Source organism: Peromyscus maniculatus, chromosome 9 (genome assembly GCF_049852395.1).
Source record: "Peromyscus maniculatus bairdii isolate BWxNUB_F1_BW_parent chromosome 9, HU_Pman_BW_mat_3.1, whole genome shotgun sequence".
NCBI classification, from domain to species: domain Eukaryota; kingdom Metazoa; phylum Chordata; class Mammalia; order Rodentia; family Cricetidae; genus Peromyscus; species Peromyscus maniculatus.
The window spans coordinates 61349893-61493180 of NC_134860.1; the positions used below are offsets into that span (position 1 = coordinate 61349893).

At 48.7% G+C, this 143288-nt stretch overlaps 1 protein-coding gene and 1 long non-coding RNA gene across 5 annotated transcripts; both read right to left on the reverse strand.

Moving 5' to 3' along the window:
* Positions 1-3450: 3450 nt before the first annotated feature.
* On the reverse strand, positions 3451-72555 carry Gata4 (GATA binding protein 4). 4 transcript variants are annotated; one of them, XM_015986522.3, is made up of 7 exons: positions 72289-72555; positions 41794-42900; positions 10079-10248; positions 9152-9277; positions 8051-8138; positions 6042-6202; positions 3451-5071 (listed from the first exon to the last, which is right to left on the reverse strand). In XM_015986522.3, the coding sequence occupies exons 2-7, from the start codon at positions 42404-42406 to the stop codon at positions 4889-4891; spliced, it is 1341 nt and encodes a 446-aa protein (XP_015842008.3). In that variant the 5' UTR covers positions 42407-42900; positions 72289-72555; the 3' UTR covers positions 3451-4888. The 4 variants fall into 4 exon arrangements, with proteins under 4 accessions (XP_015842008.3, XP_042140933.2, XP_015842007.3 ...); XM_042284999.2 differs by lacking the exon at positions 72289-72555 and adding an exon at positions 53508-53588; XM_015986521.3 differs by lacking the exon at positions 72289-72555 and adding an exon at positions 46411-46998.
* Positions 72556-88219: 15664 nt separating this feature from the next.
* LOC121832083 (uncharacterized) lies at positions 88220-91831 on the reverse strand. The gene is made up of 3 exons (XR_006075607.2): positions 91677-91831; positions 91337-91472; positions 88220-89762 (listed from the first exon to the last, which is right to left on the reverse strand). It is a non-coding gene; the product is annotated as an uncharacterized LOC121832083 (long non-coding RNA).
* Between the last annotated feature and the right edge of the window lie 51457 nt (positions 91832-143288).

The following is a 143288-nucleotide window of genomic DNA, read 5'->3' on the forward strand; positions in this document are numbered from 1 at the left end:
TGGCGCTGAGAAAATGAATGGTTCCCAGCTTGCTGCCTTCACTTCACATCGTGGGTTTAGTTTGCTGAGCACATGCTATGTGTAAGACACTCTGGAAAATCTTTACTTAGGCTGCCTCGTTGTTAGCTGTGGGAAAACAAGCCAGCCACAACACCCAAATCTAGTCTTTATATGGTGCGGGACGGCCACCCACCAACCCCACAGTTCGCCACAGTTTTCTTGAGTGCGAGCAGCAGGAAATATAAGATAGAAGGATTTAGAGTGTGGAGATAAACAGAAAATACAGGATAGCCTCGAGAGGGCCTGGAACCTATTCCAACGGGCCCTGACTGTCTCTGCCCTAGGGTATTTATAGAAATGCCAAGGGGTGGAGCAAAAGACCTCCCCCCAGCACAGCCAAGTGCAGACCATCTCAGACACCTGCACTCAGGCCCGTGGTCCAATCATCCTTTCTATGCAGACCTGCTGGGTAAAGCCACGAGGAACCTGAAAATGGGCTCCCACAATATGGGACTTCTGTGCCATGGCGTTATAGACATAAAGCCATATTTCATAAACCCTGATATGTATCTGAGTCACTTGGAAACGTTTAAGGGTAGATTATGAGGAATCTGTGGCCGGGCTAGAAATGTGCCTTTCTGACAAGCCCCCCACTGACACTGCTTGCCCAGGGAGCACACACACTTCTGGCTTGCAGAGTGGTGCTAGGAGGTCCCGTTCATTGAGGGAATGTTTGAGATACTGGTTATGCTCACAAGCTAAAGACTGCTCAGCTCAGGCTGTGCAGGTGCGCCCCAGCCTATAAGTTTCTTGTTCTATGTGAGTGGGATTCTGGAATCCAGGAGTCAAGTTTTATATCTTGGTTCTATAGTAGTTCTGTGACTTTTAACGAGTGACTTGAAATCTGTATCTTTGTGTGCAAATCATGATTGCAAAGATGTACCAATGTTTTCCTGAGGCTAAAACGGTCAGAGTCTAGCAGGTAGTAAGGCTCAATAAGCAATAATGCTTTTGAGTAGCAGAATTTGGTTGAGGATAATCTCAAATTAACTGATTATAATCTGGATTATAAACTGATTATAAATTATAATTATAAACTGATTATAGCTGGAGAACCAGCAATAATGGATATGGAAAGGGAGAATGCCTGCGCCCCCACGTGGTGAATGTGTGAACTGCAAGCACAGTGCTTCCTGGGTATTCAGTCCTAGGGAGGGAGGTAAGTACTTGTGGTCTTCCACCAGCTATGACCTTAAGGAAGTTCTGTGGATGGCAGCACTAAAGGATTTGGATCTTTTGATGATCTCTGCGACCTCTATGGTCTGAGTTTCCTTTTTCATGGCTAGATTATCTTCATTCTCCGGTCTCCCAGGCCGGCTGTTGGAGACCACTGAGACACTGAGTTTCCACATTCTAAACAACTGAACCCCTGTAACCCCACTAAACTCTCATAGGCTTGTACCTCCAGGAAGGGATGGAGAGATTAGCAGAAATTATCCAACCCTCATTAAGCTAAATAAGGCTTTCCTCGGGCTCCATTTGTCCCACCAAGTGCTAGGGCACCCTAGACAGACTTGAAATGGTTAATCTGACAGCCTTCCAAGCCCAGACTATACCAGAGGCTCAGAACTCAGGCTGGTCTTGAACTTGTGATCCTCCTGCCTCCACCTCGTGAGTGCTGGGGTAACAGGTGTATATCACACCTGGGTTATGCAGTGCTGAGGATCGAACCCAGGGCTTCATGCATGCTACGCAAGCACTTTACCAATGAAAGGAAATCCCCAGCCTAAACCTTTCTCTTTTAAGTTAATTATCTCAAGGTGTCTTGTTATGGCAAGAGAAAGGTGACAAACATGGTCAGCATACCAAGCTTTGGGGTCAGGGTTTCCTCCTAAATCCTCCAGCCCCATTTGGTGCATATTCAGTGATGAGAAACTTGTGGCCATTACCATCAGCCTGCCCCAACACAGTCGCAGCTAAGCTGCCTCCCGCTCAGAAGCTGGGGCCCACGCATAGCCGACTGCATATGGACTTAACCTGGGCTCCAAACGGTTTCTTCAGTCAGAAATGTGATTTCTTACGTAGACTTGTCCCTAGAGAAAGTGATTTATCCCAGTGACATCATTTTGTGCCCTCCCCTCACTTCTCCCTCCTCCCAGCGATGTCCCAACAATTTGGAAATGCATCTTTGTGGTTGCTGATGATGACTGAGACAGTGTTCACCACCAGGCTTGGCCGTATCTTTTATTGTCTTTTGGAAACAGTGACTCGGGATTCCTTAAGGATTGCTTGATTGGGGGAAGCAACAAGTCTGATGATCAAGGAGGCCAAGTTATCTTAATTGGAGAGGGTACCAGTTGTGACCGGATGCAGAAAGAGGCATCTACCGAAACTATGTAGCATTTTGTTCTGAAATCCATTTCGAAAGAGAAGTGATGTAAATGTTTTAAACAAAAACGCCCTAGCCAAAAACCCTGAACCTCCTCTGGCCAACAGTTTGGAATCTCTCTTCTCACTAGGACTCACCTTCCGTGACCGACAGTAGCTCTCGGTTTAATGGGTTTGGCTATTCTTTTAAGAGTTGAGAAGTCTTTCTTGGGCCAGTAAGATGGGCCGCTTGAGCACAGCACTCGCCACACAAGCCTGACAACCTGAATTTGATCCCTGGAACCCATGTGGAGGTGGAAAAGAGAGACCCGACTCCCAGACGATCTCCACCGGTGTGCTGTGGCATGTGTGCCCCTTCACACAATTAACTAAATAACTTTGAAAACATTTTTAAAGGGTTTTCTGGTTTTACATAGAAAATGAGTCTCTCTGTGTGTTATTACTACTAGAAAATAACCAGGATGCCATGAGATCTGAGGCCCTAGATGCCTGGTAGATTTGGCGTAAGCTGGTCCTGAAGGTGGGTGATATGCAAACCCAGCCAATGCCAGGGGGACCAAATAAGACATGGCTTTAGGACCAGTGATTGCTCCGCACTCCTCATACTTCTGAGGTGAAGCAGATAGGCAGGTATGGCCTGAGAAGGTGAAGCCAAAAGAGAGCAAGGAGACAGGGTTTTGTCTTCCTCTCATTGGGTTAAGTATTTGTCCCCTGGGGGCCATTCAGGATGTGTCCTACACCAGGAGACAGGAGAGATCAGGGACCATCCAGTTAAATGGAGCCACAAGCACTCAGGTAAATGCTCTAAAAATATCCCCACTCACAGGGTGACATCTATGTGAGAAGATGGGGACAGGAACTTCAGCTAAGGCTGCTCCGGTCCTCTCCAGGAAGCTAAACCTGTCCTGAGATCTTCCATTACCATTCTCTCACCAGCCTCCACCACCAACTCCAAGGTGCCGCCTGCCAAAACCATGAAGGGGAAACCTCATGGGTAGAGGCAGCCTTTGGTCCACTAAAAAGAGAATGAGCATCAGTCCTTCTAGAAAAGAATTCTGAGGGGAAGAGGAATACAGATAAATTTATTAGTTAAATACTGATTTTACAGCCATTTCACCTTAAGACAATGTTAACAGGTTGTGGAGGCGGGGAGGCATGGAGGGCAGCCTTGAGGAAGAACACAGTGTAAATGATGATTACAACAGAATCTTGGTTCAAAGCTATTCTCTGCTACGGCCGGTAGGCTTTAGGGGTGGGGGCTGGGAGTTTGGGGAACAATGGGTAATGCCATAGTTGGCTACAGCTCTGTGGGTGATGAGGACAAGGAAGAATCTTTGGGGGCCCCAGTAATGGGAGAGGGAGAAGGCCAATTCTAGGACAGCTATAAGCATGGCAATCCCATCAGGCCCCGAGACATCTTCCATCCGTCACCTTTGTCCTTTCACAAATTTCGCTTTGTTGTTTTCTGCTTTGAATTTATGTTGCAAACACTCTGTATTTCCTAGACAAAGGATCTGTGCTGGAGAGAAAGGCCCAGATCCAGGTAACTGACTTGAGAGGCCATGGCTTGGCAGGCTCAGAGCAAGCAAGCTGGAGTCCTGGGAACAGGATTGTGCGGTAGACACAACCTCCAGAGGGACCCAAGGTGCAGATGAGTGCAGTCACCAACCTGCTTTGGTGGTCGGCTTTGTCCCTCCGTGGAACCCCTGCATGTGGCGGGGTGAAAAGGGACACTGGGAGCAGCACCAGGTGGCACTAGCCTGCTACACAACTGAGCTCTAGCTTTGCAGGGGGTAGGAGATGTTCAGGCTGGAAAGCAAGGGGTTTAATGTTGGAGTTCCTGGGAGAAGGAAGGGAAGGCACCACTGCTGGGCTGTGATTGGATGAACATCCTGTGTGATGGGCCTTCTCCACCATCTCCCCAGGGAGCACTCGGTAACATCTGCATCGCAGCCAGCACTTTTGGAGTCAGATCTGGTATGGGGCATGCAGGGACACGCCATGCCTCAAGGGGAGTGTTGGACAAGGGCAGGGCTGTCGCATCCAGTCCACATCAGGTAGACACCCTGCTCAGGCTGTAGACGGTGTCTGGAAGCCCCGGGGCCCCTACAGCCACCCTAGGAGCACAAGGAAAAACCCACTACCTAGAACCCCTGGGGTGAAGGGTTGGGTGAAGGAGATTATGTCTCTGTCCTGGACAGGCAGGTGGAGAATGAGAAAGAAGTCTCCTGCTACATTGAAGAGCCTCATTGTGCTGCGCTCACAATGAAGGTGGGCTCTGTAAGAATGCAGTCTCTTTCCAGCGCTCCACCTGGAAAGGGTGTCTGAAGAAACCCAGCACCCACATCCCTAAGCGATTGCCAACAACTTCAAGTTCTACCCAGTTGTTCTTCGGGAGTTATTCCCAGACAAAGGGGCTGGCCAACGTGCCCCAGCCGCAGACTTTGCTGGCCCCCAGGTCCCAAGTCCGAGCAGGAATTTGAAGAGGGAGAGGGGATGATTACGCGGTAATTATGTCCCCATGACTGTCAGCCAGGACCAGGCTGTTCCAAGAGTCCTGCTTGGAGCTGGCCTGTGATGTCTGAGTGACAGGAGATGCATAGCCTTGTGGGGAGAGCTTCAGAGCCGACAGCACTGGGTGGATGGAGGGCCCGTGGCCGGACACAGTACTGACAGAGAATGCCTGGAAGGCAGAAAGCACAGTGAGTCAGTAGGATGCTCCTGGGGGACCAAGGACCAGGGCTTGGGAGAGGATGAGGGAGTAAGCACTCAGCGGCTTCCCTAGGCCCTAGGGCCAAGCTACAGGGGTCCGTGTGCTTCCACAGCGGCTCCTGAGCACAGTGCAAGCACAGCCATGACCCAGGAGTTGTGTGCTGCTGTTTTTTTTTTTTTTTTTAAAGGCTCTGACAGCCGAAGGAGACACTCCCATCACCACTTCCAGGTCAAATAGAGGTCTTCCTGGTCAGACTGAAGTCATCCTCTCCATCCTGAAAGGGTCCTGGCACTTTTGTTTCTGTGAAACCAGGCTCTCTCTGGTTCGCTCTCATGGTAGAATGCCCAAACAGCCTCTCACAATTAGAGGTAGTGGGGCTGGAAAAAAGAAACTGTGACTTCCTTATCCCCAGAGAGGCAGAGGAACGGCACCATCATACCTTCAAGAGGGCATGGTCCCCTGCTGTGCCATTCCAGAAGGCTCTCAGGAAGCTGGAGCTCATGAAAATAGCTTCCTGCCCACCACTCACCCACCCTGCCCTCTGTGGTCCCCAAGTCTGTGCCCTGCTAACAGGGTCCTCCTGGCTTCTCCTCTGAAAAGCCTTCAAGGCCGAGGTCAACACACTTCGAGCTCTAGGGTCCAAGTTGGCTTCCAACCCCAACACCCAAGTCTGACTCAGGGAGTCGTTGTACACATGCATCCTGGGTGCAGTCTCTGCGTCCTTCTTCTTCCCAAGGGCCACAGCACAGGGACGATGCTAACCACGTGGTATTCTCTGTGTCCAAATCATCACCGCTGAGGGACAAGAGATACCAAGGACTCCGAGGCTGGGCTCTTTGGGGCTCAGCAGCTCAGGGTCAGGCTACAGCTCACCTCCCAAGGCTGACCTGGCCACTAGGCATCGAGAGTCTGTTCTCCATTAGCCGGGTCCCACACCCACCTGGGATATGGAGGTACTGTTGTGCCCATAGGGAGATGACAGCCCAGGCTCTGTCTTGATGGGGCGCATCTCTTCGCTGCTGCTACTGCTGCTGCTGGTGGCGGCGTTGTTGGAGTTGCTGGAGGCGCTGCTGGTGGGAGGGAGGCTCTCACCAGGAGGACCTGCAAGGAGGCAGAGTCAGGAGACCCAGTCCAGCTAGCTGCAGGGGCAGAGCCCCTATTTACGTTTGCTGGGGACAAAAGCAAGGAGCCTTACGGTGAAGAAGAGCGGTTCTCAAAATGGCACAGAAGCATCCAAATTCCGAGGAGACTATTTTACCTACTTGAAACAGTGTCTGATGTAGTCCGGGCTGGTCTCAAACTCACTATGTAGCCAAGGATGCCATTGCACTGGTTTTCCTGCTTCCACCTCCTGAGTACTGGGATTACAGGCCAGTTTATGGAGTGCCAGAGATTGAAGCCAGGGGCTTCGTGTGTGCTAAGTACTCACTGAGCCACATCCCCAGCCCCAAGGGAACTTTTTCAGAAGACTCATGGCTCTAGATCCATAAACTCCGGAGACCACATTCTGTTTGGGGGTTCCACACTCTCAGTGTTGTTTTTAAATGTAAATACTATCTATCTCAGGATACTGCCAGAGGGTTCTCGGACAACAACCTATAATGAACTATATTAATTTCTCTGTAGCAAAAATGTAAACAGCCACACTGCTTGGAATAAATGGAGATTACAAGTGGCCTGGGCCACTCCAGAACAGGTCCTGCTACAGAGTTTATTTTTCCTGGATTCCGACTTAGAGGTTGAGGGCTACACCCCTGAACCCAGGGGCTCTGCTGCAGCCACAGTCCCGGAGGCAGGAGAGGGTAGGACAGGACCCCTGGGGAGTGGCAGAAGGTCCAGGTAGGAACTACTTCTTCCAGAAGCCCCTGTTTAATGTAGGAACCTAGAATGCTGGCCATGCCTTTGGTGGTGAAAATGGGCAACTTTGTGAAGCTGCCTGCTTGGCACCGGGGAGAAGGTGAACTGTCCTTATCACATGAGCCAATTCATTTCCTCTGCTGAAGCCAGCCACATCCTAGTTTGGTAGTGTGGAGCACAGAAGGCTCTGGGTAGGGGGACATTCGTGACCCCCCCCTCTCTCATATATGTATATATATGCACACATATATATATACATACATATATATGTTAATTTATTTTCATTTTATGTGCATTGGTGTTTTGCCTGCATGTATGTCTGTGTGAGGGTATCAGAAGCCCTGGAACTGGAGTCACAGACAGGTGTGAGCCACCATGTGGGTGCTGGGAATTGAACCTGGGTCCTCTGGAAGAGCAGCCAGTGGTACTCTTTCCCATTAAGCCACCTCTCCAGCCTTGCAACACTCTCATTAATCTAGAAGTTAAGAAGGCGTGTGTCGGCTCATGCCTATCTATAATCCTAGCACTTAGGAGGCTGAAGCAGGAAGGTCATGAGTTCAGGGTTACTCTGAGTCACATAGAAACTAGGAAGACAGAACAGCATATTGAACAGACTATTGAACCCGGAGTGAACATTCAAGATCCCAGTCAATAGCGATGCGATTTTAAGTCATTACACTTGAGCCCCAGTTTGTTTATTAGGAAGACAGACTAACAGACTGCTTCTGTGGGGTCTTGAGGAGATCTCTGAAGGAATGTGTGCAGGTTCAGAGCACTATGTGACATTAATGTTCCCCGATTACAGATCAATCTGTCAGGAGCATGACATAATGGGAACTTGTCTGATTTGATCACAGCATCAAAGATGGGGGCCAATGAGCAACATTACTCTCTCAGGCCCCACACTGGTCCAACCAGCCTATTGTAAGGTACTGCCTTCTTTGCTGGGTTATCTTTCTGTTCTGAGAGAAGAGGTTGGAGGAGGAGGAGGTTACCACCCTACCCTGGTAGCCTACCAGAGCAGACATGGTTCTCAAATGCTCTGGGAATGCTTGACTTATTCACATACTCACACACAGACCTATTCCTCACCTGCTGTTGTCTTAGATTTATTCAGGTTCTTGGGCTTTCGTTTTCTGGTTTGAATTCCTTCCTTCCGCATTGCAAGAGGCCTGGGTACCTGAAAGGGTGGAAGTTAATATATGAATTTCCATTTGCAGATGTCTGCTATGGTATTGAAACTCTCTCTTTTTTTTTTTTGTTTGTTTGTTTGTTTGTTTTTCGAGACAGGGTTTCTCTGTGTAGCTTTGCGCCTTTCCTGGAACTCACTTGGTAGCCCAGGCTGGCCTCGAACTCACAGAGATCCGCCTGCCTCTGCCTCCCGAGTGCTGGGATTAAAGGCGTGCGCCTCTCTCCTTCCTTCCCTCCCTCCCTCCCTTTCTCTCTCTCTCTCTTACACACACACACACACACACACACATGCACACGCACACGCACACTAAATGAAGGTCTGTAAAAGAAGCAGCATGTAGATTCTATTCTTGAGGGAAGACAAATGAGACCTTGTTGTTGATTATTATTTTAAGATGTGTTGCATTCATTTATGCTGTGAAACATTTGTTTAATGATGTAAAGATGTGTTGTATTCTTTTATGTTGCATTTAACTCTGTGAAGCTGTGTTACTTTGCCTGTCTAAACCACCTGATAGTCTAATAAAGAGCTGAATGGCCAATAGCAAGGCAGGAGAAAGGATAGGTGGGGCTGGCAAGCAGAGAGGATAAATAGAAGGAGACATCTGGGGGCGGGGAAGGAAGATCAAAGAACCAGAGAGAAAGGAGGAGGACTTCAGGCGCCAGCCACCCAGCTACCCAGTCATCCAGCTACACAGCCAGACATGGAGTAAGAAGTAAAAAGATATACAGGAATAGGGAAAGATAAAGGCTCCAAGGCCAAAATAGACAGGATTATTTACAGTCAAGGAAAGCTGTCTAGAAACAAGCCAAGCTAAGGCCAGGCATTTATAATTAAGAATAAGCCTCTATGTGTGATTTATTTGGGAGCTGGGTGGCGGGCCTTCCAAAAGAGCAAAAACAACCAATGAGACCTGCAGAATGGAAATGGAGGAGACTCCCATCAGGCAGAGCTGAGGGCATGAGAGGGCATAGGCAGGGCAGAGCAGGGCATCCACTCACCCCGTGGAGCTTCATGTAGAGGCCGCAGGCATTGCACACAGGTTCACCCTCGGCATTGCGGCGCCACAGCGTGGTGGTGGTAGTCTGGCAGTTGGCACAGGAGAGGCCTACCCGGCGGGAAGCGGACTACAACATAGACAGAAAGGAAGTGTTTTGTGTCTAGCAGGGCTACGCCAGAATGGTCTCATGTGATCCCTCAGGCCAGTCTTGGCACTGTCTCTGGGTATCCAGACCGCTCACAGGAACAGATGGGAGCCAAACAGAGAGGGACCCCCAGGGTACAGCGTGAATGACCTGGACACTGTCAACAGAGCATCTCTTCCCCAAGGTGGAGCTCATTGATGCCAGTGTCTGTGTGTAGAGTGAGGAACTTGATGGGCCTTAAAGAGGAAGCTTCAAGATTTCTCTCTCTAGTCCCCTTCCCTGTCATACACCAAAGTGGGTCGGTATCGGTCAGAGTCAGGTGGAAAAAAAAAAAAGAGGCACAGACAGCAAATGTCTGGTCCCAGTTCCAGGCCTCCCCAGCCAGGACCCAAACCCACTGCTCAGCCTTCTTGGACTCTGGGTCTTTCTAGGGGATCAACTGAAAATAAGACAACTTCTGGTTTATGTTGGTCTTCAAGACAAAGGGACTGGACTGGAGATCCGGAGGCCTGGATCTGGCTCCCTCTGGCTGGGCTTCATTTTCTACTATTGCATGGTGATAGGGTTGTAATAGCTGGGCCTGCATCTCTGAAGCGAGCCCAAGCTCACTCTAAAGGTGTGAGAAGCTCCCTGCTTCCTCCCACCTACCTAACCCCTCAGCTCAGATCCTCCAGTTCCAAAATTTAAAGCTGGGCAAGAGTCACAAAGCCAGGTACAGAGAGGAGGGTCGAAGCTGGGTGCTCTCCAGGCTGGTGGGCCTGAGTCACAGAGATGCTTGCTTACCAGCCGGCGCTGAGGCTTAATGAGGGGTCGGTTGATGCCGTTCATCTTGTGGTAGAGGCCACAGGCATTGCACAGGTAGTGTCCTGTCCCATCTCGCCTCCAGAGTGGGGTGGACATGGCCCCACAATTGACACACTCTCTGCCTTCTGAGAAGTCATCAAACATATCTACTGGGGGGAAACACGGGAGAAAGGACACACATTATTCCTTCTTTGTTTTGCTCGGAGATCTTTCACCTAGAAAGCAGGGCTAGATGTCTCCCCGGGAGATTCATCCTTCCTTGGTCAGGACTGCAAAGTGAGTGGGTTCCACTCTGCCATCCAGATGCAGCAGAGCTGGCCGAGGAAGTGTCATCAGCTGCCTAGGCTAGAGGGGACACTTGTGAGTCCAGATCTTGCCTCTAGTGCCTTCATGGCATCCACCTAACCTACTCAGAACCCTTTCTTCATTTTCCTTTTCAAAAGTATGATTTGAACATGAAATGTCCCCACAGGCTCATGTTTTGCACACCTGTTCCCCAGCTGGCGGCACTATTTGGAGAGACTGTGGAACCCAGCTGGGAGGTGGGGCCTGGTTGGCAGAAGTCGATCACTCAAGGTTCTAGCGGGCCCCTTGGTCCTTTCCTGTTCTGCCTGCCTTCTGGTCTACTGCACTCCGAGAAACCTCCACAGCATGCTGTCAATCCACCCACTCTGCCTGCCTCCCTCACCACAGACTGAATCCCTACGAAATCATAAGCTAAAATAACTCTGTCTTCTGTTAAGCAGCTTCTCTGGGTATTGCAGTCATAATAAATGCAAAAAAAAAAAAAAACCAACCAAACAAAACAAAACAAAACTTTATATGGATTATTTTTCCCTTTGGGTAAACATATTTATATTATAGGATAATTAGTGTTAAAACATGTAAAGAAAATACAAGTCACAACCAGTGTTGTGAGCATGTTACTTCATTCTATCCTTTGTAAGACTTTCTGTGTTGACACATACTTTTTGCCTCGTTGAGGTCAAGCGATACGGCCAGCCTATCTTGCTTTGTTTGCTTAACGTCCTAATGTGTTACCACATTAGAAATGTATTATAAGCGCATTTCAGCACAGTGGAATAGCCCGTCATTGCAATGTCCCCTCTCACTTACGCTTTTCAGTAACTGCTGAATCTCTGTCTAGTTTCCCATGTTTGTTTTGTAAACACTGGTCTCTTTGTAGGTAAACCCGTGATGAGTTTCTGGCTATCACTCTGAGTACTACCCTAGAAGGAGAGTTTCTAGGTCACAGAGACTAGCGTTCTATTTACATTCTTAAACTTATCGGTCACTTAGTTTTCCTGCTTGTGGCGGTTAGATGTAACTGTCAACTTGACACCTCAGAACTATTATCAACTAGAATTACCCCAGAAAAGAGTCCCCGTGAGGGAAGGCCTACCTGGAATGGGCTGTGAGCATGTGCATTGTCTGATTAAGTTCACTGATACGGAAAGACCCTGCTTAATGTGGGCAGCACCATTCCCTGGGCAAGGACTTCTGAACTGTTCAAGAGCAAAGGAAAGGAGCGCAAGCAAGCAGGCAAGCATGCGTGGATGCATGCTTTGATTTCTCTCTGCTCCTGACTGTGGGTGTGCCTCAAGCTCCTGCTGCTGTGGCTCCCTACAGTGATGGACTGCAACCCGGAACTGTAACCTAAAATAAACCCCCTCTCTCGTCTCCATTTTTCTTTGGGGGGGGGGGTCAGAGTATTTTATCACAGCAACAGAAATGAAACCAGCACACTACTTTTAACACATATGCATGGCCTTATGTTATGGTTTGCCATTTTCCCTTGTATATGGCACAGACAATGAAGACACCTAATTTAATCCACTGCACCTTGGAGCCCAGCAGACGGGAGTGTCAGCCCTCCCCGAGAAGGCTGCTTTCATCTGTCACCCCTTCATCACTAAGCCCTTCCTTTCTCTTCTATGTCCGTAGAATTCTACAGTTGGTGAACCCCTCATGTCCCTTCTCCTTGCCTGAGTGAGAGGGGTAGGTTTGGTTTCCTCACTCCCTTTGACCTCTATAAAGCCTGCTTTAAAACTTCCAGAAGTCTCTCTGCCTCATGCCATCTAAGTTTTCTGTCCCTAAGCAATAGCTACCTTGGTCTCCGGATTGCCCTTGTCCTGATACCAGGCAATGCTGAGTTTCTTCTCTGGGGAAGCCATCGGTACCCCTTAGAAGGCAGGACTAAAGGTCCATCCCTCCTTCAGGCCCCAGCCCCAGGGTTTAAGGCTACACGGTCAGCTTTGCTGTTCAGTAATCAGCTCTAAGGGAACGTTGGCTGGAAGAGGGCAGGGTGCCCTCCCATAACTCTGGGTATACAAAGAGTCATTTACACCTGCAAACTGGTAGTAGTGTGTCCATACCAAGCAAACAATGTTACAGGTGTGAGGGGCTGTTTACTCAGGCCAGGGAGTTAAGGAAAGCCAGCACGGAGAGGCTATTTTTACACCTGTGTCACACTGAAGGCCCTTCATCAAGGTCACCTGCCTCCAGAGGTGACTCTTGTCCATGGTTTGCTCCCTGCCGGGCCACCACCATGACCACAATCACCAGCACCTTGCCGGTGGTCTGTCAGCCTTGCTTTTTCTTCCCAAGCTCTCTGAGAGCAGTAGAAAGGCCAGGAGTTCCTAGAGCCAATATCCAGCAGGGCCCGGAACTGGCGGTGGCAGCCCTTCGTTTGCCATGAACACTAGATGGCAGTACAGCCTCAAGATTGAAGCAAGGCCACAGCCCGTAAGTTAAATCGCACCATGGGAGAGAGGACTTGGTTCATCGGTCTAGTCCAAACCTATGGCCACCCTTGGATGGTTTTTCTTTGCCTTGAAAAAGTTACATCCCAAAGATGGCAGAGTATAGAACACACTCCTATTTAACCATCAACCTGCTTCTGGCGATTTGTGAACCATCTCACCTCACCTAGACCTCTACTATAGAAGGAAACCTAAGAACCTGTCTGTCATTCAAGCTCAGTAATGTCTCAGTGTGCCTCTCCAACGGGTCAAGATGCTCACACCAGTTTCTCTCTCACTCTGGTTCATTTAAACTCCAGAGTGAACCCTCATCCCCTGCGATCTGTTGCTGTTTCTGAGAGGGAAGATCCCTGCTTTTCTTCACTCCTAGTACATTACACGTTGTGCATACATTATGGAGGGAATTAATAGCATCTGTGAGTACGTCCTCTCTGCTACTCACTTACCCTTCCCTGCTCTGAGGCCTCAACACAAAGGTTGACCTGGGAAACTCATGGAGGTACAGCTCAGGTTATGCACTCTAGCAACTGTTTTCCTACCCAGATAAAGCCACCAGGCATCGGCAAATATGTATTTGTCACCCACAAATATTTACCAAACACCTGTGACTTAAGCAGGACAACACAGATGCCACAGGAGCTAAGAGGGTGCCCTGCTCTCGGAATGCTAACGACCTAGTTTAACAAACCGGGCCTGAAAATCAATAAGTGAGTGGCAAGATGACTCATTCCATTTTCAGAACTCTCGAGGGAGTATGGGATTCATGGCGGGTACCATTGGTCTAGGATAGGAAATGTGGAAGTCCAACCCAGATAGACCTGTCAGTGTAACTCAGGAGCCAAAAGAGGGAACCGGGCAGGAAGCAAAGACCATGTTTCCTCAAGATGCCTAGCCAGGCATACCTGTGTACATATTCCATCACAAAATCTTTCTACCCAACCAGTTCAATGAAATGTTACGTGAAATTTGTATTTTTAAAAAAGATTTGTTTATTTTATGTGTATGAGTATTTTGCCTACATGTATGTATCTGTGTATGTATGTGTACCGTGTGTGTGCCTGGTACTGGCAAGGGGAGAAGGCATTAGACCCCCTGGAACTAGAGGTACTGATGGTTGTGAGCTACCATGTGGGTTCTGGGAACCGGACCCCAGTCCTCTGCAAGAGCAACTCGTGCTCTCAGCCGCCGCCCAGCCATCCCTCCAGGCCCTGCGTGGAGACTTTCCATGACTAGTACGGAGGACATGTAATGGAAGAGCAAAATGCTGACCCTGGCATGCAAACGGAAAGCCAGAGCGTGCGGTGCGTCCTGTAGAGTAGTGGCAGCAGAGACCACGGAAGACCGCTTTGGCTGGACTGATGGTGGGGGCTTTTTTTTCATGAAAGGACCGGTCTACAACATCCTAGCTACTCATTTTTAAAGTTCTGAGTTTGGAAACAAAGAAATTTGATCCCCAAATAGCTCTCATCACTCCCCTTGGGAGGGGGCATTTTATGTCTGTCTCACACAGAAATATACTCCCATGCTAAGAATGCTTAGCACTTACTTTGGGGTGCTGGGCTGTGAGCCCCAAGCCAGCACCTCTTACTCCTTCACAGGAAAAGCACAGGGTGTAACTTCCCAGAGGGCCCAGCCATGGCTCCAGCTGGTGACAGCCTGTCTCTCAGTCCCACCCCTCTCCAGTACAGGCACTGGTCCACCCACTGGGGAGCAGTGGGACTCCAACCCTGGGAGAGTGGAGAGTGGGTCTACTCTGAGAGGACAGTCTTGTAATAATAGCTGTAAAGTACTTTGCAAATAAGAGGAAAAACTTCCAACAATGGCTGTGGAGTGCTCTGCAAACACCCAGTGAGATAACGATGATGGATTATTGTTCTGTGGCTGGAGAAGAGGGGCAGAGGGAGCGGGAAAGACCAGGGACAATGAAGACAACCAGGGAGAAGTTGAGAGAAGACTTGGAAATCTAATGCTTTGGGGCATAGATGAGGCCAGACTCGATCCACCAGGTTCCCAATTCAAGCTTGAGGCTGCAAGCTACAAACACTGGAAGAGAAAGTTCACACTCTATACCTCAGGGTTCTCAGAATTGCTGCTCATGGGAAATGGACCGGTTTCCTAATCCCAAAGATGGGCACCTAACTCCTCACTACCATCCCATGTCTTACTTTAAACATGTCTCTTTTAAACAGGAGTACATTGCTGAAGGATGGATATTCCTAGAAATCATGGCAAGCTATACCCATCCAAGGGCCTGGAAGGAAAATGGGGCCCTGACTTCCCTAAGGCTGGTGCAATCAAAGGTCGGGACTCAACCTACCCCTGACCTGCTCCATTCCTCCCTCGGAACTCACCCATCTGGCTCAGCAAATGTGGGCTGGGAGAAGGACGGATGGATGGAGGAGTTGAAATGGAGAGAGAAAGGAGCAAGGCTGGGGGTGGGGGTAGCAGCACCCCTCTGGGCACTGTGGAGAGCAGCCGAGCAGCGCTGCCCCTTGACCTTTGGGAAACAATCCCAGGTGGCTGATGCTGCACTGCTGGTTGGCACTTGAGTGTTACCCAGGCCCTGACCTGCTTTGGAGGTGCCCTTCGGTCTCTCAGCTGCTGCTGGAGAGCTGGGTCTCGAGCCAGAGCCCGTGCTGGGAGAACTCTTGCTCTCTTGTTTGGGTATCAACTTGATGCAGCCTCTCCTGGACTTCTGCAGCTCCAACTCTCACCCTGTGTCTACTATATACGGACCCCTGTGACAAGTGCTGAACACACAGGCATGGCGGAAAAACTGGGGCAAAATTTCTGTCCCAGGGTGCATTGGCCCAGCCGAGAAGACACAGCCCCAAACAGAGAATTCCATTAAATGGGGCACAGTGCAGTGAATCTGGCCTTCAGTACCCTCTCTCCACTTCCACTGTCCTAGGTCACCATGTCGTCTATTCAGAGAAGGGTGACACACCACACAGTGATAATGCCCATGTTCAGAGCGACTAGCTATCAGGGTTAGGAAAAGGGCCAGAAGGAGAAGTCAAAAAGGAGAATCTTTGGGGTAAAACAAGATACAGTCTAGGCAAAGTGCAAAGGGACCTTTCTTAGGGACCAAGGGACTTCAGGAGAGAAGTCTGCAGCCCCACCCAAATGTCCCATGTTGAACCCTAACCTCACACACATCCAAGGTTCAGCAGATTGGGTTCCTGACAGGCCTCAATTCATCCCCCCGTGGCTGGCGCCTGGGTCTGGGGCACAAGAAACAAACAAACCCCAGGATTTTTCTGGCAGCTGCTGAGCTTCGTCTCTCTGGGCTTCGTCAGGCTGCAGCAGAAGCCTGTGACAGGAAGCTGGCTGGCCGTGAGGGCCACAGCTCCTCTGGTACTCAGATAGTGTTGAAGCATCTATTTTAGAAACCCTGGGACTCTGAAACAGAAGTGGTTACACAGCCAGGCCTCGGGGGTGGGACCCTGTGAAGATGGCCCTAGCCTCTGCTTCTGGAGCTGAGAAGCATAATGCCAATGTCCATGTGAGGACTCTAAAATGTGACTAGGGCCCTGAAACATCGTATACAGGCAAGGACATTCTCGAAGGGAGGGAGGGAGGGAGGGAGGGAAAAAAAACTCACCGAAGTGAAGAGGAAGGAAAGAAGAGAGGGGAGGGAAGGGGGGGGTAGACGGGAGAGGAAACTGAAGCACACATGACGACAGAGACCGGTTCAGCTATTGCTAAGAGCTTGAACTCACACACTACACTCTATGCAGTCCTATCACTGCAGCAATGAAGGCAGGAAGGAGGAAGCAATTATTTTTTCCTCCAAGGACCAAAAGCTCTTCCCTCAGAAAGTCCGACAATCCCAACTACCTACGCCTGCTCCTACCTGGCCTGTCACCGTTGGGTCAGGGTTAGAGGTCAGCCCAGGGCAGGGAGCAACTGAGGAACGATCTATAGCTGTGGCTGAGAAAGCAGAGGCATCGTTGGCTCCCTACTGATCTTGTGGCTTTTCTGCCTGTCCCAACCCTCTCTGCCCAGAGTCTATAGACGGCTGTTTGTCCAAAACTCAGTCTCAAGAAGATAGAGGAGGGCCTAAAGAAGTCCAGGACCCAGATATAATGTCTCAGAGGCTTTCAGAGGCAGATTCCTGTCGTTACCCTATAGTGTGCCCACAAGAAGAAGGCTTCCCCACCTCTACCACTGGACCTCCAGGTATAGGACAAGAAAAGGCTTCCCTGTGGAGTGCAGGATCCACCACAAAGCTCCAGGAGATCGTGCATGAACCTCAGTGGTGATTCTGTTCTGGACACCTGTGCACCACAGAGCTGGGCCCATGCAGGACACAGGAAGCATTGTGGTATCAATACAATGTCCTTTGTCTCAGCCAGACCCTTCCAGATCAGGAGCTCATAGGACACCAAACACATGGCTCACAAAATCCTGCCATCACTGTTTCTCTGGTGAGTGGTAACACCCCAGAGCCCTCCAGGCTTCAGGGTAACAGCCGTCAGTTCAACTACACCCACAGAGTCCTGATGAATGAACAAGCAAAAGGCTTCCTGGACTCGGCCCAAGGTGCCCTCTTTTCCCTGGCCATCTGACAACCGTGCAGTTCCCTACGCCTTCCCCCATAGGCTCATGTCAGATAGCAAGGCTCCTGGAGAGCGCTGGTGAAGGGGGTCCTAAAGCCAGGAAGTGGGGTGCTTGCATTTCCGTGAATCTTCAGAGGAAATCAAGGTCCAGGGAAGGCAGGTGACCTGAGAGGGAATGCCACTCCCAGAGAGGTCGGTGACCTGATCCTGCCCTCCCCCATGCTGCTGTCATCCTCTGCACACGACATGAGCTCAGTGTACACTGACCCATGGGACCCGAGAGAGAGCTGAACCTCTAAGTGTCTCAGAGCAGAAGATCCCCGGGAGGGGGATGCAGATTTGAGCGACACTCTGTCCTTGGCCATACTCATACTGGTCTGGGAGGCTGTCTATGCAGCAGAGGTTTGCAAGCACCCCGCTGCACACACATGTATAAGCGATGTGTGCACACGTATAACTGTGTTTAATGGATGTGTGTCTGTAGAAAAGAATACCACACTGCACTAACCACCACTCCGACAATTCACTGGAGTATTCTCCAAAGGGGGAAATTTCTATTTTAAATATTCTCATGGCAAAATACTGGAAATAACCCAAGTGCTCAATGATCGGGAGCAAGAAAGAAAAATACGTTTCAGTCGAGAAATAAAAATTTGGAAAATTTTTTTAAGTTATATTAAAAGTATTGAGATTTCCTTCCTCAAACATGACTTAGAGTAATTAACTAGGCAATCAATCAAACAAGTAAGTCTCCTTAGTATGTGAAGGGTGGGGGATGTCTACTCCCCTCCCCCTTTAATTCTTTGGATATTCACATCTCCAAATAGAGGGAAAGAGCCAATCATGGTGGTGCACACCAATAATCCCAGCACTTGGGAAGTGGAGGCAGGAGGAATAGGTGTCCAAGGCTACCCAAAGCTCTATTGCAATTGTATCATCCTAAGACACATGAGACTCTGTCTCAAAAGACAAGTAAACGGGCCAGTGAGAGGGCTCGGCCAGTCAAGTCACTTGCTGACAAGCCTGATGACCTGAGTTTGATCCCTGGAACCCACATGATAGGAGAAAAGCAATTCCTGAAAGCTGTCCTCTGACTTCCACAGGAGAGCCACGGCATGCCCATGAGGGGCCACAAAAATAAATAAATAAATGGGTGAATAAACACCTCCCACAAAGTACCGTCCTCCTCAGGACCAGGATTCTCCTGTCCAGAACAGTAAACTCATCCAGCTTAAGTATCCACCATGGCATCGAGTTTTCTGCAGAGGGGAAGGGAACGCTCTCCCTACAGAGGACAATCCCGGCCAGTGTGAGAATGGACGTAGAGCTTATCAAAGGATGCTGCCAACCACACTGTGGACAAAGTCCAGCACTGGTCCCGTCTCCTCCAGTCACTGGGTGTGTGCCAATGTCCCTTCCCAGCTTGCCTCCATCTTTTTTTCATGGTGTCCTGGGGATGGGGTGAGAAACAAGCATCCCAGGCATGATGAGGAGTGTGACAGGAAGCATGACACAGCCCAGGGGGATGGCGACTTGGCGACATCATATTACAAGTATACACGGTGTGTGCCATTTGATCCAACTGTGCCACGACTATGTGTGCTGTGAGCCCACGGACCCTTGTGTCAATGGCTTCTGAGGAGGAGAGTCCTTTTCTGCAATAGCAGAAGACTGGGAAGAGAACACAAATATCCTTCCCTATGCAAATGACTGATTCAGTGAGCACACATACCAGGAAGCCTGTTTATGTTGTAAAACGTCAGAAGCAAAGTACAGGGCAACACATACAACGCCTCTTACCAAAGGGAGAGAGGGCCTAGAGGTGTGTCTGTTTGTATTCACAGTGCAGACTCTGGAAGGATGGAGCAGGCACAGTAGTAAAAAGTCACTTCCTGAGAGTCATCTTGGCGTCTCAGGGAGACTTCTCACTTAACGCACCTTTTTGTACTGTGAATGTAATTCCAAGGAGCAGTGAATAATTATTTTGCATGGTCAGGAATGTGACTAAATATGCCACAGACTGCACCACCCCTGCTCTGTGTAGTAGTAACATTTTGAAGTCAGGCAGGTTTCATGTTCTGATTTTTTCCATAAAAGCATCTTCCCATTTCACAAGTGAGAAAAGGAAATCCCTTCTCGAAGTGCTTCTCTGCTCTGCTGTCCTGTCGCCTGTCTCTGCCCCCTCATTCTGTACGAGAGTCCCACACGAGCTCCACAGGCCCCAGTTTCTAATTGCTCTCCTCGCCTGTGCACGGCACACTCACATGAGTGCCCGTGGCCCCCAGTGCCGGTGGCTCTGCGTGACATCTCGAGCTCAGTTACACTCATGCACAGGACCCTGGCTCCTTTACTCGGAAGCCTGAGACAGCGCAGGCTTCAGCCAGGCCACCACCCCCATTTGCCTCTGCACCCCTGTCAGGAGTACGGTAGGCTGCCAGTCTAGACGGAAACACGGAACAAATTGCCAGGGTCGGTCCCCTGGGGATGAGACAATGGGTCTTGGGGGAAAGCCGATTTCCTTCCAGGCTGGCAGCCACTGTCAGAAGGAAAACAACTTCCTCTCTTGGACAGAATGGCAGCAGCCAGCCAGCCAGAGGGGAGATTTATGGAGATATAATGTGACCTCTTTATTGCCCTGGATGCTAGGGAGGTGTTTCAGGGGAGATTTACGCCTTTTCGGAGGGGAGGGGAGCCAGGGTGCTGAAATATATCCACCAAGTCTGTTTTCCCCTGTCGGGGTTTCTCGGGGATTACTTAATCAAACCAAGGTTAAGCCCCAATCGCCTGCACTTAACATCTTCTCCTGCTAATGTACCCAGTCACCCTGAAAAGCTGCAAGCTTTTTGCATGAAATATGGAGTCTTATGTGAGTCGGCAAGGTTGTTCTGTTCAGTTCTGAGTATAGTTAACAGAAAGCAAAGCAAAACCAAAAGATCAACTGCATTCTTCTATAGGGTCAGGAGACGCCCCCCCCCTCCACCCCACTACAAAAGAGGGTGTTATATAGAGGACTAAGTGTGGGGCTGGGGAGGAGGTGGCCCAGCTGTTAAGAGTACTAGTTTGATTCCCAGCAGCGCAGGGAACTGGTGTCTGTAACTGCAGTTCCAGGGAATTTAACCCTCTCTTCTGGCCTCCAAGGGCACCAAGCATACAGGCAGTGTGCAGACATACACGCAGGTAAAACAATTCATACATATGAAAGGAGTAAATAATCCCCGACTAAGGTTCTCCCCACTAACAATTATTCAGGTTAAATACATCAAATGCTGTCTGCACATGACTCTTTCTGGAGTGAGGTGTGTGTGTGTGTGGGGGGGTTGTTTGTTTGTTTTGTCATTTTTAAGCTGTAGAGCCTTTTTTTTTTTTTTTGGTTTTTCGAGACAGGGTTTCTCTGTGTAGCTTTGTGCCTTTCCTGGGACTTGTAGAGCCTTTCCTTAAAGAAAATAAAAATTAAAATAACTTCAAAAGACAGAGCCACAGCCGGTTGGCAAAAGGGTTCCCAGTCTCTAACTGGACACTTCCTAACATCCACCTGACATGCCCCTGAGGAAGGTCCTCCAACTTGTAGAGGGCACCATGGGCAGCAGAGAGCCACTGTTCTGTAGCTTTAAGGTGAGACTAACACACACCAGCCAGTTTCAGTATCGGAAACTTCATTTATCAGACTTAAAGGTGAGGGTCACGGAAACCAATTGCAGAAGCAGCCAGAGGTGGGAATGTTCACCACAGGGGTCTACCTCTCTTCATCTGGGCTCTACAAGCTGAAAACGAAGTCTGTAGAAAAGACGGTTTCTGACTTCCTGCCTGCCAAACCACCTGATTTGGCACTCCATTAGAATGCTCTGGATTAATATACTTCTAAAATATACCTAAAATTTCGTACTTAAGCTAGGTAAATAAAAATTGCTATAAAAATTCAAACCATACTTTAAGAGAGAGCATCACATTTTTTAAAAAGTCCCTTACTGACACCATTATCCAACCCTAGTAATGGTGACCGGCCAGTTTATAGTTTTCAATATGTCTATTTTCTTAATTATAATTTTTATTTTTAGGAAATTTTTAAATTATGGAAAATGACAAAAAAAATTACTTTTCTTCTTCTTGCTCTCTGAGCCAATCTTTTGAACTTAACACATAAATTCTCTGGCTCACTTTTACACACATATAAATATATCTCTGAACAATGTAAATATTATCTCGTGCTTTTTAAAATTTTTTACAGGATACTTCGTGCTGTACAGTGAATTTATACTTACTATTTTTAAAAAATGAACCATTTCAAGCACTAAATAAATGAGAATGGAGGCAACAATGGAGCCCACCACCTGGCTTTGTCAAATCTCAGTGATTTTGCCATATTTGTGTATGCGTCATAATTCTTTTGTCAGCATCGGGGATTGAACTGGGGCCTCCTGCATGCTAAGTACATGCCGGGCTGCTCAGCTACCTCAGGTCCTGTTTCAGATGTTTTTAAACGACAAAGCATTTCAGATGTAGCCCCTTCCCCTTTATAAGCCACAATTCTGTCTCCGATCCATTCTCACAATGTGTTGCCTGCACTGCCCTATATATTCATATATCAATCACCCAGCTTTCCTTAGCCATTGTCTCATGACAGCTGCTGTTCCTCCAGCCCGCAATTTGTCTAAGATCCTAAACCCAACATGGTGACATGGGGCTCTCAAGAGGTAATTGTGTCATGAGACTCATGACATGGATGGAATAGAGAGCACCCTCGCTCAATATACCGGCACCTTGATCTTGAGCATCCCTAGCTCCAGAATTAACTTATGCTCTTCAGCTCCCCGGTCTCAGGTATTCTATAGCAGCCGGACTAAGACAGATGGGCTGTGCTTTGGTTGTCTCCAAGTTTTGTTTTAGAAGCAATGCCTCGCAAGCATCCTTGTACATATCTCTTTATAGGAGAAAAGGTCTTCTGTTTTTTTTTGTTGTTGTTGTTTGTTTTTTTTTTTTAATCACATAATGGACCTGTTATAGCCGTGCCAAGATGTATTTGCATAAATGACTTCTGCTTAGTTTTGGTGGTGCTCAGAAATAAATGCACCAGTCATCTATCATTAGGTTATATGGTAACAAACATCCTCCAAATCTCAACAAAACTTACAATTAGCGTATAATAATATTAAGGACTTTTTTTTTGTTTGCATTACACGCCAGCTGCGAATTAGTCAGAGTTCTGATATGTTTTTGTTTATTGGGAGGCAAGCATGTGCCATGGAGTGTGTAGGAAAGTCAGAGAAGAATTGTCAGGAGTTGGCTCTTGCCTCAGCGTCAGGCTTGGCAGCAAGTGCCTTTACCTGCTGGGCTGGCTGTCTTGCTGGCATTTAGGCTGAAGGGGAATCATTCCTCCCATGTGGTAGAGTACAAAAATGATGATGGAGAAACACAAAGACCCTCTGCTAGGCGGCTGCGAGGTGACTTCAAGTAAGTTCCATTTCCAAGCCCATATTTTCAGGATGACAGGAGAGAGAAATGCATACTAATCTTAGAGGGCAGCATACCATACACATTCTTCTATAGCTCAGGTGCTTCATGAAAGTGTGTGTCCTGGGGCATTTTCCACATCTGCGCAGATAAGCTTCACTCTTTCAAACATACTTCTTAGATTTATGTGTATGAGTGTTTTGCCTGTGTGTGTGTGTGTGTGTGTGTGTGTGTGTGTGTCTGTGCACCATGTGCATGCAATGCCTGTGGAGGCCAGAAGAGGGCATCAGATCCCCTGGACTTGGAGTTACAGCTGGTTTGCAAGCCACCCTGTGGGTGCTGGAAACAGAACCTTGGTCCTCTGGAAGAGCACTCGGTTCTCTTCACTGCTGAGCCATCTCTCCAGTTCCCCTACCACTCTTTTAAGAGAGCTTTTTAGTTTTATATTATAAAGGTACATAACATTTACATTCTGTCTCCCAGTCCTCACAGTTACTCAGCTGTTCCTGATGCCTGAAAGAATGCTGTGCTAATACCAGTCATTCTGTGCTTGCCTCCAGGGACCTAACGCCTTGGCTGGCTTCCAATAGGTAATTTTTCACTTCCACTCACAACGGAGCTGTAATGAACGTCGCTGCGTGCGTTTCTGTGCCAGGACCTCTTTGGTTTGTTTTGATTTCTGATAAGGAAAGTTCCCTTTTTAAAAAAAGTCTTTGTTTAAAAAATTATCTTGCCTATTCTCATACAATAACTCTTCCACAGAAATTCTATAATCAACTTGACAAGTCCCATTTAAGAAATCCTATTGGGCTGTTTCCTGGGACTGTAATAAATTTGTAGACTTCTTTGGGGGGGGGGCTGGAATAGAAAATATTTCTGTGCTTCCTACTCCAGGATTTTGGTGTCTTGCCCACCTCATGTCTTCTTTTATGCCTGTCCATGTTTTATGGGCATTCCCCAGGCACATCTTACTTATTTACCGAGTTGACAATCTTTCAACTACGAAACTAAAGCATGCACATTTCATTTCCAAACACATTTGTTTCGTTAACAGGGAAACTGACTCCCAGCTGGAGTTCCGAGACAGGCTCCCAGCCTTTCCCTCAGTGCGTCCTGAATTTCCACTACATTTGGCAGAAAACCCCAGCATGGGGCATGGGCTGCCCTCTAAATTCGCTGGTGATGAAACTTAATTGATGGGGTGGTCTCGAGGAAGGAGGAGGAGAAGGCGTATCCCTTTATCCTGTCGTCTCCCAGGAAGACTCTGTGCACCTTACATTTCGAACACCACTCACTCCAACCCTGTCACCTGCTCTTCCTCTTCGGTCCCCTCCAGTGTCCCCCACGGACTCAAACGGCAGTTGATCGCCTTTATCTCAAATCACGTATTTTATCCTTGCTTTGGAATATCGTTTAGATATCTTGGCTGTGTATTACTCTCCCCATCTTTGGGATAAAAGGTCTGAAATAAACAACTTAAGGAGGACCATGTACTGTTTGTGAGGACATTATCCACCATGGGGCGGGGTATGGGGCTGGGGCTCCATCTATGGTGGCAGGGGTTTGTGGCAGTTGTTTCTTACATACAGTAGACAGAGATGGATGCTGACATCCATCTTACCTTTGCCTGTTTCCCTTTTTATTTGGTCCAAGACTAGCTCATGGGATAGCACAGCCTACACTTTCTCTCCTAAATCAGTCTTTTCTGGAGACGCATTCACAGACATACTCAAAGATGTGCCTCCAGTGACCAAGGGATTTTTTTTCTTTTTTAAAATAATGTTACTTTTATCTTTTTTAATTGTTTAATTCTCTTTCTCTGTGTGTGTGACTATGAGCATGTGAGTGCAGGTGCCCTTGGAAGTCGGAAGCACTGGACTTCCTGGAGCTGGAGTTACAGGTGGTTGTGAGCCACCTGACGTGGGTGATGGGAATAAAACTTTGGTCCTCTGGAAAAGCAGTTCACACTCTGAGCCATCCCTCCAGCCTTCCCTAGGCATACCTTAACCCAATCAAATTGTCAATCAAAATTAACAGTCACTCTTTTCTCCCAAACTATATTTTGGTTCAAAACTAAAACATAAATATGTAGATACTGAACACTTCATACTTTGATTGGATTTATTTTCTTTCTCCTTTATTTGTCTTTAGCCTCAGAATTCTTCAGCCCAGCAAACATCTACAAATCAAATATGAAGTAGATGGAGTGACGCCTCTCCACAATGCTGAGGGAGCGGGGGCCTCTCCACAACACCATGGGAGGGCACACAGAAGTCATCCAGCTCAGCAGCTCTGAACTCTTGAGGCGAGGCACCTGGACTGCCCTACTGGGAAAGCTTGATGGTGAAAGGCCTGAGCTCAATCCATCTCTTTACATCCTAGGGAAAGTATGGAGCGGTTACAGCTCCAAGGAGCTGGGAAGTATCTCAGTTAGCAGAAGGCCTGCCTAGGGGATGCTAGGTTCAGTCCCCAGCACCACACTTGAAAAGGGGGAGGACATGGTATCTTATTCCTACAACCAGCCCTTGAAAGGCTGAGTCAGGAGGATCAGAAGTTCAAGGTCATCCTTGGCTACTTAGTGAGTTCCAGGCCAGTCTGGGATACATAAGACCCTGCCTCAAAAAAAAAAAAAAAAAAAAAAAGTAATCATGTAGACAAATTCAGATTTGGAGTAGAGTTCTTCCAGATCCTCACTCTCCACCTTTGGGGGAGGAAAGAGAACAGGAGGCTGGGGAGAGAAGCCATTGCTCTCCAAAAATGACACTTTGCCCATTCTCTATCTTTATCTTTCATTATGATAAAATGTATCATCTCAGACATTTCTTTTTTTTTTTTTTTTTTTTGGTTTTTCGAGACAGGGTTTCTCTGTGTAGCTTTGCGCCTTTCCTGGAGCTCACTTGGTAGCCCAGGCTGGCCTCGAACTCACAGAGATCCGCCTGACTCTGCCTCCCAAGTGCTGGGATTAAAGGCGTGCGCCACCAACGCCCGGCCATCTCAGACATTTCTAAAGACACCAGGACAATAGAATTTAAAATACACCACTGTGCAAACAATCTCCAGAGACTTTAAAAACGTTTTCTTTCAGAGGCCAAGCTCTGCACCTACTAACACCCCAACTCCCCCCTCCCTCAGGAATCCCCCTCTGCCTCTTGGACTTAACTTCTCTTCTTGTCTCCAACAAGGGCAATTGTACAACATTTGGGTTTGTGTGATGGGCTCACTTCACTTAACATAATGTCCCTGGGATTGATCCTTGGTGTGGCCTATTCCAGAAGGTCCTTCCTTGTTAAGGCTGAGTAACAGTTTGTATGCATGTTGCCCACCCTCTCATTGTCCCATTGGTGGACCCTGGGTGACTGCCACCTTTGGGCAGTGTGTTTCTACCCTCCTGTCAGTGATGTCACATCTTGACTACGGTGGCATCCCTTTGTTGACTCAGCCAAGGGGACTCTTGGGGCAGCTGACACGGGCAATGGGAAGTCAGGCTGCTCCTGGTCCTGGCAGGTCGTCTTGTGTCATCAAGTCCCATAACTGTGATTTCTTTATCTGTCCTTGGACACTGCAGCTCCTACCCCCAGGAGTGACTGGAAAAAAAAAAAAAAATGCCACGAGGAAGGTAAGAAACGGTGAGCGCTGGGGTCTAAAGTCACCAGATGTCACCGCTTCCCCAAATTGCTCAGGCTGCCCAAGGCGGTGGGGGCGGGGCGGGGTGACCACGGGGATGGACGGACAGATGGACAGACGGATGGACATGGGCAATATTATTTCTGTTGCCTCTGGCCAGACGGAAACCCTGCTCCTGAGAGTAAACGCACACCTAAGTGTCATCCACTTCACCCCCTTTCTCATTTTCCATATTCTGTCTTTTTTTTTTTTTAAGGGTCTCTATCTCAGGCTATTCTCAAACTCCCTCTACAGCTAAGGGTGGCCTTGAACTTCTGATCCTCTTGCCTCCATATCCCAAGTGGGATTACAGGTATGTGTCCCCATGCACAGTTTATGTAGTGAGGGGGTTCAAACCCAGGGCTTTATGCATGCTAGATAAGACTCTACCACCTGAGCTAGATCCCTAGCTGTGGTCCACTCCATAGTCATCATAACAGCCCAAGACTACACTCCATAACGTCAGGATCCCAGGTCTAGAAAAGCCACATACCTGGAGGGACTCCCCCGTTCATTTTCACCAAGGACTAGAAGCCTAGGCTGGTCCACCTACTCCTTCAAGACAGGCAGCAAGTCCCCCTCCACTCCTGTAGGCAAATGCTTTTCAACTGAACCACACACGCCTAGCCATGTCCATGCTATCGATGTGAAAACTGGGGGCCCTTGCAGAGAATGAAGCCAGGATTTTTAAATCAGATGTCATTCTCCAAACTGGCTCCCTACCCACAAGACTCTGCCTCTCATTCCTCACCTGTCAAAGAATAGAAAGCTGCAGGTCCCAGGAAGGAGTATAAGCAAAAGTTCTTCTAAAAATGAAGGCAGAAAGTTTGACAACAGGGGCTCCCCCTTCATGCACACAGCTGGTTACACTATCCATGTGGCCAGCTTCTCCCCCTTCTTCCTCACCTCACCACTATCCCTCTGTTCTGTCCAGTGAACAGGTCTCCATTATTAATGCCATTTCTGGAGGTGTGTTTACACAGGGCAGGAAACTTAATATCAACATTCCCCGAAGGAAAGTGTCTTGTCACTTCTGTGAAGCACTTGCAGGCAGGCAGAGCTCTCCTCCAAAGTCAACAGGCACTTACAGGCTTTAAACAGAGTCTGATGGGGAGCTTGTGTCTACAGAGGATCTCGGAGCTCAGCCCTTTGTTAGGATGAGGCTGAGAGGTGGCCTTTACATGCACCTCCCTCCCCTCCCCTCGCCTCTCCAAGGAGGACCCTGGACTCCACTCAGCAGAGGAAGACTGGAAAGAACGGACTCAGGCCCCAGCAATGGGGAATGACAAACTTTGGGCCCAAACCCCAGATCTTGATACAGGTGGCACCCTGTATAACCTAAATGGGTGCCACTGGGGCCCTCCCAGAACACCATGGGACCAAGGTATGAGCCCGGGTATGTTTTTCAAGGCATAATTTGGAGAGCACTTGAGTTTGAGGCTCCCTGTCTGCCACCATATGTTGCCGTGGCCTGCATCTACCTCCTCAGCCACCATCTCGGTGGATGGCTCCTCTTGACTCTTCCCTGCTCCCTGGGGGACTCCCCTTCTGTTATGAATGTTTCAAACGGAGGCAGTGACTAGCAATGACCAGTGCATGGCCAACTGCCTCCTGGACATCTTCACTTGGATGCCCTTGCACGCTGGCCTCAAATTCACCTCTTCCGAAATGCTGCTCACATCCCCTTTGAGACGTACCACGGGAGCCCTGTACAATTCTCCAGCCTCTCAGCCACTAGGTGTTAGCTGCTTTCACAAGACCTCACGGCTCCCTCGATCTTCTCCCTGTCTTCCAGGGCCTGTTCTGGAAAACTGAGCATGAACAGGAGGAGGCTCATCTTGAGACCTCTGCTCCTAAGGGCCCCTATACAAGGATGGCCCTCTACTCCTTGGAGTGAGTAATCTCAGTAAGGCTGTTCATGTGGCATAAATGTGGAATGGAGCAGGGGGGGTGGGGGTGGGGGTGGTGGTCAACTTTAGGCTGAATTCTACACTCTGTCCCATGAATGAACATTTACCTGGACATGACTAGGTTACAAACACAAAATAAAGTGTTAATTCTTGCCCTAGAGACACCTTCAGTCCAATGAACACCAAATAAACTACAGCAGCAGGGAGGAGACATGGCTTAATGGTTAGAGTGTTTGCCTAGGATGCATGGAAGATGTTCATGAAACCCCAGCACAGCAGTAACTGGGCGTGGTGCACACCCACAATCCCAGGAGAAGGCAGGGGGATCAAAAGTTCAAGGCCATCCTCTGTTACATGGCATGTTTGTTCACGGCTACACAGGGCTACATAAGACCCTGTCTCAAAAACAACAACCAAACAAAATAACAACAACAGGCCAAACCCAGCAGCATAAGGTACAGAGAGGCAGAACACAGACCACGTGTTCTGCCTGGACACATCTCTCTCTGTCTCTGTCTCTGTCTCTCTCTGTCTCTCTGTCTCTCTGTCTCTCTGTCTCTCTCTCTCTGTCTGTCTCTCTGTCTCTCTCTCTCTCTCTCTCTCTCTCTCTCTCTCTCTCTCTCTCTCTCTCTCTCTCTCACACACACACACACACACACACACCACTGTCCTGTGTATATTTTCCAATTTACTGTCTCACCCGCTCTACATTCAGTAAAGCCTGGGTCTCCTCTAGCTGATGTTTAAGGACCTCTTTATCTGATGCCACCGTGGCTACCTTGCTACTCCTGCAGGGGAGAGTGAGACTGCCTAAGACATGCATGATGATGACATCCACAATGCTCAGGTAGAGTTGCCCATTGAGGGAGACAGGTGAGTATGGCTATGTATGAACAGCTCATACGGTTACCATGGACCCCAAAGCTAAGGGCTAGAAACACTGGCGGCAAATCCGGGCTGCAACCCAGATGTGGAACACTTGCCTGGCACATGCAAGGCCCTGGGGTCCTGCCTGTCTCCAGCCCTGCAAAAGAAAACTAAATTTAAAAAAAAAATATGAAAGTAAAGGCAAGCATGAACTGAAACAGGCATGTAGAGGGTGGGGAGTTTCCCCAGTGGGAGTGTTGGTGACATTATTATGAGAGTGTGTGAACGCTAATGATCACTTAGGCTACAGTTCTCAAGAATGGGATTCTGGAGCTCATACAATGGCTCATCAGATAAAAGGCACTTCCATCAGGCCTGATGACATGAGTTCCACTTCCAGAAACCACAGTTGGGTGGAGGGTTAGGGGCTGAAACTGACTGACCTGGGGTTTGGTTCCCTTTTGTAACCCCTTAGCCTTAACAGCTGGCCACTGTGCATGTACCCTAGTGTTGAAGCCACATAGCTGCTTACAGCTTAAGATGACCTATACAGCTTCCCAGTATGCCCAACCATAAGGCTCCACTGAATCAGAGGCTTCACTGAAGCCCCCGCAGTGGATTGTGGGTGCAGAACAGAGAGAGGCAGCTATCACTCTGCAGAACTGAGGTAGACACAAAAGCAGGAGACACAATTCTGACCCTTTCAGCATCAAAACCAAAGTGCCAAGTCTCAAATGTCACTCAAGCCCTGCTCTATTTCCATGACTATTGACTCCCCCCAGGACATCCATGTCTCCACTCTTTCAATACCTCTACTTGGGATCCAGCCTTTACCTGAGACTGTTCAGCCAGACCAACACCAGCCTTAGCCAGTACTGACCTTCCCACACCTACCCAACACCCATCTGGCCTCTAGGAGTCCATAGGCCTCCCTTCTCCAGCCTGTTTGGCCTCTACTTTCTGTACCAGGATGGGTGGAGGTATCACATGGGCTCCTGCATGATGGAAATTTCCCTTTTACAACTCTTGGATTGAACACTTGCTGATTAACACGCTCTGAGTTGCTGTCATTTAGAGACCTTCATGCTCATGTTTTTATGTCCAAAACAGAGCCGTGAGGCTCACAAAGAGTATGCAGAGATAAATGCTTCTTGGCTTGGTGGCCTAGGAAGAAAGGATGTGTCTGGTACCCACTCTCGACCTTCTATGAATCTCTGAGCTTCCTAGAGCCTCTGACAGTGGATGGGTTTATATATACCCATCCAATATATATACCAAAGCAACAACACATTGACACTGAGGTCACCACCCACAGTCTCCCCAAGCCCATTTTACATTTTAGTGGCTCGTGTTGCCTTATTATGTATAAGAAAAAAACCGAATCATGGCATCTGATGCTTGATTTCAAATATACTGTTGTTTAGTGAGGAAGGTAGTCATGGGAAACCTTCTTGACTCTGCCAGAGTAATGCACGTCTGCTGCCATGGAGGTCAATGGTATGGTACTTATGGTCTGCACAGACATGGTCTGAGTTATTCATATGAGGCATGCTGAATTTTAAAAGTCTCCATTGGAGCTGAAGAGATGGCTTAGTGGTTAGGAGCATAGACTGCTTTTGCAGAGGACCCATATCAACCGGCTCACAACTCCCTGGAACTCCACCTCCAGGGGATCAACACCCTCTCCTGGATGCTGTAGGCATCCACACTGACATGCACCCCCCACCACCACATATATATGTATAATTAAGAATTGAATTAAATATTTAAAAAAAAATCTTCCAAGGGTTGTAAGGCACCTCCTCGAACCATTTCTTTGCCTGATATCCTTACTTTTGTGCAAGCAAAGAGAAGCTTTGTAAGGTGCCCAGCAGGGAAGCAAGAGAGCACATCCACACACCGACAGACCCACAGATCCAGGACCAGACCAGACCCATGAACCGTCACCTCCCTGTACTGCTGGGCTCCTGGAGTCCTTTTTAGCTGCAAGTTGACAACTGTGGCTCACATTTCCCAGCCAGCGGAGCCTCATGAATCAACACATCCTGCAAGAAGGGACTTCGTTTCAAAGGGTCAAATTAAGAACCTAAATAAGCTGAAGGGATGGCTGTGTTAGAATATGTGCTTAGCGGGCTCAAGGCCCAGGGTCCAGTCCCTAGCACAGAAATAATTAACAAATAAAGCAACTCTCCCTTAGCTTTACACTGGCCAGCACTCAGCTAGTGTAAGAGCCACAACATCTCTTTATATAAATGTTCTCACATTTGATGGCTCTTATTGCCAGTTCTTGGGACTAATCCTCTAACTTTGCTTTTTTGAGGGACCGGTCGGTCCTTAGGAGCCAGTCTAGTTCACTAATCCTAAAGAAAGTCTCCAGTGCAGGGTGACATGTAACTTCTAGGACAGGTTACAAATAGATCTATTCATGCCTATGTATATGCACAGCAACTAAAAAGCCAGGGATTGCTGCCTGGCGCTGCCTAACAGCGTGGTGTGGTAAGATTTCGGACAATTTGCACACTGGACATTTTTTATTTTGCCATATTCTCATACATTACGTTTTACAGAAGAAAGATAATTGAAATTTTCCTGAGACAGAAAAAAAATGCATTTTTCTGAAGCTGTCATCACCTGGAAAACATCTTTTTCTTTCTTTTCTTTCTTTTTTTCCCCCCTACATCAGCAGGCTTTTCCTGCTAACCGTGCAATCATGGGAACCACATTCTTCATGCAGGGTCAAGTTAAGTTCTTACAAGCTAGGGAAAGGTTGTATTTGTTGTTTGTTTTTCCACCTACTCAATTTTGAGGGGTGACTTGTATTATTACCTCTCTCCGCCCAGTGTGATTTATGATCTTGGAAGTCAGGTCATTCTTTCCCAGGTCAAAGGAAGAAAGAAGAGGGGGTGCTCTCCTTGAGCTAATACCTGATAAAATACCTGAAAGGGTCCCTGTAGACCTTGACAGAGACACAGAACTATTTCTGCCTAATCTGATAAAACAATCAGAAGCCTTTATCAGAGGAAAATGTAGCCTGCCATGTCCCAGCTCAATGGATGAGCCTCTTTATCTGAAATGGCAGACTTCATTCGTAGGGAAAGCTGCAGATAAGGACCAAATCGAATTGTCCCAAATCAGACCCGATTGTCTGCCCCTGCTTCAAACTGCCACACCTGCTCCGGTGGGTCAATGAGCACCTCTTGGCATGGTCCCTGAGGGGTCTGAAAACATTGCAAAGTGGTGAACTTTGAGACTTCTGAGTTTATTCTGCGATTATAATTAACCTGCTCACCAGTTGCTATCGATCAGTTCTGAGTGGAGACGATAAAGTTTGACTGGATTTCTGGAAGTAGAACTGGAAGTTTAAATGGGGAGAAAAAAAAAAAGGAAGCTAAGTTTATCCACAGTTGGGAGACCCCATAGAACACAGCTTATAACCTATAAAAATTCCCACCCATCCTGGATGTGTGATTTCTTCATTTCTCATAAAAAATAAAGTATGGGGCTGGGCGGTGGTGGTGCACGCCTTGAATCCCAGCACTCGGGAGGCAGAGCCAGGCAGATCTCTGTGAGTTTGAGGCCAGCCTGGGCTACAGAGTGAGTTCTAGGGAAGGTGCAAAGCTACACAGAGAAACCCTGTCTCGAAAAACCAAAACAAAAAACAAAACAAAACAAAAAAAAAAGTATGTCTGTGGTTGTAAGACAGCGACAAACATCACCGCAGAGGCATTTTTATGAATGTAAACATGGGCTGGCTTACCTGCTTAGGTTAGACTTGTGGGAAAGTGTATTTTAAATACAGTAAGTCATGCATTGGGCTCCTGCAAAAATGCCAAAAGCCAGAAAACTAAATGCTCTTCACTGAGATAAGAAGTTTGAATATCCTGGTCCAATTCTGATTAGAGAGCAGCAATAGATAAAACCACAGGCCACCTGCCAGCCCCAAGAAAGCCGTCTCTGGCAGCTGGGTTCCATGCAGAACGCCCTTTCCCAGCTGCATTCCCAGTCTGGTTCCACATCCCATACTGTCTTGATTAAAAACATACCCAGTCTGTTTCCCCCCTCTCCTTCTCTGCCTCCCACAGGTACATCTGAGATGGTCAGTGAAGATGCAGAAGAGGTAACAGATCTCCCTAGAAAGGAGTTTTTGAGAGAGCCGCTCGGGGTTTTGATTTCCTAGACAGACAACAGTCTCTCTGAAGTTAGATCTCTTTCATGATCTGCAGACCAACTTCAGGAAGCGGAGAAGGGTGTTTAAGGCTGGGGTTCCTATTGAAGTGCCCACCCCTTGCCAGCTCTACTGTAGATGGGAATGGGCAGGATGGGGATTCAGGAAGAGCCAGGCCCTGAAGAGACACTAGTCCATTGGAAAGCAAGGAGGCCTAGCTGGGCAGCTACCTTGCAGAAGGAAGCCTTCAGCCGCCATGAACCTAGAGTTCTGAAGGGCTCAGTGGGACAGAGTGTGTGAGAAAAAGAAGCCTAACTTAGAGAGAGGTTTATCTTTGTCCTAAGCAGGAGCTCCTGCTTGCTCATGCAGTGGGGTGGGGAGCACAAGACTCACTGAGCATCAGTTTCTTTCCAGCAAAACAGCGACCAGCATCCGCCCCAGGGAAGACTTGGAAATCCCAGTCAGTGGCAGCCTTCCAACTTCCTACTCACCATGGGCTGTTGTATAGTATAAGGCTACCCATCTCTAAAAGGTTGCTAGTATATGCATGTCCGCAGACCACGGTTATAAATTTATTTTAGATAGGTTATAAGAGATTCAAGGTTAATTCCTAGTATCTCTGCTTCTATTATCTTCGTGTTTTTTTCAGAAGGTGACAAAAGAGCAGCTGTATAGATAGCCAATAAAATGTGTGAGTAATCCATTCAGAGAATGCTCAGCATGGCCTCTACATGATCTACCAAAGGTCAGCCAGATCCCTGGAAATTCTTATAGCAGCAGGCCAGCCTCAAAGAATCAGGCTTCTAGAAAGACAAGAAAACCTCAACAGATAGCTCTCTCTCTCTCTCTCTCTCTCTCTCTCTCTCTCTCTCTCTCTCTCTCTCTCTCTCTCTCTCTTTCTCTCTCTATCTCTATCTCTATCTCTATCTCTATCTCTCTCCCCTCCTTCCCTCCCTCTCTCCCTGTCTATTTATCTATCATCTATCTATCTCTTTATTTCTCAGCAGAAGCAACAACCTTTGCAGCGGCTTCTGTTCTAAATATAGCACAACTCCTTAACTGTAGAGTGTGTGTGTCCATGTGTGAGAGAGAGATAGACAGACAGACAAAGGTAGACAGAGACAGACAAGTCAGAGGGTGACTTCAGGTGTCTGCCTCAGTCACTCCCAACCTAATTTTTTAAAATTACATTTAGTTTATTTGGGGAGGGGATGCACATGCCACGGTGTATATGTGCAAGTCACAGGACAACATGGGGAAGTTGGTTCTCTCCTTCCATCATGTGGGTTCTGGGCATTGAGCTCAGGTTATCGGCCTTGGCGGCAAACGCCATCTTGAAATGGAGTCTTCCACTAAACCTGGAGCTCACTGATTTGACTAAACTGACCAATGAATTACTGGGATCTACTTGTCCGTTCGCCCTCCACTGCCCCAGCACCAGGGTTACAGACTTGTGATACCGTACGCCCTTTTTATGTGGGTATTGGGGATTTGAACTCAGTTTTCATGCTTGCACAGTAGACACCTTACCATCTGAGCAATCTCTCCAGCACCAACTCCAGTATTTTTAAAGGGCAGTTTAGGTGACCAGTTAAAAAGGTTAGTGGTTTTCCCGCGGGTTCTGGTCCTAACATCATGTGCAGGAGAACTGCCCATCAGAAGTGGTCACTAACTACCAGATATAAGTGTTTGTGCCCAGGAGGGGACTGAGGGGGGGGGGTGTCTCACTGTTCCTGACCTACCTGCTGCAGCATGAGATCTGTCCTCAGTAAAGGAACAAAGTCAAAAGCCAGATTCAGGGTGCAGGTTAAGGATGGATAAGCTGCTTGACAGGATCTTAAAACAGGGCATGGGGAAACCTCAGAAGTTTGTAAAGGAATAAATCAGGCAAAAAAAAAATCAAAATAAAAATCAATGTGCTTTTCCTGTGCATCTGTAAACACTACTAAAATTTTTCAATGAATAATATGTCTGTTTTTAAAAGCTTAATTGGTTTAATTTTTTTCTTCATTATTATTGGATGGTGGGCACATGCCAGGGTATGTGTGGAAGTCTGAGGACAACTTTGGAGTCAGTTCTCTGCTTCCATCTCTATGTGTGTTCTAGGTATCAAACTCAGGTTGTCAGGATTGCATTGTCCAACAGCAAAGACATTTATCCACTGAGCAATCTTGCCCATCCAGCTTAATAGCATTTAAAAGTGGATAACATCATTCTGTTTTTCAAAATTCACAAGGCTCTGTTGCACACCCACAGCAAAAGGACATTCAGCCCCAGGTGGAAGCCAGTTAGGTGTGCTCCCATGTGTGAATGGGTAAACAGAATGTGGTCACACACTCCTCAACTTAAAGAAGGAAACTGCCATATGCTATAGCTTAGGTAACCCTGGAAGACATTATACTGAGCAAAATATAGCCTATACAAAAGACAAAAGTGCTGTGTAATTTGCTCATAGGATGTAGGAAAAGGCAATCAAATTCACAGCCACAGAAAGCAGAATGAAGGGCTCCAGTGGCTAGGAAGAGTGAGGACTGAGAAACTGTTGCCATTTGTAAGATGGAAAACATTCTCAAGATCCATTGCACAGCAGTGCGGAGACCTAACACTGAACTGCGTATGTAAAACTTGTTATGATGATAAAGAAAATCCTATCAGGGCCAGCAAGAGGGCTCAGTGGGTAAAGGCACTCACCTCCAAACCTTGACAACCCGAGCTCAAACCCCAGAACTCAACTCACACAGTGGAAGGAGAGGACAGACTCTGTGAACAAGTTGTTTTTTGACCTTCATGTGTGCAGACAGACACACAGATATACAGACGGGGGCGGGGGGAGCGGGAGGAGGGGGCGCAGACATACATACTATATATGTATATGAACAAATACAATTTAAATGTTTGAAAATTATATAAAATTCAAGTTCCCCCAGAGTTGAAATGTATCTTTAAAGATTTTTATTATATTTTATTTATTTACTGTGTGTGTGTTTGTGAGCGTGCATTCATGCACCACGGTGCATGTGTGGAGGTCGGAGAGCAGCCTTCAGGAATCAGCTCTCCCTTTTACAATGTGGATCTAGGGATCAAACTCGGGTTGTCAGGCTTCGAAGCAAGCTCCTTTGCCCACAGAACCATCGTGCCAGACATAAGTGTGTTTTTATTATTTGGTAGAATTATGAAGCAGAAAAATGACTACAACAATGGTTAAGCCGATCAAAAGTGTGTTTTCAGTTCTACAGCACACAGGACTATGGTGAGCTCTTTCCCAGCTTCATCCTTCTTCTGCCCTTCGGGCTCCTCACAGACAATCAATGTTACAAATTCTTTACCTATGGCCAGAGCAAGGCTTCCAGAGATAATCTGTCTCTTTTCAAATGAATACAATGTAGTTCCCTATTTTTGTTACCAAGAATATAGTGCTACACACACCTCTAGCTCTTCCAAGTGGCTTGGAAAAGATCTTATTCAGTCCAATAATGACCTCCATCATCTTCTATGCACTGGTGTGTGTGTGTGTGTGTGTGTGTGTGTGTGTGTGCATGCGCGCGCACCTACAACATATAAAGACAATCCCCTGAAGGTATGCATTTATGTTACTTCTGGATTTTGTTATTATGGATGACAACGTGGCAAATATGTACCCAAGAATTAATTGTCGGAAGTCAAAAGTTCAGTGTCAAGGCTATCTGCTCTGGAATTGAACTGGTTTACCAAGGACCCTCTACAAAGGTTATACCAACGAACATCCCCACCCGCAGGTATGAGAGTTCCGGTGCCCTACACCTCACAGCATATTTGTTTTCTTAGTGCATTTAAAGAAGATGGGGGGCGGATAACAGGAAGGGGAGCAGAAGAAGGCGTTATCTAAGACTGTCTCCTGAACATCACTCTACCAGCAAATGTGGCCTGACCTTTTCAGGGGACACAATCGGGCAAAGTGACAAGTGTCACTAGAGGCAGAGACACACCCCAGGCCACTCCAGCACACCTTCCTTATTTAATTGGTCCTCCACTTAGCACCACAAACCAGTCCCCATTCTGATTGACCTGCTCAGGGTGGTAACCGGAAAATTAAACAACTTTGATTTTCTTAAAAGACTGACAGATTGTTCTTGAGCCGAACAGGCTCCTTCAGAGACCACAGCACTCCCTGTTTAAGCAAACTGGCTCTGAAAGCAACTGGCCCAATTGATAAAGCAGTCCCCCAAAGACCCAGCAAACACTACAGCACATTCTGCTGACCTAACACCTTGGGTGCCCTACCCCAGGCGCAATGGAACGACGCTTTTCACTTGTTTCAAAAGCACTGAGCAAAACACATTTATTTCCTTCTGTTAGTCTCATTGTGCCCTCTAAGGACTCCATTTTTTTTTTTATATTCTTTAAGAACAATAGGATTGCTTATTCCTAAGACACAAAAGTATTACTCTTCCTTAGAAAGTTACATTTCTTAGATATCCCAGTAACAGCTCCAAGCATGGCATGTCTTTCAAGGTCTACTTATGTCTAATTTCTCTTTCAGTCTCTTTTTTGGCTTGAAGTCCATATAAGCCTTAATGGGTACAAAAACCTACTCAGCTGTGGTGTGTTGTATGTACACACACACACACACACACACACACACACACACACACACACTCAAAATCTCCTACTTTAAGAACATATCTCAGGATGAAGAGATGGGTCCGCAGTTTAGAGTACCTGTTGCTCTTGCAGAGGACCTGGGTTTGAGTCCCAGCACCCACATAGTAGCTCACAACCACACTTAACTCTAGTTCCATGGCATCTGATACCCTCTTCCAGCCTCCACCCTTCACTTCTGGCACCAGGCACAGAGCCCAGCTTTCTCTCCAGTGGCCCCAGGTTCTCAGAGTGCTCCCCCATCCTACTCCCTTCTTCTCTGAGACTCTCCAGTTCTGTGGGTTTTTTCTTTCTTTCTTTTTTTAAGAAGGAGATTGCTATATAGCTCAGACTAGCCTTGAGTGCTCAATTCTCCTGCCTCAGCCTCCTGAGGGCTGGGGTCACAGGTGTGTGCTACCACACCCAGTTCCAGTTTGCTTCTTAAAGGACACAGGTAGCCATTCTGTGTGGTTTGACCAGGGCAGGGCAGAGTCCTGGGGCAATTACCTCCCAGATCTCTACTCAAATATTTGCTACTTGCCCAGCATGTGCCAGGCACTTATATATGAGTAAGACTCTGTACCTGCCTCAGTAAGGTCACAGAATTCCATTATTGAGTCTAATTAATGCTTCCAACAATTGCTTCAGGGTCCTGGGTCTATTGAACTTGGAATGAACTAAAGTTCACATATATTATAGTCAGGGTGCAATAATTTCTTTCTTGCCAAGGTTGTCTTTTCACATGCCCCGTTGGCTTTTTTTTTTTTTTTAATCATTTTGATTTTTGCCTTATTCCAATATCCAACACAAGAACTTGCTAGATGTTAACTGTTAATAGCAAAACAGACCAATCTCAGAAAAGAATAATGGTATTTGCTTATTTCTCCTCAGTGCAAATTAAAAACATTTCAGGCTTAGGAATTAGTCCCGGAGCTTTAGCTTTGGAGATGAATCTATTGTGAAGCAAAGCACAGATATATTGTCTTATTATTCCACAGTTCCACATATGCGAATAAGCGAGCACATGCCTCTTTCTTTCTTCCCTTTTTAAACTACAGGTTCAGGTTCCTTTCCTGGCAAGCCTCTTTTGATAGGCAAGCCCCAGGGCAGAGGGTACCACCCAGGTGAAGACTTCTAGGTTTGAGAGGGAAGTTCTTTTCCTGCTTCCTCAGTCTTGCTGTCTGCTCACCTCCCCTGACCCTACCACAATGGTGAGTCACTTAAACATGTCCATGTCTGTTTAGGGTAACCAATGATCCCTGCTGATCAGGCTTGATGCTAAAATTCTCACATCCTAGGAACCCCTTTGGTCCCAGGAAAAGTAATAAAGCAGCCGTCATTTATAAAAGGTCAATGACTAGACATCACACAGACGACCTAAGTCAGGACAACTCTAAAAGTAGTTGAGCTGAACTGAAGCCACTCTACAGAATATGAGAGAAGATGGACAGAGGTAGGCAACTTGTCCAAAGTCACGTGACACTGAGATCTGGGGGGCTCCAAATGAGCTTGGTGGTCATGACATTCATCCAAAGAGGACCTCTCAATAAGCATCAGAGAATCTGTTCCTTTGACCTTCCTTCCATCATTTGGTGACATCAGCTAGTCTTATGGTTGGCTCTCACTAAAGCTACCAAGCATTTACTAATGTGCATATTATAGGCAAGGCAGTATACAAAGCATCTTGAGGGACAGCAGCTGGGACTGTCTCTCAGTGGTAGAGCCTTTACCCAGCCTAGGTCAGGGACTGTCTTGGGGGTGGGGCTGAACAAGAAAACATCTTCACAGAGAGCACTTTTAACTGGAGCAGTGCCACCAGATCGCCAGATCCTCTGGGGGCTGTGTGATTAAAAAAAATGAGTGTGTCCCCCAAATATATTAAAGCACGACAACAGGTTCTCATAATGCCTGGTGTTCCCTCATGGCAATCCCAGAGCACCTCTTTAAACACTTAGCTGGAAGCAGTGGCTTTGTGACCAACTAGTAGGGCAGAGATGAGAGCCCAACACACAAGCTCTCAGGGCAGAGACATCCCTGTTGTTTTGTTGGCTGTGGGTGGATCCTGGAATTTGGGAAACCTTCAACAGCCCCCATGCTCACAAGCACAGTCATGTGATGCCACTTCGTTCTGCTTTTATACTGACTACCAGAATGTCTTCTTCATCTTTAGATGGGGGCTTCATTCTTTGCTGTATCCAAACACCAAATTCTAACTCCAAGATTTTGGTTTTTTTTTTTTTTTTTTTTTTTAAATTTAGAATGGGTCTGCTATGTAGCCCAGGTTATCCCCCTCCCCCCCCAGTTCTGGAATTACAATCATCGGTCATTGCACTCAGTTTATTCCTTCTTATTTTAAGCTAGGGGTTGGGTGGGAGGGAACTCGGTTTCTAGGGATGCAGGCCAAAGCCCCTGCAGGCTCACTTCCAGCCTCCACCACATGGAAGCCACCGCCCTGCTCTGTCTCCAAGGTCTGAGGCTCGCTGGTGAGCTTATCCCCCTTAGTTAGGGTGCAGTCTACTTGGCCCTGCCTGCTGTGGGGGGTGGGGTGGGGTGAAGAACACCCCCCTGGCAGCCACAAACCCAGCCCTGGCGCCACTTCCATGGTTAATCAGTTTACCTGGGATGTATATTTGGCTAGACCCCCCTCCTGGGGAACCTTCCATGGCCACCCAGGGGCAGAGAATAACTTTAACCCTCTTCAAAGCCAGAGCCTCTACAAACTAGCACGGGGAGTGGCGAGGGACAGACTTTACTCTTCAAAGTGACAGCAAACGCAGAAGGATTTAGCACTTAGTAGGCAGTCAATAAATGTTAACCTCGTTTCTCAACTTTGTGCTTCCTCCCTCCCCCAAGAGCCAGCTCCATCCACAGGCCACCCACCTCCAGTCCTTTCTAGAAATTCCACACGAGTAGGGCCTTTGGCATTTTGCACGAGTGGACAGCCACTTCGCTTTTTTTCCCCCCAGCCCAAGTGGCCAGGTAGATTGGGTAAGCGGATGAGTTAGCAGTCCCGTCGTCGGGTCTGGGATGGGAAGACTACTGCCCATCATTATTGTTAACCGGGCCCTCCTAAGAAGAGGCGGCTCTAGGCGCTGCAGCCCTACAAAGTCTCCATTTAACTCCGACGACGTTATAAAGAAGCCCCTCTGCACTGTCCCCAGGCACTGACCTAAGGTGTCTGGCCAGTTGAGTGGCATCATGAGACCCCCCGCAGTGCGCCTGAGGAGACTTGCAGGTTAAAGTCGTTTAACCCACTTCTGGCGGTCTCCTTTACTGATCTCTTCATTATTTCCGGGTGTGAAAACCCCCCACCGGAAAGTAATCTGCCACCTTGAGGGGTCCTCCAACCTGGCTGCCAAATGGCGCAGGTCTCGGGTTTGCTGAGGCCTCAGAAGAAGGGATGGAGGAAGTGGGGGCTGAACCCCAGGGATCAGATCGCTAGACTGCTCCAGCTGACCCTAGAGAGCCCAACACGTCTCACTGTCACCAACACGCTGTGCAAACCAGGCCACCCAGTTACAGAAGGGCATTGCTGGACGTCAGTGGCCTGGCCACTCATCACCACGATGGCCCACCAACTCGAGTCTCCGGCTTCCAGACTGCCTTCCTAGGAGGCCCATTCCATCTAATGCTCCCCAACCTCAACAGAGTTGGGAAAGCTGAATACCCCAGATAGGACTCAAAGCCCTTCCGTACTCACCGAGATTGGGGTGTCGCGCAGGGTTGGCCCGTCCGGGCAAGCTGTGCAGAACTGGGCTGTCGAAAGGGCCTGCAGAGGCGGCGGCGGCCGCGGCCCAGGACGCACCCACGTCGGCCATGTAGGCCGGGTAGGGGCTGGAATAGGAGCCCGCGAAGCCCGGACGCCCATACTGCTCTCGGCCGGCCAGGCCCGCTCCAGCAGACCCGCCGCCAGTGCTGTAGGCTGCGGCTTCCCGGGCGGCGGCGGCAGCGGCGGCGGCCGCCAGGGACCCAGTGGTCCCCGGGAAGGAGAAGCGGGGGGACACAGGCGGCGGGGTGTAGGCGGCTCCCTCGGCTCCAGCCTGGCTCCAGCCCGGGCTGCCCTGCTGGGTCCCGGGCCCCGCACCCGACGGGGCGGCCCCGGAGCTGCCACCCGAGGCGGCTCCGGAGGCAGCGCCTCCTCCTCCGCCCTGCAGGTACGACAGACCTAGCACGGAGGACGGCACCCGCGGCGTGGGCACGTAGACGGGCGAGGACGCGGCGCCCGCGCCGTGCATGAAGGCGCCCGGGCCGCCCGCCTCGTAGGCGCCGGGCGGGGGGCCGTGGTTGGCGGCCATGGCCAGGCTTTGGTACATCGCCCCAAGCTCTGCGCGTCGGTGTCCTCTCTTCACTTGCGGGTCAAGGAGCCACGCGGGCACAGCAAACCAAAGCCACAAGAATTAGAATGCGGGTGTGCGGGACTGTCACGAAAACGGAGATCAAAAATCAATGGGGAGAGGCCCAACTCCCTCAAAAGATATGCGAATTAAATCCAGCATCAGAAGAGCAACCTCCCGGCTCTGGTTTGCTCAGAAAAATCCCAGATTGGATTTGTGGTTGTTCCAGCAGATAGTGCGGGAGGGCTGACTCCACTCCAGGGCTGGAGTCCACTCCACCTCCGAGGCTGGAGGTGCTCAGGACGTAGTTGAGGCTGGGCTCGAACACCCTGAGCAGACAGACCTTCGGCTCACCCACAGCTGCCTAGTCGCTGCGCTCCGCCAGCGGCATGCCCAGGCTGTGCCGTTGGCTCCAGCAGGGCTCCAGCGAAGAGGGCCCGCGAAGGCTCCTTCCCTTCACTGCGGCTGCAGCCCTAAAAGAGAAAATAAAACAGGTGAGAGAAGTTCTTCCCAGGGCTCTCAGAGCCGCGTTCAGCGGTTCCGGTTCTCCGCTGCTTCTCCGGACCCTGGCACAGCGAAAGCACCCTTCTCCAACCTGGCTTTTGAGGTCGCACGCTACAGCCTCGGCCTTTGTTTAGTCCTGGTCAGGCTGCTGGTGCCAAGTATCTTGGAGGAAGACCTAAGGGACGTGGCATGCAGTTCTCGGTTGCCTTCTAGGCCAATTATTTTTATATTGTTTATCAGGAAGGACTTTAATTTTGCCTTATTCTCCAAGCACTTTTTTTTCCTTTTTATTTTTCCTTTTTAAAAAATTTTTATTATTTTTTTAACGAGAGTACAAGGTTTGGGGTTCCGGAAACGCTAGTGACTCAAAAGAGCTCCATCGTTTTTTATTTTTCAATTGTTCCCCCACCTTTCCTCAAACATTTTCTTGACCAAACAAGACCTGTAGATTGGGGCGAGGGCAATGACAAACTTTATAAAAACCAGCAACCTGCCAAAGTTTTGCTTGTAATCTTAAAAAAAAAGAGCACCTAGAGGTAGAATCTAAATGTTTATAAACGAGCAAGTGTCGGCGAAACCATAAAAAGGATTGTGAAACTCCTTAATCGTACTGTGCACCATGTGGGTGTCAAATTGGACAGGCCACACGTTTCTGCAAATAGTTACATTTTAAACACTTTTCAGACTGTATAGGAGGACCAGAAAAGCAGGGGGGTTGAACAAGGTCACTACAGGACTCAGAGAAGCACTCAAGCTCACCGGCTGGCTTTTCCCTGTGGAATTCGAGATCCACCAAAAGCAGAATTGATTCTTAGAGCTTGACGGCATCCTTCCAGGCATCCTGTGTTTTGTCATTACCAGAGAAAATGGTGGTGGTGGTGGGGGGGGGTGAGGGTAAGCTCTATTTTCCAAACATACCTGTTATGTTTCAAGCCTCTCCCTCTGTGCCTTCATTAAGTAAAAGTATCTAAATCTCCTTATTTTTGCTTAAGAGGGAACTGAAGTATAGGTGAGTTTGAAACCTGTTGAAGCTCAATGTACACTTTGAAGGAAGCTGCTCAAGGGCCTGGAGTATTTGAAATCCCCAATACACATACATTTCCCCTTAAGAGGCATCTGCTTTTGATTTATTTATTTTTTTTTTTAGTGCAACAATGCATTTGCAAGAGTATTAAATGAACTAGATACAAGCCCAGGTCTGCCACTCCCTGAATACATAACTTTAGAAACCTCAGTTCCTCATCTGTAAAGTGCAAATATTAAAGGTACCTGTGTCTTATAGTCATTAGAGGATTATGGGTAGCAACTCTAATTTAATACACAGAACATTCATAACCAGACCTTAGAAGCCTATTACAGCAGGCACCCAGGAGATCCTACATAGCAGCTATTACTACAGATCTCTAACACATTGCAAGAGAGTACCTGGAATATAGTTTACACTCACAACAAATGTTATCTTTATTACTATAAAAGTTCTGGAATGGGGCATTTAATACACACACTAATTTTTCCACCATCTTTGTATTATCTCTAGCAAAAATGGAACCATGACAAAGTATGCAGTTACACAGTGACTGATAAATTGTTTAGTATTTAGTTTTTCAAAATATACAATTAGCTCTTGGCTTGATGGTTGGACATTTCCTTCTAGCAAGTTTGGCTGGAGGATGGATGCACGAAATTTGACCTGAGGTCACCAATTCTTCCTTTAAAAAGAAAGACAAAAGGTTTAAAACTTCCTAGAAATCTCGGGGTTTCGATAAGCAAATATGTAGATTTACGTTGATAAAAATATTCATTATTCAATTTTTAAAATCAAGTAGTTGGCCTAATTAATTGTACTTTCTGCAATTTCAACTCAGGAAGTTGTAAAAAAAGTATTGTAAATTTTCTTTTCTCAACTAAAAAGTTATAAGAAGAGACTTAGAATTCTGTAATCTAATTTACAGTATACTAGCAGTGTTAATTTGCAAGCTTGAAAAAAATGCAATCACTAAATCAGTTTAGGATCCCGAGCTTATGTTTAGAAGCGCTCTGCAGTTTCAAATGGCTGATACTTTAACCTGAAGTTGGATTACTAGAACAATAGAAGGTGGAGAAAATACTCTTTCTCTTTCTGGAAAGGTCAGAAACTGTTCCCTTAGGTGGATTCCCGCCTGTCTGTGATCCGGCCCAGCGACCTCCAGATTCTCCCAGTAGTCCCGCCCGGCCCGGGGTTTTCTCTGTCTTTCGAATCACTCCACACACTTCATCCCAAGTTCTGAAGCAAAAACAAAATGCCTTTTCTTCTCATAATTTAGCCCACAATTCTTTTTGGAACCCGTTTTTGAGAGTTGGAAAATGCAACACGCCATACTGTGTCCCTTTACAGATTGTTCCGTGTGGATCGCGCTCGCACGCGGTCGCTCTAGACCTGCCACACTGAGAATTTTCACCAACAACTTCTACACTGGCCTCAGAAACGAAGCTCGGCCGGCCTCACTATGAAAGCTTTTTTCTTTCTTTCTTTCTTTCTTTCTTTGGACGTCCGCAGTGTCATTCCTGTCTGCCTTCCTTTTCCAAAGGTACAGGAAATAAATTCCCAAGGTGCTTCCCAGCAGCGCGGCCTTGTTGTCCTAGCTCTGCCAATGGCGTGGGTCGCTCACTACCTTCTCCTTTGAATTGAAAAGCCCCTTTTCCTTCCACCCGGTGAAAGTTCACCACCTAGACACCTTCTCTCCCAAAGGTAGCAACTGCCCACTCACTCTCAGGCCACATCCAAGCGATAAAATTTATGGATGAGAAGTGGCTAGCCAAGAACGTCCCTGCTGTCTGCTGGGGGGCTTCGGCCCAGGGTTGCTTTCTCCCAGAAGCAGTGAGCGTGGGCAATTGTCAGCAGTGCACAGCACACACAACTCCGGGACCCTAGACCCTAATCTGAAGTTTGAGGAGGCCGGCTAGAAAGCAGTGGAAAGGAAAGGTCGGGAGGCCGCCGCCGAGCCTACCTCCCGGTGCCTCCAGGCCTCCCCCAGGTCCCTCTGCTGCCTGCCGCCGCCTCTCCGCATTCCCCGCGTCGCAGACTGGAGACACTCCTCCGTCTGCGCCCAGAAGCGTGGGGGCTATGCGGCCTGTCCCAGGTCAGTCGTTCTGAGAGATTACACGGGCCCTGGCCTGTGGGGTGCAAAGCAGAACTGGAGAATCTGCACAGAGGGCCGATTAAAGGGGTTTAAGTCCCCCCCCCTAAAAAAAACAATCCAAACGCACCTCGCGAGCACCCCTCGGTTTTTGCTCCTAATCAGTCTCATTCCATTTAAAGTCCTTGCTAGGCCAAAGTCAAAAGCCTTGGAGCCGGCTTTGGCCAATCTGGGGGCACTGGAGTGACCGGCGTCTCCTTTCCCACTTACTAGCTGCTTCCCTCCCGGTTCCAGACAAACTAGGGCAGCGGACTGGTGAGTTTCGCCTGCCCCGGAAAAGAGCAGGGGGTGAAGGAGCCCTACCTGCCCAGCTCGAGCCTCTCGGAGAGCTGGCGCGATCCCCCAGCGCCCGCGGAGCTGCAGCGGCGGCGGAGCTTCGGGCGGCCACTCTGCGGCCCCTCCGGTTTGTCCCTTGCTCCCGGAGCGGTTCTCCGGGCCCCCGCGCTGAGCTCGCCGGCGCTGACTGGCCTAAGGGAGTCACGTGCAAGGGCGGGGGGCGGGGGTGAGCGTCGGTGGCTGCACCTCCGCCCGGCGTCCTCCAGCCGGGCTGTTCCCAAAGCTCCCCCAGCAGGCAAAGTCCATGCGCGCAGATCTCGGAGAACTAGAGCGCTCAGTACCGGCGCCGGGCTCTGCACAGCCCGATGTTCGGGCGGTGTGCTGCTCCGCCAAGGATTGTTTTATTCTCTAGTTCCTTCTCTTTTCTCCCCCCCCGCCCCAGTGGTCCACGTCCAGCCGCGGTGGGCAAGGGGCGGAGCTGGTAGAGGGGAAGGTGACCTCGTGGGCTGGGCTCTTGGTCGCTGGTGGGACACTGGGTCACCAGGGGTACCTGGCTGGCCTCAGATCTACCCGGCCCCCGAAATGCACTCGGGAGAGGGTCAGGAGGTACTAAAACCCGAACTGGACCTGAAGGTCGGCGCCTAGAGACCCAAGTGTCCTTTTCTCCTTCCCACCAGCCCGTGGAGACTGCAAGGCGCCGAGAACCCGCCACCAGCCCAGGCGTTTATGTATTTATACCAAGTGCGCACCCCTCGCCACTCTGCTTCCAACGCCTGTGGCCTCCAGTCCCTTCTCATCTGTCCCTGTTCTCTCAGCAGCCCCCAGCGGCTGGGGTCCAATCAAAAGGACCAAGTGGGGGTTGCGGAGCCTGTCTCCAACGTTAAAGCCCATCTAGGGGCTTTAGTCGTCCCCCCCCCCGAGTGGGGGCAGGGAGGGTGTCAGACCTGAGTTTGGAGTTGGCGTCAGGGCCTGTAGGCCCTGGCGCAGCGGGGCCGTGAGGGGAGAGTCCCTCAAACAGGTCTAAAGGTTAATAGAGCAATCACAGGGCCCTATTACCGCGTAAAAATAACCCATCGATTACCACAGCCTTCAGCCACAGATAACAACTCGCTGGTGGCTCTCACGCTTTGGGCTAAACTTTTTTTTTTTTTCTTTTAAGGCCGCCTTTCTCTCCCAAGCACAGGTTTCTCATACAAGATTAGAGGGGTCAGGAGGGGGGCTGAAATACCACCCGGTAAGAAACCTGCGCAGCCAGAGAAAGCTCGGGATGGCACCCGCTCCCCTGGTTGGAGACCGACCGCAGATTGCCATTGCCGGCCAGTGCACAGGCACCCCAGGCGTTAGGGACAGGCTGGGACGCTGAGCGGATTGAAAGGAAAAACCCGTGGGACCTTGGCCAACCCGTGGGGATCTCAGGAAAATCCCAGAGGAAGGACTGAGCGCGGCTGCGCGGGGGGAATTCTCTTTTTCAAACCAAAGGGGCCGAGGTCCAGAGCGGCTGGAGAGGAGGAGAGGAAACTGAGGCCCGCGGGGTTGCTGAGCTGCTGAAGTACTGTGCTCTGGTCCGATTCACCGACTTCGCCCGCCCGGGGTGCCGCCAGGTTGAGAGCCCTTTGAAGCTAGGGCCCCAAGACTAGGGTCCCTTCTCTAGGCCACCACCACCCCCATCCTGGAACAGAATCAGGCGCTGCAGGTTTCGAGGTCTGGTCAAGTTTTGATCTGAGCCTCTCAGATACACGAAAAGAAGGGTATGGCCCTTGCTTTCTTTACAAGGAATCCCCAGCCACGCGGTGAGCAGGAGAGACTCTGAAGCCAAAGGCCCGCGGCCCACGGAAGAAGAGTCTCTGTCTCGTCTCTGTCTCTCTCTCCTTCCTCCCCCCCTCCCACTTGTGTGCCATAGGTCTCAGATCTGCCTTTCTGTAGCGACCCTCATAGATCAAAATGTGCTAAGCTTGGGGACCAGGCCCAGCATTTTTGGTTTTGTTTATCATCGCGAAGCTTGAAGCTTGAGGTTTGGTGTCTGGAGGAGCAGCCATGTGGCACTCCTCCGGGTCCCCAAGGTCTCTGGCCGCTGCTAGGGACACATTCTTCTTGGTGTAGGATGGGCCTTAGCGAGGTGGTGTCCTGAAGCCTTCACCACATCAGCCTTCCTGAAATTCAGCTCCTAACGTTGTAGAAGGGGGGTGCCCCGCTGGTGATGGATGGAGCTCATTTGGTAGCGTGCTCAGCCTAGCAGGCAGGAAGTCCGGTGTTTGCCTGGAGATGGTTGGAGGCATGCCTGTGATTCCAATAACTCGGGAGGCTGAGGCAGGCGGATCTTTGAGTTTAAGGCTGGACAGCCAGGGTTACACAAAGAAACCCTGTCTCGAAAAAAAATAAAAAATAATAAAAGGAGAATGCCCTTGAGTTGGGCTGGGGATATTGCTCTCTGTGGTTGTTAAGAGACTCAGGTGGTGTCTCTAAGAGAGTCGCGTGATTCTTAGCTCTTGCTGCTGGCTACAGCTGGGGATCTCCTAGACCACTTTGCCCTCCCAAGCCTCCAGCAGGCCATCTCCTGCTGGGCCGAAGAGCTGCGAGCCGAAGGCCCCCAGACAATTCTCTGACTCCGCAAGGCGCCTGGGATAGAGACATTTGTTTCAGTTTCCTGTGACTTAACCCCCACACTTTGGGTCGCACACACCAAATTTCTCCTGGTGTGTGGGCTGAGAGTCAAGTCAGACATGTTTCTTGGGCGCCTTTGGTTTTGCTCTGGTTCCTTCTCTCGCCCTCTCTTTGCCTCTGACCCTTCAGTCGCTCCCTTCCTTTGCTGGAACCAGGGGAACCAAGGCGACCTCTGTGCGTTGCCAGGAGCGGGGAGCATTTCAAGGCCTTGCAGGCTGGAGCTGGAGGGGCGTTATCGGCTGCTTCGAGAGGTTCCCAGGCTCCTCTCAGACTAGGGAGGCCTCTGGGAGGAGGGGGGCTGGGCACTCTGAGGAGGTTCAGACTTGGCTATTTTTAAGGAGGATGTCCCTGGGATGGCCGGGGAAGGGTGGCCCAACCCCACTCTCATCCTCCTTCCCGCTTTCCTTTCCCATGATCTATGGGCAGAAACGTTCCGGCTCACCTTCCATCTTTTTAGATCTCTTTGCTCGTGGGGGAGGTGGCGTGTCTGCGATTTTTCCATAATAAGATGGACTTAGGAGGTTTTTCATATTAAGACGGACTTAGGTGAGCTGTACTTTTCAATAATCCTTACAGCACCAAAGAATACATTTATGTCTCACTCTGTGAAGGATCCTGAGACTTAAGCCCATCTCTGAGCTAGCAGAAACGAAACTATAGTATAGGCTGAACACGACCGAACAGAGGAATTGGAACTCAAATTCTCTCGAAGAAAAAAATAAACAGCAGATGTTGGATTTCACACAGAGACCAAGGGCGGCCCTCTCCCTCACGCTCCCACCCCAGAGCCGGTCACCAGCGCGCGCTCTCCGGGACTCCTGCAGTTTGGTTTAAACGGTGGGCAACGTCGAGTCCAGCGCCACAGTGTCCGTGTTTCTGGAGGCGAATGCCTGCCCGAATTCGGCGGGAATCGATTCACAAGTCACACAGTGAGAGAAAAACGAGTTCCGGAAAGAATCTGAAGCTTGGACAGTTTCCAGTGTCCTGCAATCGGAAACGGAAGCCTACGGAAGTCCACCTTGGCTCCACAGAACGTACACCCCAGATGTAGAGGTGCCCCTGCAAAGGCGCTGGGTTCGATGTGCACAGTGACCCGCGCCAAACGAAGGCTGTTTCCTGTCCTCACACGTCCTGGAACTCCCCAGTTCCCCGGGCGGAGCCTGAAGCCACAGACCACAGACCTCATCTCCCTCCCCTCTGTGACTGTCAGCCCGCGCCGAGAGATCCCCTGAACAAGCCGAAAAGTGAGCAGCTAGGCGCACCCCATCCTATTCAAGGAAGAATGAAGAACCAGTTAACCAGAAAGACCACCACGCACTCTTCCCCCAGCCCTGGGCCTTCAGCACATGGGATTCCAGGTGGAAGAGGAACGGACATGAGCTCCCCATTCCTACAAACCCCAGAACTAGCCCCGCACCCAGGGTCCGACCTTGAGGTGCCACCCCAGGAGGAAGTAACCCTTTAGGAACAGTCTCGCTTTTAAAGAATTATTCAGTGTTGCAAACCGAAGCCGCGCCTTCCTCACAGACCTCGGAAAATGCTTCAGGTACTTCCAATCTGAAGACCAGTTAGTGGCACATTTTACAGTCACTTCTAAATTACAGGACACTCTCCTATTTTATTCTTCTTTGGGAAAACAACATCGCCAAGCAAGAATGGGGAGGACAAAATTATCCTTGTCGTCTTTAAAACGACCCGGAAAGGTTGGGACTCAAATTCTAGGTGGCTAAGTGTTTGTGGAAGCAGCCCGTCTCCAATCGATATTACCATCTTACTTCTTAATAGTCTTATAGCAGCTGTAAAATGCTTTTTGTAACAGTCGTTTTACTTTTTAATCTCTAAATTTCCTTTATTGCGCCTGACATTTAAACATTCAAAATCAATTTAGAACAAGATCGTTTGTGTCTCATAGGCTAAGAAAGCCCGAAAAGCTTTGTGTAAAATTTTTTGCTAAGTGTGTGGACCATGCCAGAGGCTCTGCGAATGGGCAGAGTGCTCTTCAGTCTGGAGTCCCAGTCTTGGCATCGGGTCTGGGAGCCCAGAGCTGTAGTCCTGAAATAGACTTGCTGACACCCCCTCCTCCCACAGACCCCCTTCTTCCGGCATCCCCCAAAGTCACCTTTACCCTTCCTTGGAGAAGGGCATCTATCCCGTAAGCAGAGCGGGAGCTGCAGACACCCACTGGATTCCTTGGGGGTCCCAGTAAGCATGTTCGCCAGAGACAACCGGCTCTGGCTGCTGTCTGTGCGAGCCGGTCTTTTGGACATCTAAGGTGTCACTCCTTTGATACTTTTGGTGACCTGGCGCCCCAATTCGTTCATGTATGGGATCTCTTTCTCCCTCGTTTATACTTTTGAAGTCGCCCAGGGGTAGTATTATAGCCAAACATGGAGCACCATTATTTCCCTATGATATTAAGCATCCATTCGATTTATCTTTAGGTCTTTTGTCCCTAGGGCTAGAATTCGTTTGTTTCTAGTTGTTGACACACATGTTCCCATCACCACACCCTCCAGAAAGTAAGCTCTGTGAGGTGAAAACCGAGGTTGATGCACAGTAGGTGTTCAATGAGTGTTTACAGAATGGTTGAATTAGAAGAAGAAGAAAGAAAAGAGTTTGTGGTTTGTTCATTTGTTTTGTTTGAGGCAGAGCCCTGCTGTGTAGACCAAGCTGACCTTAAACTCACAGAGATGTCGCTCTCTCTGGCTCTGCCTTCTCCTGCCTTAAAATCGCGTACCATCAGGCAAGAGGGGATGTTAATGCCATCTCTGATGTTGCTGGGGGAGCACAACTCTTCAAAAGGTCTGGTCCTTGAGTAGTACACAGCCTTCCCACCCAGTCCCAGAGGAGGGACCCAAGGACAGATCTGCAGAGGGCTGATTCAGCCCTGGTGGCACAGATTGCCCACCAAAATCTAGGCTATAACTCAGGAAACAATAGAAGCCCTGAGATGGTTCAGAAGAACGGATGCCTGGGCGTAAATTGGATGCTGGAAGTCGGGTTTAGCCGGGGAAGCTAGCTAGGTACCACCACAGCAGCAATTGGCAGGGAGGTGTTGGGAATCCTAGAGAGACAACCCGCCAAGGGAGGCTGCTGGGTGTGTGACATCTCAGGAGGTACCGGTATCCACAAATCCTGGAGGAACAGGGGACTGTCAGACACCAGGACAGGGGAAAATTGAAGGGTGGGGACACCAGACACAACAAGAGGGAGAGAAAGGGAGAAGGACCGAAATAGAGCCGGTGGAGACCAGGAGTGTGTGTGTGTGGGGGGGGGGGGGGGGGGGGAGGCCTGAGGGCCAGGGCCAGGGCTACAGGAAGCCCAAAAGAGATGGGGTTCATTTCATTCATCAAATCTACCTTTCTGGGATACTGTTGTATGTACAGAACTTAGAAGGGGTAGCAATTTGGTGTTTTCCTGGACAGCTTCTTTCCATAAAACGAAGACAGATGAGGAGAAACATATCGAATAGGAAGAATGTCAAATGGCAGATACAGTGTGTGGAGGCTTGGGACACACAAAGACACAAACTACCCAGAAGGGTTAGGGTTAGGCTAAAGGAGGGGACCATCTCAGGCCAAAACGACACAGGACTGGCAAACTCCCTCTCTTCAGACTCTACAGCTGCACACCAGCACCCCCCCTCCCCCCCGGACTCCCAACACAAGGACAACCCTGAGAGCCCTCAGGGACCTGATGTTTGCAACCCCAGCTTGGACCTGCTTCGGAACAGGCGGCCTCCCCTTCACCCCAAGGTGGCCGGAAAGAACGCCTGCCGACCCCAGCACCCTTCACCTCACCCGCGGAGCCAGAGGTGACCCGGAGCCAGAGAAGACGCCCTAGCAGGCGCCGAGTCGTGGCGGGCCCGGAGAGACAGGAAAGTGTCAAGGAAGCCCGCAGCCCAAGTGCAAAAACAGCCGTCTGAACCGGCAGCTTCTGACTCAGGCCCAGTCCCAAGCTGGGGGGGGGGGGGGGTTGGGGGCGCGAAGGGGACTGGAGGTAACGCTGTCTGGGCAATGACCAACCACTCCCGGGCTGGCCCTTCGCAGTCAAGGACCAGCCACAGAGCCTTGCCTATTCGCTTCCCCCCTCCCTCTACAGCGGCAGGTGCCCTCCGAGCGGCCATTCCTTCCCCTCCCGGATCTCCGGCGCCTCTCAGCTGAGAAATAATCGTCACCTTGCTTCTACAGAAGGCAGAAAGGGAGCATGGAGTCTGGACGACTAGGGCTTCGGTTGCTGCGCAGTTATGGGTTTTTTTAACTGAGTCAGTACAGACAGATGAGCCTTCCTTACACCAGGAGACTCACACAGCATCTGGTGGCTGGTTTCAACTTTTCCTTCCTCGGTTAGATGAGGGACAGGGTGTGCTCTCCTTTAAGTCTGAGATGCTAATGAATAAAAAATTGCTAAGACACAAGAATTTGAAGGGGAAAGAGCCAAGGGGCAAAGAAAAGGATGCTCACCTCCAGGCAGCTGCCTCTCCTTCACACTTCATTGAACACAGAGTAGGACCCTTCCTTGGGGAGAGGGGCAGGGTCCAGATCTGCCTCCCAGGAAGTCTCCAGAGAGGCCCACTTCCTGAAGCCATATTGCTTTCCGGTGGGTGGGGCGGAGGAACGCAGCGCAGGTAGGAACTTTCTTATGCCGTATGTGGCCGGTCAAGAGAACTGATTCCTCAATAAGCATACACAAGACTAGTTTACTCCAAAGCTGATTTCTCTACCCTCCTCCACACCACATGCTGCATTTTGTTAGGGACATGTCATGCTTGCCCTTTCTTTTGCAGGTTGTACAGCCGCTCTACTGTTGGCAATGTACATCGGAATAGGAAGGGCTTTGTTTATTGTGTTTGTTTATTTATAAACAACTTATAATTTATAAATAAATCATAAATAGATAAATCAAATTATATGAATATATATTTGTGTGTGTGTAGCCCTGGCTGTCCTGGAACTCGTTCTGTAGATCAGGATGGCCTCAAACTCAGAGATCTTTGCCTGCCTTTGCCTCTCAAAGGATTAAAGGCATGTGCCTCCACTGTCTGGCATTTTAAAAAAATTTTTTAACAAAATATTATCCATGGAGGCCTCAAATTTGCTTTGGAATTGAAGATAGAAGATGACCTTGAGCTTCTGATCCTCCCGCCACCCTCCCCGATTCAGAGTCCTAGAATTACCAGCGTGAGCCACCACACCCAGTTTTATTCTCAGCTGGGTTTGAACCCACAGTTTCATACATGCTAGGAAAACACTCCAATACTAGCCGAGTCACATGCCCAGCTTCCCAGTGTTTTGTTTCATGTACCAAAAAGCATCACCGGTATCTTAAAAACCTCCAGGTTTGTTCATAATTACTCCAAACTGGGAAACTCAAGCGAGAGATAAACTGCACACCCATCCATGCAACAGAACGGCGTTCAGCAGCAAAAATGGATGAACTGCAACAGCACCTAAGGACGTGAATTATCTGAATCGTGTCCAGTGCCACGGAAGAAGACTCAAAGGACTGTATTTTAAGACCACTTGTGTAAGACATTCTGAAGGAGAAAACCATAGCGGCTGAAGACAAATCAGAGGCAGCCAGAGTAAGACAGAGTTACATGAAGGCGTGGGGCCAGAGCAGAAAATCAGGAGCGGTGCTAGGATTCTTCTGATGTCTTGGTTGTGTTGGTGTTTATAGGACGGTGTGTTCGGCAACACACATGGAACTGTATGATAAAAGGAGGAGGAGGTTTACAATATGGAGAGAATGTGTCAATAAATCTGACAGTGAAAAGCAGAAGAGAGAGAGAGAGAGAGAGAGAGAGAGAGAGAGAGAGAGTTGGGGAGGCAAGATAAAATTCTTCAGTCCCCCCTCCTCTCTGCCTGATTCTCAGTCTCCAGGGAGCTTCACACCCCTGGTACATGTTTGACTCCCACTTCCAGCACTCCAGGAGAGTGATTTAGATACACAGGAGCTCTGGGCTTCTCTCTAAGGGATGCAGACTCCAGTGTTGGTCCTCACTCATTGCTCAGCCTGGCTGTACAGAGCTGGCTCCAGGGTTCCACCCTGGATGTGACACCAACATCTCTCTCTCCCTCTCCCCCCCCCCTACTTACCCCCAAAAGCAAACAGTATAGAGAAACAGCAGAAGCCAGCAAGTGCAGCCTCACTTAGTCTACAGTCCTCAGGCACTACTTCTCAGGACTGCTTCTCAGGTAGTCCTCTGGGCTACCTGAGAAGACACTAGAGCTGGGAAGCCTGGGCAGTCAGCAAGACTGTTTTTGTGCCTCTAAGTTCTAAGCCAAGTTCAAAGCTTGAGGGAACAGCAGATTTTCTACCTGCCAGCATCACTGAATGGGTCAAGAAAAACCCCTGGGACCTTAGCATTTCTAGTACAAGATAACATCCCGTCCTCATGCCCTGTCACTGCCATTACACTCAGGTGCCGTGTATGAGGAAATGTACCCCAAACAACCCAAGCACCCCCTCCCAAAAATAAATAAATAAATAAATAAATAAATAAATAAATAAATAAATAAATAAATAAATAAATAAAAACATTGTGTTTCCTGTTAGAAATGAAGCAGTCTGGCCAGGTCAGTTTCTGGGCTGGGGTAGTACCTGGTCTAAGCCTCTAGAGGGGTTGCTAATGGAAGCCATAGGAAAATAAAAAAGTGAGATGGGAAAGAAATGAGTAGTGAAATGGATGCTGGCGTTTGCAGCTGGACCACCCTGGCCCAGCCACGTTGGAGAGAGAAAAGGAAGGGCTCCCTGTGGGGCCACACCAGCCTCCACCTTCCCTAGGAAGGCCTGTGCTGGGAGGCCTCCCTGGGGTGGGGTGAGGCTGACTACAAGGTCTGCATGGGTTTTCAGCCCAAGCTACATGGTAACAATTCCCTTACAGGAGCTGCTGTGCTCTAGACATGTCGCAGACTTTGTAGGTGTGATGACAAAGTCAAGTTTCCACCATCGACCTCTACTCATCAGTAAGAAAATGAGTCCTGTAGACAGAATAAGGAACAGGTAAATGTGTGAGGGGCTAGTGTGTTCCCTTCTTGGGAGAAAAAGGAGTGTGAAACTGGAAATGCTAAATAAATTCAAGGCGCTCCCCCCATTCCTCTTGAGACTGAGTCTCATGTAGTCCAGACTAGCTTAGAACTTTGAAATTCTGATCCCCCTGCCTCCACTACCCAAGTGCAGGGATTACAGGCCATCGTTGCTAATGTCTGGGGTCCTGCACGTACAACCCAATGCTTCGGGTATGCTAAGCGAGCTCTCTACCAACTAAGTTACACCTCAAGTTCCAGGAGCTTCTTTTTAATGTGTAGGTGTTTTACTGACAGGCTCGACTTAGCCTACTCCATTTGTCATACGTGGGGTCATGATTGTACCAGCGTGGATGGTGCATGGACTGGATGTCCAAGCGAAGAGCCATAAGCTTGGCTCAGGTTTCCGTCACAGCTTGGTTGTGAGGCCTCCGGTGTGCCAGCACCCAGTCTAGTCCCTGTTTCCCTACCTAAGCAATGTAGGGGTCTCGCTGATCATTTGTAAGCAATTTTTAAGAACTGGGGAGCCGGATGAGGTGCAGTACTTTGCTGGAGAGAAGAGTGCCTGCCACCCGGTGGCGTGAGCACCGAGCAGCGAGCCTCCAGGGTGGAGGGGGGCGGGCTGCCTCCTGCCCCGTGTACCCGCCGCCGCCCGCGCTGCCCCGGCTTGATGGATGGCCGCGGAGCCGGCGGCCTGTCAGGTCTTATTGATGAGGTGCGCACTGACCGCCGCCGCCTAACCCGAGGCGGCGGGAGGCGAGCGCGGGCCGGTGGGAGGGCGCAGACTCGCCGGCGCTCGAGGTCAGCCCCCGGCCGCCGCCAGCGCCCCACTGGCGCGCCCCGGCCCGGCTCGGGGGCGCTGGAGGCCGAGCCTGGCGCCCCGCTCGCCGGCTGCGCTTCCTTCCCGGCCCCGCGCGCCCCGGCCTCGGCTCTCACCGCTCCGCAGCGCCGCGTACGGTCAAGGAGGACTCCGCGGCGGCGTGGAGTGCCCAGCCCTCCGATCGCGGCACCCACGACTATTGTATCCCAGCTCGCGCGTGTGTGTACACTGACAGATGACAGATAAGATGGCCCCGTAACTAAAGCCAAGTCGGTTCACAGGTGAAGACAGCAAGGTCCCTTTGGTACTCGGCTCATTTTTTCTACCAATGGCTTCAGGCTGCGCCTTCCTCCATATTGGCTAGGCCAGGTGTTTTCTTTCCTTGGCCTTTGGATGGAAGAGAAGGCTGCCTGGCTTTTTATTATCTGAGATCCAACAGACTGGAGAACCAGTCGTCGTCCTGGCTTCTGCGGGCCTTACCTGTCCAGCGTTTTCTATGGAAAGCCTTTCATCCCCCGCCCTAGGAGCACCTTCTCTTTTGGGGAACAGTAATGAAAGAACATATCCTTTGCCAAGCACCTTCAGTTGAGGCGAACTAACGGAGAAACAGCGCTGGAAACTCCCTGGGGGGCACTTAGGGGCTGATGCCCCTCAGAACCCACATCGAATTCCTGGACAGTTGTGGGAAGGGAAGTGTGACCCAAGAACTAGAAAACTTTTCTTTGGGACCCCAGAAAAGGAAGGAAGAAAGACACCCTTCTCCTAATTCCTTTGCTGTGGCTGGAATTCTTAGATGAGAGACAGTAGGTGACCTGGGAGTTCAGATTCCTAGGTCTGCTTCAGGCATTGCCCCCAGGTGAGTGTGAAGGTCACATAAAGTCATCTTCACCAACATTTTGTGACTTTGAGCTCCACAAATAGATTCTGCCAAATTTTACTATTCTGCCAACCAGTCAAGAGGTTCTTTGCCAGGGACACTCCCTCCCGACAGGATTTCTTCACGTAGCCCCTGGAACTCCTGTAGACCAGGCTGGCCTTGAACTCAGAGATACACCTGCTTCTGCCTTCCAAGTGCTGGGATTAAAGGCCACCACTGTCTGGCTCTAGGAACACACTCTTGGTCTCACATAATGCAGAGTGGGAACACCCAGCCATTAGGGCTCAACCCAGTCTTACTCATGGGTAATAAATGTGTTCTGTGAAGAAGTCAAAATGAGAAGCCTAGCCCAGAATAGTGCAAGCCTTTAATCCCAGGGCTCAGCAGGCTGAGGCAAGGGGATCTCTGTAAGTTCCAGGACAGCCAGGGCCACATAGAAAGATCCTGTCTCAAAAAACAAACAACAAAAGCAAAAGAGAGGGGGCCTGAAAAGATGGCTCAATGGTTAAGAGCACTGGCTACTCTTCCAGAGGATCTGGGTTCAATTCCCAGGAGCTACTTGGCAGTTCACAACTAACTCACTCTAGTCTCAAGGGATTCAACGCTCTCTTCTGGGCCTCTCTCTGCAGACACTGCACATACATGGTGCACACATATGCATGCAGGCAAAATACCATATACATAAAACAAAAATAAAGGAAAAAATTAAACAGGAGGCTCATTTGACTGTGTAAAGAAAAAAGGCTTGGACATAGGCGAAACTTTTAATCATTCCCCGGGTGAACATTCACGCAGTAATGGCTAACGCTGGGTGTTATTATATTCCCTGCACGTTTCCAAGTGTGTTGTCTGAGCTATCTCACTCTACACCATCTGCTTTCCCATTCTATCGGCAAAAGAGAAGATTGAGATAGAAACCCAAGTGGTTTGATCCCTGATCCTGGTACCCAGACACTGCTCCTTGGAGTGATGTATCAATGTTGTGAGGGATACAGGAGGGAAGTGATGTTACCGCCTTTTAAAAATTGCCACCCCCATTCCAGAGTCAATCTCCCTTCTGCCTCTGCTTCCACAGCCTTCAATGCGTTCCATTTCCTTATCTTTTCCATACCTAACTGTATGTGGACACCTCTCCCCTATTTTAGTTTCCTCGTGGGGGAAAAATTCCTATGTATTTCCCATAGTTTCTAACATGTAGTAGTTTTTGTTGTTGTTTCTATGTTCAGTTAAGGGGCTGGAAAGATGATTCGGTCTGCTTTTGCAGAAGACCCAGGTTCGGTTCCCAGAACCTACATGGTGGTTCTCAGCCACCTGTCACTCAAATTCCAGGGGATTTGATATCTTCTTCTGACCTCCAAGGGCACCAGGCATGTACAAGGTGTACATACACACATGCAGGCAAAACATTCACACACATAAAATAAAAACAGTAAAGCCCCCAAAGGTGTTAAATTAAACTTTAAAAATTGGAGTTGACTGCTTACCTACTGTGCATGAGCGCTGTTTCTGATTCCCAGCACCACATGAGCTGTGGTGGGGTGTGTGTGTGAGGATCTGTGATCCCAGTATTTAGGTGGTAGAAGCAGGGGGATCAGAAGTTCAAGATCATCCTCAGCTACATAGTGAATTCAAAGCCAGCCTCCCTCAGATCCATGTAATCCTGAATTAACTAATTCAGAAAATTGGAGGTTTCAGCCTATCGCTATGCTATGTAAATCTTCCTCTCACACACAGTCAGGGGTGCAGCAGACACAACATAATGGTCTTTTCAGCTGTACGCTGTACGGTAGCCCAGAGAGGCTCATGTAGGGACAATGACACGTGATTCCTCATCAGCACCATAGCTAGGGTCTCTTGTTAGTGGTAACCATGGCCCCAGGTGCCTTTGGCCCACTTATCAGTTCTGGGCCAGCCTCTCTGGCATTACTGTGGAGCTCTGTCTAATCCAAATGATGTAATTAGCACCCAGAGAGGACTACAGCCTTTCCTGAGTCACTGAGTTCTTGATGGCATGGCTAGGATTGTTGCTGGCCCAGACTAAGGGTCTTGAGTGGTCATCAGCCTGCCATTTCAGCATCCTAGGGGCAAATAGTCTTCACTTTAATGTAATCCCTAGGGGAGGAGGGCTGGTAATAGGGCAGCCCTGGCTCTGGGACACAGCCCTGGTCTCTCGGACAGGGACCTGAAAGCCAGGGAATCTGGTTTAGCTTTCATCCCTTACAAAGAGCTGATCCAATGGTCTGGCCCAGTCAGTCATGGAACTGGGCAGGAGGAGGCTTGATGATTTGATAAAGGCTCATGGGCAACCCATGCCCTCCTTAGAGCGGGCAAGCCATCCCAAAATTGGGCCTGTATTATGTTCCTAGATTATCTTCCGAATAGCCCTGTGGATCAGTACATATTCCAATGCTCACAATAAAGAAAAGGGGTGCAGGGAAGTCACTAGTGCCCAGGCATCTGGACCTGCCTTGTTCTCATTCTCATTGTTGACCCATAAGGTGACACAGTGTCCTGTGTTACCTGAGATGGACTCAATGGATACCAGCACGCGCTTGTATTTTCACCCTCTGCATGAGTTACTTGAACTTGCTGAGCCAAGTGAGTCTGTGGTTTTGAGCAAACATCTTCCCTGTTCTCTTTCCAGTACAGTCAGTGGTCATGTGCTTGAATACATATGCCAGACACTAGACAGAGCACAGAGCCACGTGGTGGTGCCTTGAGGTGGGGTCTCATGGCAGCTGGGAGCAAAGTCACTTACTTAGATTTGTGGCTGCTCTGTTATTGATGGTGAACTTTGGGCTTGAGGTCCACCATTGGTAAACTGGGACTGATAAAAAATAAATAAATAAATAAAAAAGCAAACCAGCTTTCTGAATAGCACGTGCAAATTCCTTAGTGCTCACCCCCTAAACAACTGCATTGTCTGTTGATGTATTTGTTTTTCAACGTATGCCCCAAATGTGATAATAATGAATGGACAGATCTCATCAGCTATCTCCCAGGCTGTTAGTGTGTCATGGCCTTTGGGATTAGATTCTTGGTTGAGGCTATCAACTCGTGGTATCATTTCTAACTGTGATGTCACTCAGCCCCCCTCATACTCCATTGTTGGGGACAGAGGACTTGTAACAAGGTTGTGTCTCCCTCAGGCTTGACAGACAGCCTTCTCTTTCTATTTATTCCCAGGCACACCTTCCTCTGACTCTGACTGACCCTGCGCATTATACAAGCTGTTCATCCCAACGGCTCATGGGATTGAGATTCAGGTGTGTGAATTTGTATGCTTTCCATTTCATTTAATTTAAAAGGAGCAGAAATAGTTGGTGATTAATAATGTAATTCCCCACAATGCTTTCTCTGCATGCAGTGGGTGCTCAACACTACTTAGAAGAATGAATTAGTGACTGAATACATATGAAGACCAAATATTGAGCTCTATGTAAGGAAAATGCCTGGCCTGGCAAGATGACTTAGCTGGTAAAGGCATTTGCTGCCAGGCTTGATGGTCTGAGTTTCATATCCATAACCCCCATAGCGGAAAAAGCAAGAACTGACTCTTTCAAGGTGACCTTCAACCTCCACATGTGTGACATGGCACTTGCCCCCCCCAAGACGTTAATTTTTACAGCCTGTTTGTGAAATGCATATAAGTTCCCTGAATGTTTTCCTTTTTCTTATCCCAGGAGACCTGGGGCCCACATACCCTATAAATGCCCAGTTTTGTAGACCATGCAGTTTTAGCCGTTCTGACCTCATATGTGTGGGGTCTGGAACTGCTATTTGCTTCACTTTATAACTCGTACTGGCAGAGGCTGGGATGATAAATGAGAGATGAATAATTCCTTATTGCTACTTATCTGCTCAATCTATAAACGGGTGTCAGCATTTACTCAGTTGGGGTTAAAGCTGTGCTTGGTATACTCATTAACTTGCTTAAAATAAGCCATAAAAATGGGCTTGGTAGGCAGTTCTTTTAACTAATTTTTAAAAATGGCATTGGTCATTCTCTCCTTACACATGACTGACCTTTGGCAGATCACTTTAACCCCTCGGGGGCCACACCTGTGGAAGGTGGGGTGGGGCAGGACTCTACCAGCCCTGAGAGCCTAGAGCTGTGCTATTCTTTAACTCCGGGATTTTGGGATAGGCAAAAATAAGGGATCCTGATAACCCCTATTAGAGCAATTACAAAGCAGTTGATAAGGGCCATCTGATCTGGGCATTGTGGAGGGCGGGGAGGCAGCTTGTTAAAGCAAGCATTAGAGTTTAATTCTGTTACTTATTAGTGATATGACCTTCGGCAGGACAACTCCGAGTCTCAGTTTCCTTAACCATCACGGTAATACCTACATTGATTCCTCCAGAGGGCTGCTGGGAGGGCCGAATAGGATACATGCCTGAAAGCACTTGGATACACCAAAAATGTCAGTAACATTCTCAATACAGAGATGAGGAGGCTAGTACCCTGTGATCTGGCACTTGAACCAGAGCCAGGAGAAGGGCTTTTTGAAGTCCCCTGCTCTTCATGGATTACAAATGAAAATGGTTTTAATATCATATAAAGGTCAGGTGCCTAGGAAGTTTCCCTGAGGTCTATGGTTGTTTAATAAAAACCTGGGCTGAAGAGACAGTTCTAGAAAGGCCGATGGCACTGTCGTAAGTTGAAAAGCAACCCGGTCACACTGACTCACAGACCCAGCAATTATAGGAGTGAGGTGGTGGTTGGTTGGTTTGTTTTCCAAGGGCTGGGGAGATACAAACCCACCCGGCCCTGCTCTCCTTGCCTCTTGGTATCCCCCGCTGGCATTTCAGCTCCACCACAGCAAGGTCATATAAATGACCTGCTCCTTGCTATGGGTTTGATTCTTTGGGTAAATACAGGATAGAATTTGTTGCTGGCGATTTGGACTGTCAGCAAAAGCGTCTGGATCTTGCCCCCTTCCCTGAGACTCCGGAGAGGGGGCTGATGATGACTACAGTCTGGCTGGGTCCTGCTCACCCTGGCAGAGCTGGGAAGAGTTGAACAGAGATGGAACAGAAGCCACACTTACAGAAACCTAAAATTCTGCAATTTTGTAGGAATCGTCTACTCACTGGAACAATCAAGGCTGAGCCTGAAGTTTAAAAAAAAAAAAAAGTTTAAAGCTTGAAGGAAGAGGATGGGAGTGGTATTCACAGCAGGCACTCATTACATGGCCTAGTCATTACAATGCAATTTGCTAATTAAGGGACCAGGAATGGGGCGGGGGCGGGTAGCACCTGCTGCTTGTGTCTCTGCTACACATAAAACTTACATATTTTAAGCAACAGCGTAAAATCTTTGACGCTTTCTCAGTTACGCAGGATCTGTACTGCCTTTTCTTTTTGTAGATTCCAGTTGCCTGTTCTTCATGTTACCACTCTCCCCCTTCCCTCCCACACTCTGCCAGCAGAGTGAGAGGGCTGCTAAGAGTGAGTGGAAATTGCTAAGAGATGATTTCAATGTCAGAAAAGAAAGGTGCCTGGTGGCACCTGGCACTTAGTTACCCTGAAGTGCTTTTGGTCTCTGAAGTTCTGGCTGTAATTCTCTGGTCTTCACCAAGGTCTTCCATTCTGAACACCCCTGGCCTCTTGGCCGTGGCTGAAAGTTTGACTTTCCCCTCCGTCCACTCCCAATGCATCCTCCTCCTCTTCCCAGGCTGGGATAATCAGCTTGACTTCCCAGCTGGCCAAGCACCTGGCTCGCCATCCCAAATCTTCCTGCCAGCCAAGGGAGTGTGAGTCCAAGGAAAAGTTAGCAGAACAGAGTGCTTTCAGTTTCAGAAACTCAAGGCTGCAGCAGAGATTCTAGACTGTCTGGAAGGCCCAGCCTCCCTACAGGGGGAGGGAGGACTCTGTAGAAATCATCACCTTTGGCAGGAATCTCTCAGCAGGCAGGAAGTATCCAGGACTATCCTACAGTTTGACCACCTTGAGTCGGGGGCTTGTACAGCTTTTGCCCTGAAAACAGTCCCAAGGATCTTTCCTCCTCCCAAGACAGAGTTTCTCTGTGTAGCCTTGGCTGTCCTGGAACATACTCTGTAGACCAGGCTAGCTTGAAACTCAGAGAGATCCATCTGCCTCTGCCTCCTGCCTCCTGGGTGCTGCGATTAAAAGGTGTGAACTACTTCCATCGGGTTAAGCCATGAAGATCTTAGGGAGCCTGACACATTCCTTTCAAAATAGTTTTTTCTTTCAAATTTGAAATAAACAAAAGCACATTATTGCTCATTTGAAAATACAGAAAGTATAACAACAGAAAAGCCCACTCTTAGCCACTCCTATAAAAAAAGAACCATTAAGAACATTCTGCTTCATTCTGTCTTCTCAAAGGAGGTTTACATCCTAGTTCCCAATCTATTTAATTTAAAAGTAGGGGTTCAGTGGTATGCATATAGTAATCATGAAAGAGGCCCAGGGTTTCGGTATCATAGCTAGCAAACAATCAGAAAACCTAAAAATAAAAAGCTACCATGATATTTTGCTATATCGTTAAATATCTCAAGAAAATATAACAATAACCACATTATGGATCCAGTTGTTTATGAAATAAATGCTGTTTACAGTGTAGGTTGCTATCAAATTTTGTTACACTAACTACACTTCTGAGGTGTGAGTCCTAAGTTTTAGTTTTCAATGCATTTTCTTGTAGGAATCTCAGCAATTCCTTAGGGTACATCTTCTCTGTGGAAAAAATGTGATGCAAAGAATCACAGGGATTTACATGGAGGCTGACTGGTAGCCTTCCAAAAGACCATAGCCACAGTTCCCACAGTGCTTCCCATTGCACTCAATTTTGAATAAGATAGTTAAAGATCTATTCATCAACTTGGGAAAATGTCCGCTTCTTATTAAACATGTTTGATATCTGGAGAGTTTGTAAGTCATAAGTTTAGAGAGAAAAAACAAAATACATAGAGAAAGACAAAAACAAGGAGGCTATTAATGTCCAGCCAAATGCTTTTTACTCTGTTGACTATTTCAGGGACCCAGAGGCTTGTCTGCAGGCTCAGTTTAGAAGACTTTAAAACACCGGTAACTGAAGCACAGAAATTTTAGGTAATTTTCCTAGGATTACCAGCCAGTAAAGTGATGGGAAAGCTTCTAGAATGTTCTTTGTTGCCCATAAATTGCTTTCTGTAACCTCAAACAACTTATGGAGATCAATTTTATCTTTGCAAAAGGTGGCAGGCTCAGCTACTGAGTACATTCTTGCAACTTAGTTCTAGAATATACTACAAAAATAACTTCTCCAAGGTCACCTAACTTGTCACTGAGCTGTATTGGGTCTAGAGTCCAGGCTCTGGACATTGGTTACTGCCCAGTGTTTTCTATAACCTGGCAGCATACAATCCCTGTGGGCAACTGAAGAAAATCAGCTTGGCCAGGGCCCATCCTGCTTTCAGGTTTCAGGGGGGCAGTGCCAGCAACCCAGGAATCTCCACTTAGGACAGAAGGGACCCAGTGGCACTTGGGTGGGAGAATTAGTAACCTCTGGCTCTTGGAGTACAAGACGACAGGCAAGCAGAGTCACAGAAGCGGAAAGGGGTTGGCACTCTGAACTTAGGCAAGAACAAGCCTAGATCTGGTCACCACAGCCAAGGACCTTGGACTGCTGCGCTTCTTTCAAAGGGGAATCCTGATCTTAGCTCCCTACGCTGGTGGAAGGCAGAGTCAGGGATATCTGATCACCAGCGTTTTGGGGAGGGGATTCCTGCATTGAATGGAAGGCTGGACCAGATAACCTCTGGCACCCTTCCCACTCCCCACGTCTCTGATTTGTGTGCCTTGGGGGAGAGAAACAGTCAGTCATGGGATTGCAATAGTTGATTTAGGGTCCCGCCCCAGTCGTCAGCATAACCCTCATCTTAGGCAAATAATTTAGCCTGTCAGTACAAGGCACAATACCTGGCATGGAGTAAAGCTTTGCAAATGTTTGCTGAATGAATGAACAAATGAATGGGTGGATGGATTCACGTCTCTGCAGTCTCAAGGAACTCTGGTGGAAATGGAATCTTACAGTGTCTTTAGGATGAGTTTAAGAAAGAATGTAAATCATATAGATCTCTTTAAAAGAAAAGCTAGCCCTCCAACTCAAAGGGGTGTTTGGCAATGGGTGGAAACGTAATTTATCAGCACCAGGGCACACCATTTTATTGGTGAGCTTTGAGTTTCATTCATTCCCCTATCTCCAATGGCACAACTCAGGCTGCCTGCAGTAGGACCCAGAAGTACAGTCTCTCCATCCTCCCCCACCCCGGATAAATGCTAAATACTGTGGGCTAATGGATTGTTCTTGCTGCTGAGCAGATTAGATAGCAGCCCTTCCGTTATCACAGTTGAAGTAAACCCCAGCAGTGGTGGTGATGAAGACTGGGGGACCAAGAAGGCATGAAGACCCGAGAGTTTGCTAAGAAAGGCCTTTTCACCTGGCCTCCCAGGAACTCCCCCTAAACCCCAAGTCTTCCCCAACCCCTGAGTAGTTCCTGGTCAGGTGGGTCGTTACTGTCCTTGAGATTTAAGGAGGAAGTCCAAGACAGAAATTCTTAGATTCTGCTAGTCAATGTTAAGGGTCCAGAAACACTTCGAGACACTCTCTTCCCCGAATAACCCTTCATGGTTTTGCCAAAACGGGGTCTAAGAATCCCAACATTAAGCCCAACTTTCTTCGTTTTTGCTGTTTCAAATCCTGAGGCAAGATGGTGTTCCCACTCACACACGGAGGAAACCCTCTGGAGTTTCCTATGTCAGATTTCTACCCATTATTGACCTTCCTCCTTTCCTTCCTTTCTTTTTGGTTTTTGTTTGTTTTGGAGATGGGGGTGGTCCTTAATCTGTAACCCAGGAGGGCCTCAAAATCATGGTGATCCTTCTGTCTCGGTCTCCCTGGTGCTGAGATTAAGAGGAAAGGAACCATGCTTGGCTAATAATCTTGGTTTTTAAATGTTTGTTATAGATTTGTTTTAAGAATTAACGACTTTTTTGTTTGCTTCTTAATTAATGATTTTTTTTTTTTGCTTCTTAAGAAAAAAAAATGTCACACCCCCCCCTGCCGCCACCTCCAGCGGTGGGCACACCTTTAATTCCAGCATTTGGGAGACAAAGGTAGGCAGATCTCTGTGAATTCAAGGCCAGCCTGGTCTACAGAGTTCCAGGACAGCAAAAGCCACATAATGAGAACCTGTGTAAAAACAAACAAACAAACAAAAAAAAAAAAAAAAAAAAGGAGAGAGGATGTTTTCTTTTCTCGACTTAGAGGCTAATTTTCCTGCCTCCAGTCAATTTCTGAGACCACAATTCATCTATTATCAAGACCGTTTTATAAAAATGCTCCTCGTGTACGATCTAACAACAAATTCTACATAAAACAAACAATAGGCACTCAAAGTCCTTATTTATCTACAAGGAACGGCTAATTGTTCTATCATTATTATGATAGAACCACTGAGATTTAACAGAAAGCAAATACAATCTTAGCTGGAGAACAAGGGTAGTTATCCACTTGCACCCTATCATTTCCCTGCAAAATCTCGGAAGTTAGTGGGAAGCCATAATAAATACTGTGGCAGGATAAAGCATCTGGCCTCGTTTTGCACATTACTGCCCAATCCGAAAAAAATTCTACTGTGGAGTCTTTGGAAAATTATTATACTGTAATAGTTATTCAGGAATAGAGGTTTCAGAAGCTCCTCAAGGGTAAACGAATTAGCTACTAAGTAGTTTGATATTCAGAAATTGAAATGGAAATAGTAATTCATCATTGGAAGGCTTTTGATTCATGCAATGGAGGGGGAGTAACACATGAAAATTGACAAGACAAATTTATTGTAGATCAAGGATGATGTCCCATTGGAAGTGGAAAGGCCCAGTAAGTCCCTGAGGGAAATTTAATGGCAGCGGGTGTACTTGGAGGTAGTTGGCAGGGAGTAAAAAGGAGCAAAATTGGAAGAAAGGGGGTCAAGTGGAAGAGAGAATTTTGATTAAGCCGAAATAGGAAAATTCTGGAACTGAGCTAGGAGAGGAGAGTGAGAATTGCAGTGTGTGTGTGGGGTGGTTGGTTAGCAGGAGAGGTAGCTAGTAGGAGAGAAGGAGGGGGAGGAGAGGGAGGGAGGGAGAGGCAGAGATGGGGTGTGTGTGAAAAAGAAATGAGAAAACCGGGCCAGGCAGATTGTACAGAATAAAGACACCCCTAAGAATGACGAGGGGGACACCAGAGGCAGAAGCATCCTTTCCCGGTAGGTAGTGAAACCACAGCGCCGGGGCAAGGGAGGACCATCGGCGCCCACTCAGCCGACCATACTGCCTGGCACGCGGTGTTGTAACCGCTCCAGCTTTTGGCCACGCGCGGTCCTGTGGGGCTCGGCCAGGCATTCTATTAAGACGGAGTTTTTGTAAGATGCGGGACGCGAGGGGAGAGGGGAGTAGCTGGAGAGCGTTCTTCCCTTGAACTTCAGCGTGCTAGAGAGGGGTGCCGCTCTCCAAGACAAGCCAGACTCTCCGAAGTTGAAGAACTCGACACCTTCAAGGATTGCTCTCGTTTTGCAGAAGCCCGGAACCGAGAACCGAGTTGAAACAATTTTCCCTAGGCCCAGTTCCTCTGGCCACTCATCATCCCGCCTTCGAAACTCTATTAAGGTGTTTCTCATCACTCGCTCAGTATTGCTCCATGTTAGGCTAGGGAAAGACCGGAATGAATATGTGCACAGCGGTTTGGAGCCTGGGGTGGCTAAGACCCTCCACCGTGTGTTTCCCATAGGGATATGGAGAACAGTCAAGTTGGGGGCACATGCAATTTTGAGGGGAGAGCTTGGCAATCGCTCTACCACTGACCAACATCACCTCTAAACCTTCGGTTCTCTCCTCTCCTTTCTGTGGGAGCAGGCAACCGCTGAGCAATTTTAAATGGACATTATTTAGGGTCCTCACGTCGGCGGTGGTAGTGAACCAGAAAGAAACGGGTACTGGGCTTCCTAGGAGTTTCTCCGTTCAGACGGTGTTGGTAGCGGCTAAAGGCGGAGAGGTCTTAAATAACTGCAAGCGGCACCGGAGAGGGTTCTTCGTAGACAGCAGGTACAATGCCCGCTCTTCCTGTGGTCCCAGGTCATCTGGCCCATGGGTTTTGTTCCGCTAAGGAGTCTCAGGCGCTAAACTCGATGGCGCGAGCAGGTCACAACAGTGACCTTGGCTGGAGCCTTCCTGCTTGTGGCCGGAGCTCCCTACCCACCAACCCTGCGAGTGAGGAAGCGGACCCGCTAGTACCCTCCAGCCACGGCGCATTCGATCGCCACTTTACCCCGCTCCCCAGGTGACTTGGGCCTCCAGGGACCAGAAACGCCATCCGAGCAACCCCGCTTCGGATGTTCCACGGGGATGCTAAGGGGTGAGCCGGGCGCCGGAAAGTGGCAGCGAACCCCATTTGAGGGAAATCCTCCAAGCCTTGCGGAATGGCCTCCTGCCCTGCCAGTGCCACTTTGGTCCTCCTGGCCACGCGGCTTGTCTCGACAGCTCTGGCTCACTGGGGAGGTCAAAGGAACCCCAGGCACCCAGGGGTAAGCAGAGCAACTTACAAAGCTTCAGGACCACGCTCCCCGCGGGCTGCGTAACTGGATCAGGGCGCCTCGTGGGGAGACTTTCTCTGAAGTCCCTTAGTGACGAGACCAAGCCTCTCTTGCGGTCTGACTTTGGGCATATTTCTCCTCTCTTGACCGGGAGTGAGAAAAACAACCCAAGAAAGGATACAAGAGGAGTTTGTGGGCCACCTAGCGCCGCGGAACAAGGATTTGATTTGACAACATTAATGATACCCCCTTACTCTTCCTAACTTCTCTCACTTGGGGACAGTCAGTCTCGCTGGGCAGTGCTGAGGCTTCTTCTGCGGTCCCATTATTTGAGACTATCTCCTTTCCTCCATCTCACCCTCCCCTTTAAAGAGTGAGCACTTTTTGCTCCTTTCCAAGCCTAACTGGTGGCGGGGTTTGCACAAGGGCTCCTCGGGACTCTTGGGGACCCCCGGGTACAGACTGGCTGCGGCGCACTTTTGCACCGCAGGCCGACACTCGACGAGGGCGTCTTTCTCCGCGGCGGCGCCCCGCACTTCCTCCCCCGGCTGCAGCGGCCCCGGAGCTCATCGCCCTGGCTCCTTTTCTTTTAACCTACTGCCATCCTGGATCTTGGTTCTCCCTAGCGCCCACCTCTGAGCTTTCCTACCCTCGCCCAAGCCTGACGCCGCTGGGTTTGTTGACCTTAGATCAGCTCCGGACCTTTATCACCAGGGATCCGGGCGTCCTGCGGCGCCCCCGTCCCTCACGCCCCTCACCCTCAGGATCTCCTTTCAAGCCTCTCTAGAAATCTCTCTCAATTTCCTTCCCCGAACCCACAGAAAAGCTGTCCGATTTCCCAATACGGCTGAGAACCCTCAGGGCCTAAAGGCATCATCATGAGTTTGTCCCCACACCACACTTTCCATCCAGATAAAGCAGGTGAAAGTGCCCCTCCCCCATTATTCGGATAATTGCCTCGAAACTCCACTTAGCGATGTGTTTAGACAATTGGAGATTGATGGCTGTAGCCCCGAACCCCTTCCTCTGGGCAGTTCCCTGCTCTGAACCTCCCCAGACTTCACGGGTGCAAACCATGACTTCCCTTCCGCTGCAAACAGAACCAGGCAGAAAGCCTTGGAATGGGGATTTGATTGGCCCCGAGAGACTCAACACGGACCGAGAACAGCTCGTGAATATTTCTTCCGTGCCAATCACAGAGAACTGTCTTTAAGATTCCCCCTAAATGTGATCCAAAAATACAAAAACCATGTTCAGAACACGTTCCTAGACGAACGAAACTACTGGCAATAAACCCGTAAAAAAAAAAAAAAAAGCTCATAAAGGGGACATTCAAATACCTTTTACCCCCAGACTGATTTATTAAAATAAAGATAACAGTAATGAACCATTAAAGACGTCTAAGCAGCAATACCAATAATGTGGACCACGAAGCCAAGTGGCCATAGTTCGTAGAATTTTTGAAGCCTTGTACCGTAAGATTTTCCTTCAATCCATATAGACATTATTTTATTCTTTTCCCCCGGCTAACTCTTCGAATTTCCTTTAGTTTTGGGGAGTATACAGGGAATGAGAATTCGAGGAAATGAGGTACTGGGGGTGCCGGGCAGGGAGAAGGTGTAAGTTTCCAGGCAGCTTTTGAGTTTACTGCTGGAAGTCCGTGTGAGTGCTGGGGAGGGGCTGGACTTGCTACAGGGGAATATAATCCCACCCTCTGCTTTGATTGCTGAGGCAATGTGTCCTGTACCAGTGCAAGGGAACCGAGACACTTGACACCAAATCCTGCCCAAACGCCAGGAGAACACCAAAGGCAGCAGCAGATCAAAAATGCTCAGATTGTCTGTTGTCAACCTTTGAGCAAGGGGAGGAGGTCTGGACAGCCCTAAGCTGCCGGCCTGGGAGAACCTGTGCGCAGCTCCCCCAAGGCCTCCAGTTTCCTTATTCTAAGCCCTGTCCACAAAACTGAGCACTGCCTCCGCTTTCTTGACTCCTTTTCCTTTGGATTGAACCCTCTCCTCAGCTTTTCTGCTACAAATAGGACTCAAAGTTCACCGCCTACCACGCCGGTCTTGAGAGAAATGTAGATTTGACTTAACTGCAAAAAAGTACACACAGCCCAAGGCTTCTCCCTGCCCAGAGTGAACAGGAAGAGAAAGACGCTTGCTTCCATACACCTGCAGGACCCACCTCTATCCCAATAAAGTCCGACCCCAGAATCAATGAAAATCAAACCCACACAGCCGGCCGACTGACCCTTGGCCTGCTTGAGCAAAGAAAAGGAGGTGCAAATCCAGAAAGATCCATTCACCGACTAACCAATACAGCCAGTGGGGAACTCGGGCATGGCTGGGACGGACTTGCCTGAGTTCTCCATGGTGATCCTTAAGAGGACACAGTGGCCATAGGGGACCCCAGGAAAAGCTTTAAGATCTGGGTTTGCTGGAGAGAGCCATGGCCCAGGGACACCTGTTTCGATCTGCTTGGCTTCCGTGGTCAGACCACTTTCACTTCCCTGGTTTTTCTTAAGGGGATCAACTATCACATCAGTTTCCGACTACGGAAACTGAGTCAGGAAGTGAACCAGGAAATCGAAAAACTAAAATGCCAGCCAATTGTAGAAAGAATAACAGAGATGGAAGGAGAGAGAGAGAGAGAGAGAGAGAGAGAGAGAGAGAGAGAGAGAGAGAGAGAGAGAGAGAGCGCTAAGTGAGCAGGAAGCTGCCTCAGCAGGTTGCCCTTGAATCAGTCCAGTCTCTTTCCTCTAGGCAAAGGCTGAAGAACTCCCACCCCACCAAGCCTGGGTGGGTACCCTGGACTGAGGCCTTCTCCTTCCCTCTTTCCCAGGTTTCTCTCCGCCACACACACAGTACTCCTGTGGCTCCCATCCCTCAACTGCTCCTCCTGGCCTTCCCTGGCAGGAGGGCCACTTTAGAGGTGACTCACCCACAGTGGAAGCTCTTCCAGGCTCGTCGTCCGGACTTTCAGGGACGACAGATCAGCCTCCAGGCCCAGAGACTCCAGCCTGCTTCAGCCGAGTGGGAGGGAGCCGTTGTGAGCTACATCTCCCGGCGGCGGCTCCCTCGGCTCCCAGCTTTCCTCTCAGAATTAGATAACAGCAAAAATAGATAAGAGAAGTGATTCATTAATTCAGCGAGTCCCGTGGCTGGCTTTTTCTTCTTGGTACGTGTGGAAGTGGAGGGAAGCCTAGCAGGGCATAAAGCCCTGGCTGGACTTTTTTTTTTTTTTTTTTTAAACAAGTCTACATTCATGAGGTTCTGCTGAGGCTGCCCAAGGTCACTCTGAAGGACTCCACACAGATGGAACACCCCCAGGGCATCACCATGCACAGTGCGAACGCTCCTCCCTCACCCTGATGATGCATCCCAGGCCTGCCCTTAGGAAAGTGGTCCCACAGGTGGCCAGAGTCCCCTTTCCTAACACCTGGTAAGGCAGTGAAAAGCAGCGGTTATTCTAGAGCACTGTTGGTTAAGCACCGGGCCCGCAGATCCTCTTGAGTGAATGAGGTAACTGAACTCAGAGAGGTGGCCAAGGCACAAGCAAGGGAAGGATGGAACCCACATTGGATCCCTGATCAGTTGAGTCCTAATCCGATGATAACCGGTGGATTCTTAGTGTAGGAATAGCATCAGATTGTTTCTTCCAGGTGTGGGAATCTTCTGCCGGGTGACTGCTCTGCTTGAATACTCCTAGGGATGGGGAGCTCCTTCTCCACTGGCCCCCGAATGACCCAGGAATGAATGAAGGGCTAGGCACTGAGAAAGGTTCACAGAATGAGCCGTGGGAACCAGGCAAACAGATCTCTCTGGTTTTACTCAGGGTAGATGGCCCCTGTGGGGTTGGTGTCTCCCAGGGGAACATCTTAATAATAACAAGAAGAATAAACACAATGCCTGCATACTTTAATGCCTTTCCCAGTTCATAGCTTCCCGGGGTCCTCGAAACAGTCCTTGAACAGTGATGAGAATCCAGACACGTTATTACTGATCTCCAAATGCAGAACAAGTACCTGGAACAGAAGAGCGGGGCGGGGAGGGGGCGGGGCTTCTACCAGGAGAAAATAAAATACGAGCTGCAGAGAAAGAGAAGTGAAGGAAGGCCTGGAAGGAGAGGGGAAGATGTGGAAGAAACGGGACGGCCCTTCCCTTCCAAGAAGTTTGTTATGAATATTTCCAGAGTGATGAATAAGGTGTCCACTATGGCCCTCTGTCTCTGTGCTCTGCCCTTACCAGACGACTTGCAGAAACTATTCCACAGGAAGATGTTCATGTAAAACTCCCCGAAGCGTCAGGTCATTAAAATTCCTGAAGAGTGAGCTGAACGTGATGAGGCACAGGCCTTCCTTGTCCAGCAGGCCAACTGTCACCAGCCCAGCGCTTTGGTCACATGGGCTCTACTGTTGTCATTATAAAATAAACAAAACACAGAAGTTACTGCTTCAACTGCTTTAAACTGCGGGGTTCAGTGGCATTAAGGACATTTATGTGCAACCATATCCCTCTCCAGACACGTTCTCTCTCTCTCTCTCTCTCTCTCTCTCTCTCTCTCTCTCTCTCTCTCTCTCTCTCTCATTACTGGGGTTGAACCCAAGCCCCGAAAGTGCTAGGTAAGAGCTCTACCACTGAACTCCACCCCCAGGCCCACTCTAGCCCTGTTTTTTTTTTTTTTTTTTTTTTTTAAGATTTATTTTTGTTTTTAGTTATGTGTCCATGTGCGTACCTATGTATGAAGCTGGAGTTACAGGTGGTTGTGAACCACGGATACGGGTGCTTTGGTCTTCTGGGAGAGCAACAAATGTTCTTAACTACTAAGCCATCTCTCGAGTGCCCTAGTTTTGATTTGAGACAGGGTTTTACTATGTATCTCAGGCTGGCCTTGGATGTCCAATCCTCCTGCCTCACTCCTGCCCGAGTGCTAGAATTACAGGCACGCCCCTTCCTGTCCCTGCTCCTTCCTTCCATCCTTTCCTTTCTTCTTCCGGAGACCAGGGCTCTTGTAGCCCAGGCTGGCTTCAAACTTGCTAAGAAGCAAGACCCGGAACTCCTGACCCTACCACCACCTGTGATTATAGGCATATGCCACCATGTCTAGTTTATACGGTGTTGGGGACCAAACAGCCTCATGCATGAAACCCGAAGCTCTTAATGTTTTCGGGGGAGATTGAAACTCCACCATTCTGTGGTCTAGCCTGTGGTTCTAGAGCAAGCACTCAACCAACACATCCCCAGCCCCTCCGCCTTCTACTTGTATGAGTCTGATGACCAGTGAAACCTATCCCTGGTGTCCTGCAGTATCTGTCCATTAGTGACTCGCTTGTCTCACTCAGCACTGTGTCCTCATACTTCATCCACCTTTTAGCACACACTAGCATTCCCATTCTCTCTAAAGTCAGATGACGCTGAACTGTGTGTACAGACCACATTTTATTTCTCCATCCATCTGTTGATGGATATTTGGGCTGTTGCCAACTTAAAAAACGATTTCCTTTACTTTTTGAGATAATAATGTAATTACATCATTTTCCCCTTCCCTTTCTCCCTCAAAATCCTCACATACGCCCCCTCCCCCTTGCTCTCTTTTAAACTGACCTCTTTTCCACTAATGGTTATCACATGCAAAGGTATGTGTATGTATGTGTGTATGTATCTGTATCTATTTATGTATATTCCTAATAATAAGTACAACCTGCCTAGTCTGTATAATGATACTTGCATGTGTGTTTTCAAGGCTGACCATCTGGTATCGGGGAACCAATGGATGAGCTTTTTCTTGGAGAAGAAGTTGCTACTTTTAACTATTGAAAGCAACACTGTTTGATATCTCCAGAAGTGGAGCTGCTGAACCAGACGGTAATTCGTAATTCGGTGTCTCCTTTTGTAAGTAACTATTCTAACACTTCCTGCCTTTTATGGAGTTTTGATCTAAAATTGGACAGGGTCTTTCTTTTCCTTGTTGCGTCCCACTGAGCGGCAGATTGCAGACCTTCTGTAAGAGAAAAGGGTGTTGTAGCCAAGGAGATGGTCGGATGTGAAGTTCTTTCCAGAAGTGCATCAGAGCTGAGAGAACCCACAGGAAACTTCCAGGATTGTAGTGCACTAGCAAGAGACCCCAAGCTCAACTGTTAGCCCTGCTGTCTCCCTGGAACCTGGGCTTTCCAAAGCCTGGCAGGATTAATATTCAGGGAAAACACACACTTTCTGTGCAAAAAAAAAAAAAAAAAAAAAAAAAAAAAAAGGCAACCACGAAGACTGGGTGTGCGGCTCATTCTGTAATTCCAGCACTTGGGAGGTAGAGGCAGGAAGCTCTGGAGTTCAAGGTCACCCTTAGCTGCTAAGCCAGTCTGAACCACCCTGAGCTACATGAGACCTGGTCAAAAGGAGCAGAGTTAGGCAAACCCCGGGGCTGTTAATGACACACGCTGTACTTCAATTTCTCTCTATACTGAGTCATTGTGTTGTGAAGTGGAAGGAAGCCTGTTTCCGTTTCCTGGGCTTCAAACTCCACAGCAGTTTCTTGTATTTTGGAAGGACCTGACACTCCACCACCTTCTGGTCTAACCTGTGGTTCCGTGGCCACAGCTAGACCAGCCTGATTCCAAGGAGAGAAGGGAAGCCGTTGCCCAGTGAAGTTTAGATGAGGTGCTGCTGGGACTCCTCTCCCCTGACCCCAGTGAAGGCAGCTTGAATCTCTGCGGTCTCCTTGGGTCAGAGGGACGAGGCAGGGATGAGGACCACGAGGGTGGCAGAGCTGTATGTACTAACAACTCCAGCCAGAGCACGAGTCACGTGGACCCCCATCTGAGCCAGTGTGGTGGTGCTCTCCTGTAATGCCAGGGCTTGGGAGGCAGAGGCAGGAGGATTGCTGTGGATTCAAGGCCAACATGGTCTATGTCATGAATTCTAGGCAGGCCAGACTACACAGCCAGACCCTGTCTCAAAGACAATAACTTACAGGAGAGGCCACAGGGAGTCAGAGAGGAAGCCCCACCTGAAGCTCTTTCTTCTCATTCTTTCAACACACACATAAACATACCTGCACAACACACACACACACACACACACACACCCTTACGCTTTTTTTTTTTTTTCTGAGACAGGGTTTCTCTGTGTACCCCTGGCTGTCCTGGAATTCACTCTGTAGACCAGGCTGACCTCAAACTCAGAGATCCACCAGCCTCTGCCTCCTGAGTGCTGGGATTAAACATGTATACCACCACTGCCTGACATGAACACACACTTTTATTAGTGTCTCTTATCAAAATGTTACATGTTCATTGCTTAGAAGTAGTGTAGGCAGTAGAATGAGTCTGTCCCTTACCTTTTGACTTTTCCCCCTTCCCCCTCACCAGACAGCTCTGAAGTGTAGTGAGTAGCTGTTCCAGCTTTGACCGGGAAGTACTACCCCTTGTGAGGCTTCTGGTAACTGCCACACCTACCTATGATGCGCCCCAGGGGCAGGGCCCAGATGGGAGCCCTTAAGACCCGAGATCCGGATGTGCTGGCCTTCTTGGTTCCTGGTGATCCTGGATGCTGGATGGCAGCCCGAGCAGGGTTCTCCAGAGAACCCAGCTGGACTGCACCTCAACACTCCCAGATCCTGTAATCAACCCCTTTACTAGCTGTAAGTTACCCCAAAATAAACCTTTTTAACTACATGCAATTGCTTTGTTAATCTCCACAATACTTAAGTTTCAACTACCCTAACAGGATTGTCCTTTCCCTAAAAGATCTGACATGGATTCCAGACTTAAGAGACAGTCTCCAGAAATTACATTTCTTCCTATGTGAGAGCTCATTAGTAGATATATTATTTTGTTTTGCTTTTGCTTTTTTGAGACAGGGCTTCTCCACATAGCCCTGGCTGTCCTGGAGCTCACTCTGTAGACCAGGCTGGCCTTGAACTCAGAGATCCACTTGCCTCTGCTTCTTAAGTGCTGGGACTAAAGGCATATGCCACCATACCTGACATTAGTGGGTATCTTTAAGCCTCAGTTTTCAAGTCTATAAAATAGACACAATCATAATTCTTATTGTTCAGGGCTCCTGTTAAGATTCACATAGTCAGGGCTGGAGAGACAGCTCAATGGTTAAGAGCACTGGCTGCTCTTCCAAGGGACCCGGGTTCAATTCCCAGCACCCACGTGGCAGTCTACAACTGTCTATAACTCCAGTTCCAGGGGATCTGACGCCTTCATATAGACATACATGCAGGCAAACCTCAATGTAAAACAAACAAACAAACAAACAAACAAATCTTAAAACAAAAGATTCACATAGTCTGTTATTCCTGACATTAAAAAATTGACAGAGGGCTATTATTAATATTATCCGTGGATAAGATGGACTTTATACTTTGAATGTGAAGCATCCTTGTAGACTCACACGCTTGAACACTTGGTCCTTAGCTGGCGGCCCTGCTTCAGAAGGTTGGAGAAGCTTTAGGGGGTGGAGTCTGGCTGGAGGAAGTGAATCACTGGAGGTGGGCTTCAGATTTTTCTGGCTTGACCCTACTTCCTGTTCTCTCTCTGCTTCTAGGCTGTGGATACAACATGACCAGCTGCCTCATGCTCCTGCAGCCGGGCCTTCCCGGCCATGATGGATGAACTGCCTCCCTTCTTAGGCTCTACACTGAAATCAACCCTCCCTTGCTCCTTATCAGTACTGGTCATAGCAGCAAGACCAGTAACAAGTACAGGAGGTTTGCACTGATGTCAGGGGTCCTGCTGGGGCACCTACACCAACCTGTGCCTCAGGCAGGAAATCCCTGCCCAGCTGCCCAGCAAGTGTCAGTGGGCCCCGGCTCCTGCAGGCCCAGGAGTTCAGGCTGTGCGCAGCTGACCGTCATCCACGGCGTGCTGACCGTCATCCACAGTGCTGACCGTCATCCACGGTGTGCTGACAGGGCTGCAGCCTGAGACCAGCGTGCCCTGAGTGGCTGACTCCTAGTGTGTGGTACTTCATTGGCTCCTGTGCTTCTGGAAGAATTCAGTGACTCCAGAAGTTTCTAAAGTCCCTGAAGCATGCACAGAGGTGAGGACAGGGTCAGGTTCTGACTCCACTCTATTCCTGCTTTACACTGACTAACGTCATTTTAGTGTTTTTTTTTTTTTTTTTTTTTTTTTTAAGAACTGAGATATACTTTATTTTATTTTTATTTTTAGAACTGAGATATGATTCATGCTTTTACTATGCATAGTACAGTTTGGTGTTAGTATGTCCAAGACAGTGTGGGCAGCACTAATGTCTACATCTCAAACACATTCACCTCTTGGGCCTGCATTTTGGTAGGTACTTAAGGACAGTTTCTTATGTCATTCCCAGGCATCTAGCTTCAGTAGTTCCTAGAATTGCATTAGTTGGACTGCACACTGCTTGGCTGGGTCAGCACCCAGATTGAACCCCGACTATTTTTTGACTATTTTTTCTTGCTTCAGTTCGCTGACATTGGAGACCCCAGGACTGGTGCTGTGGAAGGCTCTAACCTGCTCCCCTGAATCAGCTTTTCACCGCTATGACAAATTCCTGAGGAAATTATTTAAGGAAGGAATGATTTACTTTGGATCTCATTTTTAGTGCATGGCCACTTGACCTGATCACTCTAGGCCTGTGTTAGGGCTCAGCATACGTGTCAGAGTGGAGAGGCCATAGAAGCATGGTGGCCCACCTCATAGCAGCCAGGAAATGGAGGGAGAGAGGGGGTCAGGATGAGATAAGGTGTATGTCTTTTGATGCCAGTCTCTTCTTAATGGTTAGTTCCAACAGGTGGGAACCAACTTTAAAACATGAGCTTTGGGCTGGGTGGTGGTGGTGGCGGTGGCGGTGGTGGCGGTGACGGCGGCACACGCCTTTAATCCCAGAACTCGGGAGGCAGAGCCAGGTGGATCTCTGTGAGTTCAAGGCCAGCCTGGGCTACAGAGCGAGTTCCAGGAAAGGCTCCAGCTCTAACGCCACACACAGAAACCCTGTCTCAAAAAACCAACAACGACAACAAAAACAAAAACAACAACAACAAAAAAAACATGAGCTTTGAGGGACACTTCACAACTGGATTGACTGAGCCCCCTCTGTCTGTGTGTGCGTGCACATGTGTGTGTGTGCGCTAGCGTGTGTGCATGTTGGGAATGGAACGCAGGGCCCTATGCATACCAGGAAAGGGCTGTACCCCTGATACTCCCCCAGCTCTGCGTGTGTTCCCTGACCTTTGTATCCAACTTTGCAGGAAGGCCTTGCACTCAGACCTTCTGGCTCCCACTCTTGCCGTCTTGCTGTGCAAGGCTGACTGACTCTGACCTGCCCATCGTGTTCTTCCTTGTGTTTGGGTTTCTCTGCCCACACTTTCAGCTGAGTAATACGATCAGCTATTTGTGCAGCAGCAGACAGTTTACAAGTGTTCCCATCTCTTATCCAGTTTGATCCTCCCCACAGCGCGTGTGTCTGAGCAGGAGATATTTTTCTTAGGTTCCCTCCTTTGAACCTGTTCCTGGGAGTCTCCCATCTAAGTCATTCTATCCCAGCCCCTCCAGGCACTTGGGGTACCAGACCAGCATCTCAATGATCCCGCTCTACCGACACCCTAGCCAGCCCAATGTCTTTCCAAGGTAAAAGCTTACAGCCTCCTGTCTCATGTGTTTATGAACAAATTATGCATTTGGGTTCATCTGGTTACTCCTCTTGGAACATGAGGTCTTTGGGAGCAAAGACCATCTGGAAATTTCCTTGTTAAGGATTAAGAAAACTTTTTTTTTTTTTTTTTTTTTTTTTTTTTTGCTGGTCTCCACACATGGTTTCTCTGATGTCTTCTAGTAGTGGAATCTTCTTCACCCTTCTCTGGGGCTTCAAGATAAGTGTGCTACATTTGGAGAATCTGAAGATCAGTACAGAATTATCTTTGGACTCTCTAACCAAAGATAATGATGAAAACAATCATCTGTCAAGACTGGACAGATGGCTCATCTTTTAAGAGCATTGGCTGCTCTTCCAGAGGACCTGGGTTCAATTCCCAGAACCCATATGATGGCGCATAACCATCTGTAATGTCGGTTCCAGGGGATCCAGTGCCGTCTTCTGGACTCTGAGGGCACAAGGCATGAAAGTGGTATGTAGACACAAAACACAGATGAAACACTCATACACATAAAATAAAAATAAACGAATCTTTTAAAAAGTCATTTTGTGTAGGCAGAAGTTTCTGTCCTGCAAGCTGCTCCCAAGTAACCACACAGAGGCTTAATATCAATTACAAATGCTCAGCCAATAGCTCAGGCTTGCTATTAGCTAACTCTTATATTTAAATTAACCCATATTTCCTATCTGTGCTTTGTCATGTGGTTTGGTACCTTTTCTCAGTACGGCATGCTCATCTTGCTTCTCTCTGCATCTGCTGGCGACTCTAGACTCCGCCCTCTCCTTCCCAGCATTCTCAGTTTGGCTTTCCCACCTAACTTTATTCTGGTCAGCCATTGGCCAGTCAGTTTCTTTATTAAACCAATCACAGTGACATATATTCACACAGTGTATAGGAATATTCCATAATTCTCTCCACTGGGATTACAGAGTTGGTAGAATGCACTTCTTCAGGAGTATCAGTGTCATATTTGGAATCCTTAAAATCAACTGTGTGGTTATTAGGTCACACACACACACACACACACACACACACACACACACACACACACGCATATGCATACATGTATCTGAAACTTTAAAGTTTGTAATACTTAAAGATTCATAGGAAGTTTCAAAGATAGTAAAGGTAGATCGCAGCCAGGCGGCCTTTAATTCCAGCACTCGGGAGGCAGAGGCAGGTGAATCTCTGTGAGTTCAAGGCCAGGCTGGTCTCCAAAGCGAGTTCCAGGAAAGGCGCAAAGCTACACAGAGAAACCCTGTCTCGAAAAAAAAAAAAAAACAAAAAAACAAAAAACAACAACAAAAAAAAGGTAGATCGCGTGTACTCTCAAGCTCCCTCAACTATTATATCTAAAAAAATATTTATTTATTTATTTATTTATTTGTGTGTGTGTGTGTGTGTGTGTGTGTGTGTGTGTGTGTGTGTGTGTTCAATTTCCTGAGGGGGCCAGAAGAGGACATTGGATTCCCTGGAGTTGGAGTTACAGTTGGTTGTGAGCCCCTCAAAATGGGTGCTGGGAGCCAAACTTGGGTCCTCTGCAAGAGAAACAAGTCCTTAACTGTTGAGGCATCTTTCCAGCCTCAGTGAGTACCTCATACAGTTTTTGCACTCTCTCAAAACAAGAATTTGACATTAGTATAGGTGTGCCAAGTCCTCTATCCTTTGGTCACAAACGGACACCTGTAGTCATTGCCGATGCTGGCACACAGAACTGCACACTACCATGAAGCTCCTTCATTTAAGAGCTTGCTCTCATCACACTTACCCACTTCACCCAGCTCTCCTATTTCCTAGCAGCCACCAGTTTCCTCCTTCTCTATAATTTGGTTATTTTGAGGATGTTATTAAATAGACTCATACAATGTGTGCCTTTGGGAGATTTATGTTTTCAGTCAGCATAAAGTCCTGGAGATCCATCCACGATGTCTTCTATACTGCTGTACCTCTGCCAGGGCACAGTGTAGCATGCATAACATTCACCCATTGTGGAATATTTTGGTTGTTTCCAAATCTTGGTGATTACAAGTAATACTGCTCACAGCAGGTGTGTGAAGGTTTTTTGAGAATGTGATTGCTTCCTTCTCTAGCACAAATCCCAAGAAGCAGGGTCACTTGGTCATGTGGTAAATGTGTTTCTAGTTCCCACCCCCATCCCTTTATGGGGGATTGAAGAGGCAGATGAATGGATTAGACCTAGAACTGGAGTTAATGGGAAGCAAGAGCCAGGAACATTTTATAAAGCAGCCAGAAGACTGAAGAGATGGCACCTGGTCCCATTGACTCTGAGAGAAAAGTTTGACTCAACCCAGAGATCCTCAGGACAGCAACAGTTGTATGGTTTGGGCTTTTCAAATGAAAGATAAGCCAAGAGGTGGTGGTGCACGCCTTTAATCTAGCACTTGGGAGGCAGAGGCAGGCAGATCTCTGTGAGTTCAAGGCCAGCCTTGGTCTACAAAGTGAGTTCCAGCACAGCCAGAGCTACACAGAGACCCTATCTCAAACAAAACAAAACAAAACAAAACAAAACAAAAAGACAAAATAAATTCAAATTCTTTGTTCTCATGCTAGGGATGGAATCCGAGGGCTTGCATGTCTTAGGATGCTTTACTACTGCGCTATATCCCAGCCCCTGAGGTTATTTTACTATAGGGCCTTTTCTTAGCTCACCACCTTCCTTCTGCTGTCGATTAAAGCCAGGGCCCTGCCCATGCTAGTCAAGTATAAGTACACTGCCATTGAGTTACAGCCACAGGTTTTTCCCTCTCCTCCTTCATCCTCCTCTTCTTTGAGACAGTATCTGACTGTGTAACTCTGGCTGGTCTGGAACTCTCTATGTGGACCAGGCTGGCCTCAAACAAGTGGAGGTCTGCCTGTCTCTGCCTTCTAAGTGCTGGGATTAAGAACGTGCACCACTACCATGTCTAGCCCATAGATTTGTTCTTAATAATGAACCATGAAGCCATAATTTTTTTTTTGACTGAGGCTAGCCTTATATAAGGCAATCCTTTTGCTCCAGCTGCTCAAGTCTTGGGACTACAGACTTGAGCCACACCTGGCTGATGCGACAGTTTTAAATGAACATGATGTTCTCAAGCTAAAATCAGCACTGTATTAAAAATCAAGGCACCAACACCAAATACTCATTACTTCTAGAAACCCAGGTGGTTTAATATTAGGAAACAAAATAGAAAGACATTTAGTAAAATTTAGCATCCTTTCCTGATGAAAATGAACCTCTTCGTAGAAATTAGACTGTAGTTTTATAATGGGATAAAGTGAGTCAATGAGTAGTATTAAGAGGATGACTTAAGCTGAAAAGTGTGGAAGGTTCATTCTCAGCTTTGGTGGGATAAAGATGTCATCATCAGTTTTCTGTAGGTGCAACGTGAAACTACAGGAAAAATGAAAGTGAAAATTGGAAGCCAGAAGTCAGGGGCATGGTGCAAGCCATCTTAGCACTTGGGAGGCCAAGGCAGGAAGTTCAAGGTTACCTTAGACTACGAAGTCATACTATCTTAAAAAACAACTGAAGGAAGGACGCAAAACAGGCACCTGACACAAGTTGAAGCCCTAGCCTCTGCGGTTCAAGCCTACCTTTCCCTGTCTGCCCTGGGATGCTTTGGTTCAGACTGGGAGGCACACCTGACCCTGGAGCTATGGAGATGGCTCAGCACGAGGTGTGTGTGTGTGTGTGTGTGTGTGTGTGTGTGTGTGTGTGTGTGTGTGTGTGTGTGTGTGTCATGCTTGCTGTCTTGCTTCCTGTCTATGTCAGAGTCTCATCTAGCCTCTAAGTCCCAGCAACACACCAGCTGAGTGCCTGTCTTTGCAGGCACCATCTGTCAATCACGTCTTCTCCATTGTGTGGGATCAGCTACCAGCCTCTCTAGGCGACTAAAGACTAATAAGCTCAGCCTTTCCCTATGGATTGCCCAACCCTAGGGAGTGATGTCTGCTTTTGGGTTTCTGCCTAGATGATATCTTAGGGTTATTATGTCGCCTTTTTAGTTTTTCAAACTTAGTTGTCCCAGTTAGCGTCAGCTGTCAACCTGACATAGCCCAGAGGTATTTGAGGGAGTCTCAACTGTGGGGATTTGCCAGGTCAGATTGCTCTGTGGTCATGTCTTCAAGGAACTGTCTTAATTGTTGGTTGATATGGGAGGGCCCAGCCCACTGTGAGCTTTGCCATCCCTGGGTAGGGGGTCTGGAGCTATATAAGAAAGCCAGATGAGGATGAGCCGGCGAGCTCTCCCATGATTTCTGCTTCAATTCCTGCTTGATTTCCTGTGGTTACTTCCCTCAGTGATGGACTCTGACCTGCCAGGGTGAACTGAGGTAAACGTCCTCCCACAAGTTGCTTTGGTTTATCACGGTGTCTATCACAGCAATAATAGGACAATAGTTAATTAGAATGCTAGTTAACTAAGTCATTTCTGTTAAAGCAACCCATACAGTTCTGTCTCTGCACTGGTCTCTGGCACAGACTCACAAGAGCCTTAATTATTGTAGTTGGTTTAAACATACATATATAAAAAATTAGCCTCCTCCATACAACATTAGTAAAGAAATATGACTTACTGGTCACTAAGATTGCAGTCCTAGATGTGGAGGTGTGTTTGCCGGGGTCAAGGGATGGGGTTACCTGTTAATGGGGATGGCGAGGAGCTGTGTGGGGTCCTACACAGGTTTGCTTACCTCATAAACATAGTCTGTTTCAAAGATGAGGTCAGCAAAGGGTGAATACCCAGAGTCAAAATTGTCAATGTTTTACAAAGACGGGTTTTGGTGGGTTCATGAGGAGCAGTGGACTCCCCGAAATACTGTCTGTGGGTCAAAAGGGTGGACACGATGCCTACTCTACCCACTGTCCCATAACTCCTGTTTTATCAGGTCCCTCGTGTGCACTGACTCAGTGGGTGCCTCAGAACCTCCAGCACACCCAGAGGCTATGACTAAGCCAGAGCTGATGGTGTCCACGAGGCCAATGATCTTGGGGGCTGGGCGTAAGGAGGCATGTTGAGTCAGTGACTTCTTGGGGGTAAATCTCCCTGCAGATGGGTGTTCATGCATGTCTCCTCACGGCTCGGTGGGAAGTACATCTTCCCTGCTTCCGTGTCAGTTCAAGAATGGCACCAGAAACTTTCCATCGGCTCTTTCAAGTGAGAAGACCGTTAAGTACAAAGACACGGGTTCAGGTTGGTACCTAGGAAGGCCCAGAAAGACTAAGTTTAAAGCTTGTTTCCTAGGGCAATGGGATTAGGAACTGAGGAGATGGGGAGGTGAGAGCTGGGGGTTGGTTTGATTTTTCACATCTATAGACTTGTATGTTGCATGCAAAGCAAGCGAACTTTTATAGTGTATTCAGCTGAGCAGTTTAACATTTCTGACCGTTCTTTCTCTGTGTTGCTAAACCTAAACCTTCTTTCCAAACATCACTTAGAAAAAAAAAACCTTTTATTTATGATGATGATGTGTGTAGTAACTGTATGTGAGTGAGGGCATGCGTGTACCACAGTGTGTGTGTGTGTGTGTGTGTGTGTGTGTGTGTGTGTGTGTGTGTGTGTGCAAGTCAGAGGACAACTTTCGAGAGTCATTTCTCTCCTGCCACTGTGGGTTTGGGTTGAGCTCAGGGGTTTCCAGGTTTCCTTAGCAAGTCCTTTTACCCGGGGAGCCGTCTCGCTGCCTCCCAGGGTCCCTTTTTAGGCTGGAGCCGCGGTGGGCTTGATGTCATCGGTGTCTCACCAGACGAACCCTTCCCAAGCCTTGAACTGAACTAACAGGAGGAATAAGGTAGAGTGAGGAAACAATTCTTCTTGGGCAAGTCCCTTCTCTCTCTCTCTCTCTCTCTCTCTCTCTCTCTCTCTCTCTCTCTCTCTCTCTCTCTCTCTCTCTCTCTCTTCTATTGGAAGTAGGATCTCCCTGGGGACCCTCGCAGTTGCCATCTATCACCTTCATGAAGCACGTCATAAATAAAGCCTCATCTGGACACGATCCTCTGTAAATCTTTATTTAATCCACCAGCTTTCCTGTCTTAGGATCACTTGGTGTAATGCAGGCCATTCATCCTCGTGATGGATGTGTACACGGTGGATATCATTTTCTCCTTCATAAACGGAGAAACTGAGTCCAGAGGTGCAGGATGATTGACCACAGTTTTTTCTGTCTTATCAGGGTAGCTCTGGGGTTCGTCCTCCCCGAGTTAGAGCTGATGGATAGCAGGCCAGAGCTTGTTGGAGTAGACAGCGGTTGGCGGCTTTGGGCTGATTATGAAACACATTCATCATCTTGCTGCCACCTCCCTCTGCTCCTCTTTGGAGTCCAATTCACCATTTCTCTGTGGTATTTGTTCATGACATGATCATATACAGACCTTTGGAACACAAACACACACACACACACACACACAGACACGCACGCACGCACGCACGCACGCACGCACACACGCACGCATACGCATGCACATGCACAAACACAAGCACACGCCCACGCCCACCCTCACGCATGCAAGCACGCACATGTGCACATAGGCATGCAAGACAGTTTGGTCACACCTAAGTCACAGATAAAGCTGAAGGAAGCCTGCGAATGAATCTGTAGATAAAACCCCCAGTATCTGGGCAGGTAACACCCAGTGACAACAGAGCTGTGTTGACTTACACTTTTCCTTATCGGAGGGAATCAGGTATTCGTGTAAATCAGAAAAGGATTTGACGGATGCCAGCTCATGGGTGTCTCCAGCCAATAGACAGGTTTGGTTAAACAAAATATATATTCTTCTTATCTCCAGTGGCGACTATCGCTGCGACTCCCCACTCCCCTCTCCTCCAAGCTCTCTCAAGACAAGGGCCTTATCTGGAGTTTGTAAGAGTTTCATGGCTTGCAGGCTCTGCTAAAATCACTCTGACAACGTGCAACCCGGGCCCAGCCCGAGTCATTGTGGCAGACGGATGAGCCCCGCTTATCTCTACTGTCTTGGCAATAAACGCCCTTTTCTGAAGATGCTTGTTTAGACTACCCCAGGGTAAGGCCAGGTACCAGCTCCCTCAGTGGGAGGGGTCCTGAGGAGCTGAGGTTCTACAGATGTCTGCTGAGCTGTTCTGTTTGAGAGATGCAAGACAGGAAACACAGACTCCCAGGAGGAACTGGCTCCCTGTCACATGGACTTCGAACATGTACAGAAAGGAAAACTCAGAAACGATCCCTCCAGACAGGGGGCTTTAGGGAAAGCAGGAAGTCTTGGGCTGGGAGTAAGGATGGGGACAGACAGGGAAAGGTGAAAGCAGTCTGGAGGAGAGTGGATCACTTAGAAAGACCACAAGGGTCTGGGGGTTCATTCTTCTGCTTGTTGGAAGAGATGACAGCCTCGATAGAGGTTTGTGGGCGGCAGCCATGTGGCTACTGGGCACAGTGAGGTGCAGTCGGAAACTGGGCAAGGCTCTGCCCCTCATCTGCTGAGGGGTTCACCTTGGCTGTGTCTCTGCCTCCAGAGCTGTCCTTCTAGAACAAGGGCACAGTGCCCCAAGCTGCAGGAGATATCAAGCCCTCCTCTGCCCAGCAGGAGTAAGGTTGGAGTTGGGGGGCTGTGAATTTGTCAGGAATGGGCTGTTTTCCTCCCTCTTAGGCTTCTCTGTTTTTAGGATCAAGCCAGCAGTTGGTCAGAATGCAGGTCCTGGGGGTGACCCCAGTCAGGGGACCACCTTGTGAGGACTTGTACGTCACCTCAACCTGTCGCTCCACCCCCGGAAGAGTGCCCATCTCACACGCCAACAGCCTGATGGCGCAGATGCTTCGCTGTCCCTGAGAGATCCACCTTTGTCTTGCTTTGGCTTCTGCAGGTCTTTCCGCCAACAGTTCAGCCACAGCGTCCCGTGTTTTCAAAACGGAGGCGCTAAGCGTCTCTTGGTGTGCTGCCGGCTATTTATATGTCTTCTCTGGAAATGTAGGGCCCAATCCTTTGGCCGTTTTCAGTTGCATTGTTTTGTATTTGTTGGTAAGCTACAGGAATTTTATTTTATTTTATTTTTTTAAAAAAACCTTTTTATTGATTGTGGATTTCACAATATGCATCCTCAACTCACTTATCTCCCTGTCCCCTCACTTCAGCCCTCTGCCCTTGCAACCTCCTCCCAAAAACAAAATTTAAAAGCAAAACAAAAAAACAAAACACAAACCAAACAAACAAACAAACAAACAAAAAAAACCCAAACAAATAAAAAAAAAAAAATCTCGGCGTGGAAGCTGGCATGGCCCAGTGAGTCACACAGTATACCCTCTAGTCCACACATCTTCACTTGTAGGCAGGCGTTCATTGCAGTGAGTCATTGGTCTGGTTGGAGGCCTCTGGCTTCTGCTACATTCTCCATACCAGGCCCTCACTGGGGCTCCTCTTGGATAGATATCCTATTGTGCCTGTAGCTTTGGATCTGCAGTTCCAGCTCCTTCACATGCTCCAGCAATTCATAGATGAGGTGGATGCTGGGGTGGGCTACCTTGTAGTCCTGGTTCTGGGCCTGGGTGGTAGCTGGGCTGGTCAGCCTGCCAGCTTCCCCTCATCGTCACCAGGGCAAGCTCTCCAGCACTGTCCCGGCTAGCTCACCCAATGTAGCAGACAGCAGGAGCGGGTCAGTTCTCCTGTTCTCACACCTTTGGGTCCAGCTCGCCTGCATGCACACCACCAGGGTCCGCTCTACTGTTTTGCCCAGACGAGGTGTAGGGCCAGCTCTTCCATTCTCATGGCCCCGAGGCTGGCTTTCCCGCCTGTTGAAGGTGGCTAGTCAGGAAGGGCATACTTCCTTTACCCTTGCCATCTCGTGGGATACAAGGGAAGGGGCGGGGGCAGCTCTCTTGCTCTCACGCCCACAGACCCAGCTCACCAGGGCCCTCAACAACAGGGTTAGCTCTGTGGTGCTGCCAGGCAAGGTGCTGTGCCCGCTGTCCCATGTGCCACAGCTGGTGAGGGCCAGGGCCAGTTCTCCCACTCTCTTGGGCCCCGGGACCAGCTCTCTCACCTGCCACAGGTGGCAAGGGACGAGGGGAGGGAGGGCATTGTTTTCCCTACCCATGCCACCACATGGCAGACAAAGGGGGTAGTGGGGTGAGTCCTTCCCGCCACAGGAGTTCTTTATGTATCACTGATATTAACCCCTTCGTAGACAAATGGTGTGCAGATATTTCCCCCCATTCTACCACACACATTTTTACTCAGAAGTTGTTAAGTATGAAGTACCACATAATTCATCTATTTTTTTTTCTTTGTTGCTTGTGCTTTTGGGGTTAATTATTCTTTAGTTTTTAATACAGGCAATCTGGAATTGGAACATTGATCCAGGTTGAGGGCATAAACATTCTTTCCCTCTGGGTGACCAGGTGCTGTCAATCTTGATAGGAGAGCCCTCTTTCAGAAGCCATGGGTCATCTTTGAGGCTCCTTGTTGACATCACTCTCTCCCTGCTTGGCCAGCTCAATCTGATGTCAATAATACACCTTCATCTCTCTCTCGTTCTCTCTCTTTTTTTCCCAAGGTCCCAGTTTTCTAGATTGTTTGGCCTCTTGCCTTCTGGGGAGGTGTACTTGAGGATGACGGTAAGTTCCTTATGGTGTTAACTGGACATCATGAGAGATAGACTACCTTGGAGAGCTGAGGACGGAAGAGTCCCATGAACACAGGCCACAGACAGTGAAAAGGCAGCATGTTGTAGCCCCATGTTCTTTTAGGGGTGTGGGTTGTAGGGAGAGTGTAGCAAGCTTTCTTGTTGGACTATCTTTGGGCTGCCAGCCTGCAAATGGTGACACAGAAACTTATTATTAATTGTGAAAGCTTGGCCTTTAGCTTAAGCTTGTCTCAACTAGCTCTTACAATTTAAATTAGCCCCTTTCTTTATATTAACCTACATTCTGCCATATGGCATTACCTCTCTTTCATCTTGCATCTCCTTTTCCTCTTCACCTGGCTGGTGACTCCACCCTTCTTCTTCCCAGAGTTCTCTCTGTCACCGGAAGTTCCACCTAACCTCTTCCTGCCTAGTGACTGGCCATTCAGCTCTTTATTAAACCAAACAGAAGACACCTTGGCAAAGACACATCTTTACAGTGTAAGCAAATATTCTGCAGCAGGAGAGGGAGGGTGAGGGAGGCGGAGAGAAGAGGACGGCATCTACCTCCCCCACCCCCATACCTAGGGGCAGATCTTTCTGGTAACATTTGGGTCAGAATTCACCTTTTCTCTTCAGAGCTGCTTCCCTTTGAGGCTCTCAGCCTGCTCTGTCAAGCACTCACCTTTTACTTCGTGTCATTGTTATTGTGGAAACGAATCCACCCTCCCACCCAACATTTAGAAAATCCCAAGAAATTGGGACCCTGCCACAGCTCTGCATCTGGCTGTAGCAAGATGTGGTCCACACCATGTCCTGCTGGGACCCTCTCAAGATGTAGTGCAGTGAGAGGAATGTAGTGTACTGGGAGGAAGGTAAAGACAGGCAGACAGAGCTCTGTGTCTATTTAGGTTCATTATTTTCATTGTAGCCGGTAGTCCTGTATTTAGATAATGTGTTTTCCTCTCCTCTCCATCGTTCCTTCCACCATTAGAGACAGCACAATCTCTCCCTTCTTAAAACCCACAATTCTCTCTTACTTAATTCACATTGCCCCTAAGAGAACAAGAGAACACAAACACTCCATGAATGGTGAGAAGTGTACTCACACAGCACAAGATATTACATCCAGGCCATAGGAGGTGATGCTGGGTGGGGCAGCTGGGCCCCCCATGCCTTCTTCTCTGGGCAATGGGGAAGCACTTACTGTTTGGGGGTTTGGGGGAAGAGGAGAGGGAGGGTCCAGGTGCCTTACTGAGGTTGTCAGACTTGGTGGCCAGCACCCTTACTGGCTGACCCTGGGCTGGAGGAGAAGCCGAAAGCCAAAGTGGCCCCTGAAATGCGGAGGCAAGAAGCCTGTTCTGAAATAGAGGACCCCACAGTGGGACAGGCATGGGGTTATTCCGACCTGTGTGGACCAGCTGAGGTGCTGGCGGACTTCGCAAGGCAGCTCTTCAGCCCCGTAAAGGAATAATCGGGAGGGTGCTATTTTTATTTATTTATTTATTTTTAATAAAGAAAAGGAGGTTTTTTTTGGGGGAGGGCTTCCGGTTCTGGAGGTGCAAGATGCAGGCTGCCTCTGGCAATGGCCTTGTTAGCAATATCACACGGCAAGAGACAAGGAGCCTGTATCTCTGCCTGTGTCTATTCTTACAAGGCCACCAGGGTTTAGTCACGGGGGCGCTCTGCCCGATGGCTTCCTTTAATGGTTATTTTCCAGAAATCTCACTTCTGAGCACCACAGTCAGATTAAAGCCTACCTTCTCAAGACTGCTGACAGAGATGGCAAAACTTCTTCGGGACAGCCGTCTTCAGACAATGGGAGGAGGCCACAGGTCTGGAAGGCTTTGGGACACCGGAGAGCAGACTGACCAATCATATTCTCAGAAAGTCAGGCTGTGGAAAGAGGGTAAGTGGTCCACAAGAAAGGCACTGGACAAAGGGCGTGGTGTGTGGGGAGGGAACTGGGGCGTCTCTGGACAGTTTCAAGAGTCAAAGTGGCCAGGAGTCAGGTGGTGGATGGGATGAGGTGGGACTATAGACTCTGGGAGGTGACTTCTCCCAACAGGAAGTTCTTAAGGACTAGGCCGGCAGCAGCACCTTGCATGCTCCGCAGGGCATCTTGGTCGCCTGCCTCTCCGTAGGTAGGTGAAAGGTGATCTTTTCACTTCTGAACTAGGAAAGCAGGACCTGTCCCAACGTTTTCTTTGGAAAGGGAGCGCCAAAGGCCAGTGGATGGTCCTCCTCTTTCTAATTCTGTCCTTTTATGGGGCCCTAAACAAGGACAGCAGGGAATTAATAAAAAAGGTGGAGCCAAGACAAATAACAGAGTCCTTGCCCATGTGGCACCCACAGTCTAAAGGTGTGAGTGTTGCAATCCACCGCTGCTGTTCTCAGGCAGGTGGGTGGAGCTCCCTCACCCTGAGGTGATGAGGGGCGCAGAAGGGGCTGGCTGGCTCCACTCTCGGGAATGATGGAGAGATGGGGCGGGGGGCTCTTCTGGACAGTGCAGGGAGGGGGGCTGCTGATGGGTGGTATGGGTTGTTAGGGAACCTGAATGAAGCAGAGCTGGGGGCACCAGAGTTGGCCTTCCTTGTTTTACAGGAGGAGAGGTGGGCATGTCTATTGTCGCGCAGATGGAGGGGGCAGGGAGGACTGAAAAGCAAAGGTGGTCAGTGGCCAGCCCTTGTGGCACAGTTGCCCAGAGCATCCCGGAAGTGACTGTAGGTTCAGGAGTTCTCAGGGGACCACCCTGGTAAGTAGGGACAAGTTCCTGTGTGGAGGCAAAGACCCCAAAGAAATTAATGAAAAGTAATGTAGGTCTTGGGGAACCTTAGCAAGGCCTGGACAGGTGGAATGAGACTAGGCTTCTCATGTGACAAGCCCTGGGGGAAGGCCTTCTGTGGGAGAGACAGGAGGGCTGTTCTGCAGGGGAGAGGGGAGGATGGATCTGTGCTTACCTAGGGAAGGCTGCCAGCACCAGGTCACTCCACAGAGAAGATGACTCACCAGGCCACCATACTTTGGTTAAGAAGCTTTCTAAACCCAGAAATTCAAACTCGAAGGCATCATATCAAGTGAGATAAGCTGCCCACAAAAAGATAGAAGAAGCCACTGTGGTGGCACACACTTGTAATCTCAGAACTCAGGAGCCTAAGTGTAGTGGTTTGAATGAGAGCGGCCGGCACAGACTCATATATTAGAATGCTTGGTCCTCAGCTGGTGAAAGTGTTTGGGAAGGATTAGGAAGGGTGGGCTTGTTGGAGGATGTATTTATTAGTCAGAGTTCTCTAGAGTCACAGAACTTATGGAATGTCTCTCTCTCTCTCTCTCTCTCTCTCTCTCTCTCTCCCTCCCTCCCTCCCTCCCTCCCTCCCTCCCTCTCTCTCTCTTTCTCTCTCTCTCTCTCTCTCTCTCCATACACACACACACACACACACACACACACACACACACACACACACACACACACACGGAATTTATTGGAATGACTTACAGGTCGCAGTCCAACTAATCCAACAATGGCTGGCTATGAATAGAAAGTCCAAGAATCTAGTAGTTGCTCAGTCCCATGAGGCTAGGTGTCTCAGCTGGTCTTCTGTATACAATGGAATCCTGAAGTAGGCTCCAATGCCAGTGAAGGAATGGATGTGCTGGCAAGGTGAGGGCAAGTAGGCAAAGAAGGAAACCCTCCTTCTCCCCTGTCTTTAAATAGGCTTCCAGAAGAAGGTGTGGCCCAGATTAAAGGTATACCTTCCTGCCTTAAGATCCAAATCAAAAACCTGTGTCTTCGAGCCTCAAGATCTGGATCAAAAGGCATGTTGTCTTCTTGCCTCAAGATCTGGGTTACAGGTGGACCCTCCATTTCCAGGTTGTAGTTCATTCCAGATATAGACAACTAAGAATAGCCTTCACAGAGGAGATTCCCAGTTAGCTCTTTCTGTCTCATGGTTGTGCCTTGGGATGCAAGCTCTCAGCTCTTCCTCCAGTACCATGACTGCTTGTCTACTCCCAAGACAGTCATGGTCTCTAACTGTCTGAAACTGTAAGCCCCAAGAGACTCTTCTATAAGTTGCCTTGGTCATGGTGTATTAGCATAGCATCAAAAAGTAACTAAGATGTTGGGATAGAAGGATTTGCAGTTTGAGGCCAGTCTGTGCTATATAGTGAGACCTTCTCTTACAGAGATTGAGAGGGAGGAAGGGCTGGGGGTTATGGACCTCTAGAGTTGATGGACTCATAGAAACCAAAGTAGAATGGTGGGTGCCCAAACTGGGGGGATGGATAGTTGATATTTTTAAAAATTTCTAATTGAAATATTATATCATTTAGCCCTCCTCCCTCCAACCATTCCCATGCCCTTTCACATTTGTGGCCTCTTTTTCTTTAATTATTATTGTTACACACCACACACACACACACACACACACATACACACAAGAATAAATATATAAATACAAACTGCTGAGTCTGTTTCATGTTGCTTATATGTATGTTTTTAGTGGGTATCAAATACCCACTTGGTATTTGATAGCCAATTAGGGGGCTCATTCCCAGGGAAGATTAATTCTCTCTCTCGGCAGTAATTAATTGCTTCATCAGGGAGTGAGGTCTCATGAAATTTCCCTCATCCATATTGGCATGTCAACTGGTGTTGCTGTTGCTCAGGTCTGTGTAAGCAGCTGTATTGTTGAAGTTTCATGCGTGCAGCTTCCCTGACATATATAGAACATACAATCTAGCTGCAGACTCCCTAGTCCTTCGGCGCTTACAATCTTTCCTGCCCCTCTCTGTGAAGTTCCCTGAGCTGCAGGGGTAGAAGTTGTATGGTATCAGCTGGAGCTGGCTGCTCCACAGCCAGTTAGTCCCTGCATTTGGGCTAACTATGACTTTTTGTGATGATTTCAGTCTGCTACACCAAGAAGCTTCTGTTCATTTTGTTTTGATTTTCAAGACAGGGTTTCTCTGTGTAGCTCTGACTGTTCTGGAACTTGCTCTGTAGACCAGGCTGTCCTCAAACTCACAGAGATCCGCTTGCCTCTGCCTCTTGAGTGCTGGGACTAAAGGTGTGCGGCACCACTGCCTAGCATAAAAAACAAAACAAGACAAAACAAAACAAAACAAAACTTTAAATTATTTATTTACTCATTTACATGGATTCATTTACATGGGGAGCGTGTGTGTGTGTGTGTGTGTGTGTGTGTGTGTGTGTGTGTGTGACCACACACGTGTAGAAGTCAGAGTACAGATGAAGAGTTGGTTCTCATCTTCCACCTGTGGGTTCTAGGAATTGAATTCAAGTTTCTAGGCCTGTTAGTAAGTACTTTTATATACTGGGCCATCACTCTGGCCCATGGCCATTTTTTAAAAAAATGTCATTTTACCACAATACAAAATGATTTTTTTTTTTTTTTGGTTTTTCGAGACAGGGTTTCTCTGTGTAGCTTTGCGCCTTTCCTGGAACTCACTTGGTAGCCCAGGCTGGCCTTGAACTCACAGAGATCCGCCTGGCTCTGCCTCCCGAGTGCTGGGATTAAAGGCGTGCGCCATCACCGCCCGGCTACAAAATGATTATTAATGGAATGCTAAATCTGGCTAGGGATATAGTTCGTTGGTCGAGTTGGTTAGAATGCATAAAGTCCCAGGCCTGCCTGCTCTCCTCAGTACAGCACAGACGACCTGGTGTCGCACACCTCCAACCCAGCCAGCCCTTACGAGGCATAGGCAATTCTGCTACATAAAAAGCCTGTGACCAGCCCAGACCTATCCAAGATCCAGCCTCAGAAGAAGGCAATACAAAGCAGAACAGCTCTATATGCACTTTGCAAGGATTTTCTGTGTATTAAATTGGCTTTGACCTTGGTATGACTTCCTGAATGAGTGGATGATTGTGGATGAAAAGCCAGGTATCCCGTTACCATGGACCATAAAGCCAGCTAATCTATCCCTTGTCTCTACATTTATCTCCTCAGACTGGTGGTCTACCCTCCGGAGCCTGGGGAAAGGGAGAAATCAGTCATAGGACCTAGCCTTCCCTAGATCTTCCCCGTCACAGCAAAGCGGCCAGGAAAGAGCAGCAGCAGGCCCAACTCTTGAGCAGCCAGGTGTGGTGCAGAGCCCAACACACCTGCAGCCACATGCTTCAAGGACAGGAGTCTACCCCTGAACACCTGAGCACCCCGACTGGCACGATGACTTCCATATAGTGTAGGCATACCCTCAGGGCCTACTGTATGTAAAATACCACCATGAGGGGTTGGGAATGTAGTCCAATTGGTAGAGCACTTACCTAGGATACACAAAGCCTGGACCTCAGTCTCCAGCGCCATCTAAACCAGGTGTGGTGGTGTACACCTGCAGTCCAAGCACTCCGGAGTTAGAGGCAGGAGGGCAGCCGTTCAGTGTCATCCTCAGCTACACAGCACGTCCAGGTGAACCTGCAATACATGCGACTCTGTCTCAAGGCAAGCAAAACACTCCAAAACACAACCATGCACGTATTGAAGGCAGGGCCGTGGCAAGTGTTTTATAAACAGAAGAAGAACATGCTAAGATAATAATTTAAGAGTATAGCCTGGCAAATTGGCACACTAGAAACACAGCCATTCACTGCTTCATCACGAATGCTGTGTATGCAACTGTAGGTGCTGGACACTCAGGTCACCCAAGCAGTAGGTGTGTCCACACCAGCTTTGCCCCAGGCAAAAGAGGAAAGTATTGCATTAGGCTGTTAGGACCATTTAAATGTCACTAAGTCATTGTGATCTGCCGCATCTGCTGTCATGTGAGTTGCATAGGAATCATGACGTGTGGTGCCGAGGCATTATAACAGACACTGGCTCCCTCCCAGCCCCCTAGCACTCAGCCAATGCTTCTTGTTGGTAAAATCTAGGAAATGCACACTGAGTTCCTTTCTTTCCCTCAGGATTTGTAAGAGGAGGGCAGATGGCCTTCAGCTTTGGAATTTTGGCACAGACAGAACATCTTCTGGGAGCCTCTTAGACCTTAAATCCCTATTCTCTCCAGGACGGCCTTCGTGTGTGTGTGTGTGTGTGTGTGTGTGTGTGTGTGTGTGTGTGTGTGTGTGTGTTTCTTTGGAACTGGCTTATAAATATTGCTGTGAACCCCTGGTCCGTGGATGAGCAAAGCTTTTTTAGCAAATCACCCGTGGGTATGGAGGTCTTTTACAGCCCTGGCTCCACGGCTCTTCCAGAGTGATTGCTAGGACCAGTGGTCATCAGTGGCCCTGCTAGGGCAGAACAGGTGCCCTGGGCCCAGGCTTAAGGGGCAGGGTGACCTCCAACCAGCTCTGTGCCAGAAGCCAAATGAGACGTAGCAGGAAGTATTAAATCATCTAGATGTTTATTTCTTATGACATGAAACATCTGGGCTCTAGGAGTCCTGCGGGGATTGGGAGTGCTGGAGGGGTAATACCTCTCAAGGTTGGATTTGGCCCCCTGTTGCTGGAATCTGTCAAGAGACATAGGGAGCTGGAAGAGATTAGAGGATCTGGGATCTGGGTCCAGACAGAACCTTCTCAGATGGGTGGGTAGTATAGACTCCTTTCAGAGTGACAGAGAGAAGGCTCTCCTCTCAGGGCAAGAAGGGAGCAAGCGGGAGGCAGAGCAAGGCAAGGAGCAGATTGGTGTAGGGGCCAGTGGAGCAGATTAGGAAGGGCCCAGGGTTCATGTCCTTCCTGGAGAAGCAGATGAAGAGACTTGTAGCAGGGTGGATAGAAGTTGTAGCTTCCAGCGCCTCATCTGTGAAAAGGAAAAGCATGTGGTCCCTCTAGTTTCTTTTTTTTTTTTTTTTTTTTTTTTTGGTTTTTCGAGACAGGGTTTCTCTGTGTAGCTTTGCGCCTTTCCTGGAACTCACTTGGTAGCCCAGGCTGGCCTCGAACTCACAGAGATCCGCCTGGCTCTGCCTCCCGAGTGCTGGGATTAAAGGCGTGCGCCACCAACGCCCGGCTCGGCCCTCTAGTTTCTTGAACATGTGGCTTCATCCCTTGGCTCAAATCCTGGATGGAGCTCTGCAGCCACATCCTCAGCATCATCTGTGCAGAAGTCACAGGGCTCTGAGCGCGTTCCAGCAACTTAGGCTCCTTCCAGTCTATCTAGGTTTTCTTTGGCTCCAGTAAGTTCCTGTTCCCTTTGCAGCCCTTTAATAGCATCATTTCCCTCTGTGTCTCATAGGATCAAGACAAAGCTTTTGGGATGCAGGGTGTGTGTGTGTGTGTGTGTGTGTGTGTGTGTGTGTGTGTGTGTGTGTGTGTGTGTGTGTGAAGAAAGGGGATGTTCACCTCTCAGGTAAATGGCGGCTGCTCAGTGAGCACATTTGTTTGTTTGTATTAGTTATTTAGAGACAAGTTATCATGTAGCTCAGGCTATGTCGCTGAGGATAACCTTGAACATCTCATCCTTCTGCCTGCCTCTCTTCAGTGCTGGGATTACAGGTGTGTGGCACCATGGGAGTTTATTGAGTGCTGGTGATGGAGCACAAGGCTTCATGCATATAGGCAAGCTCTCTACCAACTGAGCTACATCCCCAGCCCAGAGAGCGTATTTACGTAGAGCCCTGGCCATGTTCATCCTGCGGTTCCTTGGCCACTTATAGGGAGTTTTGCACAGAGAGTCCCTCCAGCTGTGAGCTGTCTCTTCATTCTTTAGCACTCTGGCTGTCTTTACTCCTCCTTGCTCTTTATCTCCTCCTGGCTAGGTTGCCTAGAAACTCCAAATTCCTTCCACTTGATTATACTCTGCTCTGCACTTGGCTGCTGCAGCCTCCACAAAGCCAGGCTAGGGAGGCACAAAAGACTCACAAGGTGATTTGGAGGAGAACAAGAGATAATGGAGGTGGTCCTGGGGAATGGAGAGAGCCATTCGGACCAGGAGCTGTTTATCCATCTACCTGACATGGGCTGGCCGCTAGGACAGATGTGGGCTGGAGCCCTTGGTAGGACCCCTGGGAACAGGAACACTGGGAATAATTCAGGACAGGCTCACATCTGCCCTGAGGTCTGCAGCATGACTGCCTTGGGGTAGTACAAAGGCTAATGGGTTGAGAGCTCTACACCCAGGGTGTAGACAGGGATGGGTTTGGCATTTGCCACATTCTGGGTCTGGGACTGGAGGTAAGGAAGCCCCGTAGCACTGGAGTGAGGGGTTTTGCCTCTAGGTTGAGCTGTCAGCTCCCAGATCCCAGGGCTGCCCATTTTTAGATTGGTCCCTATAAAGAGGCAACTTTAGGGAGTTGCTGCAAAGATTCAGTGAGATGCTGTCTGTGTAAGTGACTTTGGTATATACTCAGTGCTCAACAAAACTTAGTTGTGATTTTACAGATACTCTGACTGGGAGTCGCACAGCTGGTAGGGAGGCTACACATTCATGTCCCTAAGGAAATACATCTGGCTGCTTTTCATTGCTTCGCTTCTGTTCACTTCCCAAGCACACTCTGGCTCCATTTGCTCCTCAGTGTTTTCCCCTCTGCTTCACCCTCTCCCGGCACATGGCTGAGGAGAGCATCTGTGGCGGTCCTGGTGGCCTGGTTCTGTCCAGGGGCTATGGTGATAGGGCCAGCAAGGAAGACCTTGACAGAGGATTTTTGGGGTAACTTGGCAGGGAGGATGCTGGACTATCATGTCCCGGGAGCAGGGTGTTACTGAAAAAGTCTTCTGGTGCTGTGGCAGCAGTGTGTGAGTCTTCCTCGGAAGGTTATAGGACAGGAGAGACATTACCAGTCGCGTGGTTCAGTCATCACAGTTCCTGTTGCTGGGAGGTGACCTGGATGATGTCTTGTCTCTAGTTATTTTTTGATTTTCACTTGTTTTTAAGATTTAGTTTACATGTATGAGTGTTTATCTGCATCTGTGTATGTATACCACATGCACGCAGTGCTGGTGGAGGCCAGAAGAAGGCAAAGGATTCCCTGGAACTAGAGTTACAGATGATTGTGAGCTGCCGTGTGGGTGCTGGGACTTGAACTCAGGCCCTCTTACAAGAGCAGCAAGTGCTCTTAACCACTGAGCCACCTCTCTAGCCCCTTTGACTACTTTTTAAAGATTTATTTTATTATTTATGTGTGTGTGTGTGTGTGTGCTTGTATGTGCCCATGTGTTTATGTGCACATACACGTATGTGAATGTGCCAACAGAGGCCAGAAGGGAGAATCAGATCCCCTGGAGCCAGAGTCAGAGGTGGTGGTGAGCCATCTGATGTGTTGGTTGATCTGTTCTCCTACTGCTCAGAAGATGTTCACAGTGCCTGTGCTTTGTCATATTGGTGGGTTTGCCATCTTCTGAGAGAGAACTGGCTGGCTCCCACCTGGGGAAGCCTTGAGGCAGCAGCCAAAGCTGCAGCAGCAAGGCAAGTGGTAGTAATAGGAGCAATAATGTCCGTGGTAGTAATAGCAGTAGTAATGTCAATGGAGGTAATTATAGTAGTGTCCAGTGAGGTAGGAGTGTCAGTAACGTCAGTGGAGGTAATCTGCATTAGCGTCAAATGAGGTAATAGAGGCAGTCAGGTCAATGGTTGTAAAAGTAGCTGCACTATGAAGGTAGCATAGCTGCATGCTTACTGCTTATGGGACAGTGTTTGCAAACCTCCACATGTGTTATCCCAGTGCTCATGGTTGAGAGCAAGTTCATGTAAATGCAGGCTTAGGTGTGAGCCTAGCCTTGCCACAGTTAGTGCCACAGCATCTGTCAAGTTGCTTAAAGCCTCTGCATCCCACATTTCTGAAAATAAGTTATGGAAATGGCTAAGAAGCCTATGAAATGTGCCGCACCTGACTGATTACTTGGGAGATAAAAATTAAAACCACAAACATTACACCACATCCGTAAGGATGGCTGGCTGCTTACAACTAAAACCAGAAATGAGTAGAAAAAAAATGATAAGTAGACAAGATGGTACAGCTGCTGTGGAAAACTGGGTGGGATTCTTTTTTTTTTTGAGACAGGGTTTCTCTGTGTAGCTTTGCGCCTTTCCTGGAACTCACTTTGTAGACCAGGCTGGCCTCGAACTCACAAGAGATCTGCCTGGCTCTGCCTCCCGAGTACTGGGATTAAAGGTGTGTGCCGCCGCCGCCGCCGCCGCCGCCGCCGCCGCCGCCGCCGCCAGGCTGGGTGGAATTCTTTAAGGATGAAATTGGGGCGGGGAGACGGCTCAGTCAGTAAAGTGCCTGCTTTGCAAGCACAAGGGCATGAGTTCAGTTCCTAGAACTGGTGTGCACTGGTTGGTTTTCTGTCAACCTGACACAAGCTAGAGTCATCGGAGAGGAAGGATGCTGGGGGATGTCTTTCCGTATGCTGTGAATATGTGTTGCTATAATTGGTTGATAAAGAAGCTGCTCTGGCCTATGGCGAGTCAGCTTATAGCCAGGCAGGGAATCCAGGAGAGAGGAAGAAGAAAGGCAGAGAGGGGAGGGACCAAGCCAGCCGCCCAAGGAGCAACATGTAATGGGACGCAGGTAAAGCCACGGAACATGTGGTGATACATAGATTAAGAATTATGGTTAACATGATAGATGAGGACATCATGGGAATAGGAAGAGGCAGGGTGCTGGGGAGGCTCTCAGGAATTCACAAGGTTGACCTCACCTTGGTCTGCTGGCAGTGGCCCAGAGGGTGCTTGGACTGGTCTACTCTGGTGACCAGCCTAGCAAATAACCTAGCTGTCATCATAGAGCCTTTGTCCAGTGACAGATGGAGGCAGATACAGAAATCCACAGTCAGGCACCAGGCTGAGTTCCAGGAATCCAAATGATGAGAGAGAGGAGGGATTCTGCAGGCGGGGGACATCGAGATCATGATGGGAGGACGTGCAGAGATGACTGGCCACACTAGTGGAAACCCATGAACTGTGGACTGGTGGCTGTGGAGCCCCCATGGTACTGGACGAGGCCCTCTGGACATGGAAGACGATTGTTTGGCTCGAATTGTTTGGGGGGCACCCAGGCAGGGGGATCGGGATCTGTTCCTGGGGTATGGGTAGGCTTCTGGGAATCTGGTGCCTGTGGTGTGACACCTTGCACAGCCTAGGTGCAGTGAAAAGGGGCTTGGACCTGCTTAGGCTCAGTGTGCTAGCCTCTGCTGACTCCCCATGGGAGACCTCGATTTAGGGGATGTTAGGTGGCTTGGAAAAGAGGGCTGGGGGGAAGGAGGAGGGAGGAGGGGGTGTCTGTGGGTAGCATGAAGAGTGAGTAGAAAATTTCTTAATAGAGAAAAAAAGAATTATGGGTTAATTTAAGTGTAAGAGCTAGTCAGTAATAAGCCTGAGTTAATGGCCGAGCAGTTATAATTAATATAAGCCTCTGTGTGTTTACTTGGGGCCAAGTGGCTGCTGGATGTGGGTGGAAGAGATTCATCTCGACTGCAGGGCCTGGCAGGACAGAGAAACATCCAACTGCAGAAGGAACCTCAGTTGAAGAAATGCTTCCATGGATTAGTGATCAATGCGGGAGGGCCCAGCCATGGTGGGTGAAGCCACCCCTAGGCTGGTAACTGGGTTCTATAAGAAAACAGTCTGAGCAAGCCAGGGGGAGCAAGCCAGTAAGCAGCACCCCTCCATGGTCTCTGCATCAGCTCCTGCCTCCAGGTTCCTGCCCTGCGTGAGTTCCTGTCCTGGCTTCCTTTGGTGATGAGCAGCAATGCTGAAGTGTAAGCCAAATAAACCCTTTCCTCTCCAGCTTTGGTTTTGGTCGTGATGTTTTGTAGCAGTGATAGAAACTCTAGACAGGACATGATGCTTTAAAAAAGGAAAAGAAAAGGGAAAAGCTGGGCATGGTGGTTTGGGCTTGTAATCCTAATGCAGGGAGGCAGAGACAAGTAGGTCCTCAGGGATCACTAGCTAGCCATTCTTTCCTACTTGATGAGTCAGTGAAAGACCCTGTCTCAGAAATGATGGATGGTGTCTGGCACATGTGCCTTCATGATCACATGTACACATGTTCTCCTACACATACCAATATGTACAATACAAATATTCATACAAATATGAAAAGAAATCAAATGCAAAACTGTCATTTGATCAATCAGTCACACTTCTGGGTAGATGTCCAAAAGAACCAAAAGCAGGGCCTCAAAGAGGCACTTGACACAATTTTCATGCCAGCGTTGTTCCCAATAGCCAACCCAAGTACCCGCGAATGGATGATGGGATAAGCAAGCAAAGCTTCCTACACACGGGAATGTTTCCAGCTTTCTATGAAGGAAAGAAACTGTAGACGGACTTTCTTTTCTGCTGTCCACTCCCAGATAGTGACATAGAGACAAATTATAATTATGAAGGCTCGGCCTTAGCTTAGGCTTGTCCCACTAGCTCCTATAACTTAAATCAACCCGTTTATTTTAAACTACATTCTGTTGAGTGGCTCATCACCTCATCTCTCCATACAGCGCATGCTGCTTCCTCCACGCCCCGCCGGCGACTCTGAGTTCCTCTTCCCAGAGTCCTCTCTGCCCACAAGTCCGTCTATACCTCCTGCCTATCCACTGGCTGTTCAGCTTTTTACTACACCAGTCACAGCAATCCATTTGAACACAGTGTACAAATATCCCACCCCACAGAGATTCACACGCATGCTCCAACATGGAGGGGCCTCAGTGGCACTGGGCTTAGTGACACACACCAGTGACAAAGGCGTAAATACTGCGTGGGCACACTTACGTGAAGTCCCCGGAGTGATGGGTTCAGAGAGACAAAGCAGAAGGGGGGTTGGCAGGAGCTGGGGGAGCTGGTTTTGAATGGGGCAGATGGCAGCATTGTGGCTGACTAGTGGGCAGGGCAGCACACACTGGCCATGCTCGTAGTAATCCTCAACTTTACGTGTGAATGGTTTACATGGCATATTGTAGACATATGTAACAACCACTGTTCTTAAAGCGGCAACAGGATGTCCTGCTTTTGTTCCCTCAGATCTAAAATTGGGGGGGGGGGAAGCCCCATTGTTCCCCCAGGACAGTGGAGTTGACCTGGTGAACACGGTTGACATCCCTAGAAGCATGCCAGATGGGACTCTCATTGGAGACCGTGTGGATCATACTGTGTTTCTGCCACCAGTGCCTTGGATGGTCATCCTGAGCCCTTTCCTAACTGCCTTCCGGGCCTTGGTTTCCTCATTCAAGAAGGAGCTGGTGTGCACAGGTGCCGCCCTTCCCAGAGAGGCGCTGACGTGGTGGGTGACGTGGGAAAACCGCAGCGACTGGCCTTGGCTCCCCAGTCACAGAGGTCGGCCCAGGCCTGGAGCCGTCTCCTCCGAGGTTTGTGAAGAACATGTGTGCCTGTGAGTGCACACGTATACCTGGGCCATGTGTCCATCTGCATGGTGACACTGGAGGCAGGAACCTGTAGCTGTACATGCAGAGGGGAAAGGGGCCCGGCTGCATGCCATAGCCCTCATTCCAGTCCTTGGCATGAGGAACAATGTCGAGTGTTTACCACATCGATTGACCTTAGCTTTCGCTCAACCACAGCTGTGTGTGAAGACCTCTATGGGAATGTTAGTGCCTGAGGACTACCTCAGCTGCTCTGGAGGTGGCCTGGACCCAGGCCATTTAAGGCTTCTTTGGGTATTTAAGGTATAGCCAGGACAGTTACCTCTGTCCATGAGTCTGAAGAATAAACTCTTCTAGCCTAGGCCTACATGGGCTGGGCCCAGTTCCCTGGTTGAGGAAGCTTGTATGGTACAAGGGAGGCTACCTATAAGCTGTTTATTGCCTGCCTGAATTACTAGGCAAATATTGACTGGAGGCTCCAGTGTCCTGCGGGCTACCTGTTGCTCCATGGGCACGTCCCTGGTGAGATGGAGACAGACCTACTGAGTTTGGGCTATGGATGTATGGTAACATAAAGTCAAATCTCTCCCAGGAGATACAATGCCAGGACCTTACAGGGAGTTAGCATGTTCAAGTACAGGAGAGGCCCTGGGAGTGGGCTTTGGCTAAGTTTTGACATCTCTGACCTTTGGCCTCTGAATCTGTATGACAAGGATAGCAAAAGTCAGCTGTGGTGTCACTCTGAGGGCAAAATGGCTTGCTATGTGTAAGGTTTATTAATCAGTGAAGTTTGGCGGCTCCTGGGTGTGGCTAGAAAATGCTCGGCTTACTCCTCCTGGCGATGGTTCCAATTCTACCCTCATACATTCTCTGTGTTTGTTCTTTGTCTTTGTTTTTTGAGACAGGGTTTCACTCTGTAGCTGTTCTAGAACTTACTCTGTGGACCAGGCTAGCCTTAAACTAAGAGATCCACCTGCCTTTGCCTCCTGAGTGCTGGGATTAAAGGCGTGCACCACCACTGCTTGCCTGTACCCTCATCCATTCTGATACCGAAGATCAGTGGTGTTTGTTACAGCAGCCGCAGCTGACTAATACATCTCATCCCAACCTGCTCTAGCCCCTTCTCTGCATCAACCACATCAGCATTCATCTTTCTCTGGTCATTTCCCAGACCTTGGGCACCCACCCTGGCCCTCCAGTTGTGTCTGTCATTGAGTCCAGTTTTCCCTTTCACTGTCCCCTCATTTAGCCTCAAGGGCTTTGGAATTGACCTCCTCAGCCTTTCTGGCTGACCCCCTGCTCCAGGCTATCCTCCACCCTCAGCTACGTTTGTTAAGATTGCGCAGGCTCATTGGACCGTGTTTTGATCCTCAGCAGCTGCAGGAGGACCCGGAATGCAAGTAGCCTTAAGCCTTCCATGTTGGACTCCCCAGTCTCCCTCACTGCTGCCCAGAACTTCCATGGTTTCTAGAACCAGCCATGCTACTTTGCCATCTCTGGGTCTCTGCCTATCAAACACCCATTCAGCATAGCTCTTCTCCAGCACATCTCTCTAGAAGCCCTTTCCAGATCTTCCCAGGGCACAGTCTTTCCTTCCTGCCTCTCTTTGTCCTCCCCTGCCCAGAGTAGTGGCGTTTGTTAGGCACAGTGGATCATCCTTCCCACACAGTGTGAATGGATACCCGCAGGGACCATGTCCTGTTTTCGCCAAGGCATATCATCTAGTCCAACTTCTGCGGCACCATGTTACTCAGTAGATCCTCAGTGAGTGAAGGGATTAAGGGGACAAGTCGGGCTTTATTTTTGGTCCAGGCACTTCTTTGAGATGGGGACAGGGGCTGGCCTGGGCACTGTAGTCTATTTATTTAGCAGCAGCATCCCTGGCCTCCCACTTCTTTGAAGGAAGACTAACTCCAAACATCTCTAGACATTGTCATATGTATCCTGGGGACAACACTTCCTTCTCATTAACTGCTGGTGTAGGCCAGAGGCCCCTTAATGTTTTGAAAGTACAATATTTCCTCTTACATGCAGAAGCTAGCTTTAAGACAAAAATGGAAAGAATCCAGGAAGAGGAGGCTATTAGCGGAAGTCAGGGTCATAAGAGAGTCTGGGAGATGCAAGGGATGAAAATGACAAAAACACACTTTGTTTGAAAATGTCATAATGGTAGTGGACGTGTTGTGTGCTGACTTACAAATATTTAAATAGCAAAAGAGATTACGTGTGTGTGTGAGTGTATGTATGTGTGTGTATGTATATGTGTGTGTATGTATATGTGTGTTTATATGTGTATATATATATATATATATATATATATGTGTGTGTGTGTGTGTGTATATGTGTGTGTGTGTAGGTCGTGAAACTAGAAAGGAGGCATGAACAGGGAGGAAGAAAGCAGAGCAGAAGAGGGGGACATTCAATACCTGTGGTGCTGAAGCAGAAGGAAGAACTACTTGTGGGGAGAAAGGAACCACCAGAGTAGGGGCAGAGAGCACGAGAGAGGGAGGGCATGAGAACAAAACACAAGGACAGAAATGAGTGAAAAGTCTATAAAGAAACTTACTACTTTGCATGCTAATCCAAAATAATTTAACTAAAGAAAAAATCTATCCTGGGTACCAAAGTTAGTAGGACATGGGTACTGGTTTTACTGGAGCATGAATTTGAATTCAGTAGAAATTTTGGAGGCTTTGTGCTGACTGGTTCCATTAAAAAGTGGTGGAGGAATGGGTGGAGTGGTTTTTTCTTTTATTTATTTTTTATCCTGCCATGATCAGACTCCAGACAACCTGGGAATTGACCCCAGTTCCTCTGGAACATCAGTCAGTACCCTTAACCACTGAGCCATCTCTCTCCTTAGGGATACATTCTTGTCCTGAAGTCAGACTGAGGAGACCCAGAAGTTTGGCTTTATTTTCTCCTTGAATTGGATGTAAACCTGAGGCAGGCAAGGACTCCATGGCCGTCAGGAGCACACACCCCTGAGGTCCAGTAGGTCCCTGCCCTACTGAGAAAAATCTCCTCTGGTCCTTCCATGGTTTTCTCTCCACTGACGTTTGGCCCTAAAGCGCCCTGAAGCCGTGAACCGGCCGGTAAAAGTCAGTGTTCTCAGAACACCATGTATAAACTCTTCCTTTGCGGCTCCTCACTGAATGTTCCCTGTTCTCCTGTCCCTCTGCACCCATGCTCTCCATTCCTGCCTTTCTCCTGCTCAGCGGGGCTTATGGAGGGACTGTAAGCTCCCCTTTGGGTTCCTCCTCAGCCTCTCTGGTGGTCTGTCTTAGTGGAGTGAGACCCACGGGGACTGGAGTCAGCGCCAGCCCTCAGCCTTCCCTCGAGCCTGGAGCACAGCCCTCACAGAACCAGATGGCTGGATTAGCATCTTTCCAATGTGCAAATTCTTCTCATGTCCGCAATGCACCAGGCCCCAGAGCTCCTTTCTAAGCTCCTAACTGCCTGCCTTGATCCTGTTAGAAATCAGATTTCCCTGAGAAACAAGCAGATTGGGCGTTTTGAAGGGGGGGGGGTGCCAACAACAACAGCAAAGCAGATGGTCCATTAGATCTGCATTTCAGATAAATCACAAGGAGCAAATTAATGTAAGATGTTTCAAAGACCATACACACACAAAAATAATTGCTTAGCTGTGCCTAGTTGCACGCTTATAATCCCAGCACTTAGGAGTCTGAGATGGGACGGTTGTAAATTGGAGACTGTCTACAGTGACAAAAACAGGGGCCCAAAGGATGCCTCAATAGGTGAGGGTGCTTGATGCCAAGCCTGAAGACCTGAGTTCGATTCCCCAGACCCCACATGGTGGAAGGCCAGCGCTGACATGGCCCGCTGTCCTCTGACCTCGTGTGTTCTGTGGCATGCACGTGACCCTCCCCAAACGTAATAATAATAATAAAAAATAAACCCATAAAACAACAGACAGACAAAACCACAAACAAATACAAATATAAAACAAAGCAAAATTATTCAGGTTTTTCTGAAAGTCAAATTTAGGTGACCGTCTCGCATTTGTGTGAGCTCAGTGAGACGACCCTACTGAGTGAACATTCTCCCCTCAAGTTGTCGTTTATGGGGAGCAGACATATGTGAAGCCATGCAGCTGCCTGTCAAGAGTGGCCAGGACGGTGGCTCCCATGGGTCCTTCTCTGTGGACAAGTTTGCCAGCTGAACTTCATCTGTCACGGAACAGCTTACAGAAGAAGCCCACTTCCCACTGAGCCCGAGACCTCCGCAGCAAACACGCATGTGAGGCTTCTGTGCTGGCCTCTACTCCCAGAATTTTTGGCAAAGAGGGCCAAAAAAATAGCTTCTGTGGAAATTATTTATTTAGTTTTAATGGGGCAAAGCTGGATCTTGGCGAGACGTCTCAAGTAAACAGGCTCACGCCACACAGTCCTGTTGGAAGGCAGACTTCCTGTGACCCCGGAGTTTTAACAAGCACCAGTGAAGTTATATTTATAGAAACCCTGTTAATTTTATCCTCTCTCCCCACATTTAATCCCAAATACAACAAATCCCGGAACATCTGACAGTCACTCTAGATAGACAAGCCAGCAAGCATGCACAGGCGCAGGGCTTAAGATTCCTATGGTGCCGTGTGCTGTTCCCTATTCTGAAGAAGCTGCAAGCACAGTCAATTAATAAAGTCCTTAGCCACCAGCAATGTCTTTGGGTCAAGTTTCCTGGAATGGTTTGAAGTCATTTCTGACCACAGCATCTTTAGAGAGGTCCTGGGAGAGCTGGAGGCCCTGGGCTTCGCACGTTTCCTCTTGAGCAAGCTGTTGCCCTATGTATAAGCTGCTAAACTGGCTCACTCACTTCCTGGAAGCAGGCTCTGGCTGAGGCCTCTCCTTGTCGTAAAGTGACTATTAGAAACTCCTCCCAATTAAGGGCCTTCCTGGTCCAGGCAGTGTTGGAGGACTAGAGGAGACGAGAGGAGACTTACAAGAGTGAGGAGACGAAGGATGTGGATGTCCAGGAACAGAGAACACACGAATGCTCGGGGGGTCGCACAACAGAGATTCTGGGTGCAAAGAACATCAGAAGACCAAGTCTGACAATAATGGCTGCAGGTGACCTTGGCAAAGTCATCAGACAGTCTGATTGTCCTTCTCTCCTCTTCCTCCTCCCCTCCCCTCCCCTCCCGTCCCCCTCCCTCCCCTTCTGCTTCCTCTCCCTGTGAGTATGCAGAAGTCAGAGGTCAAGGTCAGGAATCTTCAACCACTTCTCCACCTTACTTTTTATAACAGAGTCTCTCAATGAACCTGGCCCTCGCTGATCTGGTTAGATAGGCTGGCCAGCAAGCCCCTAGGCATCCTCCCATGGCTACCACCCCAGCACCAGGATTACTGGCACATACCACGTTGCCTGGCCTTTTTGTGGGTGCAGGGGATCTGAACTTAGGTCTTCATGCTTGCATGTCACACCCTTGACTGAACTACACCTGGTCTTGCTTTTCTTATCAGGTAACAAGGGATACCTTCTATTTATGCCGGGGGTTCTGGGGGTGTCAGTGATGTGATATATGTAAGTTACTGTTACTGAAGTTGATTCTAGAGGCATCTGAGCTGAGCGTGTCCACTGACTGGGCCTGGAATCCGGGTATCGGAACGCAGTAGAGTGACCCACGGAGTTAAGAAGACCACTTGGGGTCACAATCCCAGAAAGGCCAGGTGATGAGTAAGTATAGCCCACTGGGAACCTGCCGCCTCTTCTGGGGTCCGCTCAGGCCACCAGCACCCTTGCATCCAGCGCTTGTCCGATGACAAAGGAGCACTTTCTTTTCAATAGTGACCGAGAAAGCGAGGAAAGAAACACTTTGCACGTTTGAGGATTCTGCTTCCTGTATCTTAAGCACTCTGGTGCATGTATATCCGGTTATTGTTAAAGACACACTTTTTACTCTGCCATATGCTGAACACGCTAAGACTTGGTTTGTGCAGAGACCATCTGATCCCCACATTTGGGAGCTTTGAAACGAATATCCTGCTGAGAGCGGCACTGAGGCCAGGAGCCCAGAAATGCCTCCTTGATAGAGGAGTCACGGGACTGTGTCAGGACACAGTCACGCTGGTGCCAGACCTATTCTGATACCAGGTCTTAGCTTGCTAGCTGTAAACCTCTCCGAACCCCATTTCCTAACCCTTGACACAGTGGGCTGCCTTCCAGAGCCCCAAGTATCCCTCCCATGCAGACCTGGGCTTTTGCCATCTTTGATGGTTCTCACAGAACCACTGGGCATCCTCAGTGTGTGGGAAGGAACCGAGACCCATACCAGGCTGCTATTCCCAGGACTCTTTGTGGGGACAGCCCCATACCACCACTTCCCCTTCTCTGGGGACCCATGTCTCCAGCATCCCTGGGGGCATAAAAATAAGGCACCTCACTTTCCCCTCCTTGTGTTTGAGGACCAGACACTGGCCCAAAGAGCCCAGGCAAGAGGGTTTGAAATATGCAGATTTTATTATGTACACTTGAGAATGTGCATAATGTGCACACTGCCTGTGTGAGAGAAAATGGGGAGGGGAGAGGTAGGTTGTCAATCATGAGGCGATTTTGAACTGAGTAAGGAGAAGGAGAGATGCTGGATTTTAGACAAGGCAAGTTTGGTCATGTCGTAGGGGGGTCTTTGAACTCATCTTGTCTATGGGGCAGCCTGGTTTCTGTTGTACTCCAGCCTGGCCTGGGAGTGGCTGGATGTAGCAAGGTTGGATGATGATTAACAGTGTTCTGTAAAAGCTGAAGTGGGATTTATATAGCTGATTCAGTAAAGTGTTTCCTTCCCTGGAGCTTGAGGGTCCGACTTTGATCTCCCAGAATCTACGTAGAAAAAGCTGGGTGTGGTGGCATGTGTTTGTAATCCCAGTGCTGGGGAGCCAGGCAGTCCCTAGAGCTAGCTGATTATTCAGCCTAGTCTTCTAGGAGTTTCAGGACAGTGAAAGACTCAAAAAAAGGTGGACAGCACCCGAGGAACAACATCCAAGGTTGTTCTCTGTCCCCTACACCTGTGTGCACACAAGAGTGAACGTGTGTGTGCATGTGCATGGGTACATGAATGTGCAAGCGCACACACAGTTAAAGCATAAAATGTCAGGATTACAATCCTTATTGTAATTATAAGGGGAGGCAGTGAAGTTCTCACTCTAGAACAGTCACAGAACTAGGCAAGCACTCACAGGAAGGAGGCAGAGAGGCCTTCCAGTAAGTGTGGATATGGGTGGCCCTGGTCAGTAAGCCCTCTGGAACTTGGGTCTATGGGGCACAGGTTTTTGTTTACCTTGTCTGACTGGCTTGCTTTCTATCTACATCATTTCTTTCTTGGAGACACCTCTGCCACAGGCAAGACCTTCCTGGTGGTCATTGGTTACTAAGTGTGGTAATTTGAATGAGAGTGGCCCCCATAGGTTCATATATTTGAATGCTTGATCCTCAGTGACGAAACTGTTTGGGAAGGATTAGTAGGTGTGGCCCTGTTGGTGGAGGTGTGGTCTTGTTGGAGGAGATATGTCACTAGGTGTGGGCTTTGAGGTTTCAAAGTCCTGAATAGAACCAATCTCTCTCTCTCTCTCTCTCTCTCTCTCTCTCTCTCTCTCTCTCTCTCTCTCTCTCTCTCTCTCTCTCTCATGCCTGTCTGTTCCCCACCATGGTGACAGTGGACTAACCCTCTGAAACTGTAAGCCAGCCCCCGATGACATGCTTTCTTTTTCAAGCTGCCTTGATCATAGCCCTCCCTTTACAGCAATAGAACAGTATCAATACACTAAGGAAGGTAACCAGCCTGTGGATAATGTCGCTGAAGACATACCCAATGGTCCTTCTTGGAGCCTGGTTTGGAGGTCCTGTGGTTGGAGAAGACCAGCAGGGTAGAGTTGTGACTGGGCATTATCGCATTCTGATGGGCCGATTTCAGCAGGGTTCCCTTTAGCATCAGTGTGGGTGCCATGTTCCCCGGGGCATAGATGGAGTCACCTCCCCTGAAGGAAGCAATGTACAGCTTGTGTCCCGCAGTGCGTGCATGAGAGGGCATCCCAGTTTGGGGGTCTTTTCTGTCCCGTGGCAGTTTAGAGACCCCCCATGGCATAGCCTGGGTCAGCCAGAGTCTCCTGAGGTTCCTTTGAAGGGCCAATCTTGCTGCTGCTCCTGAGTTTCTGTGGGCCAGTTCCGTGAAGCCTCCTGACAGCTAGCTAGTGTGGCTCAAACAGGGAACTGTTTAACTACATCTGTGTTTCATAAGGTTAGAAAGTTCATGGGAGCCTTAGGCTTGATGGGTAAAGATTCCTGTGAATTACCTTTCGCTACTTCTCCCCCCCCCCCCCCCCCCCCCCCCCCGCCACCCCATACCTCCTCACTCATATCTCTGCCCCAAATCCGAGTTCTCAGGGACTGTTTGTTGCTTGCTTCACATTCTAGCTCCCCGGGAAGGCGACTCGCATGTGCCCCAGGTGCTTCTGCCATGGGTCCCTCCTCACACTAAAGCTGCATGTACCTCAGACTTCTGCATAGACCTCCAAGTGATTGCAGATTTCCAAGGGTACAAGAGCAGTACAAGGAGGTCATAGGTCCCCAGCCTCCCCAGTAAGTGGCTCCCTCACAGCCACTTACCCAGAACATTGATGGGAGCCAGGGCACAGAAGTGCTGTGATGTCTACTCCAAAGGTCCTTTCAGTTATGCTTCTGACATCAGTCTTCTGGGCCAGGGTGTAGTCTAGAGCAGGCTCATCTGTCTTCAGAGCCTCTCTGCCTTGGTCCCTCTGAATCCAAATTCCAGTGCTGGAGTCAAGAACCTTTGCCTGTAAAAGACCAGGCAAAATGCATGTTAGGTTTTGTGGGCTGAAATATATTATTATTAACTGTTCTGTTTTGTGTATATATGCATTGCATTCCCAGGGTGGGGCATACATGCCCACACTAGAGCATGCCAGATTTAGACATTGGGCTCAGTCACCAACTATTCCCTTGTGAAGGGTCTCTCACTGAACCTGGAGCTAGGCTGGCAGCCAGCAATCCTTAGAGATGTCCCTGTCTCCACTCTCCACAGTGCTGGGGTTCAGACACATGACCCAGCCTGGCTTTTCACGGGACCTGGGGGTTCACAGTGAGTACTCTTTTACCCATGGGACCATCTCCCTGGTACTCAATTAGTTTTGTCCCAAGTGAACACCATCCAAAAACCTAGGCCAACAGATTGTGGGGATGACAAAAAGGGTCCCTGGGAGAATGTTTCCTCAGCTGCACAACTGTCATTGAGTCTGATTGTGAGTATTTCGGCCAACTGCCCAGTGAGCGAGGGGATAGTCCAGGTCCGGGTGCTGGGGTGGGGGGACAGTGCCTCATCCTCATTTGGAGGAGGTATGGAGTCAAGACTGAGCCCAGCCTAGGCAGTGTGACAGACGGCTTGCCAAACATCTGTATCTACTTTGATTTGATCCTGCTTGATTGAGATAGAGTCTATCTATGTAGCCTAGTCTGGCCTTGAACTGGTAATCCTCCTGCCTCAGTCTTCTGAGTGCTGAGATGATAGGCCTGTACCATCATGCCAGATTTCTAGGCTGATGCTTTCAGATATCAGTTAAAGACAAGACTTCACTGTCTCTGGCTGGGACCTCACCAGATGCCCCGTCCCAGGTCCCCCATCAGAATACAGAGTGACAATACCAGGCTTAGTGGGGTTCAACACCACCAGCACTCAGGAGGTTGAGGCAAGAAGACCAAGCATTCAATGTGAACCTTAGCCTTAGGCCTATAGTGCATTTGAGGCCAGCCTGAGCTACATGAGACCCCGTCTTAAAAACTGAACAAAACAAAACGAGACGCAACACACCATACACACCAGAGCTGAGCTTCCCAAGTGAGTCCCTCAGAATCCTAGACAGACAGAGTCAGCTGGGGACAATGGAAGTGTGTGTGTGGGTGGGGTGACAAGGAAGGGGAGGGGTCCACCTTTCCAGCAATCAAAGCGGCCATTGTTCTCAAAGAGTTAACCTGAATACCACGCTTGCAATTAGCAGGGAATAATGGGGTGTGATGGGCGGAGAAGAAGGGCTGGAACCGATTTCAGCTCACGGTGAGAAACTGCCTGCTGATTCGGTCCCTGCTTCCTCCAGTGCACTGCTGGCGGACTCAGCAGAGCAGAAATCCTTTGGGGCTGGGGTGCTGGAGGGAGCGATCTGTCTTTGGATAATTTAAACACTGTAGTGCCGCCAAACTAAATGGACCTTATCAAATGTTACACCTCTGCAAGCTTTACCCGGAGGTGGAAGGATATTGGCTGTAAAGCTGACTCTGCTCAAAGAAACCCAGAACCAGGCCTGCGAGCCACTGAAAAGAAATCCGTAACTGGTGGAGGTGGGCAGTGGGGGCAGGGGTGGGCTGTGGCTGACTCTGAAGCCCACAGACCAAGAAGCAAGTATCTGAGTTGAGTCCAGGAAATAAATAGTATCTATTGAACACCTACTGTGTGCAGACCTCAGGGACCCTTTCCACAGACTACTCCCAGCAACTTTTATCACAGTTTTGCAACAAAGACCATTATTCATGTAATTTCTTTCTTTCTTTCTTTCTTTCTTTCTTTCTTTCTTTCTTTCTTTCTTTCTTTCTTTCTTTCTTTCTTTCTTTCTTTCTTTCCTTTCCTTTCCTTTCCTTTTTTTTTTGAGCATGGAACTCACCACCCTCTTGCCCCAGTTACCTAGGCGCTAAGATTACATGCATGCACCATCATACCTAGCTTTACGTGCAGTTTTAAAAATATTTATTTTTATTTATGTGCATATCTTTATGAATGTGTGCCACATCTGTGTGGGTGCCCACCCAGGCCAGAAGAGGGGTAGAGTGACCTGGGGCTGGAGTTGCAGGCCGATGTGGGTGCTGGGAACTGAACTTGGGTCTTTTGGACCAGCAGGGTACACTCTTAACTGTTGAGTCAGCTCTCCAGCTCCATATTTAAGTAAAGACATTCTTCTGGCCCTTGTCAGTGTTGGAAACCCAGACCCCACAAACTTGAGTGGAGGGATTTGGCTCTTCTCTTTTAGAAATTACGTGTGTGTGTGTGTGTGTGTGTGTGTGTGTGTGTGTGTGTGTGTGTAACTTGTCAGAATCTATATTTTTCTTCTACCATGTGGGTCCTAGGGATTGAACTCAGGTCCTCAGGCTTGGTGGCAATCCCCTTTCCTCACTGAGCCATCTTGTTGGTCCCTCTCTTGGGCAGTGAAGAAGTCTAATGCGTTAGCTCCACTCTAGGCTCAGATCATCTCACCAGGATTAGTCCCAAACCCACCTCTGTGCCATCTTCTCCTGAGGTGGCTTTGGGCTCAGACTCCTTGAAGTGGTTAAGTGATGGCAGCCACCTGGACCTCTGATCCTCTGAGGCCCAAGCCTAGCCAGCATAAACATCTTTGCTCTACAGTCTGAGCAGGACCGACCTCCATCACCAGCCACAATGGAATAGCAGGGACCAAGTTTACTTCCACATTAAGAAAATGAAAACCAGGACAGGCACATTGACAGGCTTCTAGACAAGGAGCAGCAGGTAGCATAGGACAGAGGCTTTGGAGGAATGGGTTGTTCTGCCCTGGTTACTTGGGAGTCCTTGGGCTTCGGCAGTAGGAAACCCCGTGGGGAGCCTTGTGGACAGGTGTGTAGAGAAGTTCAGAGCGTGTGAGGACCACTTGTACAGAGCGCTCTGCAGACCTGTCAGGCTTTCCTTTCATACCTAGCAGAGAACAGAGGGACACATTTGCACAAGGAGCTGCTGGTGCTCGGGAAAGGAACCCCTTGACAGAATGGGCATCATCAGAGCCCTCACAGGTCAGGAACAGTTCCTGTGGTGTGTGGGTATCTGGAAGGTATGATTTTGGGAGTGGGAATTGGTTCACTTTGCCCTGTACTTGAGGCTGCTCTGGTACCAGTGAGTCTTGTGCAAGGAATAGATTGCTTTCCTGTCACTCATCTGGTCTCCAGCATAAAAGCTCAAGAATAATACAAGACCCAGAACCCATGCCGGGCGGTGGTGGCGCACGCCTTTAATCCCAGCACTCGGGAGGCAGAGCCAGGCGGATCTCTGTGAGTTCGAGGCCGGCCAGCCTGGGCTACCAAGTGAGCTCCAGGAAAGGTGCAAAGCTACGCAGAGAAACCCTGTCTCGAAAAACCAAAAAAAAAAAAAAAAAGCAAAAACAAAAACAAAAAAAAGACCCAGAACCCAAAAAGGTGAAATCCACATGGCCAATTAAAAATCAGAGTACATACAAAGCTGGGATGGGGCACATCTATAATTACAGTACTTGAGAGACTGAGATTGGGAGAATTATGAGTATGAGTTCAAAACCAACCTGAGGAATTTAGCAAGACCCGGTTTCAAAACAAAACAACTCCCTATAAATAAGCCAACAAAAGCCAACCAAGCAACTAATCAACAAAACAAAAACAAACAAACAAAACCCCACAGTTAAAAAGAGGGTCTGTAAAGATGGCTCTGAGGACCCAACTTCACACCCTCAGTCCTGTGTAAAATAGGTGTGGTGGTATGCACCTAGCACTAGGGAGGTGGAGACAGGGGGTCCCTGGAGCTTGCTGGCCAGCTCGTCTAGCCATTCACTGAGATCAGAGTTCAGATAGACCTTGTCTCAAAAAACAGGTGGAGGGACTGGAGAGATGGCTCAGCGGTTAAGAACATGGGCTGTTCTTCCAGAGGACCAGGGTTCAGTTCCCAGCCCTACATGGTGGCTCACCATGGTCTGTAACTCCAGTTCCAGGGAATCCATTGCCCTCTTCTGGCCTCTACAGGCACCAGGCATGCATGTGGTACACAGACATGCATGGAGAAGAAACACCCATATACATAAAAGAAATAAATAAAAATAAACAAAGTGGAATAGTAATGAAAGATGCCAGATGTCAACCTCTGACCTCCATAAGTACACACACACACACACACACACACATACACACACACACACACACTACACACACCGGATGTGACACAGGCACATATAGGCACATGCACACAGAAAACATGCACACACAGAAAAAATAAAATAAATCTATGAAAAACAGTTAAAGGAGGCTGGAGAGACGGTTCGTGGTTAAGAGCCTGGCTGCACTTCCAGAGGTCCTGACTTTAGCTCCCAGCGCGCCCACACGGCAGTTCACAATCATCTGTAACTTCAGTTCCAGGGAATCCTTTCCCCTCTTCTAGTCTCCATAGGCACTGGATGCATTGTGGTACACATACATAGATGCAGACAAGCACTCATACCCAGGCACTGCAGGATAAATGAAACAAAATGATCAGCAGATACACAAAGAAACAGGAAAGTAGAACCCATGATGAGCAGAAACAAGCCCAGCAATGGCATTGCCTTTAGGATCCGCAGCCAAATGGTTTCAACTGCTGCTGCACTTTCTACGTGTTGAGAAGATAAAGAAAAAGCAGAGGCATTTTAGATAAAGACAGGGAAGATATAAACAGACCCCCCAAATCACATCTAGAGATGGAGGAACACGCTAACCAACCATATATCACATTAAAGACTGGGAGGGATAAATCACAGCTTAGATATTGCAGAATAAAAATGAGTGAACTTGAAGTGGTATTAGAAACTATCAATGATGAAATGGAGTAGAGATAATGATGAGAACACAACACAAAACAGCAGGGCGGTGGTGGCCCATGCCTTTAATCCCAGCGCTTGGAAGGCAGAGGCAGGCGGATCTCTGTGAGTTCAAGGCCAGCCTGGCTACAGAGTAAGTTCCAGGAAAGGCACAAAGCTACACAGAGAAACCTTGTCTCAAAAAAAAAAAAAAAAAGAAAGAGAGAGAGAGAGAGAGAAAGAAAACACAAAACAAAGACCAGAGTAAGTCTCTGGAGGGGACGGGTGGGTGGGGTCTTCGTCCACCACTGCTCCAGGAGGTGTATGTCTGAAGTCGATCATTTGCTGAATGCTGCTATTGCTTTCTGTAGCATTACTGTATTGGTGACGTTGACAGTAATGGTTCCGCTGATGCCGCTGAATAAGCTGTGGGTCTGTACAGTGTAGGAACCACTGTAAGTCTTCCTTTCACATTTGTGAAGTTAACCACTACCCTCCCGCAGCCGGGGAGGAAACCGGCATCCAAAGTCATCCTGTCTCACAGAGGCAGAGTCGGGGCGGGTGTCTCGAGGACTCTGTTTAAATGAGCTGTTTTGTGAGCAGACAAGGTGGTAAATAGGCCCAGGACTGTGGATAGAAACACAGCTCTGATTCCATCCCACAGTTAACCTGTGTGGGGTCAATCTCTTCCACTTCCGGGCTTATGTTTCCATCCTATGGAGTAAGAATGTTGGAACCAATTGGTCTCCAGGAGCCTGAGCAGCTCAAACACGAGAATCACTCATAATGGTTCCCATCACTTGTACCTATCTTTCCCCAAAGGCTCATGTGTGAGAGATGTGTGAGACCGGTTCTGGTGGTGTAGCTATCTAGGTACCAGCTTACCATCCCTAGCTGGGGCCACAGGGGACCAGTCTTCATGTTGGAAGAATGCAATTTTGCTAAGTATCCACAGAACCCACATTGCTAATTTCAGGATACTGGGTAGTTATGATGGTTTGAACGAGAGTGTTTCTCCCATGGGCTCAGATGTTTGGCTATTTGGCTTAGGGTTGGTGGTGATGTTTGGTTAGTTTTAGGAGGTGTGGGCTTGCTCAAGGAAGTATGTCACTGGGGGCAAGCTTCTCTGAGCTTCCAGCTTGTGGTTTAAGATGTAAGCCCTCATCTTCCTGATCCAGTCACCACGCTTCCCTCCATGATGGACTCAGCCCTCTAGAACTATAAGTCAAATAAACTCTGTCTTTTAGAACTTGTCTTGGTCATGGTGTTGAATCACAACAATAGGAAAAGAACTAAGATAGTAGTATTTCTGTCAGGTGACTCTCAAGGACACATAACCATGTCAGGTGACAGGCAGGACAAAAAATTTTTTTCAGGAGATTCAAAGAAGATGACCCTGAACTTAGAGTATTTGAAGGGATGGTAAGGGTTGCCAGGCTTCTCTTTTTGTCATTCAAGCCATAGGCACCTCGATATGAATCTCCACTTTTCTATCAGTGTGAATTCAACAGCTGTAATCACCCTTAGAAGAGAGTTGCAGTCCACTCGCTGCCTCTGACTTGCAGGGTCTCATAGCAGCATTCCATTTACCCTCCAAATCCACTGTGTATTTTACACTAAATATTTCCAAGAGAAGTGCAGATCTCACTACGTCATCCATTTCCAAAGGTACCTCTAAAAGCGATTTTTCCACATAGTCAAAATTACATTATAGCATCCAAACATTGCTGATAACTTCACAGTACCTCTACCTTCACTCTGCATTCCAGTTTCTACAAATGTTTTAACTCCAGGGTTCAACCAGTGGCCATACACGTCACCTGGAAATTACTGATTTTTCTCAAGATTGGAGTCAATAGTCCTACACAATTTCCAGACCATGCTTTCTGGGTTCCTCTGGTTGTTCACCCCATGGTGCCTTTCAGCTTACCGCTGTGTCTCCTGTCTGTTCTGTCTGTCTGTTCTTCCTCTCACCCTGCTGAACTAGGGGTTCTTCCTAGTTGTAGAAGCCTTCTTCAGAGAAAGGGGGAAGGTACACAGGGCAGAACTCTGTCATCCACACCTTGACTTCAACACCAGGCTCTCTTTTGCCTTTCCTTCTTTTTGACTAATACTCTTCTAAAGAATCCCACAGTTTAGTTTAGTTCCATTTGACAAAAAAAAAAAAAAAAAAAAAAAAAAGTATCAAGTTCCCACTTGTGCCAGGCATGAAAATAGTGGACAAGGTCTCAAAGTTGGCTAAGACCCAACCTTTGAGCTAAACCAGCGGCTGCAATCAGATATCACCAAGATAGGCTTTTCTATTGAGCATGTGGAGCACTGGAGGACAGGGCATCAGGGGCCCCTTAGTTTAGTCTGGAGTCAGAGTTCCCAGGACATGTCCCTTGAGATAGTCTTGAAGAATGGATGGGTGTTATACCAGCTAAAGAGGGTGGGATGCACATCCCAGGCAGAGAAAAGACCCAGGTAGAGGCATCAGTGCAGGGCACATCAGGATGGTCTCACTCAGGGCAAGCAGGCCATGCTGATTAGGGTACAAGTGTGGGAAAATGTGAATGATGAAGGCTAGGGAAGGGAGTGTGGCCCCAGGGGAGCAGAGTGTTGTACTAATGAACTTGGACTTTAGCCAGAGAGTGGTAGGGACTTACCTAGAGACGTCAAGAAGGGCATGGCTAGGTCAAGTCTTCATGTTAAGGGGCTCATGTTGGTGTACTGGGCCAAGGAGGATGGGATATAGGGAGGTAAATCATCTAGCTAGGAGGCTAGTTTGGAACTGATGAAGCTGGGCTCTGGGCAGTAGAAGAAAGTAATGGGTGGAACTGAAGGAGTAGAGCTGGAGGGCCCATTATTCCAAGGGGACAGGGCCAAGGGAGGGCCAAGAAGACCATTGGTAGATATCTGACACAGATCACTAGACTGACTTTAGTGTCCATTATTGCCGGGAGGGGACAGGATGTGACAGGGGAGATGAGGGTGATTGGGGATCATTCTTAGAAATATTTTATTTGTGGTATCAGAAGAGCCTCCATTACATCTTCCTCACTGGGACTGGGTGGGTTTAAATAAGTGTGCTGAGTAGGTGCTGGGGTGCTTAAGTGTGTACGCCTGAGCTCTGGGGTACATATGGGAAGCACACACGTTGTCAGCAGATACATAGCAAAAGTCATTCTGAGAATCAGTGGTACCACCTGAGTCACAGATAGGAAAGAGCTATGGGCCGAGGGTAGCCAAGTGGTTTGAGTCAGGGGAGGTTTGCAGAGTGGTCTGAGTCAGGAGATAGGGGAAGGGTACAGAGTGATGGCCAGGAACTGCCGAGAAGGGCTAAGACTATAGAGATTTCTAGCATTCAATGCTAAAGACCCAACAAGTCAGAGCCGGAAAACAGCACTGTAAATTGGGGAACAGGAAGTCACAGGTGTCATTTTTCGCCAATGTCGTTTGTCTTAGAAGGAGGAAAAGGACTGGTGCTCTGGGTTAGTCTTCCAGCCTGGGTGCCTCATCCCAGAAGAGGAGGACCAGGGAGACTAAAACAATGGGGGGGGGGGGGCATATCTCGAGTTAAAATGCTGGAGTTAAGGCGTTGGCACACCAAATCTGTTAACCCAGTCACATGTTCGTCCTGGAAGCTGAGCCCCTCATCCATGCTCATGAGTCATGGGGACTGTGCTAAGCCTTTGCCCTCCCCTCCAGAAAATCCCACAGGACAGCTCTGAGAAGAATGGCTCTCCCACCTTGGACATCTGCTGTTCCTCAGCCTGTCACCTTCCCCAGCCTCTGAGCACCTCTGTGTCCTCCCTCTCCTCAAGTTCAGCCCTTTGGAACTCTTTTCTGTCTGTGCATGACACCCCCAAAAAAAGCGATCCAGCTCACTATATTTTTTATTAGTCAATTTTTTCTCTCACCCAGCTGAGATTCCAAGTCAGAATAAGACATTTTAGGGTTGGATATTCTACCTTCTCTTATATTATTATTATTATTATTATTATTATTATTATTATTATTATTATTATTATTTGACCCAGGGTCTCACTATATAACCTAAGCCCACCATCTTTCTACCTCATCCTCCTAGGTGCTAGCATTATAAGCATGTGCCACTACCCTTAGAAAACCACATGTGGTGGCGCACGCCTTTAGTCCCAGCACTTAGGAGGCAGAGGCAGGTGGATCTCTAAGTTTGGGGCCAGATCGGTCTACAGAGCGAATTCCAAGACAGCCAGGGCTACACAGAGAAACCCTGTCTCAAAACAAACAAACAAAAAACACACAACTGAGCCTGGTCCCAAGGATCCATTTACAAACCAACTCCCCCACCTAAGTTTCAGAGAACATTGCACAAAAGGGGGTGGAAAGTTAGCAAGAGCCAGGAGATGAGGGAGTTTGCCGAGACTGGGTTTACTGCTGACGTCAGAAGCTACACCCTCGTGACTGCCTAAACAGTAACTAAACAAAGACAACAACAATGGACATGTGAAGGTGGGCTGAGGGAAGCCTGCAAAGCCTTAACCCTACACAAAGAACTGCGGACCTTAACCCTACACAGAGAACTGCGGACAGTTGGGGAGAATGGGAGACACAGTCTTCCCCGGGGAGAGCACACCAACTGGTTATTCAATACCAAATGGTCAGCCCCGAAAACCAACATACAGACAATAGTATACAGATGCATGTGACAACAAGTAATGGAAAAGAGGCCACGAATCTGAACACAAGCAAGGGGGAGTAGAGGGGAGGGCTTGGAGGAAGGAAAGGAAAGAAAGAAATAATGTGATTATAATCTAAACAAAACAAACCACCCACCAGGATTGCCCAGATTCTGGCTAGGGGGAGGTACAATGGAGCGAAGTTTTCAGGTGAGACAGAAACCTTTGGGCTGGTTCCTTCACCCTGGGCAGGGCTCCCTGACATACCACTCCACTCCTATGTTCCAAGCACCAATTTTTAAAAATTTTTATTTTCATTTATGTGTCTGTGTGAGTGTATGTCACACATGTGCAGGTGTCCTCCAGTGGAAGCCAGAGGAGTGTTAGATCCCCTGGAGCTGGAGTTGCAGGCAGTTGTGGGTTGCCTGGTGTGGGTGCTGAGAACTGAATCTGGACCCTCTGGAAGAGTCAGAAGGACTCTTAACCAGGGAGCTGTTTCTGCAGCCCTCAGACACCTCAGGACAGCCAGGGCTACAGAGTGAGAGCAGGTGAGATGCTGCAGGTCTTGACTGCAAGCCACGGAAGAGCGTGCCTCACAGGGCTCCGGCTCTTGAGACGGGCATGGATAACAGAGAGGACATGGGCCTTCAAGTGGCCAACTCTCTCCCAAAGGGCTGAGGCTGTAGACCAGGCACAGGGAAATGCGGAGACAGCAAGAGACATTTTGTGCACATAACCTCAGATCACCTTCATAGTTCTAATTTCCTGTTTCCAAATGCCTGTGTGAGGTAAGCTGAGTGTAGGGGAATTCAGTAACAAGTCATGGACCTCAGCAGGACTGGCTTGGTCAGGATGTGGTTGTGGCTGATCCAAGCATCCTGTGGCCTCACATGCTTCCACATCTCCCAGAGCTTATCCCTTGGAGTAATCTCAGCCACATGCCTACATTCCGTTTTGTTTTTTGAGACAGGGTTTTGCTACATAGTTCAGGCTGGCTTTGAAGTCAGTAGATAGCCCAAGCTACTGGATCCTCCTGCCTCAGTTTCCTGAATGCTGGGAGTATAGGTGTATACCACTATGCCAGGCCTTTAAAATTTTAACTTAATTTAATTGATACAGTCTCTCGGATGCCAGGCTGGCCTTGAGCTTGTTATGTAGCTGTGGATAACCTTGAATGTTGGATTCTCCTTCATCCTCCTCCTAAGCATTGGAATTACAGGTATATGTCTCCACTCTCACATTTTTTAACTTAGTCTCACAAAACGGATGATTCTCTACATCCTTCCCAATATATGGACACAGATACACACATACACAGACTGACCCATTGGCACACAGACATACATGTGTATATGGTGACGCATTCATACACACATTCAAACATGTTCACACAGACACACTGATGCATACACACATACACTCACACAGACCCACACATGCATGACATGTGCACACATTGACTCACTCAGACGCTGTCACATATGCATTGATGTGCATGTGAGCACACTCAGAGGTCACAGCCACAATGGTGGCTGTAGAAGCATCTTAAAGTACCCTTTTTGTCTCGTCCTTGCTTGGAGTCTACAGTACTTGGAAAATGTCAGGCGTAGGAGGTCTTTCAGTTCTGGGTTAGGCTAAAACTCCCTGCACATATTTGGAGGGTGTCCAGACCCTGTGAGCATGCTCACGGAGCAGATAACAGTGACCTTGCTGTCAGGGAGGATGGTCCACTGGGGCCAAGGAGCTATGCGGGCTGCTGAGGTCACTTCTCCTCCCTGCTGCACCTGGGCTGGCTGGGATGCCAAGACCCCACCCCAGCACCCGGCTCTCAGCCTTCTGGGCCTGTGTCCTTTGCTGGGAAGCAGGACTCAGCTCTCTAGGAGAGGCTGTGAGCTGAGTACTGGCCTTGCAGAGCCAAGGTAGAGAAGAGTCCGACCCTCCCTTAGGACCAGCTGACTGCTGGTCAAACTCCCCCATATTGTCTTTCAGGAGATGCAAAGCAGGTCTTTATCAAATGGTAACTGGCTTCTCAGGGTCTAATTAGCTCAGCCCAGCTCAGTAATGTGAGGTGCAGGCTGGTGGCTCTGACTGAAACACGCACGCTGTGTTTGTGTGTATGAACTAATGCTCAAAAGTCTGGAGCTAGAGATCAGGAAGTCAGATCAGCAAACACTCCCTCTGCACACCCTTTTGGGGCTCATAGTATCCCACTCAGAGGGCTAGGTGATAGGGGGACTTGGCACCTTCCTGGTTCCTGTCTCTGTGGCCTCCCTGACTGTACATGTGGAGCCACCCAGGTCAGGACTGAACCTTTTCCCACAGGACAGTCTCATACGTCCTTTAAAAAGTGTTATTTTACTTACTTATTTGTGTATGTACATACCTGTGTGTGTGTGTGTGTGCGCGTGTGTGTGCGCGCGCGCACGCGCGCGGTGTGTCTGCCCACAAAGCTTAGAAGCAGATGCTAGGTGTCCTCTATCTCTCTCTGCCTACTCCTCTTTGGGCAGGGTCTCTCTTTGAAGCCAGGGCTCACATTTTTCTTGCTTAGGCTGGAAGCCTGTAAGCTTCCAGAGATCCTCCTGTCTCTACTCGCGTCAGAGATGGCTTACAGGCATTAGTGGGGACATTTAGCTTGCCATATGGTTTCTGGGAGATCGAAGCTCTGGCTCTCAAGATTGTAGAGTAAGCACCCTAACTGAGGAAGTGCTGTTTCTTCAACTCTTGTACATTGTTGAAAGCTGGCACCCTATATTTAGCAAAAACTCATGGAGAGTCTGGCTGGGAGCTGAAGACAGATGCATGGCTGGCCACAATAGATGAAGGCGTAGTGACGGAGGCTAGTGGGAAGACAATAGTTGGCCACAGGTAGGGTGCTGGGCTTGGGGAAAGGCCAAGTCTTGTGGAGAAAGTTATTCTGATGGGGGTCAGATCCTTGAAGCACTTCAGACCGAGGGGGCAGGGTGTACAAAGTCAGGGGAGCAGGGTGACCCCTTGACCTGCAGCTAATTCCAACCGGTCTGTCCAGGGCACAGACAGCTGAGGGCAGCCAGGATAAGGGACATGAGGACCCCAGGTGAGTTTTAAAACTTCCACCTGTCCTCCAGGTGGAGAGAGGGCAGTCGAGTGTCTTGGCCAGAGTTCAGAAGGGCCTGCTGTGGTGACAGGCAGGTGCTAGAGTTGAGGCTGAGGCCACCAGGCAGAAAGCAAGGGACAGAGTTGAGACTTGGCCAGGCTCTCCTCAGCACGTAGCTCCAGGCTCCGCTCTGACAGCTCACCATCACCTGGAAGTCCCTCCCAGTCAGTGGGCACCTCTGTGGATACCAGGCTTCCCTTTTCATGGGAGGTTCGAGTGTTGGACACAGGGTGGCAAACAGTGTTTTAGGAGAGGAAGATTTAACATTCATTCTTCCTCCTGGGCTCTTTCCTTCTGTCACCCGTTGACATTAGCCCTGTGGTAACCATAGCCACAGTCAGCTCCCACCACAACCACATGGCCTCTTGAAAGCCAGAACCCTCCCCACCCGGAATCTGAAGGCTGGAACATGGATGTCGGTGTCACACACTAATAGGAAGGGAGACTTACTGTTACCTACACACATCCCTCCAGAGTTCAGGTGTCTTACATCCACCCGCCTCTGTAAAGCTGAGAAGCCGGAGCTTTGGTTCTGGGTGGATGGTGACTAGCAATTTTGTTCCACTAGTAGTAGAGAAAACAAATACTGCCTTTTCATTCCATGAAAGCTGCAAAGAAACTTGTATATATGCATTTTTATGGGAATATATACTATTAATTATATATAATAATGGGTTCATTATATCCATTATGGTACTTTCATATATGTATATGGTGTATTTCAAATGTATTCATCCACAATTATCTTCTCTGTTTTCAATTTAAAAACTCTATTTTATGTGTGTGAGTGTTTTGCCTGCACATGTCTGTGCACTGCATGTGTACGGCGCCTACAGAGGCTGGAAGAGTGTGTCAGAAGGAGTTGCAGATGGTTGTGAACAACCATGTAGGTGCTAGGTATCAAATCTGGGTCCCCTGGCAGAGCAGCCAGTGTGTTTAACCCCTGAGCCATCTCTTCAGCGACCCCATTACCTTCCCTCATCTTCCCCTCCGACTCCCACTGATCTTCCTCTTCTCAATTCATGTCATATCTCCTTGTGTGTGTGTGACCCCAAGAGTCCAGCCAGGTGGCTTACAGGAACATGACCTTATTAGTGTCTATACCGCTGGAGAAAGTCTCCTTTTCACCCCTAACAACCATTGGCTTCAGGAAAAGGTAGGACCTCACGAATTCCTACCTGAAGGAACATTAAAAAAAAATACAAACAACAACAACAACAAAACTGTCTCTATAAGTTAGTGTGGAGAACATTTTTCTTCCCATTTTGAGGAACAACTTGCTGCTAGGGATACAGAGCAGATAGGAGAACCTGTTGGCTCTGCCCACCTTCCAGAAGCCCCAGCTGGTCTTCAGGCTGGCTTGTGGCCCACCAGATAAATTTTGGAAGGACTTAGTTTTCCAGGTGGACTGTTCTGAGATTGCTGCTCTTCTGGGCCTGGAGAGAGGCTGCTGGTGGGGTGTGCTTCTCTTTTCTGGGACCTCTGAATGAAAGGAAGGGGGTTGGAGTGTGTGTGTGTGTGTGTGTGTGTGTGTGTGTGTGTGTGTGTGTGTGTGTGTGTGTGTGTGTGAAGTGGGGGTCAGGTTATTAGGGGTGGAGGGAAGGGAACTGTTTGATTAATGGGTGTCCTGTGAACCTGCACATTTGCCCAAGGCTGCATTCCTGGGCTTTCAAACTCAGGGCAGTTTGATAAGCTGAGACCAAAGTCCCCTCTACTCCCAACAACAAGAGCAAACAGGGCTACCCGCTAATCCCAGCCCTGGCCTCCAGGGCCGTTTCTCGGCAACCAGTCTGCCAAGTGGCCTTTCACAGGCCAATCAATGAAGAAGCAGCCCCGGTCTTCTGGGAAGCCGTGGCCAGTTCGTAGTATAGCCTCTTGCCTGAAAGAGGGGGTCTGAGGAAGAAGGCCAGAGCTTACACACGCCTGAGGATTGCTCGGAAGGCCCTTCATTGGGAAGCATCCACTGTGCAGCCAACTCTCCCTGCTGGGACTCTTCTGTAGGACGCTCCTGCCACTTCCGGCCGCGGTTCCGCCCAAGCAGCAGTTTATCAGCAGACCTCTTTCCATCCCTCCGGGGCCTCTCTGAATGTTCTTTCCAACACAGGGCACCTGGCCTAGTTCTTTCTCCTCTTAGGGAGGCTTTCTTGCCCCTCGAGCTCAGGTGGGGCCCTTCCTTCTCCGGCCTCCTCTCGCTCCTAGAGTCATGGCTCAGGACTCAGGCAGCACCAACTATTCCCCACCTGGTTCGTGCCTTGGCTCCGTAGCACCAACTCCGTAGTCGGCACGTTAAATGCAACGCTTAAACTTTGGGTGGCCCTCAGCGTAAGGTATACTGCTAACTTGGACAGCATCAGACCAAGGAAGTGCGCATGTGCGAGCAGAGGACAGGTCCAGGGCGTGGGGTTAGAAGCACCAAGGGTGAAGGAGTCAGATAGATGCTCGCGCACGCGGGGGGAGTGGGGGGTCTTTGAGGTGGAAGGGACCCTGGAGTTAGGAGAAACACCTCATTCTCTGAAGTCCTAGGGGATGCCTGCGGGGTTGTGTCCATCCCGGGCTGGCCCCCATTCTTCTGTCCAAGCATTCTTTCTTCTGTTGGGGCCCATGCTCTGCATCGTTTTTTTCAGCTGTGTTCCTTATTCTCAGCCAGAGATGATTTTGGCTAGGACGGACCTTGAAGGGCCTTCCAGTCACCTGACTGGAGACGAGCAGACAGAGTCATATCGCCATCTCAGAAGGTTGACTCTGAGGGGACCTAAAGGCTAGGGTTTGACTTCACACAGGGAGGGCAGGGTGAAGGGCAGTAGGAGAGGAGGGCGTCTGGAGTGGAGGGCACACCGTGGGCCCTCGGGCACTTTTGCACCATGTAGCCTTAGAGTCATTGACCTCCTGAGAGGAGGTGCTGGTAACAGCCACCTCGTGGATGGGAACTCAGGCTTGCAGAGGCTAAGTGACTCCCCTCAGCATACATGGACAGTCAACAATGGGCTTCAACCCCATTGTGCTGAAGTTGTTCCTGCCTTTGCCCCAGCAACTCCACAGGGTCAGGCTTTGTTTAGGCTAGTCTCACACTAGCTCTTACAACTTAAATAACCTGCTTTTATTAATCTATGCTTCACCATGTGGCTTTTTACCTTTCTTTCATTCTGTATTCAACTCCCTCCATGTATTATTGGCAACTTCTCTGTGCCTAGATTATCTCCTCCTACTTCCTCTCTCTGCCTGGAAGTCCCGCCTATACCTTCTGCCTAACTATTGGCTGTTCAGCTCTTTATTACATCAATGACAGCAATATATCTTCACAGTGTACAAATATCCCACAATACCAAACCTATTCAAACCACCACACTGCTATACCTGGCTTTCTTATCTGTCTGCCTGTCTGATCACCCACCTGACTATCTATCCATTTACCCACCAACCTATTTATCTATCTACTCACCCACCCACTTAACTATGCATCTAATCCATCCATCCATCCATCCATCCATCCATCCATCCATCCATCCAGTATACATAGCTAGCCAGCTGACTCCCAGCAGTTACATTCTATGCCCTTAATATGTGTGCTATGGTGACAGTCACTAGAATATTCTCCAGTTCTGCCCATTGGGACAGATGCTGGGCAGTGGTAGATGACCATGTTTCTAGACTGCATGGCACAGAGGGACCAATGTCCTTAGTATGATTCCTGTGTGGAGAGATGACACATGCAGGCTCTGGGCACTATTCACAGGGCAGGAGCCGCTTCCATATCTGCTTTCCTCGAAAGCTCCCAGAAGAGTGTACTGTAGGTAATGCCTAGGTAGAATCTTGGATAAGAGTTGTCAGGGAAGCAGGGGTGGGGCAGAGGTTAGAGGGAGGAATGAGGGAGGGAGGAGGGAGGGAGGGGATGGAGGGTAGAGGAGGAGGAGGAGGAGGAGGAGGAGGAGGAGGAGGAGGAGGAGGAGGAGGAGGAGAGAATTCAGTGAAGCCTGAGGTCCGCAGGGAAGACTTCCTCTGACATCTAACAGTACCTGTGGGTATCTGGGGCTTACAAGGGAAACAAAGGCCTGGGCTGCAGGCAGCCTGGCAGAGTCCTAAGCATCTTTTATGACAGAGGGGACTGCCAACATTTCCAAGAGGACATTTTTAGGAAGTTGAGAGTACAGAAAAAGGTTAAGTTTAGCTTCTGCCCAATAATAAAAATGCCACAGAAGCAGCGGCCTGAAGAACATGCGTTCACGTTGCCCCAGTAAAACTGGGTGGTCATCCACTCTCACTCCCAGATGCTGAAGGGCCTGGATGTGACACTGTGTGGACACTGTCACAGGGCTCCAGGCTGCGGCCCGATATCCTGGGTGAGGTTGGGTGTCACCTCATTCTCCATTTTTCCTGACGTTAGTACCCAGGCCTACTGTACCCAGCAAAGTTTCGCTCTCCAGCCTCACTCAAGGCCTTCTGCAAAATGTCTCACCATCCTGCCTCCCCAGCTTGCCCCTATCCCCAGACCACTTTCTCCCCCTCCCCTCAAAAGTGTGTGAAGGGAAAAGGAATTCCTTTCCCGTTATCCTCAGGCCTCCAAAAGGACAGGCCGCAAAGTGTGAACAGAGAGTGCTTGCCAAGCGCGCCCAAGTGGTTATTTTAATCGTGTGGAACAGCCCCCTCTTCATGGAAAATTTTCTACTCCAACACCTGCAGCATTAAAGGCATCCTGGCTCCTTCTCCCCTGGGCTACCGGGAGTCACTCTTTCACCAGGGCAGGCTGCCAGCTCAGGCAATTATTCTTGCCCTTCCTTGCTCCTGGCCCCCCTCCTTCCCAAGCCACCCTGCCCTCCTGTGGGAGCAGTTCTGCCTGACTTCTTGTTTTCATGGCTGCTAGAGCCAGCATGCCGACAACAATGGTGCCTACCTCCTCACCAAAGTCTTCTCTGGGCCTCCGGGCTCCAGCTCGTCCCTGTCCTCTCGTGTTCCCATGCTTCTTTCCTATTTCATTTGGATGACACAAAGAACATTAGCGCTTAATTTGTGTAGGACTGAAGCCGAGTCTCTGTGGACTAAAGCTGTGGGTGTCTTGTTCTTCAACACAAACCCCATCCATCCACTTCATGCTCCAGAACTCATCGAATAGGACTAGTCAAGCGGCATCACTCACAGGAAACCTCTGAGTCATTTCAGATGTTTCCTTGGTCTTGTCCTCTGCAGTGTGCAACCCATTACCTGTCCACACCCTTCTTGCCAGCCAACATCCTCTCCATGGCAGTCACGAATGATCCACCCACACACCAACATTAGCACAAGAGAAGGAGGGCCATTCAAAGAGAGATGGGTGCAGGGGACAGGTGGAGACTGACTGCTGACACTGCCTCTCCAGCTTGCACACTAGAATCTGGATGATCACCCCTGGACCGTGTGTTCCATGGAACTGCGCTAATCTAGGGACACTTGGTAGCAAACTGCATACCTGGTTCAGCTAACCCACACGGACAGCTGTGTTGCTTTTCGGAAGGTAGCCGTGTGTACATGTGTGTGTGTCTGTGTGTGCATGCGCTTGTGCACACATTTGGGTGTATGTGGAGACTAGAAATAGAGTGTTTTCTTCAGTCACCCTTCACCTCATGTTTGAGGCAGGCTCTCTCACTGAACCTTGAGCTCACAGATTCTGGTGGGCTGGCTGGCCAGCAAGCCCAGGATGCTCCTGCCTCTGCCTCCTCAGAGCTAGGAATATAGGCAGGCCACATTACATGGCTTTTATGTGGGTACAGGGATAGAACTCAGGTCCTCATTTTTACACGCGAAACACTTTATTGACTGGGTCATCTCCAAAGCCCGAAGTAGCTAGCTGATCTTTTGTGTGTAAGGCTCTGCCCTCCTGTAAGGCCATTTGGAGGACCATTCTTGTCAATGGACTCCTGAGGACTAATTTATAGCCCAGGAGTCATAGGGTAGGCCCTGAAAACAAAACCTGGACTAAATCTAACTTTAAGAACTATTGTCACCCAGGGGCTCAAAGAATCAGTAATAGAAATGTCCACAGTAGGCTGATGAGAGGGCTCAATGTGTGGCTTGTGGTACAAGCCTGATGACCTGGGTTTGATCCCTGGAACCCACAATGGAAGGAGATAACAGAGTCCTGAAAGTTGTCCCTGACTTCTACATGTATTCTGTGGCATACACACACACACACACACACACACACACACACACACACACACATCCTCATACATGCACACTCCACACATATACACACATCCACCCTTACACAGGCACCACACACACACACACACACACACACACACACACACACACACACTAACACACACACACACATCCACCTTCTCTCTTTCTCTCACACACATGATAATACGTGTTTTAAAAATGTCTGAGATGATTGTGATAGGAAGCAGGAGACCACTGGGTAGGACAGTGTGCTCCAGTATAAAGAAAAGAATCAGGAGCCTGACATGGGACAGATGATACAGGAAAAGACTGTGTGTGGAAAGGAAGTAACATCATGGATGCCTCAAAGAGCCTGAGATGGCGCTTGTATTTACTCTGCTTGGGCAAATGCTGAAATAAACCTTTTCCTCCTCAAGTTGCTTTTGGTCATGCTGTTCATCATAACAATGGAAAACATACTGGAACACCTTGGAACCTACAACAAGAGCAACTAAAGAAAGGGAGGGGTTATTTTGGCTCACGGCCTGATGAAACGGTCCATCATGGTAGGGAATTCTTGGCAACAGGAGTATGAGGCAGCTGGTCATGCATGTGGCATCTGCAGTCAGGAAGCACCATAATCTCAGTGCTGAGGAGGCAGAGGCAGGAGCATCCCGGGCTTGCTGGCCAGCCAGCCCACCAGAATCTGTGAGCTCAAGGTTCAGTGAGAGAGCCTGCCTCAAACATGAGGTGAAGGGTGACTGAAGAAAACACTCTATTTCTTTTCTTTTTTTTTTTTAATAAATTTTTATTAAGGGATTTTCTATTCATTTTACATACCAACCACAGATTCCCCTGTCCTCCCTCTTTCTGCCCCTGAGCCTTCCCCCCCAACTCACCCCCCATTCCCACCTCCTCCAAGGCAAGGTCTTCCATGGGGAGACAGCAGAGCCTGGTACATTCAGTTGAGGCAGGTCCAAGTCCCTCCTTCCTGTACCAAGGCTGTGCAAAGTGTCTCACCATAGGCACTAGGGAAAACACTCTATTTCTAGTCTCCACATACACCCCTATGTATTCACACATGTGCATACAGACACAGAAACACACACATACACACACACACACACACACACACGCACGCACGCACGCACGCACACGCACATACACACACACACACACACACACAGCTACCTTCTGTACAAACAACTTACACCTGGTAGCTATCACACCTGGGCTACTCTGGCTCCCACAGGTGAGCCTTGGGACCACTCCCTCTGTGGCCCCTGAAAACACTCTGTCAATGCCCATGACAGCCAACTGCACTCACATACAGATATTTAGTTCAAAACTGGGATGGCTAATCTTCATCGTTGACTTGACTGGATTTAAAATTACCATGAAAACAGTTCTGGGTGTGTCTACAAGGGTATTTCTAGAAAGGTTTTACTGAACAGAGAAGACACACCCTGAGTATGAGTGGAACCATTCTACATGCTGAAGTACCAGACTGAATAAAAAGGAGAAAGCAAGAGTCCCATCATTCAACTCTCTCTGCTCCTGATTGTAGATGCCACATGACCAGCTGCCACACACTCCTACTGCCAAGAATTCCCTACCATGATGGACAGTTTCATCAAGTTGTGAGCCAAAATAAAGCTTCCCTTTCTTGAGTTGCTCTTGCTGTGGGTTCCAAGGTGTTCTAGTATGTTTGTCCATTGTTGGCTCACACGCAAAGGGATGTGTCTTCTTATCTTAAACAGCCCAGGCTCACCTGCATAGGGATGGCACTGCCCACATGGGCTGTGCCCTCCTACATCAACTAAAAATTAAAAAAAAATGCCCCACAGACATGCCCACAGTGCAATCTGATGGAGGGAATTCTTACTGAGGTTCCCTCTTCCCAGGTGTGTCAAGATGACAACCGAGATAAGTCATTACACAGGGGTGGAGCTCAGATTCTTGCAGGAACCAGAGAAGAAACAAATACACTAACCAAGTCACTTACTGACTGAGCTCTGTTGGCCAGGACAAGCTGGGCTCGTCTTCGTTTACCCACGGCCACACTTTATTCATGATATGTCTATCACATGAATGACTTTAGGAGCCGGCAAGCGTCTTTTGTGGGCTACACATGGTGACTTTGTACTGTTCTGGTAGGTCACACACTGAGGCCTCAGGGACATTTTATAATCTAGGTAGCCTTTAATTGTTCCTCTCTTCCCTCCTGCCTCACACTGATGGGCTGAGATGCAGGCATGTGGCCTGAGCAGAGCCAATCATAATCCTCCTACAGAGCGATGTGTAGACTCAGAATGGTCTTCCTCCTTTTTGGATCACGATGTGTGACTGCTGGAGCCCTGACAGTCTTTGTTGATGAAGACGACAACTTATAAGGCAAGCCAGATATGGAGAGAGACACTGAAATGTTTGGTGTTGCTGTGTGCATTGTGATGGTCGGTCCACACTGCACAATCATAGACCCTGCGATTTCTGCCTTTGCTCATAAGGTTCCCGTGAGCTGGCCTTTTGTTCCTCAAACCTGAGTCTTGACGGATCCAGCCGCCATCACTAGCAGGAACCTGCAACTTTGAGCTTCACTGGGCAATGTAAGGAATCTCAGGCAGGCCTTAGGGAAAGTAGGAAGAATTGGGTGAGAGGTAATCCTTCTGTACTGCTGTAATTTGGAGGTTAATTCAGAACTAGGTGCTTAGAGGAAGACAAGGATCTTGAAGTCATCACAGCTAAAGCCAGAAGAGAGCGGTAAATAAGACCCAGACACTAGGAGTGAAACCGAGGCACAGATGGAGAGGGTGTGAGTCCTGAAGGGTCAGGGAAACACAGCCCCAATATATTTGCCAAGTCTGGCCGCCAGGAGAGCAGAATACTGTGGAACATGGCTCAGAGGAGTAGACATTCTAAGGTTGAGGAGGAGGCCAAACACCACAGATTGCCTCTGTCCCATCCACCCTCCATCCACCCGTTTTGATGGGCAAGCCCTGTGTCCATCTCTTGCTACATCTGTCCGCCTTACACCCGAAATCTATTGCTCTGTGCAAACCACCACAGTGTTTTGCTGGGCTGCAGGTCCTCCGGTCTTCCAACCCTCGTCTCTCCAGTTCACTCTTCCCACTGAGAGATCTCTCTAGATTGCTGCTCTTTTCTGCCAAGGTTTAGTGAAGGAAACAGTGGCCTTGCCTGAGACCCCACAGACTACATGTCTAGTAGAAGACAGGGATTAGACAGGCAGAGAGAAGAAAGCTATGGAGGTACAGATGAGGCAGCAGAGGCACCTCACCAGTCCAGGCAGAGGGAGACGCCACTGAAAAAGCGATGCTTAGATTCATGTAGGTAGAAAATGCCTGCATGGGTGGTCTGTGTTTTAACCTTCACTGCTCTTGCTGTTTTAGACGCGTCTCATCACATAGCCCAGGCTAACATTAGACTCACGGTCCCCTGCCTTAGCTTCTCCACACGCTGGAATGGTAGATATGCGCCACCATGCCTAACTTCTTCTAGTTCTTTTTTTTTTAATAGTTGTTTACAATGCTTTATTTAATTAATTCCACCTTGAATAGACATTTAAGCTGCTTCTAATTTTTAACCACAGTAGCCTTTTCATGGGGGCCTTAGGGATTGAACCCAGGACCTTGTATATGCTAGGCAAGTGCTCTATGTCTTGAGCTAAATACCCAGCTACTTCTTCTATTTCTTGTGAGGAAAAATTGACGAGTAGCTGTAGCCACACTGTGCGGTCATTACCAAATATCAGGCCTAGTGTGCAAAAGACTTTAGAAACTGTCTCTGTGCCCATTGCCTGTTCTGGATAAAGAGGAGAAGGTAAACTTACTTTCTACTCAGTCTAATGGCCATGACTTCATTTTCTGCTCTGATTGAGAAGGACTGGGGTGTCTGGAATGTAGATATGAACATGGTAAGAAAGGGGTGACCTCCGTTGTTTGGGCGATCCTCTTAGTTCCGCAGATGTCTGGTGAGCATGCAGTGAGTGAGTGGCCACCCAGTGTTCCCACTGATTAATTATTTTAAAAGCCAACCCTTTGTCCCAGTATTTGAAAACATATCTTTGATTTTATGTAAACAGTCCTCTGGCCACTTTTTTGATAGTAAACCATATGTGGTCAGGGGCTGCATAGTTGAAGTCTAGCTAAACAAATCCCATAGTATTTATTAAGTGCCAACTATGTACCAAAGCAGGGCCATGCTGTGATGCCTGGCTGTCTGGATTTTGACAGCAAAGGGCCCCTGGAGGGTTTTCATCAGGATTTGGTGAGAGAAGAGCAGCCTTTCACAGTCAAATACTGGGGGCATCTCCTCCACTGAGTTTTCTTCTAAGACCCTTAAGAAGCCAAAGACAGCCTGTTAGCAGGGCTGGAGAACAGGGCTGGACACAAGAAGATGAGAGTATTACCTAGTTAGCAGGGATGTGGGTGGTACAGACAGGCTAAAGAAGCCTCACTCTTCAGATGGCACAGAATTCTTTTTGTTTTGTCTTTGAGACAGGGTCTTACATATCAGGCTGGCCTCAAACTCATTATATAGCCCAGGATGACCCTGAACTTCTGACTTTGAACCCCTGATCTTGCCGCCTCCACTCCCAAGTGCTGGGGTTACAGGCCTGCTCCTTGACACCCTGTTTTATACAGTGCTGGGAGGGAACTCAGGGCTCTTTGCATGTTACACTGCAATCTGCTTGCTGAGCTGCATGCCCAGCCCTGAGAACTCTGCTCTTTGAAGGAATCAAAAGGTCCAGGAACAGAAAGAAGGGATGGACACTGGAGTACGAGCCTTGGGAGAGGAGGGACTTTTCACACTAATGATTGCGCTCAGCTGCCGGCATAGATGATGTTTTGCTACCGTGGTAGTCACTGGAGAGACTGGTATCTCACTCTCCTCGTCTCTTTTTCTCCTAAGCCATTGAAGTGAAAAAAAAAAAAAGGAGGGGGCTCCAAACTACAGAAAGTTCCAAATATATAAAACCAGGCAACTGATTGTTACTGCAGAGGGGATTCCTGAAGAGCTAAGAGATACAGTGAGCTCTCCAATTACAACCTGCTTCCAAGCATAAAGTTTAATGTTTCCAGATACTGTGCTTGCTCCAGAATGACTGAGCTTTACTGCTGAGTGTGACCAACCAAATAACTCAATGCGCTTCACACCCCCCCCCCCCACACACACCCGTGTCAAACACTGGCTGCATTTGTGGCTTCTTGTCTCTGCTGACTTGAGTTTCGAATCCTTCCAGCCTCAGGAGCACCAGCACTTCCCTTTTGTTTTCTGTGTAGCTGGATAACCTGATGAAGGAGGAAGTGCTAATTTAATACAAATACCACATCAACAAGTGCTGATAAGTAGACATATGCGGCTGTTTGCAGCCGTGCATCACCATACAGAAAGTTCCTGCTCAGTTGGCAGTGTTTGCCTAGCGTGCATGAAGCCTTGGGTTCAATCCCCAGCACCCAGTAAAACCTAGTGCATGACTTAATTTCAGTGCTAGGAAGGTAGAGGCAGGAAGATCAGGAGTTCAAGGCTATCTTCAGGTACTTTGTGAGTTCAAGACCAGCCTGGTCTACATGAGACCTGCTCCCCACAACACCCCCTCTCCCAAGAGAAAAAAAAAAGCCATACTATGATTCAAACAAGAGAGCTCCTACATGTTCTGTGTATGAAACTGTGCAGCATGAGACAATAAATAAAGGTGGGGACCATGTGCCTTCAGTTTACATGTATCTATGTAGACACCCTCTTTTAATTCACTTAAAAAGTGGGAGCATGCTATGCAAGGCTCCCGTGTATACCTGTATAGTTTATCATATGTTTCTTCACCCCTCATGGTCCATCAGTGGAAGGGAGAAAAACAGAATGGCTATCGAGAGGACCACAGCTGAGGATGCAGTGTAGTGGTCCAGGACTTGGGCACCATGCATAGGGCCTTGGCCCCAGGTTGAAAGACAATAAAAGACATAGATATTTAACTTCTAGGGAGTGGTAAAAAGGAGGATGAGTAGGATTCAAGCACACTGTACGTGTCTGAAAATATTGTTATGCTGACAATAATTTTTTTAAAAATCCTATAAAAAGTGGTGTGCAAAGAGATGAAGGGTAACACATATTGTGAGAAGCAGGAAAAAAGCATAAACGTCTATAATTCATCAGTTTGTTTAAATAAGACATTGTCTTGATTAGCATCTCTGGGAAGTATGATAATGTACCACTCAGAAAAAGGAAGTGCCATTAAAAATCAGAATTCAATTGGGGGGAAAAAAAGAATTTGTAGTTAGAGTGTCAAGGTGAAGCTGAAGAAACTCCCAGAAAAACAGATCAAAGAAGAAGAAAAGATTGACGTGCCGAGCCAGGTTTCTAACGTCCTGGCTGGCAGAATGTCTAGAAAGGGAGCAGAGAAGCCGTGGGCAGAGGCAGAAGCTAGCTAAGAAGTAATAAACGTTTCTCACGGTTGAAGGGCACGTGTTTCTGTCTGGGATGAGGAAGGAGAAAGGACAGGCTTTTAATGACGACAGTGTGGATGCTCCCAACAAGAAGGATGGGAAATGGAGAGGTGCCAGGCTGCTCTTGGAGACCCAGGCTAGGGAGCAACCACAAATTCAGTCCCGTGAACACAGAACTTAAAGGACTTCCAGCCTAGGATTCAGTACCTCAGCAAATAAAAATACCCTTCCCTCGGGAGACACGGACGATGCTCCAGAGCGGGAGAGTAGACCCAAAGGACAAAGAGGCAAGACGCGGGCTCCCAGGAGTATTTTTATTCTCAGGATAATCAGTGATGATCATTTAGTTCCAACCCTGCAACTGTGTTGAACGGATGTGGGGAGGAGGTGCAAGGGTTGAGTATGGTTGCTAACGTTCCCCTTGCCGACTGGTGTCTGAAGTCTGTAGTTAGTCAGGGAAGACACAATAGCTTGACTCACAACTCGGAAACGGAGCCTCAGGACTGGAGTGGCAGCTAGGAGCTAACACTGGTTTGCAGGGCAAGAGCCTGAGAGGAAGGGGTGCAGAGGGAGGTGAGAGGTAGCAACAGGTAACCCATTATTTCTCCTCTGTTGTTACATATTCTTTTATTATTAATTGACACAAAACACAACAACCATGTTTGTAATGTACTTTGATCAAAAACTTAAAATTGTGTGGAAACTGTTCTTGGGGTTATAGTTCAGCTGGTAGAGTGCTTGCCTAACACACACACACACACACACACACACACACACACACACACACACACGACGCTGGCTTGATCCTCAGCTTTGCAAAACAAACAAACACACAAAGAAACAAACAAACAAACCATATAGCACGAAGACCCAAGTGCACCCATCGGGTTGGTTAGGTCAGGCACGTGTCTTGAGAAGAACATAGGAGAACTGGAGGGTCAGATTCCATTTCTGCCTGAGCCCAGAGTCTGTCTGCTTTGCTACAGAGCCAGGATGAAGGCTTGTGGGCACATCAGCAGGCTTCTGGAGAGGGGTTCACCAGGCACCAGGCAGCTCTAGTCTCCCACAGTTTGCAAGACTTGGTTCTGAGGTGCGCGCGCACGTGTGGCCTCAATGCTCTCTGGATCCTCCTGTCCCCTCCCCCCAGGCCTCACAAAGTCCCCCGTCCCGTCCCCCCCCCCCCCCCCCCCCCCCCCCCCCCCCCCCGGGCTCTGGAATCCCTGTCGCCCTGGGTCTCAGCTGACACCCGACAGACAATGGTATTTCCCATCAGCCTGAGTATCAGGAGCCGGGCCTTATCCAGCACTGTTTTTCTATTAGTCTCTAACACCCCATTGTCCACCCCTTATCACTGAAATGTTGATGTCATGCCTGGCTTGGAAGTGGTTTCTGCACCGGGCCTGCGACAGCTTCGCTTTAATTGACGGAGGGGGGAGGGGTGGAGGAGCCCATTTATCAGAATTCTCATGAGAATTCACCCTGTTCCCCCTAACAGCCTGGCCACTGTGGGCGCCACAATGGGGTGGGCTCCTTGCTCCACCCCCCGGGGCCTGGGTAGGTCTCCTGGACCTCCATGGGCTGGTATCCCTTAGACCTGAGACACTGAGGAATTCAGAAAGAACTGCTTCGGGGGGCGCTTTGGGACTTAGCACACCTATATGGTCATGGTAGAAGGTGAGCCCTGGACCACCTTGGGGTTCCCTTGTTTTTTGTGTTCTGAAGCCTCTGAGGGTCCACCAGGGCCAGGCTTGGCAGGAGCCAGATAAACACACTGGGGTAAGCCTTTTGGCCCAGTCTGAGCATCCACACCCTATCCCTGGAGTGTCAACTTCTAAGGAAGGCTTTGGAAGCACATGTGTGCTCCCGGCTGCTGGCCCTCCTGTGATTGAATTTATTCATATACAGACAGCCAGTGTGTGTGTGTGTGTGTGTGTGTGTGTGTGTGTGTGTGTGTGTGTGTGTGCACGCATTGAAGATGCAGTTACTACAAAGCATCCTGGGCAGAATATCTGGTTGGCAGAGAAAGAAGCCCACCAGAGCTGAGTGGACCCTTTGAGGTTTCCCCAGACACATTACTGAGATTCAGCAGGATGACTGTGAGCATAGCAAGTCAGCAGCTTCTGAGGCAGGTGAGCTGTGGAGATGACAAGGAGGGACAATTAAGGACTCAACTAAGTGTCTGGTCTTTAGGGTATGCTCAGTAAGTAGAAGCTATGAATAGTTGAGCTCTTGGGGGGTTTGTTCCAGAGCCTGGTGTGGGGAACTAGTGAGCAGGACCGAATGGAAGGGAGGTTGAGGCCACTGTCCTGGCACCCCGTTTTGGACAACTGGGCCAGAGAGGAACCCTGTGGGCTGGGTTGATCTACATTTGGAAAGGGAGGCACTGGGCCTCAAGTTCTTGCCTTATCTTTCCAAAGAGAAAAACAGACATGCTGCCAGGCAGATCCAACCTACAGACCACTGGCCAAATGCAAGCCAAGGACAGCCGTGGCCCAACACAAAATGGTAAAGTGACTTCAAACATCATCGGGCTTGTTTTTGTGACTCCAGTTGCGATACTCTCCAGCCTGAGCTTTGTAGATTCAACACTGTGTCCCAAAGTTGAAAGGCTGGACGTGTGTGCAAGCGTTTAGAGTTGACTGCTGCCTATAGAGTCAAGGTTTGGGTAGAACGAGTACATTCAAATGCTCCAGGCAGTGTCCTTAGCAAGCTCCAATTTCCCCTTTATTTGGTATTTGCTTATTTTGTAGCACAGGCTGTTCTCAAATGCACGCTCTTCCTGCCTCAGCTTCCCAAGCACTGGGATTACAGGTGAGTGCCTTCACTGCCCACTTTAAAAGCTCCATGTTATGGAGAGCTTTACCTGTGTAGTGTGGCACCAACAGGTGAGTCCTGTTACACACACACATGTCATCATGCTCCCCAAGAACCTGAGAGGTTTGGGGAAAGGTCTGACCACACAGGATCCAGTGAATTTCTTGGGTCCCCAGGTGTCTAGCTCCTCTCTCTACGGCACAGCAGAGCTGAAGCTGAGTCCCCAGGGCTAAGTCATCAAGTTCCAAGGACCAGGCATGTGCATGGGAATCCTGTCTTGACAGGTTCTTAGCAGGCCCTAGAAGGCCTTCCAGGAAAAGCACTGTGCCAACTTGGTAGCCAAAGCCCCTGTCTATTGCTGGAATTAAAACCTAGGTCTGTTAAGTGCAAATTCAGGCCCTTTTCCATGACATCAAGAGGCAGAAGATAAATCTCTTGGCTTTGTCTCTTAAACACACATTCCTGGGATGAAAGGAGGCTTAGAATAAGGGTGGGACCGCATGCTCCACCACAGAGGCTGCTTCCTCCCCAGGGTCCTCCAGGTGCTCGGGAAACACCCACTGTCCTTGGGTTCTTGGCTCAGAGACAGGCTAAGGTTGAGAAGTCCAGGATGGGAAACCCACCATCCCAGTGCCAGACGCCATGGACTCACCCTCTCTTCCTGATAATACCACTCTCCTGGAAGCTCCAGAAGCTCAGAATGTTGGCAGAAACTGGTGGCAAACACACTGCTGCCATGTGATGAAAGATGCCCCTTCTGTCTCCTGACTCCACTCTCCCACACTGGACACTGAACCCAGGGCACCCTACCATGAAGTCTATATTTGCTCCTTTGCTTGTTTGTTTATCTTATTTGGACGGGCTCTCATGTAGACCAGGCTGGCTTCAAACTTACTATGCAGCTGGGGACTCTCTTTAACTACAGATCAGCCTGCCTCCACTTCCCAAGAACTCAGGTTATAGGCATGCACCACATCTCCCCAGTTTATATGGTGTTGGGGATTGAACCCAGGGCTTTGCGAATACTAGGCAAGCACTCTACCAACCTAGTTACATCCCCAGTCTTGATTCTCTAAGGACTTTGCCTTCTTTTCTTCCTCCCTCCCTCTCTTCTTTCTGTCCTGTGTGTGTGTGTGTGTGTGTGTGTGTCTGTCTGTCTGTCTGTCTGTCTTTGTGTGTGCATATATGTGTCTGTCTGTGTATATATACGTGTGTGTATGTGTGTGAGAAAGTGTGTGTGTGTTTGTGAGACTGTGTGTGTGTGTGTGTGTGTGTGTGTGTGTGTGTGTGTGAGAGAGAGAGAGAGAGAGAGAGAGAGAGAGAGAGAGAGAGAGAGAGAGAGAGAGAGAGACTATATGTATGTGTCATGGGGATCGAACCCAGGGCCTTTTGTACATTAGGCAAACTCCTTACCCCTGAGCTTTATCCTCAGCCCTTAATTTTTATTTTCACTTTGAAACAAGGTCTCAATAAGTTGCTCAGCTTGGCCTTGAACTCCTCCATCCTTCTTTCTTGGCCTTCCCAGTAGCTGGGATCAAGAATCTATGTGCCACCATGCCTGACTGGAGCTGGTGTGTTTTAGGGGCAGCTTTAAAAAAATTCTATTGCCTCAAGTCCTGCATCCTCTGTCATGGACAGAGTAAAACTGCACTAATGACCTCCTTTTTTTATCCTACTTAAAAAACAGTGTGTGTGGGTAGGCCTGCACACAAAGTCCTGAACAGTTTAACTTGGTGTCTTCTGAGAGTGCCAGGTGCCCAGGGAGAAAGGGCATGTAACAAATGAAAGGGTCCAGAAGCTGGAGAGACAGGGTTTCCGGGATTGGGAACTTCCTGGGGTTTTGTTTTGTTTTAGGAAGGAGTGTGCAATTTCCTTTCCTGTTGAGTCTAAGGTTTGGGATAAATCTTACTGGTTGGTTCTTTGGGTTCAGGTGACATTTCCAAGGTGTCCCCTCTGCTCACCCTTGTTTCTTAAAGCCTCTCCCGCCCCAGCGACTAATTTCTGGGATGGTAGAGGGTTTAGCTGGATTTCTTGGAAAATTCTTACAACCCTTAAAGTCCTTTCTCCCCTTCCGGGAACAAACAGCCTTGTTTAGAGAGTTATCAGAGCCCCACGTGGCCTTTGAAACCCCGCCTTAGCACACAATGCCTGAGACGATCCCTTTCCCCTCTCCTCCACACAATGCCTGGAGGCATCCCTTTCTCCTCCTCCGGTCTCTGGCCTTGTCTTTTACCTTGCCTCTCCTTGAGATTTGCAGTTCTACACATGGAATAATGGCTCACTTCGGAAGTCTGGAATCCGGTGACCTCTCCGGGGGTAAAGCATATTCATCCTTGACCACACCCCTGACTTAGTATCCTCTCCTCATTCTCCTCCTCCTCCACAAATCTCTTGATTCCGCTTACCAGGCTTTGTAATTATTATTTGTTAGTTTCCCCTCCCCCCTCCCCTCTCCACCCCCCCCCCCCCCGTCAGATTTCCAGCTCTATGAGCAAGGACGACATGTCATTCTTGTTCCCACCACATTCCCACGTCTCCTTGAGGAGGCAAGCATGTGGTATGTGTGAAGTTTGGGGAGGTGAAAGCAGAGACCTGTCACACACAGGGTTTCAGGGGAGTGTGGACAGCTCCGTGAGAAGCAACAGGGTTTAGA

Excerpts from the sequence above, each read along its gene's own strand:
- Gata4 (XM_015986522.3), bottom strand. The coding sequence starts at position 42,406 with ATGTACCAAAGCCTGGCCATGGCCGCCAACCACGGCCCCCCGCCCGGC. Across the intron at positions 10,249-41,793 it reads TGCGCGACACCCCAATCTCG|TAGATATGTTTGATGACTTC; the intron begins GTGAGTACGGAA and ends GTTTCCCCCCAG. Across the intron at positions 5,072-6,041 it reads ACAGTACCTCCATATCCCAG|GCATTCTCTGTCAGTACTGT; the intron begins GTGGGTGTGGGA and ends TCTGCCTTCCAG.